The sequence below is a fragment of the Squalius cephalus genome (genome assembly GCF_949319135.1).
Source record: "Squalius cephalus genome assembly, chromosome: 23".
Taxonomy (NCBI): domain Eukaryota; kingdom Metazoa; phylum Chordata; class Actinopteri; order Cypriniformes; family Leuciscidae; genus Squalius; species Squalius cephalus.
The window spans coordinates 17,725,406-17,833,551 of record NC_137144.1 but is presented as its reverse complement, the minus strand read 5'-3'; the positions used below and the strand labels follow the sequence as shown (position 1 = coordinate 17,833,551).

General features: G+C 38.0%; 9 protein-coding genes across 16 annotated transcripts; 3 read left to right on the top strand and 6 right to left on the bottom strand.

Moving 5' to 3' along the window:
- The first annotated feature begins 279 nt into the window (after nucleotides 1-279).
- Nucleotides 280-20,850, top strand: cnot1 (CCR4-NOT transcription complex, subunit 1). 7 transcript variants are annotated; one of them, XM_079860092.1, is made up of 49 exons: nucleotides 280-391; nucleotides 3,828-4,129; nucleotides 4,635-4,742; nucleotides 4,839-4,937; nucleotides 5,051-5,119; nucleotides 5,214-5,268; nucleotides 5,369-5,572; nucleotides 5,700-5,868; nucleotides 6,115-6,241; nucleotides 6,361-6,474; nucleotides 6,947-7,117; nucleotides 7,219-7,346; nucleotides 7,436-7,676; nucleotides 7,762-7,881; nucleotides 8,002-8,124; nucleotides 10,285-10,436; nucleotides 10,529-10,679; nucleotides 10,780-10,981; nucleotides 11,101-11,223; nucleotides 11,637-11,761; nucleotides 11,875-12,161; nucleotides 12,275-12,353; nucleotides 12,482-12,712; nucleotides 12,815-12,955; nucleotides 13,051-13,230; nucleotides 13,322-13,438; nucleotides 13,552-13,662; nucleotides 13,768-13,845; nucleotides 13,935-14,112; nucleotides 14,197-14,339; nucleotides 14,431-14,727; nucleotides 14,831-14,971; nucleotides 15,053-15,157; nucleotides 15,239-15,358; nucleotides 15,443-15,637; nucleotides 15,913-16,055; nucleotides 16,146-16,254; nucleotides 16,329-16,498; nucleotides 16,591-16,822; nucleotides 16,923-17,168; nucleotides 17,269-17,432; nucleotides 17,725-17,842; nucleotides 18,124-18,225; nucleotides 18,317-18,490; nucleotides 18,615-18,764; nucleotides 18,949-19,129; nucleotides 19,210-19,342; nucleotides 19,759-19,893; nucleotides 19,977-20,850. In XM_079860092.1, exons 2-49 carry the CDS (start codon nucleotides 4,028-4,030, stop codon nucleotides 20,053-20,055), a joined length of 7,122 nt encoding a protein of 2,373 aa, XP_079716218.1. In that variant the 5' UTR covers nucleotides 280-391; nucleotides 3,828-4,027; the 3' UTR covers nucleotides 20,056-20,850. The 7 variants fall into 7 exon arrangements, with proteins under 7 accessions (XP_079716218.1, XP_079716217.1, XP_079716214.1 ...); XM_079860091.1 differs by having other exon boundaries at nucleotides 14,191-14,339; XM_079860088.1 differs by having other exon boundaries at nucleotides 14,191-14,339; nucleotides 18,615-18,809.
- Nucleotides 20,851-21,500: 650 nt separating this feature from the next.
- On the bottom strand, nucleotides 21,501-26,975 carry setd6 (SET domain containing 6, protein lysine methyltransferase). Its single transcript, XM_079860093.1, has 9 exons — nucleotides 26,791-26,975; nucleotides 26,574-26,657; nucleotides 25,989-26,133; nucleotides 25,766-25,907; nucleotides 25,482-25,676; nucleotides 24,474-24,600; nucleotides 24,220-24,400; nucleotides 23,993-24,135; nucleotides 21,501-22,570 (listed from the first exon to the last, which is right to left on the bottom strand). The coding sequence occupies exons 1-9, from the start codon at nucleotides 26,815-26,817 to the stop codon at nucleotides 22,244-22,246; spliced, it is 1,371 nt and encodes a 456-aa protein (XP_079716219.1). The 5' UTR covers nucleotides 26,818-26,975; the 3' UTR covers nucleotides 21,501-22,243.
- Nucleotides 26,976-28,717: 1,742 nt separating this feature from the next.
- Nucleotides 28,718-32,650, bottom strand: LOC307151764 (cytochrome P450 2F2-like). Its single transcript, XM_079859912.1, has 9 exons — nucleotides 32,400-32,650; nucleotides 32,162-32,324; nucleotides 31,275-31,427; nucleotides 30,984-31,144; nucleotides 30,432-30,605; nucleotides 30,121-30,262; nucleotides 29,603-29,790; nucleotides 29,389-29,530; nucleotides 28,718-29,304 (listed from the first exon to the last, which is right to left on the bottom strand). Exons 1-9 carry the CDS (start codon nucleotides 32,559-32,561, stop codon nucleotides 29,111-29,113), a joined length of 1,479 nt encoding a protein of 492 aa, XP_079716038.1. The 5' UTR covers nucleotides 32,562-32,650; the 3' UTR covers nucleotides 28,718-29,110.
- A 395-nt stretch (nucleotides 32,651-33,045) lies between these two features.
- On the bottom strand, nucleotides 33,046-36,341 carry LOC307151765 (cytochrome P450 2F2-like). The gene is made up of 9 exons (XM_079859913.1): nucleotides 35,758-36,341; nucleotides 35,431-35,593; nucleotides 35,093-35,245; nucleotides 34,842-35,002; nucleotides 34,433-34,606; nucleotides 34,086-34,224; nucleotides 33,821-34,008; nucleotides 33,609-33,750; nucleotides 33,046-33,522 (listed from the first exon to the last, which is right to left on the bottom strand). Exons 1-9 carry the CDS (start codon nucleotides 35,917-35,919, stop codon nucleotides 33,329-33,331), a joined length of 1,476 nt encoding a protein of 491 aa, XP_079716039.1. The 5' UTR covers nucleotides 35,920-36,341; the 3' UTR covers nucleotides 33,046-33,328.
- Nucleotides 36,342-37,396: 1,055 nt separating this feature from the next.
- e2f4 (E2F transcription factor 4) lies at nucleotides 37,397-45,299 on the top strand. The gene is made up of 10 exons (XM_079859911.1): nucleotides 37,397-37,869; nucleotides 38,958-39,067; nucleotides 39,949-40,110; nucleotides 40,796-40,839; nucleotides 40,967-41,031; nucleotides 41,260-41,560; nucleotides 42,154-42,303; nucleotides 43,269-43,313; nucleotides 43,455-43,499; nucleotides 43,795-45,299. Exons 1-10 carry the CDS (start codon nucleotides 37,714-37,716, stop codon nucleotides 43,908-43,910), a joined length of 1,194 nt encoding a protein of 397 aa, XP_079716037.1. The 5' UTR covers nucleotides 37,397-37,713; the 3' UTR covers nucleotides 43,911-45,299.
- A 2,164-nt stretch (nucleotides 45,300-47,463) lies between these two features.
- Nucleotides 47,464-71,659, top strand: elmo3 (engulfment and cell motility 3). The gene is made up of 21 exons (XM_079859744.1): nucleotides 47,464-47,763; nucleotides 50,299-50,400; nucleotides 51,881-51,921; nucleotides 52,035-52,107; nucleotides 58,224-58,274; nucleotides 58,434-58,603; nucleotides 58,716-58,815; nucleotides 59,618-59,769; nucleotides 60,202-60,280; nucleotides 61,194-61,244; nucleotides 62,330-62,452; nucleotides 62,543-62,665; nucleotides 62,759-62,863; nucleotides 62,971-63,079; nucleotides 63,545-63,681; nucleotides 67,579-67,742; nucleotides 69,200-69,312; nucleotides 69,398-69,502; nucleotides 69,620-69,699; nucleotides 70,010-70,090; nucleotides 70,185-71,659. The coding sequence occupies exons 2-21, from the start codon at nucleotides 50,323-50,325 to the stop codon at nucleotides 70,395-70,397; spliced, it is 2,148 nt and encodes a 715-aa protein (XP_079715870.1). The 5' UTR covers nucleotides 47,464-47,763; nucleotides 50,299-50,322; the 3' UTR covers nucleotides 70,398-71,659.
- Nucleotides 71,660-72,367: 708 nt separating this feature from the next.
- On the bottom strand, nucleotides 72,368-78,874 carry fbxl9 (F-box and leucine rich repeat protein). 2 transcript variants are annotated; one of them, XM_079859485.1, is made up of 8 exons: nucleotides 78,493-78,874; nucleotides 77,571-77,672; nucleotides 77,145-77,459; nucleotides 76,027-76,698; nucleotides 74,709-74,927; nucleotides 74,388-74,600; nucleotides 73,227-73,444; nucleotides 72,368-73,150 (listed from the first exon to the last, which is right to left on the bottom strand). In XM_079859485.1, exons 1-8 carry the CDS (start codon nucleotides 78,517-78,519, stop codon nucleotides 72,982-72,984), a joined length of 1,935 nt encoding a protein of 644 aa, XP_079715611.1. In that variant the 5' UTR covers nucleotides 78,520-78,874; the 3' UTR covers nucleotides 72,368-72,981. The 2 variants fall into 2 exon arrangements, with proteins under 2 accessions (XP_079715611.1, XP_079715612.1); XM_079859486.1 differs by having other exon boundaries at nucleotides 74,388-74,546; nucleotides 78,493-78,865.
- An 8,256-nt stretch (nucleotides 78,875-87,130) lies between these two features.
- Nucleotides 87,131-104,277, bottom strand: LOC307151654 (uncharacterized protein). The gene is given in 29 exon segments (XM_079859769.1): nucleotides 87,131-88,676; nucleotides 88,845-89,037; nucleotides 89,183-89,329; nucleotides 89,431-89,549; nucleotides 89,683-89,766; nucleotides 89,950-90,047; nucleotides 90,149-90,308; nucleotides 90,397-90,538; nucleotides 91,090-91,212; nucleotides 91,311-91,375; nucleotides 91,469-91,555; nucleotides 91,777-91,827; nucleotides 91,916-92,124; nucleotides 92,561-92,752; nucleotides 93,386-93,540; nucleotides 93,777-93,875; nucleotides 94,114-94,146; nucleotides 95,268-95,421; nucleotides 95,673-95,879; nucleotides 95,881-96,507; nucleotides 97,785-97,818; nucleotides 98,131-98,401; nucleotides 99,216-99,275; nucleotides 99,976-100,116; nucleotides 100,209-100,485; nucleotides 102,158-102,182; nucleotides 102,265-102,337; nucleotides 103,897-103,916; nucleotides 104,041-104,277. Coding segments are annotated over 29 exon segments (4,146 nt in total). The 5' UTR covers nucleotides 104,131-104,277; the 3' UTR covers nucleotides 87,131-88,466.
- LOC307151004 (uncharacterized protein) lies at nucleotides 102,277-103,898 on the bottom strand. Its single transcript, XM_079858730.1, has 5 exons — nucleotides 103,692-103,898; nucleotides 103,315-103,339; nucleotides 103,111-103,201; nucleotides 102,585-102,694; nucleotides 102,277-102,478 (listed from the first exon to the last, which is right to left on the bottom strand). The coding sequence occupies exons 1-5, from the start codon at nucleotides 103,830-103,832 to the stop codon at nucleotides 102,414-102,416; spliced, it is 432 nt and encodes a 143-aa protein (XP_079714856.1). The 5' UTR covers nucleotides 103,833-103,898; the 3' UTR covers nucleotides 102,277-102,413.
- Nucleotides 104,278-108,146: the final 3,869 nt, after the last annotated feature.

Below are 108,146 nucleotides of genomic sequence, written 5' to 3'. Positions count from 1 at the left end.
TTAGAAAAAAAAATGAAACCACAATCTTGCAAAAAAAAAAAAATCACAGCAGAGATCCAATCTAATCGTAATTGGCAATCCATTCACACAGCAACAGGTGTGCGTTTGCATCTGCGCGAAGCCTCCATCACTTTGCACCATTTGTGCGCATGGGGAGGGGGGGTGTCAGTGCGCGTCATTTAATATGTTGCGTAGTCGCGAGCTCGTGCGTCGTGCGCGAGCTCAATAAGCACCGCACTAGGTGCGCGCGCGTGCCGTGCCGTGACAGTCGCCATTTTATTTTGAAAAACCCAAATCGAACCGAGGGAGAAAGCGACCTTTTATCAGTCAAGATCAGAACGAAGAAATACGACGAAAATGATCATCCGCTCGTAATTTTTCCAGGATCGAGGTAACGCGTCCTCTCGCTGCGAGCGGGGTTTCGTTAAAATCTTACAAATAGCTGAATATATGAATTGCTCATCATATGTTGTCTGCTCGGCTAATTTAACGTTAGCATTTAGCTTACCTTGCTGGTGGTTTTAACGGCAAAAAAGTCTTAAAATCCCAACTGGCTCTGCGCGCACTGGTACGATCACAGTTAACGGTCGTTAGTAGTTCGGTGGATGTGACCATTAATGTGCATTTTTGAAAACATTATGAATATAAGTAAAGCTCTTGTGGTGCGCGCTATAGCTAACTACATGGTCACTGGAGTGATTTCAGACACCGAGTTTGTTGCCTTGCTCTGTTTCTCCAACCATATAAATGTGTTGAGTGAGGCCCGGGCGACAGCAGTGTAGCAGCTAACTTAGCTGTATGCAAACCTGCATGACTGCTTATGTTCACTTGCACTGATTTACATGCTCTTACATGTATACCAAATTGTTTTTACGCAACTATCAGTGCATTTAATACGACTTTATACATGAGTTGTTTGCCATATTTTAGCAACATTCATGTTAGAACTGTATGGTATGGAAGTGTTTGCTAGTGTTTTACTTGTACTGGCAATCATAACTCTTGTCTGTTGTACATTTCTAACATTAATGCCCAAAGCAAACAAGCAGACTGGTCCTGTCAGCTAACTTAAGTGATCTCGATGAGCATGTCGGGAACAGGCTAGTGCTCGTCACCATTCGAAACAATGAGGTTTTAGGCTGTTAGCTTAGCCTAGCTGTTAGCCAGCTCTGGATTAGCACGACTGCTGTTGGATCTGACAGAACTGGCCGTTAAAAAGCTACTGGGAGTTAACTTCAGGATAATACAGTTGAGTAGAGGATAACACTTTATCCGAAGAGGCGTTTCGTGTCATAAATATGTAGATATTGATAAATAAGCAACTTGGATGAAAGATGAGTTAGCACTAGGAATGCTAACGGTGTTGTCCACAGACAAGTTGGGAGTGTTTGATCGTTTGAAGTCAAATTGTTGTTGGGAGTTGTTTCGTGAAAACGACAAGTTACCCATTTGTAATACAGGTTAATCTCTTTGTAAATTATTGAACGTTTTCGCCAGTCATGTGTTTTACGTGACTAGTGTTTGTAACTGAAACTATAATGTATTATTTCTTAATTACTGCCCTTAATAATCATTTGTCTTTTTCTGTATTTTATCTCGATTGCTTACACTCAGTATTTCAAGAAGGTGCTTTAGCAGTTAAATGAGTTTAGAAAACATGTTGTTGTGGAAATCAGTCTTGCTTGTTTTGGGTTTCAAAACGCCACATTTCATGCATCTATTTTCTCATAAATGTACTTGCAAGCCCTTGGCGGCTTTAATGGAGCAGGAACCGAACGTTCTAGAGGTTTATTTACTCTGTTTGTGCGACCCTTCAACTTTAGTCGAGGCCTGTGAGTCTGAGTGTGTATGACTTCCGGTTTTGCAGCTGTACCGTTCAGTTTCTCTCCGCGCGTTAAAAATAAAACAGAAAGTGACACAAAATTTTGAACTGGAGTTTTGAAACCTTTTTAAATTTAAAGTGGTTCAATTTACTATTACACTGTAAGGTTTTAATGAATTGAGCGTTAGAATTCTTAGTGTTGAACGATTTTAAAGGGACAGTCCCCCCAAAATGAAAATTCTGTTATTTGCTCACCCTCGTGTAGTTACACACCTGCATAGAGGCATCCTAATTTGTATACTTATGGACTATTATATAACATTGTGTAATATATATAGCGTTCAAACTGAAAAATCTAACAAATAAAAAGTGCTCTTGAGATACCTCGATGGTGCACTTAATTAAAGGGTTAGTTCACCCAAAAATGACAATTATCATTAATTACTCTCTCATGTTGTTCCAAACCCGTAGGACTTTCTTGGAACACAAATGAAGATCTTTTTGTTGAAATCTGAGAAATGTATGTCCCTCTATAGGGACAGAATGCAGTCCCTCGCAACTGACAATTCGACACTTTAAAAAAATTCATGAAGACATCGTAAACCTTATCCATATGAATTGAACGAATTTAGTCCAAATTTTCTGAAGACACCCTCGTTTTGTGATTAACAGATTGAATGTCGTCTTTTATTCACACAAACATTGATCTGCTAACATAAACAGACCGAACCTGCTTGACGCGTGAGAAAAAACCTCTTGCGGAAGCTCAGACGTGCTGTGTAACACATAAGAATGAACCTCATTGGTTCTTGCTGAAGCTCAAACATGCTGCGTAACACACGAGAATGAACCTCATTGGTTCTCATGCTTCAAGCGAACATGCTTGAGCTTCCGTTTACCACAACTGATGTGCGAGTAGATGAATATTTGTGAATAAAAGCCTAAATTCAATGTGTTCATCATATAAATCGACGAGTCTCTTCAGAAAACTTTAGAAAAAACACTTAATTCAAATGGATTAGTTTTACGATCTCTTTATGAACTTTTTGAAGCGTCAAAGTGCTATTTGTGTAGCTGTCTATGGAGGGACAGAAAGCTCTCAGATTTCATCAAAAAGATCTTCATTTGTGTTCGGAAGGTGAACGAACATCTTTGGAATGACATGAGGATGAGTAATTAATGAAAGAATTTTCATTTTTGAGTGTACTATCCCTTTAACCGGGGGAAAAAAATTAAGCATGGAATGTTGGCCACTTCATGCTGTCAACTGTTGCAGCTTTCCTTGTATAGTGGAGGGACAATCAGACTCTGATGTCGAATGACAAAATAACCTTATAAGACTAATACATTAGACAAGGGGTCGGCAACATTAAAGCACTCACTGCGCTCTCCTAGCTAATTGGGTGCTAAGACCGATGTATCAGTATATAAAAATGCTAAAAAGTTTGCCAACATTGGCACGCAGAGGGATAATAGCTAAAGAGGTGTATGTACCGGTATTTGATTTAAATAAAAGCCCTCAAACTTGCATACGCATGTACATTTTGAGGTTATAATTCCTCAAAGTCTCACAGTCTGTTTTATTAAGTTAGGCGCTATAAATACTAGCCTATTAAAGCGTGAGATTTTATCCTGTGCTAGCGGACTGATCCCTCTGCGTGCCTTGAGGTTCACCGATCGCTGCATTAGACCGTGTAATGCATTGTATGTGTAGTACGTCATTTGAGTTCCACAGAAATAATTTAGTCCGGTCCCAAAATAAGATATTTCGATGAATGTTGACTTTCATAATATATGAACCAAAAACAAGAAATTTCTCAAAATATCATCTTTTGTGTTCATACAGTTTTGGAACAAGTAAATGACCATTTGTTTTTGGGTGAACTGTCTCTTTAATGTGTTATGGACATATTGTTGAATGTTTTATATGGCAACTGAAGATCTACTGTGTGCTCATTTTAATTTGCCCTTTCTAATTGCTTTTTATATCTCTATGTTTGTCCAGATGTTACACTAAGAAGTGCACTGAAGGACATTACTTGGAATCAGCATCCACCCAGAGACTCTGCTTGTTGGAAACTAGACACTTTTCACACCTTTTGGGGGGGGGGGGACCGACAGAAGTAACCTATCACTGAAGTGACTAAAGGGGAATAATGGTGATTTTGCGCCGGGCTCGGCCGCCTGCTTCCGCCCCAACCAGCAATGAATCTTGACTCGCTCTCGCTGGCTTTGTCTCAAATCAGCTACCTGGTGGACAATTTAACTAAGAAAAACTACAGAGCCAGCCAGCAAGAAATACAACATGTGAGTGCATTAGTGTTTTGCTGTCATAAATACACTTATGCTATGTTCAGACTGTGCAGGCAAATCTGATTTTTTAGATAGGCAGACTATCCGCACTATTAATTGCAAGTGATCAAATAAGATTTGTGTCCAAACAAAACCAGCATACCTGCATGGGTTGCTTTGGTAAAGATGTACCCACGTATGTGATGAGGCTTTCAAAAAGGATGCAGTAAAAATGAAGGTGCATCATCTCACTCTCCAAATAGGCACCCTATTGAGTTCGCACAGGAAAATGGAAAAATCTTGGGACATACCATTTAAACATCGTATGAATAGCGCCGTTGCCGTCACCAGTTTTGATGTTATTGTTGTGTGCTGTCAAGAGTGATGCAAAAAATTGGGTTTTTGCTTGCAGTCTGAACATGGCCATAGTCATCAGTTTTTAACCTGGAATATTAAGTAAACATTGTAAGTTCCATCAGTGAACTAAAGGTATTTACAATTTGATGCATCACTTTCTCAGATTGTGAATCGTCACGGCCCTGAGGCAGACCGGCATTTATTACGCTGTCTCTTTTCCCATGTGGATTTCAGTGGCGATGGTAAAAGCAGTGGCAAAGATTTCCACCAGGTAATATGTAGCTTCTGCTTTGAAAATAGAGGCCGTTTATCAAAAATAAAAGCATATTTCAATATTTGTTTATTTCCCGTCTCTTATTTGCTTCAGACACAGTTTCTGATCCAGGAGTGTGTCTCTCTTATTACGAAACCAAATTTTATTTCAACGCTTTGCTACGCCATTGACAATCCCCTGCACTATCAAAAGGTTTGTTCATCTATCTTTCAAATTTAACCTTTTATATTCAATGCCAGTCTTGTGATTTAAGTGCTTGTTTATAATACATTTCGTTCATTGGTTGCATGTCTGCTTGTTTGTAGAGTTTGAAACCGTCACCTCATTTATTTACTCAGCTGAGTAAAGTTCTCAAGCTAAGCAAGGTTCAAGAGGTAGGCAAAAAGCTTTCCAATATTTTTCAAAAAGTAAAAAAATAGTAGTTTTCATCAAATTAATGTGAGAACTAAATCTGTCTCTTTCACCCAGGTGATTTTTGGCCTTGCTCTGCTGAACTCCAGCAACGCAGACCTTAGAGGGTTTGGTAAGTGTTCACTTCCTGAAGTATTTGTTTCAGTTTCGCTTCTGGGGCATTAAATGTGAAAGTTTTCGGCACAACAAACCCTGGTTGCTTTCTTTCACAGCTGCTCAGTTTGTGAAGCAGAAGCTTCCTGACCTTCTCCGCTCGTACGTGGACGCGGACCTCGGAGGGAATCAGGAAGGTGGCTTCCAGGACATTGCCATAGAGGTTCTGCATCTGCTCCTCTCCCATCTTCTGTTCGGGCAGAAGGGCACGAGCGGAGTCGGACAAGAGCAGATTGACGCGTTCCTCAAAACACTGTGCAGAGGTTAGTAGAAAAATCTACTACAAGATGGCTTCTTACATGTTGTTATATTTTGGTAGTTCTCCAGATTGAAATCAGTTCTCATGCTGTGCTCCAGAGTCATTTAGTCGTGTTTTTGTTTGTGTCCCAGATTTCCCGCAGGAGCGCTGTCCTGTGGTGCTCGCACCACTGCTGTACCCTGACAAACGGGACATTCTCATGGACAGGATCCTGCCAGACTCTGGAGACTTAAACAAGACCATGATGGAGAGTTCCCTTGCTGACTTCATGCAAGAAGTTGGCTATGGCTTTTGTGCAAGGTATTAACAAACACCTGAAAATTAAATTAGTCATTTGCACATTCCCATGTTGTTCCAAACTTGTAAAAAAAAATTTTTTGAAGGATTTTGGCATGTTTTTTTGCTATAAACGTGGTTAGTGTTTAGAAAAAGTTTTGCACTCCATTGGGGAAAATGTAATTTGGTAGAATTTTTTATTGGAAAACACCTAAAATGTGCTGTTGACATTTAAAGGGATTCCAATGTATTGATTGATTGTTTCCACAGTCTTGAAGAGTGCAGGAACATAATCCTGCAGTATGGGGTGCGAGAGGTGACAGCCAGTCAGGTGGCCAGAGTGCTGGGCATGATGGCCCGCACTCACTCCGGGCTGTCAGACGGCATTGGCCTACAGGTACGTTCTCGGTCTGGGTGTGTTTTTGGTTCTGCTGGAATTCTATTGTACCAAAGCTTGATTTAAACCAAGATTAGGGAGTGTGAGCAGGTTTGAGTAACTGGTTTGTGTATCTGTAGTCCATTTCCAATCCAGTGGGCGGAGGGATCTGGAGTGATGGGAAGGACAAGAGTGATGGCTCTCAGGCCCACACCTGGAATGTTGAAGTTCTGATTGATGTGGTCAAAGAAGTGGTAAGGTTCTCGTTATTTTAGATAGGACTGCAGCTGCACAGTCTAGGGGGAAAATCGAATTGTTTTTATCCCTGATGAAAATTGTGATTGCAAGTTAATGTTACCATTAAAAAAAGCTCCATGTTTGCGGTGCTTGTATGTAGGGCAACATAATTTGGCAAAAAATGTATTGTATATCAATATGATATTGGCAGAAAACCACTTAACTTAAGCTAGTTTAATAAGCGCTTCTTGTTATTGGCCTAAATGCATGTTATAAGCGACAAAAAAAATCAGAGCATAGTGCATATATTGCAGTGCATACATTTAAATCAGTCTGTTTGCGATTGGATAATTGCACTAAGCCATCTGCATGATTAAATAAAATCATCATCTCTCATTTTTAAATGCTTTACAAGGTCAAATGTTAGTTATTATGCAGCTAAATTTCCCCATATTTTTAGCTGTATTTGACTGTGCTTGTTCTCCCCAGAACCCCAATCTGAATTTCAAAGAGGTGACCTATGAGCTTGATCACCCAGGCTTTCTGATCCGGGACAGTAAGGGGCTTCAGATAGTGGTATATGGGGTCCAGAGGGGTCTGGGAATGGAGGTGTTCCCAGTGGATCTCATCTACAGACCATGGAAGCATGCAGAAGGACAGGTAAAGTTTTTAATTGATGCCAAATCATATTAAATTAGTCGTCCAGAACTTTGCAATGGAAATTAAGTAGCATATTGAAGCCCTGCTGTTCTGTTCTCCAGTTATCGTTCATTCAGCACTCCCTGATGAGTCCTGAAGTGTTCTGCTTTGCTGACTACCCCTGTCATACGGTTGCTATTGACATCCTAAAGGCCCCACCTGAGGATGACAACAGAGAGATAGCTACATGGTTAGTGTTGAGCAATTTAAACGAGCTTTGTTTAGTCCAAGTTTGGTCCATCTTTGTTTAATATCTTCTCCTTTCATTTTGGTCAACAGGAAGAGCTTGGACCTTGTGGAGAGCCTCTTGCGCCTATCTGAAGTTGGGCATTATGAGCAGGTGAAGCAGCTCTTTAGCTTTCCCATCAAGCACTGCCCAGACATGCTGGTGCTAGCGCTGCTACAGATCAGCACCTCCTGGCACACCCTGCGTCATGAGCTCATCTCCACCCTCATGCCCATCTTCCTGGGCAACCACCCCAACTCCGCCATCATCTTGCACTATGCCTGGCATGGACAGGTGGGTGGATTTGACATCTGTTTGAACGGCACAAAGTTTCATTATGGTGTCACCGTGTACTAATGTGCCTGGGTTATGTTTCCAGGGCCAGTCCCCCTCAATCCGCCAGCTGATCATGCACTCTATGGCCGAGTGGTACATGAGAGGAGAGCAATACGACCAGGCCAAGCTATCTCGCATCCTGGATGTGGCTCAGGACTTGAAGGTACCCATCTCCTCAACTCCTGCACGACATAGATAATAGGTTTGGGGACTGAGAAACAGTTCTTATGCAAAACTGGTTCTGAAACATTTTTTTTAATTCTTATGTTTCTGTACATTGCAGTCTCTATCGATGCTGCTGAATGGTACTCCATTTGCCTTTGTAATTGACCTTGCTGCACTTGCCTCTCGCCGTGAATACCTCAAACTTGACAAATGGCTCACTGACAAAATACGAGAGCATGGGGTAAGTAAACATTTAAATTTACACTACTGTTCAAAAGTTTAGGGTTGGTAAGTATTTATGGTCAAACTTTAGTTTGTCCAGTTCTTGCTATTAACTAACTATTAACTATGATTTTTGGCTCAAACTCCTAATTACTGCTGCTTATTAATAGTTAGTAAGGTAGATGTTAAGTTTAGGTATTGGGTAGGAATAAGGGATGTAGAATATGGTCATGCAGAATAAGGCATTAATATGGGCTTTATAATTACTTATAAACAGCCAATATCCTAGTAATATGCATGCGAATAAGTAGCTAGTTAATAGTGAGAATTGGACCCTAAACTAATGTTACTGGATTTATTTACGCTGACCATGGCTGCATTTATTTGATCAAAAATACAGTAAAAGCTGTAATTGAGATTTTTTGCCATTTAAAATAACTTTGCTATTTTAATATATTTAGTTTATTTAAAATGTAATTTATTCCTGTGATGGCAAATTTTCAGCAGCTATATCTTCGTCTTTGGTGTCTTATGTTCTTTTAGTTTTGTTTTCAAGAAATATTTTATTTTTATCACTGTTGAAAACAGTCATGCTGCTTAATTTTTATAATAGAAATTTAGCTATATATTCTCTTGTAACATTATGAATGTCTTTACCATCACTTTTAATCAATTTAATACATCCTTACTGGGAAAAAAGTCTAAACTAGAGGTCGACGGATTCATCGGTTTTGACGATATATCGGTACCGATAGTTGATTGGTGGAACTATCGTTATCGGGTAAAATCCACACCGATAGTTTTTCTGGGTTGCGGCTGAGAAGAGTTTGCTGTACGAGAGCACTGAGAAGAGACTGCTGGCATTATACAGAGTGAGAGTGGCCTCTAGAGGCCAAATAAACTATCACTGGCTGAGTTGTTTACGTTAACACGTGAGGCTACGCGCCGCTGACAGATGCACATTTAAAACATCAACAGCAAAACAGTTTGAATACAGAACACTAAAGTACATATTGCCATATTATAAAGTAATTCATTTGTTGACTAGATGCTGCATTAGCAGAGAAAGAACAGCAGTATGTTTGCCGTCGAGGCTGAGAGGGCTAACATTAGTAGTGGCTACCTCAAGCGATTAAAGCAATGACAAAAACACACGCGAACCTGACGCAAATATTTTGTCGCAATTGCTACCATCTATCTCCATTAGTTTATATCTAGCTGGTCACTTTTATGCATTCATTAGCCAGCGAAGTTGCATTTTTAAAGCTAGTGATGTGATTGCTTTCTCAACATTGATATGTTCATGCAGCCGACAGAAACAAACAAATCAGAAACGCATCTGATTTAAGTTCTTTTATCACTACAATACATGGTTATTTTGATTAGATAATCAAGTGTTCTAAAATAGAAGCAAATAAAGTGAGAGACTATACATGTAATGTAGGTCTACATTTATGTAATTTTAATGCTCTGGCCCTTGCAGATATTTAAAAATGGCCATCTTTAAGCATGACTCTTTGGATTTATATGAAATGGTAACACTTAATACGATTCCACGATTCAAAAGTTAATGAAGTATTATTCATTTAGTTTAATTTCAGCATTAACGTACTAATAATTAATTGGAATATAATGTACTATGAACTAACATGAATGATCAAGGTACAATTGTATTACTCAAATATTAATACATGCACTAAAAACGTATATTGCATAATGCATATAGTTCATGAAAGCTAGCTTATACATCCTTAACTAATGGGACTTGCAAAGTGTTACTTAGAAATTTACATATGTTTCTAGGTTATAGCTAAAGAAACACATATTTGACCAGTAATATTTTAATGTTTAAATTATATTTATGTAGTGTTAGTAGAACTTCTCGTTTTAATATATTCATATTTATATATTTATTTAATTTAGCACATTTCAGTTCAGCACTGTTTTACTTTTGTTTTTAATCCAGTATCCATTTTAAAAAATATTGGTTGAGTAATCGGTTATTCGCAATTGTATATGTACGGTCAAACCTAAATATCAGGATCGGTAAAATCCACTATCGGCCGACCTCTAGTCTAAACAATTGATTTCTTTCCAAAAACTTACTGACCCCAAAACTTTTAACCAGCAATGTATTTGAAGTCACTAAAGACTGACGTGTTCTGTCTTCATCCATTAGGAGCCGTTCATCCAGGCGTGCGTCACGTTCCTGAAGAGACGATGTCCCTCTATCATGGGTGGTTTGACCCCAGAGAAAGACCAGCCGAAGAGTGCTCAACTTCCTCCTGAAACACTGGCTACAATGCTTGCATGTCTGCAGTCTTGTGCAGCGTCCGTATAGAGTTTTTACATGTTACTAAGCATTTCAAGAAAATGGTTGGGTTGCAGTTAAACTGAGTTTTGTTGCTGGCTTCTTTGTGCAGGAGTGTGTCTCAAGAGCTGTCAGAGACAATCTTGACCATGGTGGCCAACTGTAGCAACGTGATGAACAAGGCCCGGCAGCCGCCACCAGGAGTCCTGCCAAAGGGACGAGCTCCCAGCACCAGCAGCTTAGACGCTATCTCACCTGTTCAAGTAACTGTGACCTTACTTACTGAAGATTGCTATAAGTGTTAAGATTCCCTGAACTGAATTTTGATGGTGTTGTACTCAAATCTGTCCTGTTGTATTCCAGATGGACCCTCTCACTGCGATGGGCTCTTTGAGTCTAGGTGTCTCGTCCGCCTCTCATACCCCGAGCATGCAAGGATTCCCCAGCCTGCAGGGCTCTGCCTTCAGTAACCCCCAGTCCCCAGCCAAAGCCTTCTCAAACCTACCAAACCCAAACCCCAGCACAGCTTTCCCAGGAATTAACCCCCTCTCTTCGCAGCTCCAAGGTACCATAAGACTACTGTGAATTTATAAACTCTGAAAATAAACTGATAAACAGTAGCTCAGCCTCAAGTTTGGACCAATTACAAGTGAATTAGAATTTTAACAAATTTTACTTCTCAAGGTCCTCTGAGCTCAAGCTTGACTGGGATTGGCTCAGGTTTGGGCATGCCTGCCGTCAGCAGCGACCCCTTTGGCACCAGGAAGATGAGCACACCGGGGCTAAACCCTCCCACATTTCAGCAGAGTAAGATGAAGGCCTGTAAGTGGTGGTGTGGCTGAGAGAGTGCCAGGCGCCTCAAGCTGTATTTCCTCTCAAAACTGGCCATCAGTTTCTCAAAGTCCTTTTGCGATCCATTTCAAAGTGTCTTTAATCTGTGTAATTTTCATCCCTGGGCCAAAAAAAGAATAATTACAATCTAAGAGGAAATACAGGTCAGTCTACATTACAGCAAGATGTTTTTGGCAACTAGTTTGGATCCGTGTGAAAATATCATCCGTTTTCTTCCATTAGACCTATGAAGGAAAACAAGCTGTTTGCCAGAAACTTCTGTTTTGTTTTCTCTGAATTTGCACTTTAGTAGATCTTTTAACATGTGATATTTTTTTTTTTTTTTTTTAAATGCATAAAGTGCAGTAACTGGGTTTTCTGTGTTGTAGCTGACCTTTCTCAGGTGTGGCCCGAGGCAAACCAGCACTTTAGTAAGGAGATTGACGACGAGGCAAACAGCTATTTCCAGCGCATCTACAACCATCCGCCACACCCCACAATGTCTGTGGATGAGGTGAGATTGAATTAGAACTGAATGAGAGGAATGACACTTTTGCTCATTCCTAATACCTCAACTCTAATTTCCCAGGTGCAACTTTCACATTCATAGTTATTCTTTTAATGTAGGTGCTGGAAATGCTGCAGCGATTTAAGGACTCGAACATCAAGCGGGAACGGGAAGTTTTTAACTGCATGCTGAGGAATCTGTTTGAGGAGTACAGATTCTTCCCTCAGTATCCAGACAAAGAGCTGCACATCACCGCATGCCTCTTCGGGGGAATCATTGAGAAGGGCCTGGTCACATACATGGCGCTGGGCTTGGCCTTACGATACGTCCTGGAAGCCTTACGCAAACCTTTCGGATCAAAGATGTATTACTTTGGGATTGCTGCACTAGATAGATTTAAAAATAGGTACTGTCACTAGTTCATGCTTTTCCAGCCAACATACAATAAAGATCTCATTTGGAACATATCTTATATTGAGTTGTGCATTTGTTTTAAATCTGAGCCACTCTCTTCCTCAGACTGAAGGACTATCCCCAGTACTGTCAGCACTTGGCGTCAATAGCCCATTTCCTGCAGTTCCCGCACCATTTACAAGAGGTAACCTAGTTCAGTTTTATTTTGGTAGATGCCTACAGCATCTTTCCATAATTTCTCACTCTGCACTAGTCGGTTAAACTTCCAGCTGAATAAGTCTCCAATGTATGTTGTCCATTTTCTCTGTGTAGTATATAGAGTATGGCCAGCAATCCAGAGACCCTCCTGTGAAGATGCAGGGCTCCATCACTACCCCAGGCAGCCTGGCTCTAGCCCAGGCTCAAGCTCAGTCTCAGACCCCTAAAGCCCCCCTACCTGTCCAAGCCAGCACCTTAGTGACCACAGCCACAACGACCACCACTGCTGCCAAAACCACCACCATCACAAGACCTACAGCTCTTGGACCGAAGAAGGACGTGCCAGTAAGTGAACACAGATCAATGGTAAATATAAGAAAATTACATTTATGGAACAGTGACTAAGATGCACTCATCTGTTATTTGATGTTTTAATTTCTTCCCCAGCCTTCAATTAACACCACAAACATTGACACCTTGTTGGTGGCCACAGACCAGACTGAAAGGATCGTTGAGCCCCCAGAGAACGTTCAAGAGAAGATTGCGTTCATCTTCAACAACTTGTCCCAATCAAACATGACCCAAAAGGTTTGTTTTTACAATTGATTTCATTGGCATGCTACATTTTTATATCAAGACATTTGTTTTTAACCCCTAAACCATCTCTTGCTGTTTGTTTGAAGGTGGAGGAACTGAAAGAGACTGTGAAAGAAGAATTCATGCCCTGGGTGTCCCAGTACCTGGTCATGAAGCGCGTCAGCATTGAGCCCAACTTCCACAGCCTGTATTCTAACTTTCTGGACACACTGAAAAACCCAGAGTTTGTTAAGATGGTTCTCAATGAGACTTACAGAAACATCAAGGTAAACCTTTTAAAAATGGCAAGTTCAAGGACATACAACCGAGGTATAGCTATGTTATGGTGACTTCATGTTGTCCCTTTTTGTTTCTCAGGTCCTTCTTACCTCTGATAAGGCAGCTGCTAACTTCTCAGATCGATCCCTGCTGAAGAATTTGGGTCACTGGCTTGGAATGATCACCCTTGCTAAAAACAAACCCATCCTATACACAGTGAGTTCATTATCAATCACCTGTGATTGAAACATTTATAGAGGTTTAAAAAATGAATCAAATTAGTTTATACCTGCAGTGTGACTGCATTATTGTTTTGCTCTCTTCTATAGGATCTGGAGCTAAAGTCTCTCTTGCTGGAGGCTTATGTGAAAGGCCAGCAGGAGTTACTGTATGTTGTTCCCTTTGTGGCCAAAGTCTTGGAATCAAGTCTGCGGAGTGTGGTAATCATGCAATTTTCTCCACCAATCTTGCTGTCAGGTGTTATGTATGGGCCAGTTTTGCAAATACCTGGACATAATAACCTTAATCTGTGCACTGTTTTGTAGATCTTCAGACCGCAGAACCCTTGGACCATGGGCATCATGAATGTACTGGCTGAGCTCCACCAAGAACATGACTTAAAGGTCAGTGACTTCTCATTGACGCTAAGCATATGGTGCATAAGCGTCTAGTGGTGTAGTTTTCACTGAGTCCCACAATTCGTTTGTTACAGCTTAACCTCAAGTTTGAGATTGAGGTGCTCTGCAAGAATCTGTCTCTGGACATCAGTGAGCTGAAGCCAGGAAACCTGCTGAGAGACAAAGAGAAGCTGAAGAATTTGGAGGAGCAGCTCTCTGCACCAAAGAAAGAGACCAAGCCTCCTGAAGAAATGCTGCCTATAGTTACTACAGGTATAACACTAAAACAGGCACATTTAAAGTTGCATACTTTTTCTATAATTTTATATTTCCATGTCTAACCATAAGTAGACTCAGTTTCATTTACAGTTGCTCCCTCGACTCCGGCCACCACCACAACCTGTACGGCCACTGGGCCACCCACGCCACAGTTCAGCTACCATGACATCAATGTGTATGCCCTGGCTGGCCTTGCCCCGCACATCACCATCAATGTTAACGTTAGTCTCACACTATATAGTCAATTTATCAACTTTTTTTTTTTGAATGCTTTTAAATTGTACGCTACCTTTTCTTCACTGTTTTTTATAGATCCCACTGCTGCAGGCCCACCCTCAGCTGAAGCAGTGCGTGAGACCAGCAATTGAGCGTGCCGTACAGGAGCTTGTGCACCCAGTGGTGGACCGATCAATCAAGATCGCCATGACCACCTGCGAGCAGATAGTCCGGAAGGACTTTGCGCTAGACTCCGAGGAGTCTCACATGCGCGTGGCTGCCCACCACATGATGCGCAACTTGACCGCCGGCATGGCCATGATCACCTGCAGAGAGCCGCTGCTCATGAGCATTGCTACCAACTTGAAGAACAGCTTTGCAGCAGCTCTTAGGGTACGGAATAACATTCTCTCATTCAAAATTGACACCCTTCCTAGCTCAAAATGAAGACTTCTAGTAGCTTTAAGAATTTTGACTGGATGAACATACATTTCAGGCTCCCACACCCCAGCAGAGAGAAATGATGGAAGAGGCAGCTGCTCGCATCGCACAGGACAACTGTGAGCTTGCGTGTTGCTTTATCCAAAAGACAGCAGTGGAGAAAGCTGGACCTGAGATGGACAAGAGACTGGCAACTGTAAGTCCCTGCTCTGTCCTAATTGTTGCAACAGTTGCTTGTCACGTCTAGTGTAATATGATTAATTTCTGTATCTTGCAGGAATTTGAGCTGAGGAAGCATGCTCGCCAAGAAGGCCGCCGCTACTGTGACCCCATGGTACTCACCTATCAGGCTGAGCGTATGCCAGAGCAGATCAGACTGAAGGTGAGAGCTCTTTGCAAAAGTCATTGAGTGTATGTACTGCTCTCTGACAGTGTTAGATTCTAACTGGCTGCTCCTCTCCAGGTCGGTGGAGTGGATCCTAAACAGCTGGCTGTTTATGAGGAGTTCGCCCGAAACGTTCCTGGCTTCCTACCCAGTAACGACCTGTCTCAGCCCACGGGTTTCCTTGCTCAACCAATGAAGGTACAGCCCCTGTCGTTCTTGAAGAGATTTTGTATGGTTGTCACATTGGGTAAGTAACTCACAGGTTCTTTTTCTACATTGCAGCAACAGGCATGGCCTACTGATGATGTGGCTCACATCTACGATAAGTGCATCTCAGACCTTGAGCAGCACCTGCATGCTATTCCACCTGCGCTGGCCATGAACCCACAGACCCAGGCCATACGCAGCCTCCTGGAGGCAGTTGTCATGGCTAGGAACTCACGTGATGGCATTGCTGCCCTGGGACTTTTGCAAAAGGTTAGATAAACTCTGGGCGAAAACTTGGGGAATAAGCCTATATGGCAGTGTTATTCAATCCTGCTCCTGGAAGCCCACTTATCTGCAGAGTTTAGCTCCAGTCCTAATTAAACACCTGAAATATCTGAAAGGTCTTCAGGATCACCAGAAACTTCCAGGCAAATGTTTTGAAGCTAAACTCTGCAGGACCATTGGTCCTCTAGGAGCAGGATTGGACACCCCTGCAATACGGTCTCATCTTAAATCTAACTTCTCTTTTGCTTGCTTGCTCTCAGGCTGTGGAGGGTCTGCTGGATGCCACCAGTGGTGCTGATACTGATCTGTTGCTAAGCTACAGGGAGTGCCACCTGCTGGTGCTGAAAGCCCTACAGGACGGTCGTGCCTACGGTCCACAGTGGTGCAACAAACAAATCACCAGGCCAGTACCACAACTGTGATGTAAACTTGTTTGTCTCAGGCATAGATGGGTCTTAAAGGTCCTAATCCTTTCTTCTATGTCCCCCTGCAGATGCCTGATTGAGTGCAGAGATGAATACAAGTACAACGTTGAGGCCGTAGAGCTCCTCATCAGAAACCACCTGGTCAACATGCAGCAGTATGACTTGCACCTGGCTCAGGTGAGGATATTGTCTCTCGGACTTCAAAGGAAACTGATGTAAATGAGCGGATTCTTACTCTTCTGTGTTTTCAGTCCATGGAGAACGGGTTGAACTACATGGCCGTGGCGTTCGCCATGCAGCTAGTGAAGCTACTTCTGGTTGATGAACGCAGCGGGAGCCACATCACTGAAGCAGATCTCTTCCACACCATTGAGACGCTGATGAGGACCAGTGCCCACTCCAGAGCCAACGCTCCTGAAGGGTGAGATACCACTTATGCCACTGGTTGAAGTGAATGTTAATTTTTTTACTGAGCATTTCGAGTAATCTGGACAACTTCTTTGTAACCACTAGTTTGCCCCAGCTGATGGATGTTGTCCGCTCCAACTACGAGGCCATGATCGATCGTCACCATGGTGGGCCAAACTTCATGATGCACTCTGGGATTTCTCAAGCATCCGAGTATGATGACCCACCAGGTCTTAGAGAGAAGGCAGAGTACCTGCTGAGAGAATGGGTCAACCTGTACCACTCAGCAGCTGCAGGAAGGGACAGCACTAAAGCCTTCTCTGCGTTTGTTGGACAGGTTAGCCAGGTTAAAGAGCACTCAAAATACAAAAGTTTTCTCAAGGCTAGAATTGGCCTGCATTACTTCATTCTGTCACACCTGCATTGTTCTTTCACAGATGCACCAGCAGGGCATCCTGAAGACCGACGACCTCATCACTCGCTTCTTCCGGCTGTGCACAGAGATGTGCGTGGAGATCAGTTACCGTGCTCAAGCCGAACAGCAGCACCCGACCACCAGTCCTGCCATCATCAGGGCCAAGTGCTACCATAACCTGGATGCTTTTGTTCGGCTCATCGCCCTTCTGGTCAAACACTCCGGAGAGGCCACCAACACGGTCACCAAAATCAATCTGCTCAACAAGGTTGGAATGCTTACAGTGGTTTGTGGCTCAATGTTGACTTTTTTTTTTTTTTTTTTTTTTTGAGGTCTTGATTAATGCTGCATTTCTTGTCTTGGTGCAGGTTCTGGGCATTGTGGTTGGTGTGTTGATCCAAGATCACGATGTGAGGCAGACAGAGTTCCAACAGCTTCCTTACCACAGAATCTTCATTATGCTCCTGCTGGAGCTTAATGCACCAGAGCATGTGCTGGAGACCATCAACTTCCAGACCCTCACTGCCTTCTGGTAAGCACACGGTTTTAGACTTGAGATCTGGTTAAATTTATCTTTGTTAGGCCAATTTTCATGGGCAAAATCCAGTCATTTCAATATGAATCCATGAGGTTGGGAATTTGATGTAGGTGAAAGATTGCATTTACCAACATGCTTGGTTTGAAAGTGACTTCTTTGTGAGCTCAGCTTCATACATCTCTACACTATTGATAATAGATAATGGTTAATGAAATCTTGCTAATGTGAACACACCTTTATGGTTCTGATCAGTCTTTGAGTATTAAAGGACCATCGTCTCTTTCAGCAACACCTTTCACATCCTGAGGCCGACTAAAGCACCTGGTTTCGTGTATGCTTGGCTGGAGCTCATCTCTCACCGCATCTTCATTGCCAGGATGCTTGCGCACACACCACAACAAAAGGTCTGTATTTCCTGTATGATATACATCAGGGGTGTTCAATCCTGCTCCAGGAGGACCACTTTCCTGCAAAGTTTCTGACTATAATTAAACACCTGAAATGGCTAATCAAGAGCTTCAGGATTACTCCAAACTTAAAGGCAGTTGTTGGAGCTAAACTTAGCAGGAAAGTGGCCTTTCAGGGGAAGGATTCGGCACCTCTGATGTCCCTCCACATCCCATATTCATGCCAGTCAATCACTGACTACCCTCTGTGCCTTAAACGTCTCTTTCCTCTCATGCAGGGTTGGCCAATGTATGCTCAGCTGCTGATAGATTTGTTCAAGTATCTTGCACCCTTCCTAAGGAATGTTGAACTCAACAAACCTATGCAAATTCTCTACAAGGTATTAATACAGTCTTTCCTCCAAAAGCCTGTCTGGTGGTTCACTGGGTCAGTTTGTGACCTTGCATTTGTTTTTCTCTGTATTCTCAAAGGGAACACTTCGTGTGCTGCTTGTCCTGCTACACGACTTCCCAGAATTCCTGTGCGACTACCATTATGGCTTTTGCGACGTCATCCCGCCCAATTGCATCCAGCTGAGGAACCTGATCCTGAGTGCCTTCCCCCGCAACATGAGGCTTCCAGACCCCTTCACCCCTAATCTGAAGGTAGAGAGTTGCACATCACATTTGACATCATATGTGATGCTTTGTGGTTTAGTATGTAGTCGTAACTTAAAGTATACTTGTGGGTATATTGTGGCGTGTGTAATAATCGGTGTGTCTCCACCAGGTGGATATGCTGAGTGAAATCAATATCGCTCCCCGCATCCTCACTAACTTCACCGGTGTGATGCCGTCCCAGTTTAAGAAGGATCTTGACTCTTACCTCAAGACCCGCTCTCCTGTCACCTTCCTCTCTGAGCTGCGCAGCAACCTGCAGGTAGAGGGTGCCACTCTGAATCACAAAACCGTTCACAACAGACTCGTAAGTTAATCTTTTGTGGCGTTATTAGGCTCTTGACAGTAAAACATTAGTTCGCTGAGTCTAAACACAAACTTGACTTCATAACCCTCAATCTTTTATTTGTAATGAATAATTGCATACAAATGCACTGTACCTCCAGGTGTCCAATGAGCCTGGAAACCGCTACAACATCCAGCTGATCAATGCTCTCGTGCTGTACGTTGGAACCCAGGCCATTGCCCACATCCACAACAAGGGTAGCACTCCTTCCATGAGCACCATCACGCACTCGGCACACATGGACATCTTCCAGAACCTCGCAGTCGATCTAGACACCGAAGGTGAGATGCAAAAAAAGTTGTTTTTTTTGTTCCCTCTCTCTAGTTTTAGTTTACATTGTGACTTATTTTCCTCCTCCCAGGGCGCTATCTATTCCTGAATGCGATAGCCAATCAGCTGCGTTATCCAAACAGCCATACACACTACTTTAGTTGTACCATGCTGTATCTGTTTGCCGAGGCCAACGCTGAAGCCATTCAAGAGCAGATCACCAGGTATGACATTTAATGATTTATTTTTAAAAAAATTATAGTTTAAACATCATTTATATCATTTTTATTTGTAAGAACGAATGCAATTATTTGTACGGAGACAATACTTTAAACAGACTGCTTTAGGAGAAATTTAGTTATCAAAGGGGTCATGATTTGCTCAATTTAATTTTCCTTAAAGTTTTGACATCACTGCCTCTTTAGCCCCGCCCACCAATTCGCTCATGTCGTTTTAGTTCCATTAACTGTTCAGATACAACTTTGGATTTTAATGCATTAGTAAATAAATGCTTTAAAATCATTTTTCATTGTTAGTTCATAAACTGTTAACAAATGGAACCCTTTGTGTAAAGTGTTACCAGGAATTCTTGGACAATAAAATGTAATAAATGAAGTTAACTGAAGTGCTTGTCGTGCAGGGTCCTGCTGGAGAGGTTGATTGTGAACAGGCCGCACCCATGGGGTTTGCTCATCACCTTCATAGAGCTGATCAAGAACCCTGCCTTTAAGTTCTGGAGCCATGATTTTGTGCACTGCGCCCCAGAGATCGAGAAGTAAGGTGGCCAACATGACACAATCCATTCTTTCTGCATTTTTACAACAGAAGATCTGCAACGTTTCCTCTCTCTCTCTGCAGGTTGTTCCAGTCGGTGGCTCAGTGCTGCATGGGGCAGAAGCAGGCCCAGCAGGTGATGGAGGGAACAGGTGCCAGTTAGGCTGCAGGAACTGCTCCTGTGCCCAGAGAGAGCTCTTCCTCTCCCCAACCCTTCATTTGCCCCTCCAACACACCCTGCACATCTGATCCACACACAGCCGACACTGGATTACCGCTTTCCTTCCACCGGGCGGCATCTGACCTAAGGAGTTTCTTTTTTGGTTGTTTTTTTCCTCCCTCAACAATTAAAAATGTTCAATGTAAATATTAAAAAGGGACATTTAAGAGCAGATTTTGAGTATTTCTTTGTCAAAGGTGAGGCACACGCTTGAGCACATTTCACTCCTTGCTGTTTGGCTCCCCCAAACTCTCCATAAATTATTTTTTGGCCTTCAAGACGGATTGACTTTTGTTTGGAAGCTTGGTAGTGGCTAAGGAAGCTGTCTTGTTTAATTTCTTTTTATTTTTTGAGGTTTGGTTTTTAAGGGGAGAGCTATCAGTGTGGTGAGCTGATGGGATCGGACCGATGTCCTGGACTGCAGGGTGGGGGGGGGGATCACTAGTTTTGCACCTGTGAGGAAACAAATCTTGGGTTGGAGGTTCTCCCTGGCACTTGTACAATTGTGGAAATATTCAGAAATTTGTTGGTAAATTGGATCTTTGTGGTTTGTACAAAGATTCAACTTGCAGAACAAAAAAGGACCAATACAGCTCATTTTGTAAGGATTTCGAATGTTTTGTAAATGTATTGGTCCGCGTGTTGTATTTTGTAGTAATTTGTAGTTGCCTTTAGTTCCGCTACTTATTTCCTGTATGTATGCATTCTGTAGTTACTGCATTAAACACTTGAACTGCACCTTTGTTTGCCTGCCATTTTGATTGCGTTGGGTTTGTTTAAACAAGTTGTTCACACTATCATTTGTGACAACTGAATTTTTTTTTCTGATTTAATTCCAAATTTAATGCAGTATATGTTGTTGTTTGGAGTTTAATGCATTTTTTCAACGTCAAAACTGCATTCAAGTCCTTTTGGGAAGTTCATAAATCATAACTGCGATGTGCGTACAAGTGATTTTGATTGGAGTAACTGAATTTTGCTGGACTGGATTCTTAGTGGAAAGGGTTTAAATTGGGTGTATAATTGATTGAATTTAGAATTACCTTGACAAACTTATGAACATCAAATGGAAAAATGCTAATTTTAATGCTTTCATTGACATGCCTTAAAGTCAGACTTAAAATTCTCACTGGAAGGACGTTACAGTCGCTGTTTCCATCTACCTATTTGTATGCACATTTTGATGTAACTCAATAAAAAAAGGTAGATGGGAATGCCAAGATGTGCATAAACCTTAAATACACAACCTTTTTTTTTATCCGATAAGATGACTTGCAGATAAACTACTTGCTTCAACAGTGGATGTGATTGGATATCTGGACTAAACAGTGGACAAATTTCATCTCAAATGTTGTTTTGATCATTCTGAAATCCCGAAGCCAAAGTCTGTCATGATGTGGTTTAATTCCCTCCCGGAAGCATCTCACATGATGGCGTTCCCAACACCAACATCCGAACAGAAGATAACATGACAACGTTTATTGCGAGATGTTGGGGAAAAGAGCTGCATTTATGATGTTGCGGCATTTCCCAGGAAGTGACAATGTTGTTCTCTTGAAAACATTTGATTGAAACGCTACTTTATTCACAAATGTTTTATGCGATACTACAATTTTGCTCACAAGTTAAATTCGCATCTTTGGATGGAAACGTAGCTAACGACGTTCATGCTCAATGTTCTTGTCAATGTCATAATTCTGACGTGACAAGCTCAAACAGGAGCTTTTTTTAAATAAAATAAAAAAGCATGCCATCAGTGCAACATAAAAGCATATGCCAAATGTAAATAGCCTTGAACCCACCAAAAGTCACACAGAACGACGCAAGGCACGAGCGCAACGGTTATACACGTCCGTCTAGCACGTGTTTACACAGAAACACAATGGAAAAATAGCGCATTGGAATGGAAAAACGAAAACGCGTTCTTACACCCCCACAACAGCTCAGAATCAAAACACAATCTGAAACGTATGATTCCAAATTATTTTACTTAAAGGAAAATGTACAGCATACAAAATGAAAAAACCTACAAATTATACAGTTAGCAAATTCAGTTACACCATGTTGCCTGAGGACTTCTCTCCTGTTTTCCCATAATGCAGTATCAGGACTTGTTTGTGGAATCCGTCCATTAAGACGCAGGTTTGGTGAGCTGTTGCAAGCGCTGTAGGATGCTCTTCTGACCGTAACGCACATGCAGAGCTCTCTTCTCTCTGCTGCCGAGTTCAGCCAGAGCTCCCTGATCCTCCAGCCGCCTCCTGTCCATCTCTACATCCTCAGAATAAGAGTCCAGCGTCAAAGCAGATGCTGTGTGCAGGAGACACTTCCACTCCGCTGACAACCCGGCCAGTCTGCTGAAACTCAGAGCCTCCTCCATCTCATCATCGTTCTCTTCGTCTTCCTCCCAGCCTTCGTTTTCACAGAACTCCTCGAAATCTTCCACTGACATGCAAAGGACCTACTCAAGAAAAGAAAATGACATATGTACACTACCAGTCAAAAGTCTGGAATCATTAAGATTTTGTAATGTTTTTGAAAGTCTCTTATGCTCACCACGGCTGCAATTATTTGATCAAAAATACAGTTACCATTATAAATATTACCATTTACAAAAACTGTTTTCTACTTTACTATATTTTAAAATGTCATTTATTCCTGTGATGTCAAAGCTGTGTTTTCAGCATCATTACTCCAGTCTTCAGTGTCACATGATCCTTCAGTAATCATTCTAATATGCTGATCTGGTGCTCAACAAACATTTCTTATATTTTCAACATTGATAATTTAATTAATTTAATAATTTAACAAGCGTTTTTATGGAAACCATTTGTTTTTCTGGATTCTTTGATGAATGGAAAGTTCAAAAGAACAGCTTTCGATAGTAATAGAAATCTTTTTGTAACATTACATTTCAAGGTTTCTGCAGGTTTTATGAAGATAAATTTGAGACTTTTTAAGACCAGGTAAAGAAAATGTAAGAAATAAACTGAAGGGAACACCACACGTCAATATGTTCTCTAAATGTAACGTCAAAGGAGAAACAATGAGTTGTATTAGCAAAATAGGGATGTTCTTCTTCAGTATAAAAGATGACAAAATATGAAGTCTGTGCAACTGATCAAAATAAAGTGAGTTTATGATCAAAACAAGAACAAATATCTACCAATGGGCTAAAGTTTTAAGCATAAACTCTGCTTAATTTTGTAATTTCAAGACTGCATTTGTATCACAAGTAAATGTATCTTAATTTGAAGATGTTTCGAAATTGGTAACAGGACAAAAATACTGAGGAAGATATTCATTATTTGCCATGCATGCAACATTTAATTCCACGACTTCATAAATGTAAGACTTTCTGCTCTGATTTAAGACTCGCAGAAACCCTACTGTCACTTCTTATCAATTTAATGTGTCCTTGCTTAATAAAAGTATTAATTTCTTTTAAAAAAATAAAAATAAAAACTAGGGCTGTCAAACGATTAATCGCGATTAATCGCATCCAAAATAAAAGTTTGTTTTTACATAATATATGTGTGTGTATGGAGTATAATTGTTTTCTATATATAAATACACACACATGCATATATATTTAAGAAAAATGTGTTATTTATATATTAAATATTTATATATAAAATAAATTATATATAATATAAATATATATACACAGTATATACATGTAAATATTTCTTAAATATATACATGCATGTGTGTGTATTTATATATAGAAAATAATTATACACCGTACACACATATATTATGTAAAAAACAAACTTTTATTTTGGATGCGATTAATCGCGATTAATCGTTTGACAGCCCTAAAAAAAACATAATTCAAGCAAAATATACTGTTGACTTTTTGTCATGTGGATCAAACGGTTACCTTCAGAGTAGTGTAGAGCTCATTGTAAGTGAGGGAGCCTAACTGTCCGAAGATAAAGACTCCTTTCTCCCCGACGATCTCCATCTCGCACAACATGTTCCATTTGTCCACTAAGAGCCGTTGATCTGCTTCATTTTGTGCCACTGTAAAAGCAATAAAAACGTCACAAAATGTATTTCTATAAGCTAAATAAGTTCCTCTTTTTATAATCATCTATAAAGTCACACCTTGCAATGCTGCTTTGTACACACTGGACATCTGTATATCTGCGGTGTCATTGCTATTCATAGGAAACGGCTCTGCAAAGCCGTACATGTGGAGGAGCTGCCAGTTCGCCATCTGTCCGTAGGTGTTAAAGACCTCCTCGCCCTTTCCAATGTGCCGTACGGACACCATTTTTAGGCACTCCTGTTGGAACATGTGAGCTGTGAGATTTAAAAGCATTAACAATCAAAAAAAGCAATACATCTGCACCACATACAGGGGTATATTCCAGATTGGCGTTGTGCTTGGAAACGTGATTCAGCATGTCAGCCATGGGCACCATCATTGGAGGGTTAGGCTGTTTTTCTTCTTCTTCATCCTCATCCTCTACAGGCTCTTGAAAACTGAGACATGGAAATATTGAGAAACATATGGAAGACCATTTCTGTCACATCAGAAAAAAAATAAACATGCTTTGGTAAATCTTAATTATGACAGAAAAAAATAATTATGATATACCAAGTCAAAATTATGAGATTAAAAAGTTGAAATTATAACATACTAAAATCAAAAAATATAAGATTATACAGTCAAAATTATGGTATATGGCATAGTGAGATTAAAAATCATAATAATGAGATTAAGTCAAATTTATAAGAAAAAGTAAAAATTATGAGATAAAGTAAAAATAATAAGAAAAAGTAAAAAATTATGACTTTCTGTCACAATAATGGCTTTTTGTCATATGTAAGAACTGACTTAAGTCAGAATTTCAACTTAGTGTGTCATAAATTTGACTTTTTATGTCATAATTACTTACAAAGCATGTTTTTTTTCTTATGTGGTGTAGGAAATATTAAAAAAATAATTAGGGATGCACCATTATTAACATTCTGGCCGATATGGTAAGCAAATATTTTTACGTTATGACCAATAACTGATAAATGGAAGATATTAAAATTCTACTATATTGCCTAAATAATTAAAAACATAAAAGGTAAAATTAATTGTAACGAGCTACAATTCATTTTACCCTTTACAGAATTATAATGTACAGTAAAAAAAGAATAATTTTGAGATTTGCTTAAGATTACATTTATCAGTTTTATTTATTAGTCACTTTAGTGAGTGTTAGATAATAGCAAAGCTCATTTAAATATATAATGCATGCACAATTAAATATCCAATTTGATCTATACTATACCGATACATTTAAATATCGCCAACAACCGATTTTAATTGCAAATTGAATTTAATCAAATCTAAAAGCACATTGATATCTCACCTATAGGCCATTACAAATGCTACCAGGCTCTTGTAGAGCTCCAGGTTGTGCTTCTCGGGGTCCCACAGGTCAGGATGGGACTTCATGAAAGGAAGGACTACGTTATTGTACTCATCTTGGAGTTTTTTCAGATCAGTGTTGACAGCCTCAGGAATTCCCGTGCCTTTCAGGGCTTTATCACGCTCCTCCTCGGACCTTCAAAACAGAGACATCGTGACCATGAAGAACTGATGGATCCTTGAAGGATATCTTGAAGGTCTGCAGATATTCACTGCAAAACTTACCAGAACATGGGCTGATCCAGTGTCTTAAAGTCTGGCCAGAGAGACAAATATGGTTTCCAATGGGATTGTGAACATGTGTACTCATATAGGAGACCCAGAAGAAGTGGAACCCAGCCTGATGTGCTCTCCAAAGTTTTCTTCCCTAGAAAATAACCATCAAGATTTGGTGGTTACAAGCCAGCTACAGGAGGTGGAATTGCAATAAACCTGAATGTTCTCATACCTTCTTCAAGCACTCTTTTGACTTTAGTGGTGCCCTGATGTAGGAGTGTCTCTCTGGGAATGGAGAACAAGATGTGTCCCTCTTCAATGTCCTCTTTGGCAAGCATGCCATATTCAGCTACTGTACCCTCTTTACTTAAGTACACCTAAATAAATTAATATCAACTGTGGTGAGTAAATATAAAAGTCCCTTTAAGGCAAGACTTGGGCCACTTGGTGTCACAGAGCTCACTTAATTATGAAATTAAATAAAAAATATTAGATGGGGATGGAAAACATAAACTCAAAAATATATATTTGAAACGTTGCCAACTAACTGAAGATATGTATGAGTTGAAGTACTAAAATTACTCGAAAATAAATAGATAAAAAAAACTAATGAATGCACAACAAAAGTACTAACACCAGCTAAAATGAAAATGAAAACTGAAAATATAAAAAATAAAAGCTAATTTAAAATATGTATAAAATGCAAGTGTATGAATAGTACTAAAACAACCGTGATTATTTTATATTACTATTATTACTAAGCTTTTGCTATCAAATTTTATTTACAATATACATTGATATTAAATGAACAGGTTACCTTATCGCTGAGCGTCAGCTTCACACTATCACACCACAGAAGGAAGTTCTTCAGGGGGTCCAGGACACATATCTCATCATCTATCTGAAACCACACATGATATGCTGAAGGCTCATCATGATTATACACGACAACTGTAAAACATCTGTGTTTCAAGCTAGAGGCAATATTTGAATCTAAATTATGAATTAATAACCTGAGGAAACGTTGTTTTTACCTTTGGCCTTTTTGTGTCTGTCGCCATATTTCATTAAAATGCAAGCTCGTCGGTGAGATATTAAAATATATATTGTTTTATGGTGACCACCACCATCCATGTGAGGAGCTTCGGTCACTTCTTCTTCTTCTTCTTCTTCTTCTTCTTCTTCCTGTACGTCTGCAGAAAGTAACAAAATAATGTACAATGGCGCCACCTACGATACTGTTAAGTGAACTACTGAATAAAATAATATAGAAATAATCAACATAATGTTATTACATATACGTAGGCTATATAATCAATCCAACAAACATAGGGTTGAAGTCTGGTTCTCATGCATCCTCAGGCCAGATAAACATTAAGGCTAGATCCTCACTCACTGAGACAAGTGTGAGGATATGGAAAGAATTCACTAAGCAAACATACATAAATTTACTATGACAATAAAATGAAGCATATAAACAGAGACAATGTTATCTTTATCTGGCATGAAGGCTTCAGATTTCTCAGGTCGGCCCAGCTCATTCGTTTAAGTCATGAGGAAATTTCCACTTGTCCTTCTCAAACAGCACTCAGCTAACAGGGAACATTCTCAGAACTTTGGCTATTGTTCTGGAAAGGTTCTCTCATAAATATTAACAAACGTTCTTCCAGTAACATTAACAAAATATTCTTTCAAAGTTATCCAGTATTCAATAATGTTCTCAAAACATTAGCACAAAACATTATTTATACATTGTTCGTGTTTTTTTTTTTAGGGCTGTCAAACGATTAATCACGATTAATCGCATCCAAAATAAAAGTTTGTGTTTACATAATTTATGTCTGTGTACGGAGTATAATTATTTTCTATATATAAATACACACACATGCATATATATATTTAAGAAAATGTGTTATTTATATATAAAATGTTTATATATAATATAAATTATATATAATATAAATATATATACACAGTACATGCAAATATTTCTTAAATATATACATGCATGTAGTTTTTTTTTTCCTGTGATATTTTAGTTGGATGTTCATCTGTTTGTTTGTTTGTTTGTTTGTTTGTTTGTTTGTTTGATTGTTTTTTTTAATACATATATTATAGGCTACTTGTTACTTTTGAATGTTCTCAGAACATTCTGAAACTTTAAAAACATTTTAAAAACTGGATGTTTTAAACATTTAGAAAACAGACAAAATTACTTTTTAAAAAACGTAATGGGTACGTTAGCAAATCATTCTTTCTTTTTTTTTGCTAGCTGAGGAGGAGAGGTTGGGAATTATGTAATTTGCCATAGTATCCAATTAGGATTTCACAAGCACTGTATACATAGTTTTGATGACTCTTGACTGGTAGTTTATTGTGTGTATCCATGCTGGACAGAGGATAAGTGGTTAGGGAAAACGATGGATGGATGGGTGGGTTGGTGGATGGATGGAGGGATGGGTGGATGGATGGCTGACTGGGTGGATGGATAGATGGATGGATGGATCGATGGATGGATGGCTGAGTGGATGGATGAATGAATGGGTGGGTGGGTGGATAGGATGGATGGCTGAGTGGATGGATGGATCGGTGGATGGATGGTTGAGTGGGTGGATGGATGGATGGGTGGGTTGGTGGATAGGTGGGTGGATGAGTGGATGGATGGATGGGTGGATGGTTGGCTGAGTGGGTGGATGGATGGCTGAGTGGATGGGTGGATGGATGGATGGATGGGTGGGTGGGTGGGTGGATAGGATGGATGGCTGAGTGGATGGATGGGTGGATGGTTGGCTGAGTGGGTGGATAGATGGCTGAGTGGATGGATGGATGGATGAATGGGTGGGTGGGTGGATAGGATGAATGGCTGAGTGGATGGCTGGATGGGTGTTTTTCCCTTGCATTATTTCAGAATTTAGCTATTGAGATATAAACCTATATTTCAAAATGAAAGCAGTGTAAAGGGAAGATGTATGCAAATAGTTTATTTCACACAACAGGGATATTTTCTAGGAATGTCTCAAAAACAGACACAAAGGCCACATATAACTTGAATAAACATTTATTGTGGCATATATAATATACATATAATGTCAATTATTGCAACATTCGCTTAGACTGACTTGATAACATCATTTGAAGTGATTTATGGAAAGGGGTATAAACTGTTGAGCTTTTTGAGTTTCCAAAAAAGTTTCAATTCCACTTTGGGATTATGGGTAGTGTATATGAACCGGAATCACAAATTTATCACAACGTTTTTGTAGATAATGCTATAATTAATATTAGATGTTCAAAGATAATCTGTTTATCAAATTATATCATATGCAGGGGGAAAAAAATATTTGGCATTATGATTTATTGTTGGACTGTCTCTCTGCACTTGATGTGCATTCTGTAGGGTTTGGGCATCATGGTGATCCCGTACACTGGGGTGTAATCTGGCTCCCCGGCATCATCGGGCCACACAAACTGGAAACGGCGCAACAGAGTGACCATGACCAGGAAGAGCTCCATACGTGCAAGACCCTCACCGAGACACACACGGGGACCTGTAAAACACATACGATGATGATCACAGAACAAGTCTGGAAAAGATTAAACACAAAAAATGTTAAACATTTCTGAATGGTTACCTGTAGAGAAGGGTATAAAGGCCTCAGGCTTCTCAAACTGGCCCTGCTCGTTCAGGAAGTTGGCTGGGTTGAATTCATGAGGAAACTTCCACTGGCCTTCTTCTTTTAGTACAGAAGTGAGGTTGGGAATGATTAAAGTTCCCTGACCAAGGAGAAACAGTTTAAATTTGATTTGAAATAGGAAAAACTCTGGTTTCTAGGCAAGTTTCCTCACCTTCGGGATGTTGTAGCCCATCAGCTCAGTGTCTTTGGTGGTGCAGTGAAACACACTTAGCGGTACAGTGTTAGCGACGCGCTGAACTTCATGAATCACAGCCTGTGTGTACGGCATATCATGTCTGTCTTCATACGATGCGTGATCTTTACCCCCCAGAACATCATCAATCTCTTGCTGACATTTTGCTGGTGAGAAAACAAGGCCATGTTTTTCTGTTTAAGTTCTCTAAAAGGAGTTAGCTAATATGTTAACATACACCTGAGTTGACAATATCCGGTTAAAAAAATGTCAAATTAGCAATTGAATTCAAAACATCATATATTTAGCTTTTTTAGTTCAATTCAGACTTAAAAACTGTAATGCCTGTTCTAGCGTTGCTAGAATTTTCCCCATTCCTACAGCTGTCATATTAAACAACATTATGGCAGCTGTAGAGACTGCTCTACTGTCTCTGGTTTAACCAAAACCTGCTTTAAATTAAGCAAAAATCAATGTGTGCTTTTTTAAACACAGACCTTGAACCTCTGGGTGGGTCATGAGGTACAGGAAAGCAGTTAGGAGGGTGTTGGAAGTGGTATCAGTCCCTGCAAAGTGCAAATCCAAAATGTTCATGATGAGCTGGTTCTCAGAAAAGGTGGAACCATCATCATTTTTTCTCTGGGGAATGTAAGATATCATTCATTTGAGTCTCAAACTATGGTGCATTTGTTCAAGAATAACATGGTGACAGTATTTCCAGATTTAAATTAGATTAGATTCTGAACCTCTGGTTTTCAATTTGGTCTTAGAAGTTTGGACCCTTATGTATGTCAGAAGGAACTCTCACCTTATCAATCTCATCCAGATAGCAGTCAATGAAATCTCTCGGCTCTCCTGGAACTCTTGTGCTCTTGTGTTCAGCAATCAGACTTATATTTATATCTTTTATCTTCTTCACATTATCAAAGGCTTTTTTAAAAGGCAGGGGCAAGATTCTCAATAAAGGAAGTGTGTCATATATCTGTTAGGAAAGGACATACAATCTTATACAATTACTCTAAAATGCAAGCCCAAATTTGAATGTCAGTCACATTTAGTGAAATGAAAATATTATAAATATTATTTATTCTAAAAAAACATAACTCTAAATGTTGACAAAAATACATATTTAGCAGTTATACAGGCTTATCAGACAGAAAAAGACTAATTATACATTCATGACTCATCCTGCACTACACAGATTTTTGTCTAATCAGAATGAGAATGTCCCTCCCCCTGTTAGCCAACTGTACCAACTTCCTCTGATTAGCAATAGCATGTAACATCGTAGTTTAATCACTGGCTAGAGAAAACTGTAATTGTCAAGCAATTTAATGGGTGTTTTGATCTAAAATCTTACCATGTTCCATGGTCCATTGAGGATCTTTGAAATCTCTGTAAAGAGCTGAACGAAGCACTGAAGGAATTCATTGTTGTAATCAAAACGGGCTCCGGACAGAACCAAGCCGATAATATTTGATGCAAATTTGTGGAACATATTTTGAGGATTCACAGTTCCTCCTGTACAAATGTAAATCAATTAAAAAGATTGACATTTTCCTTGTCAGCTGATGTATAAAAGAAATAAGTAAATCACATTGTCTCCATCTTGTCAATCTAAACTTTTATAAAAAAACATATATATAAATACCAGCATTTTTGTCTAAGTAAGCAACAATGTGTGAAATCTCTCCCAGAATTCTCTCCTCCATGGACTGCTTCCCCAGGCCAAAGTTCTTCATGGTCATCAAAGCAAAGCGTCGATGATCCTTCCAAAGGGGGCCATAGTTAGCCAATATAACACCTTTAGTAAAATTATGTTAGTTAAAAGTTGTAGGGTTTCTAGCACTAAACATATTCCAACAGTTTTTATTTATCTCATATTATAACATGTAGACCTGGTTTCCCAGACAGGGCTTAGATTAAGCCAGGATTATGCCTTAGTTTTCAATTCGAATATTTAAGTAGCTTTTATAAACATGCCTTAGAAAAATTACTGGTGTGCATCTTGAGACAAACAATGGCACTGACATATTTTAAGATAGTGGAATTTGCTTTCAGTTAAAACAGTTCAAACATGCATTTTAGTCTGGGTCTAGTCCTGAAACTTGTCTGTGAAACCGGGGGATTGTGTTCCTGATATAAACTGTACTTTTGACCTAGTCCTGTTGTGTTGCGTTGTGCGCGTGCGTGCGTGTGTATTACCTTGTGGACCAACTGCTCAAATCACTCGTGCATGCTTGCGCGCCGCGGAGTGATACTAGCGGAAGGCGGAAAGTGTATACTTTCGGCTTTACGCCAGTAGGTGGCGACAAGTTTCTGTCATGGGTCATGCACGCGGCTAATTCGTTCAACATTCAGGAACGACATAATTGATGCAGTACGGTTGGAACTATTTTCGCTGGCGGAGCAAAAGAGTCATGTTGTGGGTGGCTGACTAATATGTAAGTCACTCTTTACTGAACTGTTGTACAACAGAAATTTCACACTCGCTAGACTGTTATTTACTTAGCTGATACAGCTTGTAGTAGGAGTTACCTTTATTCTCCGAGATATGACTGATCATGAAGTCTTGAGGCCGTCCTGAGAAGTCTTGAGCCTTTGTCACCAGAGCTTCCTTGATAACCTCAAAACTATTCAGAAAAACTGCTGGTTTTGATCCAGTATACAGACTGAAAATATTCCCATATCGTTCTGCAAACTAAAAAAAAGTTTTTTTACAAACAAGATAAAAAAGAAATGTTTAAACTTAAGATGACATAAAATAAAGCCATACTCTTTCAAAATCCTTCAAAGGATTGGCCATGTTCACATGAAGCAGATTCCCAAATACTGGCAAAGGACTAGGTCCTGGAGGAAAATTCTTCGGCCTTTGGATCCGGACTAGGAGGAAGATGAAGAAGATACATATCCACAGGAGAATCAAAGAGCCCAGCATGCTGACTGATGTCCAGCTGTTGTGTCTCTGTTTCACTCAAGCAAAACAAGCTTGTGAACTCAAACCACTCAATATCTTGGTACATCTCCTATCTGAACAGATATTGGCAGTGTTCCAGAAAGATAAAATGAACCCAGACAAACAAGCACTGCTCAAATTTCTGCATTTCTATATTAACCTGAATTCAACTGGTTTGAACTCTGTAATTAAATACAAATCCCTTCACAGGGATTTGTGCATATTGAGACAAAACAATGGCACTGACATATTTTAAGGTATGTCAGTGCAAGTTGCTTTCAGTTAAAAGAGATCAAACATGCATTTTAGTCTGGGACTAGCTTAAAGCCTAGGCGTCTGTGAAACCGGGGATACAAAAGATTTCTATTTCAAATAAATGCTGTTCTTTTGAACTTCATGTTCATCAAAGAATCCTGAACAAATGCATCGCAGTGTCCACAAAAATATGATGCCGCAAACTTGTTTTCAACATTAAATGTTTATTGAGAACAAATGATCATATCTGAATGATTTCTGAAGAATCACGTGACACTGAAGACTACAAATGATTAAGTGAACAAAATAAAACCACTCTGGCATACATTCAGACAAGAGCCAACTATTTTGTAAAAGCTTTTTATTTAAGGACTGTCTTGATGCATTGCGATTCTTTTTATGACCTTTTTTTTATAATATACAGTATATGACCAGTCATAATACATACTGTTATTAAAATAATAACATCAAATCATCTTTTGCAACAGAAGAAATTATAATTTGACTGTCTGTCTGCACTTGATGTGCATTCTGTAGGGTTTGGGGGTGAGGGTGACCCCGTACACTGGGGTGTAATCTGGTTCCCCGGCATCATTGGGCCACACAAACTGGAAACGGCGCAACAGAGTGACCATGACCAGGAAGAGCTCCATACGTGCAAGACCCTCACCGAGACACACACGGGGACCTGTACACCATATATGTGCGTATACGATTTACAAAATGCACTCAAACAACTCAAACTATACCTGTATCCGATTCTAAATTCTTTACCTGCAGAAAAAGGCATAAAGGCCTCAGGCTTCTCAAACTGGCCCTGCTCGTTCAGGAAGTTGGCTGGGTTGAATTCATGAGGAAACTTCCACTGGCCTTCTTCTTTTAGTACAGAAGTGAGGTTAGGAATAACAAAAGTTCCCTAGAGAAGAAAAGGAAACAAAGTTATGATTTTAAAGGGTTAAAACTCTCTTTATATATGGTTTCCTCACCTTCGGGATGTTGTAGCCCATCAGCTCAGTGTCTTTGGTGGTGCAGTGAAACACACTTAGCGGTACAGTGTTAGCGACGCGCTGAACTTCATGAATCACAGCCTGTGTGTACGGCATATCATGTCTGTCTTCATACGATGCGTGATCTTTACCCCCCAGAACATCATCAATCTCTTGCTGACATTTTTCTGGTGAAATAAAAGCTTTTTTAAGCTAAAGCAACGATCGAATGAATTAAAATGCATGAATTAACCAAAACACAAACCTTGAACCTCTGGGTGGGTCATGAGGTAGAGAAATCCAGTGAGAAGCGTGTTTGACGTGGTATCAGTCCCTGCAAAGTGCAAATCCAGAATGTACAGGATAAGTTGAGCTTCACTAAACGAGGAACCATCGTTTCCTCTCTGGTGAAATTAAAATAACCACTGATTAGAGATTAATACAAACAACTTTCTCATTCAGGTAAAATAGGGTAAATAAAATGACATACAATTAAATATCCAATATCAATCAATACTAATAAATGTAAAACATCTCTAATATTGGCGATAACCAATATGGTACCGATATATTACGCATTCCTAAAAAATACCATTACAGATGTGCAAGCACCTTATCAAGCTCATCCAGATAGCAGTCGATGAAGTCTCTTGGCTCTCCCGGGACTCTTGTCTTTTTGTGTTCATTGACCAGTTGTGCAGACAATTCTCTGGCCTTGCTGGCATTTGCGAAGGCCTTCTTGAAGGGTAGAGGCAGAAATCTCACCATAGGAAATGTATCGTATATCTGCAATAAAATAGAGAAAATTCATCATAAAAATTCCAAAGGACAACTACAGAAAAAAAATATATATATTTAAATTTCTTAGATAATCCTGAAACTCTTATTTAAACAATAAAAAATATATAATAACAATAAAATGAAATGTGGTTTCAGACTTTTGGGCATCTCTGTATGTGTATTTTATTAGCTGTGCCTGTGAATATAAACACTTAAAAGATGAAGTGATAAAATGCCTCACCATGGCCCATGGTCCATTGGCAATCTTTGCATTCTCTGTATAGACGTGAATGAAAAGCTTGAGGAATTCGTCGTCATAATCATAACGGGATCCAAACAGAACAATGCAAATGATATTTGATGCAGCATTGTGGAACATAGTCTGAGGGTCAAAGGAGTTTCCTGCAAGTACATTGATCTGAATGTCAAGTCAAGCTCTTGTGTGAGTTTGTTTTGAGATACCGAAAATAAGATGAATGAGTACATTATTACCAACTCTTTCTTCCAATTTAGCAGTAACATGTGAAACCTCTCCCAGAATTCTCTCCTCCATGGACTGCTTCCCCAGGCCAAAGTTTCTCAGGGTCATCAAAGCAAAGCGTCTGTGTTCTTTCCAACTGGGGCCATAGTCAGACAAAATTACACCTGCGATAACATGTAACAGTTATTTACGGGCCTCAATGGTATAAGTGTAATCTCAGATAAGGCTGAAAATTGCTCTGTGGACTCTGTATAAAGAGGAGATTGAGTGAACAACCTCAAAAACATATTGATTAACCATAGTCTGTACAGAGGTATAAGAGTGAAGGTTGATTTGGAAGTAGATTTACCGCTTCCCTTTGTAACACGGTTGACCAAGAGGTCCTGAGGGCGTCCTGCAAAGTCCACAGCCTTCGTAACAAGAGCTTCCTTCAAAACCTCGAAACCGTTAAGAACTATCCAAGGTTTTGATCCAAGGTACAGACTGTAAACTTTTCCATAGCGATCTGCCAGCTAAAAGGTTTAGCGTTAAGACATCACACAGGGCTGCTCATTATGCAATACATTACCAGATGTTTAAACAGATAACTCTTGAAAGCTGTATGTTTATTCTTAAAGTATTTATTTATATTTAAAACTAAGGAGTAAGGAAGTGTTCAAATTATGTAATACTGTACCCTATCGAAATCCTTCAAAGGATTATTGATGTTTAGCTCTAGCAAATTCCCAAATAATGGCAGAGGACGAGGTCCTGGAGGAAAGTTCTTTGGTCTCGGGATCTGGATGAAGAGGAAAAGGATGAAGATGCATATCCACACCAGTATCAGAAAGCCCAGCATGCTGACTGATGTCCAGCTGTGAACTGCTCACGTTTCACATTTAAACTCACAGATAATAACGCACCGAGCCCTCCCACTTCAAATACTGAACATTCCCATGGAGCATGTTGACTGAAGGCTAAAACTTAATATACCAATAATAACCAATCCAAGACAGAGCTTGATTATTTTCCCGTACAATGTAACAGTAAAATAGTTTATGTTCCAGTCATAAAACTGAAATGTCTATCTATCTATCTATCTATCTATCTATCTATCTATCTATGACCGAAGAGCACCAGAGTTAATGAAAGTATAAATCCTTAGTTTAAACGTGCTCATGTGAATGGCCCTTATATAGAGTAGCCTAGCTCTGTTGTGTTTGTTTTATATTTGTTCTGAGAATAGCCTAGACATTACTTTCTTTTCCTCACTGGAATCCCTCCACAACTTGTAATATTTTAGAACAACATTCGGAGGCAATAAATAGCCACATTACGGCAATACTCCAATTCTAAGATGGAATTCTATGTGTCGTGTGTAAAGTCTGTCAATCAACATTAGAGCGCCACCCTCAGGCTGAATAACGCAAAAAAGTGGCAAATAACACATAGTGCCAGAAATGTTCTGCGTGTGTTTATGGCAAGCCGTTTTAGCTTAAATTTTACCTAGTGTTACTCGTCGTAATTGCATTTTTACTAGTAAGAATTCAATTAGAGAGCTCTATAATTCAATTCTTACTAGTAGTAATTACAATTAGAGAGCTCTCTAATTCAGTTCTTACTAGTAACAATTCCAATTAGAGAGCTCTACAAATGAATTTTTACTAGTCATATGACTCCATTGACTTCCATTCATTTCTAATTACGAAGCTCTACAATTGAATTGTTACTAGTAAGAATGCAATTGCAGAGCTCTTTAATTCAATTCTTACTAGTAACAATTTAAATAGAGCTCTCTAATCCAATTATTACTAGTAACAATTCCAATTGGAGAGCTCTCTAATTCATTTGTTACTAGTAAGAATGCAATTGCAGAGCTCTGCAATTATACATATCTTTAATTCGTTTTTTTACTAGTAAAAATTCAATTAGAGAGCTGTAATTGCATTCTTACTAGTAAGAATTTAATAAGAGAGCTCTCTAATTGGAATTGTTACTTGTAAGAATTGAATTGTAGAGCTCTCTAATCGAATTCTTACTAGTAAAAATGCAATTATGACGAGTAACGCTGGGTACAATCTATCTATCTATCTATCTATCTATCTATCTATCTATCTATCTATCTATCTATCTATCTATCTATCTATCTATCTATCTGATAATACATTCAATGGTTATTCAATCACATAAAAACTTGCATTTTTCAGTTCAGCACAGAAAAACCGGTATCTGTGGCCCCCACATGGCCGCTTCAGATCAATGCGCCCGTCTTATCGCCCCCTACAGGCCGTTCCATAGAGCCTTCCCATTTTTAGCAGGTCATCCCATGATGCACCGCGCCATCAACGGCTTCAGTCATTCAAGCAGCTCAGCTCTGGTGCTTGTGAGAGCGCCTGTTCTTGTTAGGCCATCTGGGTTCGGGTAACCTGTGTCCTGAATCGGACCGGACCCTGAACGGGGGCTTAACTCTCTCATTTCGAGGTGAACTTCCCCGTCCATGCTATAGGAATCACCGGCCGGTGACGGGAAGCGAGCGTTTGGGCGGCAGAAGCGGTGCTGTCAGCGATATAACAACAGAAAGCGTTCACTATACCAACATAAACCGACCGCAAGCAGAACTGTGGGGATTTATTAATACTTTAAAAGCAACTTGATGGATTTAGAGACCGGAAGAAACGAACTGGGAGCGATGGGAGATTCGCTGCAGCCGCAGACCCCCAGTCGCCACGAGAAAAGTCTCGGGCTGCTCACGACTAAATTTGTGACTCTGCTGCAGGAAGCGAAGGACGGAGTGCTGGATTTGAAAGCTGTAAGCACGAGACGAGCTCATCATCACTATCACCGTCATCAGCTATATGTTTTCAGTATCGTTATCGCACGCGCGATGCGCGAGACGCACAGCGCCTGCTGAAAACGCGTCGTTTTTATTGTTTGCATGCAAACAGATGCACTCCAGGTCGTATAACAGAACAGAAAAGTTGATTAAAAAGTTTCTCTGGGAAGGGAGGAGGGGGTCGCGTGCATGTACAACCCCTCTCTCAACTAGCCGACAGCTCGGCTTAAATAAAGTAGTTCCTTCACTAAGCGAGCCAGCTAACAGGTTGCAAATGTAATGTCATTGTCACTACTTGTCTGCAAAGCAAACCCGCTCCTGTGGTGTTTGTTGTTGTATCCCGGAGGGTTCTTGCGGTTAAGCTGATCCCAGCCGGACTGAAAACTCAAACAAAAGCCTTCAAAACAAGCACGTGCTCTGGAGTTTGGGATAGTTTAGGCCTGTGCGACCAGGCGATGCGTTTCTTTGCTTCCTTTGGGGTTTAAACGCGATATTACGCGTATTAAAATACTAACTTAGTTTGTTCATTTTAATGATCTTTGTGTATTCAAAGTATTGAAGTCGTTTAGAAATGAACAGGTCCTCCTGGAACTTGATTGCTTCAAGTTGCTTGCTTGTTAACTTTTCTGGGCTGTTTTTGATAGTCGATACGTCTTAAAGGGACAGTTCAAAGAAAAATGAAAGTTCTGTCATTTATTCACCCTCATTTTGTTCCAAACCCATATGACTTGCTTTTTTAAGTGGGGACACAAAAGGAGGTGTTAGGCTGTATGACAGCCTCAGTCACCATTTACTTTCATTGCATGGAATAAAGATTCAATGCAAGTGAATGGTGACCGATGCTGTCAGCCTCTCACATTCTACCTAATACATTTCCCACAGAAGAAATAAAGTCATAAAAAGTGAGTAAATTAGTTTATTTTTCAATGAACTGCTCTTTTTAAGGCTTTGTATGCAAAACATTTGCAATGTGCAAAACACTTGTGTTTTGTGTAGTTAGTCCAGTTGCATGTGATAAGAAGAATCAATAATCTGGTTTGGTTTCTTTTGTGAATGTGATTTAGGCTGCAGATACTTTGGCTGTAAGGCAGAAAAGGCGCATCTATGACATCACCAATGTTTTGGAAGGCATTGGACTCATTGAGAAGAAATCCAAAAACAGCATCCAGTGGAAGTAAGGCAATTCTGTGGATGCTTTCTGGTGTCTTTTTTTATGTTGACATCCTATTTTGATGGTCTCTGTCGGTGCATTATTAGTGTTTTGCATCAACACATTAAATATTTTAGTGGGTCACTAAGGACGTCAGGCATCTTTTCCTTGTGAATCTAATTAGAAGGATGTAATCTTAATGTTAATTATGCAAATATTTGCTATTAAGCAAGAGTACATAAGAAGATAAGAAGTCCAATGCTTTTAATTCAAATAAGTTTATTAAAGAAATTCATAGTTTTATTAAGCAATGATGTATTAAATGGTCAAAAGTGACAGTTAAGACATTGTTACAAAATATTTATATTTCAAATAAATCCAGTTCTTTGCAACTTTCTGTTAAAGTATTTTAAAAGTACAAAAATATTAAGCAGCCTAACTGTTTTCAAATGTTTCTTAAGCAGCAAATACACATATTAGAATGATTTCTGAAGGATCACGTGACTGAAGACTGAAGTAATTATGATCAAAGAATGAGATAGAAAAAGTAATTTAGAATTTTAATATTTCACAATATTGCAGTTTATTTTTGATAAAAAAATGCAGTCATGCTAAGCATAAGAGACTTCTTCCAAAAACATTAAATAATTCTTATAGACCCCAACATTTTGAACAGTATATATTGTTGTTATTATAATTATTTGAAAAAATGCATAGCAAGAGCAAATTATAAAAAGTTTATTTTAAGAAATAATCCAACCTAAACATAAAAAAATCAGCTAATTGCTCTTCTGAGACAACTAAATGAGTAGGCTGTGGCTATTTATGGTTTAGAGAGTTGTCTGTTCAAGTGTCAACTAATTCACTTGATCTAAATGTCTGTTTCTATTTTTGTTCATCTGAAGGGGTGTTGGTCCAGGTTGCAACACGCGTGAAATTGCAGACAAGCTGATAGATCTCAAGTTGGAATTGGAGGATCTTGACAGGAGGGAACATGAACTGGACCAGCAGAGAGTTTGGGTTCAGCAGAGCATCAAGAATGTGACAGACGACTCAATAAATAGCCCATATCCTTCTAAATACACCTTTGTTCACTGTTTTCGCTTTACATGCTCTTATGATACTTAAAATTGATCCTCAAAGTGAAGTTTTTATTTGAAAGGTTGTGTTTACCGTAGTCTTGTGTAGCCAGACCTTCAGACTGATTGCAGAAGGTCTGGACTCCATAGCAGCTTTCATTGGAGAAGGACCGCCCAGAGGCCATCTAACTGACATGTAAAGCAACCAATCATGGTTCGTTTTGTTCAGCGTCATGTTTAGAGACGTGAAAATTTAATGACGATGTCCCTACAATAGACCAGACTGGCGTGTAAAACTCTTGGGACATAATTTAAAGAGTATATGCCGCGAACTTCACTTACTTTTGAAAATCCAGTGTTTAGTTGATTCTGATATTTATTCTGATATGATATTTATTCTGATATTTAGTCGCTCAGCATCACAGTTGTAAACACGGCAGCTTTGTTCCACAAGGGAGTTTGGCTTCACGGCGGGTTTGTTTCCAGGTGGACCTCGACACACACACGTCTCCTAGAAATCCTGTAAAATTCAATCAGATGATGACTTTGAAACTCCTAAAGTGTTTCCAATTTTCTGAGAACCGCATACTAGTATACTACTCTTACTATTTTAGAAGTGTAAGATGTGGTTCTGAATTCAGCACGTTTGCTGTTTGTCCTTAACTTGACTCACTCTGGCATATGTAACGCATCAAGACCTCTGCAATTGCTTCAAAGGTTGGTTTTTCCCATCAGACACCCAACAAAGCAGCAGTGTCACTGGAACAACAAATATTAGTCATAAAGCTACATATTTATGTTTCCTTATTGCAGTTTAACTCTATATATGTTTGTCTGCCACTAGGTGACACTCTTCTAGCAATCAGAGCTCCCTCAGGAACACAGTTAGAGGTCCCTGTGCCTGAATCTGTAAGTGCTGCTTGTATTTCCATTAAAATCCACTGGTTATCTGAGTAATTAATTTAGTTAATTATATATATACACACACATCACCACGGTACCCAAAAATCCATATAGTAGTACCATAATACTTTTTAGCACTGTTTTATTAGTGTTATGACTCTTTCATATAATTTATGCTTCTTAAGAGAAACGCCTACACAATCCAGAAGCTAAATACACTCACTTTTTTTGTAGCATGTCAATGGACAAAAGAAGTACCAGATTCACCTGAAGAGCTCTGCAGGTCCCATCGAGGTCCTCCTGGTGAATAAGGATCCCTGTAGTTCTTCTCCTGTGGTGCTGCCCGTGCCCCCGCCAGACGACATGCTTCAGAGCCTGTCCACCCCTGCTTCAGCTACCTCTGCTGCTGTCGCACCCACCAAACCAGCAGCCAACAGTACGCCATCGCCTGCCTCCACCTGCCAGAGTCCTACCACCTCCTCCACCACCGTCCCTCCCAGCACAACCACGGTCTCTGCTGCGAGGGCAGCCACAGGTTGGACGAAATTTATGAAAATTTGTCATTAATGAAATAATGTCTGAAAACGCTTTTTTTCCCTTTATTAAAATGTACTATGATTTTCATTTTTACTAATTGGTAGTGAAGGCTTGTATGTGTGTATATACATAAATATATATATGTGTGTGTGTGCTGAATCACAGCAACTAACCCCATAGAATTCAAATGTTTTATTACAATAATGTTATGTATATGATAGTCCCAATTATAGTTATTAATGTGCAATTCTGTTTGAGCTAGATGCGCTGAAGGCAAAGATGATCACCAGTAAACTGGAGCGCTTTACTAACGCTTTGATTAACTTAACCAAACACATCCTATATGAGAGAAAATGATTTCAGTCATATTTTAAGCAATTCCATCATGGCGAACAGTGTGCATCTGAAGTGTCTTAGCTGAAGGAAATGATACGTTATCTATCGGCCTTATTGCGTCTATAATGTCTATAACATTAAAAATGAATATCTATCGGGCGATACCGATATGGTGGCAAAAACCATCATTTTTCATGCTTTTGTATTATGTACTATTACTAAATATAATATCTTTTTTCCCCTATGGGGTTGTAGACATTTCAAGCACCACCTCCTCTGATACAACAGCCAATCCGGCGTCTTCAGCGGACGCCCAGCAGCTGCAGTCATCTGCTTCATTGGACAGCTCTTCACTTCCTGATTCATCAACACTTTTTGAACCAATCAAAACAGACCCTTCCGATCGTAAGTGCCCATGCGTTTGAAAATGCGATCACCGTTTCAATTTGAGAAGTTTCTTGTTTTACCAGTTTTCATAATGTAGAGTGTGTGTTCATTTATATAAGTAGTCTATAATAAATTAGGAAACTAGGGCCCGGTTTCACAGACAGGGCTTAGACTAAGCCAGGATTAGACCATAGATCAATTAGGACATTTAAGTAATTTTTATAAACATGCTTAGAAAAAAACATTACCGATGTGCATCTTAAAACTAAAAAGGCACTGATATATTTTTAAGATCAGTCAGTGCAAGTTTATTTCAGTGGAAACAGCTCAGACTTACATTTTAGTCTAGGACTAGTCTTAAGCCCTGTCTGTGAAACCAGGGGTTAATGAGGTAAAATAAACCATATGTATGAGTTGATATTCTCTTGATTTGTGCTTATGTAAGTCCTATAATTGATGAAATGTAAAAAAAAAAAAAATTCTCAAATAGCAACCAACATTGTGATTTATAATTTTGAGCTAAATAATTGTGATGATCAATTTAACCATTATGCAGCATGAGTTTTTATTGACTAAAACTAGATTTAAAGCCAGGATTAGGGTTAGTTCAATTAGGGCATTTAAGTAGCTTTTATAAAGGTGCCTTAGAAAAAAAACATCTTGAGACAAAACAATGGAGCTGACATATTTTAACATATTGCTTTTCGTTAAAACAGCTCAAACATACATTTTTGCCTGTGACTAGCTTAAGCCTTGTCTGTGAAACCAGGGGTTAGTCGACTAAACAAAAACAAGACAAGGATGACTAAATATGATAAAATAAAAGTACATTTGACACAGGACTAAGACAGCTGACGAAATTAGAAAAAATAGAAAATTCTCATCTGAAATTATTTGGCAGTTTATGAGTTTGAATCTGGCTCATTTGCTATCAAATTGGCTTCTTTAAACAATTGTGACTGTTTTCTCTCTTTTTCCTTCAGTACTGGACTTCCCCAAAGAACTTTCAGAAATGTTTGACCCTAAAGGTGAGGACCTGTTTAACATGCTTGAGATTTGCTGATCATTGTTGACGTTTATCACATTCTACTGCTAATGTGCTTGACTGAACAAGTAACACAAGGAAGAACCTTTTCATATTTGACACGTTTCCTTCTTCCTCCATACAGAAATTATGAGTACAGATTTGCTTGAGGAGCTGATGTCATCAGAAGGTAAAGCCGACCATGAGTCAGCCCACCTGTACCTAGTCTATTACTAAACACGAAATGGAAGTTTGAATGTTTGTGTACAGAACAAATCAAATGTCACATGAACTATGTATTATATCATGCTTATATAATCAATAAAACTAATTTAAATTTGACCATCAGCTGAAATGATATCCCGTTTTAGTTGCTAACATAAATAGACAAATAGTGTGATGAGAAATAAAATGAGCAACAGTTAGACACTGCTTACACAAAGACGGCCACAGCATCACTCTTCTTCTGTCTTTCTCTCTCATAGTTTTCTCTCCGCTCCTCCGTCTATCCCCTCCTCCCGGTGACCATGACTACATCTATAACCTGGATGAGACAGAGGGCCTTTGTGACCTTTTTGATGTTCCCATTACCAACCTTTGACCTCCAAACACACCGTACAACGAGAGTAGTGTACTTAAAAGAACTTTCTTTTTTTGAACCCTTTTCAAAGGAGGAAAAAAGAAAGCGTGGCTCTGTGTCAGATCCATATGTATGATAAGCTGATTCTGTGTGTATATAAAGCTTTTTTTATATGTGTATATTTACTCCAACCCCAAAGTGGCAGACTGAAAATGAACTTAATTCAACTGCTCCGATCTGATGAAGATATCAGACATCCACGGAAACCATTTTTGTTAATCAGTTAGTCCCAAACTCCTTATAAGGCTGTTGTTTTTATACTACTTTTGTATAGACACGTGTTTATCAGACAATAGACTAAATTCACCAGCAATGGTTAATGGTTCAATGAAAATACCAGCTGGATGTGTCTTTTTAAACGGTCTTCCTGTTCTAAAATGGCACGTTTTCTCCATCTCGTTTTATCACAGCGCCATTTACTGACCTGGACGCAACTAGTATACAGATTATTCATGAAAAAGTGTATTGCTTCCGTAATTTTGCGTTTGAAGAATGCATAAAGTTTGAAGCGCTTCAACCAAATACCAGCTCTCAGAAACAATGTGGAAGTTATTAAGTTACACTACTAACTGAAGAGGCAGCGATCATCATAGTGGGGAAGCCTATATTGTGTGAAATCTTTACAGTTTGGTGCTACAAAGCTAAAATATATTTATCATAGCGTAGATCCTCAGAAAAAGTGAAGGAACACACTTAGTGTTGGATGACCATTCCTGCTTTGTCTATTTCAGGTGTGTATTGTTAATACTTTGTGTCTGACTCACAATATGGCTAGCTACAGTGTTGGCGTGTGATTTTAACCTTGTTTAATGAAATGACTGCTGTGAACAGGTCACGCATAAAGCCCTGTACAAATGTTAAATTAGATGCCTATTGCTATTTTTGTATTTTAAAAAAGTCCCTCCTGTGTTTTCAGTCCATACAGTACATTTGTTCTTAACCCGTTTATATATGTGTATAGATACTTTTGAAAGCAAGTGATGTCTTTATTATGTCTGTATATGAGAATAACTGTCTAAAGAAGGATGTGGGTTTATGGGGGAAGTATAGAGAAACTCACAATATGACAAATGGAGTATCAGCAAATGAGCGCTGTCCGAACAGAATGTCATGTGGGTTCCTCACAGTGTTGGTACTAATGGTTGGCCCCACAAACAAACAAAAAAATCTTGTTTTCTTAATGTTCCTACCTGCTAAATAATATTTTTATGCTTGTACACAGTAAGCATTTACCATTTATTTTTGTATCGATAGATTTCCAACTGATCTGTTTTTCAGTAGATGAATAGTGCGCAAGTTTCCTCTATCTCCACATTGCACTTTAAAACAGTTTATCGCGCAGGTAACTTCCAGCCCTATGCATTGAATGGGTTTGGCGACTCAATTTTACAATATCTAGGGAATTTGAGCAGTTTTCAAATCCTCACTGTGTCATTGCAAAATACCGGAATCCTTGTTCTTTACTGGAATTGTCATCCCCATGAAATAAAAGACCTTTTTGTATTTGTGATGCTCTTTAATTTGTCTGATTTTTGAGTATTTGCTTTCCTTTTTTCCTTCACTTAATTCCTTATGAGTCTGTCATACTGCTTCTAGGTGCTTGAGTCATATCCTGCAGATCCAGGCATTTCTGTTCAAGTTTCACTTGAATAGGCCTATTGTATGTAGTGGTTAAAAAATTGGGTTGGTTACATAGTTTGAATGCTTGAATCCCTCAAGGATTGATCCAAAGGTATTTCCAATCTGCTTTGATAAAAGTACCAACCTTAGGTGTTTTGTTGCACACAATACTATGTAAATACAGAAAAATGAACAGAAAAGGCATACATTAATGTGTAATTATGGCACAGGAAACAGCCATTTGGGTGTCCGAAACCATTGCGGACGTTATTGAGTGCACTTATTCAATCTCAAATTCAATTCCACTACTAGAACTGTGTTCTAGACATAAATTTAATATTGATATGAGGGTAGGTAGGCAAGCATTGATTCAGAGGCATGAGGTACTGCAACAATAAAACAATGCATTGACATTTACTTTTTACTTTAAAAACGAGGACTTCTGTACTTTAACTAAAGTAAAAATCGGTCTTTACAACTTTTACTTGTAACGGAGTAATATTTGACCAGTAGTGTCTGTACTTTCACTCATGTAAGGAAGTTGTGTAACTTTGTCCACCTCTGGTTACAGTGTTGGGTAAGTTACACTAAAAAAGTAATTAATTACTACCAGTGTTGGGGGTAACTCATTACAAGTAACTTGAGTTACGTAATCAGATTACTTTTTCAAGTAACTAGTAAAGTAATGCATTACTTTTTCAATTTGCAATAAAATATCTAAGTTACTTTTCCAAATAAGTAACGCTAGTTACTTTTTCACATTTATTGACTGACAGCTCTCCTGTCCCCATGTTGAGAGAAACAAAGTGAGGTGGTGGTGTGTGCGCTGTGTAAACATGATGGTTATTGTAGTTCTAGAGTAAATGTGAACTTACTCATCTCACTGCTCAAAATAAATAAAAACAGTAAAATGCAATCTCAACTTTTTTTTTTACTCAACTTTTATAATTAACTATTAAATTACACAAATATACTTTGTGAATTTAATCTCACTTTATTAATGTCTTTGCTGCTGACCTTCAATGATCTAATTCAACCATACTAATAAGCAAAAATTACTTAAGATTTAGAAATAAGAGTGTTGAACTTCCTTCTCCTGTATATTATTGTTCTTTAATCCAGAACAGCAGCGCGAGCGGCACCCTTTACTGTACAAGCGCAAATATACATTTTCTTCAGCCTGAGGCTTATTCAGTTCACTTTTGGTGTGAAAGGGCCTTAACATTTGCCAAAAATATAACTTTTTTGTTGGTTTTGTTATTAAAAAAACAAATAAGCAAGCCCAGCCCAGGTGAGAAGAAAAAGTAACGTAAAAGTAATGTAACACATTACTTTTCATAAAAAGTAACTAAGTAATGCAATTAGTTACTTTTTTGGGGAGTAACGCAATATTGTAATGCATTACTTTTAAAAGTAACTTTCCCCAACACTGATTACTACTAATCACATCTTAAAGATTATACTTTATTAATTACTCTCTTGGAAAAGTATTGGATTAATTATTACAAATTGCTTTCTAAATTCCATATCAACCTCGCCCAGATGAACAATAGCCTACAAGGATAGACATGAAACTGCTCTTTTTATTCTTTCAAATAATGAACATAAAACTGCATTAATTATTCTTGAACTGACCAAAGGGAGAAAGTGACATTTAAAACATAGATTTTAAAATTATATTTAGATCCATTGTTTCATATAAAATTATTCTATAGTCTATTAATGCAACTGCATCAGGAGTAATTTAATAAATTACAGAAACATTTAGAGTAGCCTAATCCCTTACTTTACTTTTTTATTAAATTACATTAATTCAATTACAGCTCTTAATTAGGCTACTTAGTCATGCATTACACCCAACACTAGGTTAATTATAACTGGAGTGTTTCAGTTCAGTGTAAAGTTTCTGGTCTCCTCTCTCAGTCCTTCAAAGAAAATCCCATCAACTCTTTTGGAGAGCCGAGTGTCCGCTCCCTCCTCCAGGGGGCGGGAGGGACACTATTCAACCCGGAACTGTGAATGTGGTCAATTAGAACTCTCCGAAAACTTTCAACGAAATGTAACACCCAATCTATCGAAAAGAAATCAAATCGCCGTCGCTGTGTTTCGCGCGACCAAAGCGCAAATGTTTACCCGCTTCGCTACTCCACTTTCTCGCAGAGTGTGATTTTTCTCTCTCTCCCGCTTCCAACAGGTAAGACGAAACAAAATAACTTTTGTTCGAAACACTTTGGTTGCTACTTCTCTCTAACGTTAAACAAATCAAAACTGATTTAAACTTGTAAATGTTTACATTCATATTTTCGTTTTGTACTGGAAACTATTGTTCTGAATTGCTTCTGTTTATACTTCAAGACTGTAAAACAGAGATATATACCGTTTAAATGTAAATGCACTGTCGGGTTTTATGCAAAAAAGTTTGAATTATATGTATATGTCTCCCTATACATCCTTTATACCAGACGTCTAGTTATTACTGGATAATATGCACAGCCAAGCGCACGAAATCTTCAAACATGTGACTAATAATCTCTCTAGAACTTTTGGATTTGCTGAAGAAGGGTGTGATTGAGAAAATTAAATCAAACCTGGCAGAAAAAGTGTGTGTGGTGTTGGTGGTCTGTCAAAGGGGGGCATGGATGAAATTCCAGGCAGCCTGAATTCCTCCATACACTCCCACTGGAGATCAGACTGTATCAGACATGCTCAGGCTTCACAGGGCAAGGATCAGTTGGGAATGCTGTCAGCAGACCCTAAAGTAGTCCATGTAGCCCGTTTTGACCATTTCTTTCTTGTTGCAGCCATTTCTCAACCCCAAAAATAGCGTCGGGAGGGCTGTGCTGCCACAACTTCTCTCTGAGCGTGCTGAGGCATGCTGGGAATGGAGTCTGGGAAACACAAACATTCGGTCTGTGTCGGACCTTTGGTCGGACTCAGCAGTTCTTATCCGAAACCTAGACGGAAGGCCTTGTCTTAAAAGTAGTTTAATCCGCTTGAAAGAGCTCATTAATGTGTGGAGGCTGGTTCTCAGTCATGTGGTTTAGATTAGTATCAAACTGAGTTAAAGGGATAGTTCACCTGAAAATGAAAAATCTGTCTTCATTTACTCACCCTCAGGTTGTTCCAAACCTGTATGAATTTCTTTGTTATGTGGAACACAAAAGAAGATATTTTGAGGAATGTTTGTAACCAGACAGTTGTTGGACCCCATTGACTTCCATAGTATTTTTTTTCCCCATACTATGGAAGTCAGTGGGGTCCATCAACTGTTTGGTTACCGACATTCTTCAAAATAAAGCAGCCGTGTGCATGTACATCTCAGTCTTAGATGGCACTTTCACGGGCCGCCCACAGTCTGTTCACTGACTACCGGATGCATATTACATGCAAAAATAGAAAGAGCTGGCTGAAATCGCAAGCTTCACACTGATTGGCTGGCTTTAATAGTATAGGTCTAGTTCACCACAATTTTTTTTTTTTTTTTATCATTTCCTCACTCGCCTCATGTTGTTCCAAACCTTTATGACTTTAAAAAACTTTAAAAGTGATTTTGAAAAATATCTCTGTTGTTTGTCCATACAATGAAAATCATTGTTTTTTGGACCCCATTGACTTTCATTATATTGACAGTAACAGTTGAAACATTCTTCAAAATATGCTTTTGTGTTCCACAGTAGAAAGTTGTACAGGTTTGGAACGACATGAGGGTGTGTAAATGATCACAGAATTTTCATTTTTGTCTTTAAGGGATATTTCACCCAAAAATGGAACTTTTGTCATCATTTGCTCACTCTCAAATTGTTCCAAACCTGTATGCATTTCTCTCTTCTGCTGAACACAAAAGCAGATATTTTGTAGAATATGGTTAGCCAAACAGTTAATGGACCCCATTGACTTCCATTAACCCCCCCCCCCCCCCCCAAACTATGAAGAATGAGTTTGCAAGAATTTGCAAGGTTATAATTGACGTCAAATCCTCAAAAGATATTCAGAGGTTTGTTTTTTGTTTTTTTGAAAGGCCAATCACACCAAGGATGAAGACTATGACAGTAGTTTAATATAAAATTTGAGAATAGTGAAGTCCACAACAATAAAAACAATGAGATACTATTTTGCTTTAAAGAGCTTGAGTATTTAAAGTGGCAGACTTATAATAAATAAACAGAATATTATCGTACCTTTGTGTGAACACAAATACAGTTATCGTTCTTGGTGTGAAAACTGATCTGATTTCTGATCACAAAGTCTAATAAGACTCTTGTAGGACGGTGTGTGAGTGGACATTTGTCTGAGTGGACATTTCTAGACCAGGATTATCTGACTGCAAAGTGGACTAGACTTAATGCTGATAGTCAGAAATGTAGGAGTGACGTAAAAAACGAGAGCACATACTAGTACACCTTTAATCCCAGTATGCCAAGTTAAAGTAATATAAAGCACAACGCGAGAGACGCACAAGTTCTCCTTTAAAAGAGGAAGAACAGAAAACACAGTCAACCTGAAAATAGAATTAGTGACCTATTTAGCATCATAGTGACTATACATTTCACCCCAGTGGCATTTTGGTTTTGAAATGTGTCAGTATACTTGTGTTAGGGTGGTACCGTTTCAAGTTTTACAGACGAATGGTATATGCTAGTTACCATTAAACCACCCAAATGCGTTTGAATACTTGTACATTGTTTTTAGTGTTTATTACCTGTATTTCTCCCCCTTATCTCTCTTTCAGGATTGTAGACGCTCATCTCTCAAAATGCCGCAGCAAAAGGATATAGTAAAGATTGCCATTCAGATGCCGGGCGCATACCCGCAGCTCATTCAGCTAGACCAGGTGAGCCGCCACGCGCTTCCCCTCATTAAAGGGATGTTGACCAGTGTGCATGCAAAAGTCCGAAACTCGTCGGTAGTCAGCATTTGAGGAATAACAGCACTGTTCATTCAGTGTCATACTGAAGTCCACACAGATAAATTACATAAAGACCAAGGGTTTTATCCAAATGAGGAAGTTTTATGTATACATGCTGTGCGTTTGATTTTGCAGTTTGCTGACAAGTGCAATATATGTGTAAAGCGTTAAAACAGCAAGTTTAAGTTTTGTAATAGCAACTTTCACTTTAAATTTACTTGGAATTTGAATGCAGACATGATCACCATTTATTGTATCAGAATTATGGCTCATCCTCACTCGTTACAATTTGTCTGAGTAATCAATACTAGCTTAAAATGTATATTAAACTTGAGAAAAATATGGATATGGAACAGAAATATAAACATGTATGCATTACAAAGTTCTGAAGGAAGCCTATAAATAATATTTAATTAATTTATAAATTATTTTAGTCATTTATACTTTTCTTATTATAAAAGTTTCTTATAATAAAGATGCAAAATATCTTGTAACACATTTGTAACTGAAATTGGTTTGGTCTATATGATCAAGGGCTTTCTGTTTCTTACAAATCATAACCAATTAGTTCATTCTCAATTGTTTGAATAAGCTATTATTGCCGTCTACCCGGTCGAAACATTGGGTGGACAAATGCTGAGCATATTCAGTATCTTCAGAGGCTTTGATCCCATTGTTTGGGACGTCCTAACAGAATGTGTTATTGTCTTGAGGACCAAGCCATTGTCAGAGAAACTCTCTTTTGGGTTTTCTAAACCGTCGGATAACTAGTTTGAAATATGAATGAACCCGTTGTGTGACTCTGATTGGTACTTAAGGATAAGAAAGAACCTCAAACCCTCAATGACCTTCCCTTCTGCACTTCCTCGCCATTCCCAGCGCTTCCACTCGCTGCCAGCCCGTTCACCACAAATTACAGGCCACCGATTGGTCTACCACCCAAACACTAAAATGTCTAATCGGTGAGCCACAGGAGCTGCCACAAATGATGAGATATTTCAGTTGTTGACTTTGGAGAAGTTTTGACTTTGTTTTAGTTGTAGTAACTTACTTCAAATTATTGTCAGTTAGTTGTCAAGGCACTGTTTCTAATTAGTTTGTTTTTTAAGTTTACATTTTTCATCCAACGCTTTATTTCAGCTTAACAAAAACAATAATTTTAGTTAACACTACATTCATTCATTTCAATATCAAAAAGCCCAAATACCAAAATGTTTCGTTCAGAAATTAACAACATGTTTAACCACAAGAGTTGTATTCAAATCATTGTATGTATGAATTGTGTTTTTAATCTATTTTTTTAATAAACTAAGAGATCCAGACAAAAAAAGCATCACCTAATTGACCCTTTTGTCTTGCTACCTAGTGTACTGTAAATAAATATCATATTTCTATCTTGTTTCAGAAAAAGCCCCTCACTGCCGTCATAAAAGAGGTTTGCGAAAAGTAAGTCTGTGTTTTTGACTCCGGAGGTGTTTGTGTGTTTTTCCATAGCTGAAATGTCCATGATGTAAAATACCTGTTTTTGTAAAGGGTGTTGTACTATTTTTTTTTTTAAGGTGGAATCTTCCGGGTCCTGACAACTATGCTCTCCAGTATGCAGATGGGGTCCAGACGTACATCACTGAGTCTGTAGGTCATTTCCATCATCTCCAGTCTGTGTGTGTGTGTGTGGACTTTAATCCGATGATGTCAGTTGCTCTGGTTATATATTTTTTGTTGATCTTGGGTGGGGTCAGACATGGACTTCATGTTGTGTTTGCTCTGTTTCTGTCTGTCTGCCTGTATTCTATGGATGTGACTCTGAGAGCTGATGATGCTGGGTTTTAATGTACTCTTGTTCATTTGTATCATCGTGTGTGTGTGTGTGTGTGTGTGTGTGTGTGTGTGTGCATAAAGTGAGAGTGTGGAAACAGTGAATTCCCAGACAAGTTGAGGCAAAGGCTTGAATTCTGATTGTGCACATAAACCAGCGAGTCTTGTCCTGCACTCCTATTGGGCTTTTGAACACCCTAATAAGTAGATTCCATCATAGAGCACCACAGTAATGATGCAATACTGTAGACAAACACAACACATGAAGTTTCCCCTGACATATTTAAAGGGTTAGTTCACCCAAAAATGAAAATTCTGTCAGTAATTACTCACCCTCATGTTGTTCCAACCCCGTAAGACCATCGTTCATCTTCGGAACACAAATTAAGATATTTTTGATGAAATCTGAGAGCTGGATCACTCCTCCACAGGCTTATGGACACTATAACTTGCTGGCCCAGAAAATGTATTAAAGACATCGTTAATATAGTCCAAGTGACTCCAGTGGCTCAATCTTAAGTTTATAAAGCGACGAGAATGCTTTTTGTGCGCAAAAACAAATAAAAATAACGACTTTATTCCATTTTTCATTTCCTTCTCTCTGGACCTCGAGTTTTTTTTACGTAGTGTAATAGTGTAGCGCGTCTGTGTTGCACGTCACCACGTATCACACATGACCAGAGTCGCCCAATAGTGAGCCTACGTGGTGACGTACAACACAGACGCGCTACGCTATTACACTACGTGAAAAGACTCGAGGCCCAGAGAGAAGGAAATGAAAAGTGGAATAAAGTCGTTATTTTTGTTTGTTTTTGCGCACAAAAAGCATTCTCGTCGCTTTATAAACTTAAGATTGAGCCACTGGAGTCACTTGGACTATATTAACAATGTCTTTAATACATTTTCTGGGCCAGCAAGTTATAGAGTCCATAAGCCTGTGGAGGAGTGATCCAGCTCTCAGATTTCATCAAGAATATCTTAATTTGTGTTCCGAAGATGAACGAAAGTCTTACGGGGTTGGAACAACATGAGGGTGAGTAATTACTGACAGAATTTTCATTTTTGGGTGAACTAACCCTTTAATCTACACTTTTCTTTCTTTCTTTCTTTCTTTCTTTCTTTCTTTCTTTCTTTCTTTCTTTCTTTCTTTCTTTCTTTCTTTCTTTCTTTCTTTCTTTCTTTCTTTCTGTCTTTGTATTTTTTCTGTCTGTCTCTTTCTTTCTGTCTTTCTATTTCTGTAATTTTTCTTTCTTTCTGTCTGTCTCTTTCTTTCTGTCTTTCTATTTCTGTAATTTTTCTTTCTTTCTTTTTTTTTATTTCTTTCTGTCTGTCTCTTTCTTTCTTTCCTCTTCTGTCTTGTTTTCTTTCATTCCGTCTGTCTGTCATCTATCTCCATCTGTATCTCTTTCTCTTATCCTCCTGGGACCCAGGAATATACCTTTTCCACTGTAGCGGACATTATATTTTAGTGAATTTCTCTGACACAATACATGTCACAGTTTTAAGTCTGGATGTCCTGTAAAGAGATATCAAATTTTCTACCAAATGGTTGGAGTTTTCACCAGGACAACAACTCCTCCTTGGTCTTTAAAAATGACTGATATTAATTTAGGGATCAAATGTAGCACTCTTATGGAAATATGATAATATATTGTAATTATCATTTAAATCGGACTAATTTTCATTGTATTTCATAAATCAACATCTCAAGAAAGCATTGTGGGGTTTCAAATCAAAATATAGCTGCGAGCAGCGATTACGGGCCCAAGCCGGTGGCACCGCAATCCTGGTGCCAGGGTGGCGGTGCCGGCGGCTTTGGCCCTCCATCGCTGCTCGCAGCTATATTTATATTTATATATATATATATATATACACACACACACACACACATATATATATATATATATATATATATATATATATATATATATATACACACACACACATACATACATATATATATATATATATATATATATATATATATATATATATATATATAAATAAATTTAAGGGACAAGACACAGATAATTTTACTTGCCTGACCTAATTAGAACAAAGAAAAAAATAAAATAAAATAATAAGTAGGGGATCACTAAATCGAGAGAATTATTCTGATTTTATGATACACTCAAAATATTCCACAACAAATCCTTTAAATGTAATGATATTCAGAACGGAACAAGAATAAAAAATTAAAAATAAACTATAAACAAAGCCAAAACAAAAAAATAAATATAATAAAAAAAAATAATTTCAAGCAATCCATGGCATGATTTATTTATTTTTTGGACTAAAACATTCTGGCTTTTTTTAAACTCAAACATAATTCTTAAATTGAATAATAATAATAATAAAAGAATAAAATGGGTTTAGTTCTGATTTCGTTGAAATCGCTCGCTCTCCGTACCTAACTTTTCCTGAATACAATCACTATTGAAACTGTGACATTGATTTCATACAACAGGTTATTAACAGTTAAAATGAAGTCATTTACATTTTAGATGCAATATTGACTGTTTTTGTTCTGTTTCAGCAGCGGAAATAGTTAAACAAAGATCACAGAAGAACGCATCTCACAGGAACGTGTTTTCTCATAACTGAATGATTCAGCATTTTGAACGAATTGGTTGACTCAAAGATTGAATGATCAATCCATAAACATCTGTTTATGTTTATGGATTGGATGTTTATGGATCCATGTTTATGGATCTGTATGTTATGGATTACGAATCATTTGAACGAATGAATCAATGACTCGCTCATTAAGACGGTCACTTGGCGACATCTAATGGCGGTTTAGTGTTGTTTAAAAGCATAATTCTTTCCAACGTGTGTGTGATTTGTGTGTGCACCATTATAAATGTCCGTGCGGACGTCCGTATTTTTCTTTCACTTTTATATTAGCGATACAAAAGCACCCGCTCGTGTCACACACGTCGATTAACCGGTGGGAAAATATCCTCAGACACATACCTAATAAATGTATATTTAAATACATTATTGGCCTAGCTGGTAAAAAGTTTTATATATTATTTTGATGTCCTTTTGGACACAAGAGGGCAGTATAGCCCTATGTATGACTTGAATTTTTTTTTTACTTTACTGTTTTAAAATTTAGAATAAAATTAGAATAAAATTCTTTTTAAAAACAGAATAAAATGGGTTTAGTTGTGATATTTGTATACTTTTATATAGAAATAAATGGTATAAAATTACATTTTTAGAAGATTTGAGGCTTTTAGTGCCTTTTGGAGGCTGATTTTGCAAAAAATCCACATTCAAACCAAAATATCTGCCTTCCTGATGGTCGGAGCTAATGACTTTAAATTAGAAAGTTGTCCGGGTCGATGAGATCAACATACGTACTGAGTTGTGCTACTGTAGGTAAAACAACCCCCCCAACTTTTGTCAAAAGCATTTTGAAAGTGACACATTTCCTGCTGCCAGTTGGTGGCGCTATAACTTTGACACACAATAGTTACATCCATCTGATCGGCCTCTTACCATGAACAAACTGCTGAAGTTTCATCAAGATCAGTTAATGTATGCATTAGTTATAACACTTCGTTTTTCTCTTTTCTCGCCATTAATTCGTTTCCTCGCCACAGCCAAACCGTTCGAGATATCAAAAATCCGTCCGCAATTTAGCATCATCAATGTCTTGACTTCACGCTGACCGAGTTTGGAGGCGAATCGATGTATTTCCTAGGAGGAGTACATTAAATTCCACAGCAAGCGTTTCCAAACAACCCATAATAGCCGACTTCCTGTTGGGCTGGCGTAAAACTTAGAACACGAAAGTTGTTCGGCCCGATGAGATCTATATGTGTACCGAGTTTCAAATTAATTCATGCAAGCGTGTTTGATATATGGACCAAGTTTTAGAACCCCGTTCAAGGGGGCGCTGTTGAGCCCCCCTGCCACGCCCGGCTACCAGATTCAGCCCCGCCCTGATGGCCGCGGGTTCTGACCTGTGTGCAAAGTTTCAAGAGTTTTCGAGCACGTTTAGGGACCCAAAAGCCCCAGAAACCTTGAAAAACAAATGAAAAAGTAAATCTCACTCAACTGACAAATCACCCCCACCCCTCACACACTCAGAGACAGAGAGAGAGAGAAATTTCTCCAAAAAATCACATTCAAACCAAAATATCTGACTTTCTGTTGCTTTGAGCTAATAAGTGTAAATTAGAAAGTTGTCCGGCTCGATAAGAACAATATACATACCAAGTTTTGTGATTCTAGGTAAAACTAAGCCCCCATTTTTGACTAAAGGTGGCGCTACTGAGCCCCTCACCACGCCCGTTTCTGAAACTTTGCCCATGTCTACTGGATAATAAGTGTGATGTGTCTGTCGAGTTTCATGCAATTTCAAGTATGTTAAGAGTCTCAAAAGCATCAAAAAAGAATATTAAAGTTTGATGCGTTGCCATGGCAACAGTATCTAAGATATCAATAATCCTTTCACAGGTCTACATCTGCCGTGTGTCTACATCATACACATAAAGTTTGAAGCAAATCAGGTAAAAATAAGAGAGTGATTTCAAAGCATTTTGAAAGTGACACACTTCCTGCTGCCAGTTGGTGGCGCTATAACTTTGACTCACAATAATCACATCCTTGTGTTCGGCCTCTGAAAACGAACACACTGCTGAAGTTTCATCAAGATCAGATAATGTATGCTGAAGTTATAACACACTTCCTGTGTCCCTTATTCGCCATAAATTCGTTTCCTTGCCACGGCCAAACCGTTCGAGATATCAAAAATCCGTCCGCAATTTAGCATCCTCAATGTCTTGACTTCATGCTGACCGAGTTTGGAGGCGATTGGATGAATTCTCTAGGAGGAGTACATTAAATTCCACAGCATGCATTTCAAAACAACCCATAATAGCCGACTTCCTGTTGGGCTGGCGTAAAAAGTAAAAGTACGAAAGTTGTTCGACCCGATGAGATCTATATGTGTACCGAGTTTCATATTATTACATGCAAGCGTGTCTGATTTATGGACCAAGTTTTCGGACCCCGTTCAAGGGGGCGCTGTCGAGCCACCCTGCCACGCCCGGGTACCAGCTTCAGCCCAGCCCTGATGGCCACGAGTTCTGACCCGTGTGCAAAGTTTCAAGAGTTTTCGAGCACGTTAAGGGTCTCAAAAGTGCCCGAAAGGTTGACAGAAAAATAAGAATAATAATAATAATAATAAATAATCCTACCGAAAACAATAGGGCCTTCGCCCTTTCAGGGCTTGGGCCCTAAATATGACTTTCTGTTACAGAACAGGACATTGATTTCATACATGTCCACTGTAGTGGACACCAGGACTTAAATCATGTTTATCAGGCATTTTGGGAGACACAACAAGTGTATAGGGAAATAAATTATTAATCAATATTCCTATGGAATTATATAGGCTACAATGTACCGATAAATTGTATTGAATGGGAAAACCCATTTATGGCAATTTTACCCACATATTGCATAAAGTAAAATGGTGTATCAATTAAATTTGTTATATCTTTCATAAGATAGTTGAGAGAATAATTTTTATACAAAGTTTGGTTAAAGAAATCCTGAAACTTAAAAATTGATTGGTGAATGAAAATAATAATAATAATTTCACGTTTTATTTTTTTAACAACTGAGTCCTGGTGTCCACTACAGAGGACATAGCATAACATATGAATAAAAATATAATTTTTACCATTTGTTTCTTATGCTCTAAACAATGTGGTGACATAAAAAAATATACTAAATTAAATAAAGAAAATTCTAGGTCTCCGGAGGTTGTTTTTCTTTTTAGCTTCTTGCTGTCTATCTGTCTGTCTCAGTCTGTCTCTATAACTACAGTTATAATGAAGTTATAATGAAGTCTAATAATAGCAGTATCACTTCCTGTACACTGACTGTTGACTGCTTTATGACTTTTGTTCTAGAACCGCCTGGACATCAAAAACGGCAGCATCCTGCATTTAACCAAAGCACCAGTAAGTGTCTTTGTGAGATTTTGACAGCGACAGTATTTAACTACCTTAATGTAAACGCATCTGTTCACTCAGGCTTTGTGTTAGAATCAAAATGTACACAACCATAGTACCATGTAATAGCCATGTTTGCTTGATGATTTATAACATTGTGTTTGTCAGGGCCGTCACGCTGAAGATCTGTATAAAGGCATTCAGTGTTCAGACTCCGGCGTGCGCTGTGACTCTCTGAAGCTGCTGGCCACCGTCTCCACCGACATCACGTTCGCCCAAGAGTTTATCAGTCGTGATGGACACTCCCTGCTCGTCAAGATAGTGGAGGACGCTCATGAGTCAGTTTCCTGCCTGTCTTCGCCCCATTTCTCCAGCTTAGAGTGTTTTATTGCGGCCCAATATAAAGATCAAACATGTGAAAGTGTGAATTTTTTTTTTTTTTTTCTCCAGGGCTCCTCTGATAATGACACACACTCTCACTGCCTTCATGGAGCTCATGGATCATGGCATTGTGTCCTGGGAGAATCTGTCCAGTGTCTTTATCAAAAAGGTGCTAAGCTACTCTCTTCACGTCCATAATACAGTATGGACACTGTAACAAACCATCCGTCTGTCATTAGATGGCTTTATTACACAGCTTTCTAAATGCTGGATTCTGATTGGTCAGTTGTGACATTCTGCAGGCACAATATTTTTTTATTATGTATTTATTAATAATTATTTAATTTAATTATTTAAATTATTTATATACACTACCGTTCAAAGGTTTGGGGTAATATTTTTGATATTTTGTATTTATTTGATGTTTGTGAATTATTTGATTAATAATTAATTAAAAATAGCAGTTTTCTATTTTAATCAGTTTTAAAATGTATTTTATTTGTGTGAATTAAAGCTGAATTTTCATCATCATTACTCCAGTCTTCAGTGCCACATGATTCTTCAGAAATCATTCTAATATGATGATTTGCTGCTCAAGAAACATTTCTTATTATCAATGTTAAAAACCGTTGTTCTTTGATGAATAGAAAGTTTAAAAGAGCAGCATTTATTTGAAATAGAAATCTCCTGTAACATTATAAATGTCTTTACTGTCACCGACCCCAAACTATTGAACAGTAGTGTATCTATTAATGAATTGTTTTTTATATTTTAAATATTAAAATAATAATAATGATAATAAAACAAGTTATTATTGCAATGTATCTCTCATGTATACCCTTTCACCCTGTCATACATGTTCACACTGTCTGTGTTTATTTTGCGGTAATAATGGCTTACTGTGAACATTATACAAGCCTCATAACAGATATCCTTCAGTCCCATCCTATTCAGTCATGTTTGTTTTTCAGATTGCCAGTTTTGTGAATGCGAAGGTGCTGGACACGTCTATCCAGCAGGTGTCGCTGGCTATCCTGGAGAGCATGGTGCTCAGCAGCAGTAGTCTGTTCAATGAGGTCAAACTAGAAGTCACCCTCGAGAGACTCCTCTCCCATCTCCAGGTGTAAGTACAGAAGAGCGCCTGATTATTTGGCTTACGTTTGAACTTTTTGCAGTATTGGAAGACAAATAGGTTCTTTAAACCGTGAAATGCATCAGATAAATGACAATGATGATGCTGTTCTTTTGAACAACAAAATTATTATTCTATTATTATTGTTTTGTATTGTTTTTTTAGTTCGTAACACAAAAATAAACCTTTTACTTCCTTTGTCATGCAAGTGAATGGTTTTTCCTCATTCAGAAAATACCGTTTGGTGTAGTTCATCTTGTAGATATGTGTCTTGATTAGCATGTGTTTTTTTTCTCAATTTTAACATTACCATTAACACTAGTAACAAAGACTACCTCAGCAAGCCTTGAAATCAGCGTTCTAACATTATTGATTCTCATTTTCCCTCTTTTTTTCTTTTTCTTTCGTCCAAATGCACTGTAGAACAAACCAGCAGCTGCAGACTAAGGCCATGGCTCTGCTGATGGCAATGCTGCAGGCTGGTAGAGAGGCAGACAGACAGGTGAGTTCTGTCTCTCTGATATATTGGTTTTGCTGACACTGTCTGTTGGGATTACAATAGTGCAAGCAAAATAAAGAACCTTTTTTAGTTAAAGGACTATTATTGGTGACTTAAAAGCTATTTTGGATTAAGCTTTAGAATCACATGAATATTAAAATAGAAAACAGCTATTTTAAATTATGATATTTCACAATATTACAGTTTTTACAGTATATTTGTGACCCTGGATCACAAAACCAGTCACAAGTAGCATGGGTATATTTGTGGCAATAGCCAACAATACATAGTATTGGTCAAAATTATTGATTTTTCTTTTATGCCAAAAATCTTTAGGATATTAAGTAAAGATCATGTTCCATGAAGATATTTTGTAAATTTCCTACCGTAAATATATAAAACATTTATTTTGTGAGTGAATGCAGCACAATCAGGAACATAAATGGACAACTCTAAAGGTGATTTTCTCAATGTTTTGATTTTCTTGCACCCTCAGATTCCAGAATAGTTGTATCTCTGCCAAATATTGTCCTATCATAACAAACCACACATCAACGGAAAGCTTATTTATTCAGCTTTCATATAATGTATACATCTCAATTTAAAAAAAATTAACCATGTGACTGGTTTTGTGGTCCACATTTGATCAAATAAATCTGCCTTGATGAGTACATTAGACTTGCAAAAATCTTATGTAAAAAAAAAAAATCTTACTGACTTCAAACAATCGATCAGTAGTGTATGTTTTTGTGGCTGATGATAAAACATGGGCAGGTAGTTGATTTTTGGACTCTAGATTCAGAAAATCAGAAAACTGACTCTGATTTTTGTAATAAACCTGGTATATGTCTTGTTTTGAATGGTTATAGCACTTTTAAAGAATGTTTCTGATTTTTTTTATTTTTAAATGTTTCAGGAGCTCTTTGAATTCCTCGAGAAGAGGAACCTGCGACAGTATATTCACAAGGTGAGAAAGTTTTGAAGCTCTCATCTATTCATATCATACTTCCTATTTTGTCCTGTTACAATAAACATTTTCCAATGCATCACAATCTGTACATGAGTATGTTGTTATGCTGACATGTTAAAGTGCCCCTGTTTATTTTAAAGGTTCTAATCTTGTTTTAAAGATCTCCTACAATTAGCTTTACATGCATCCAAGGTTAACAACACTTTAATTTTCTCATAATATACAGTATATTGCAGCATCACCTCTTTTCTCACAGTGTCTGAAACAGTTCAATAAAAGATTTGGTCTCTCTAAAACCCCTCGTTTCTGAGAACATACTTCGCTCTGATTGGTCAGATGGCTCAGTCTGTTGTGATTGGTCTACTCTGCTCTGCTCTGATTGGTCACATGGCCCAGTCTGTTGTGATTGGTCTACTCTGCTCTGCTCTGATTGGCCAGATGGCCCAGTCTGTTGTGATTGGTCTACTCTGCTCTGCTCTGATTGGCCAGATGGCCCAGTCTGTTGTGATTAGTCCACCACTTACACGTCAGAAACTAAACACCCACTACCATATCTGAATTTCAGCTCTGGAGGCTTCCTCAGCACTTGATACACCGTGATACGAACATTAATGACAGGGTCTGTTTTACCTTATCAGTTCGAGCTCATGTCCTCATCCTTTACAAGTGAATGCAAAGTGGATTTGCTTTCGCAGCGCATAAAACACCGTCTTCTCGACATGTCAACATCACAACCAAACTCTTCCAGGCCTCAGCTACAACTACAGTGTTTGAGAGCGAGTCAAAGTAGACATTGTTCATGGGTAGCCAATCAAGATCATAGGCGCGCATTATGCAAATTTGTTACAAACCTGTGTAGGTCCCTGCAGGAAGTAAGACTGGAATTACTGACGACTCGTTTCAGGCAGTTCAGATTCGCTTCTTTCTTTTAGGAGACAATAACTCCATTTATAATGCACTTTGAATTTTGAAACTCTGCAGACCTTTCACATTCACTAACAGCTATGTTACACACTACATGAAAGGGAATTTCTGAAAAAGCATTATAGCAAATACGATGTAACAACTGTTGCTGTTTGCAGAACATCATCCACAGCTCTAGTTCAGTAGGAGATGAGATGGCCCACTACCTCTATGTGCTGCAGACGGTGCGTCTAAACCACCTGGAGCCCCGTATGAGGACGCCTCTGGACTCCTACAGCCAGGTTTACTTTCATTCTGTGTCTTCATTTGGTTTCTGAGTCGCTCAGTCACTTTTATTTCTCACACACACACATTTCTCCCATATCCTTCAGGAGCAGAGGGACATGCTCCACGGGCTGCGGCAGGCCGCGTTCGAGACAGAAAGCGAGAGCGGTCTGAGTAATGAACGTAGACGGTCGCTCTGCGCTAAAGAGTTTAAGAAGCTCGGCTTCTCTGTGAGTTTCCAACAAGTCGTAGAAGTGTGAATACTGCACAACAAACCTCAAGGCCTAATTTAGAGTATGTTTCCTGTGATCTTTGTTTGTCAGAATAACAGTAATCCTGGTCAGGACTTGAGCCGGTGTCCTCCGGGTCTCCTGGCGTTGGACACCATGGCGTATTTCGCATCCCGTTACCCTGATGCTTACAGCAGGGTGAGTGAGCCCACGTGGATATTTTGTTATATAATGCAAGACAAAGACTTTTTGAGGCCAGTATACGTTACTATATTAGTATGCAAGTCTCTGTTTCACTGTCTCAGTTTGTGCTGGAGAACAGCAGCAGAGAGGACAAGCACGAGTGTCCGTTTGCCCGCAGCAGCATCCAGCTCACGCTCATCTTGTGTGAGATCTTGCGCATCGGAGAAGCCCGTGAGTGAACTGACTCAGCTCTGGAGATGGTGGCAATGATCTGATGAAGATTTTATAACTTAGGCTATAAATATATGTTTTTGAGGGCCAATATGACTTTTCATCTCTAGAAATTTTGTACACTGGAAATTTTTTGCAAGGCATATTTTCCGAGTACAAGAGTACAACTTTACTTCTGTACTTCTGACTGTACTTCTATCCCATATAGCCAGGCTCATCAAGCCTGCATTTATTTGATCAAAAATACAGAAAAAAACGAAAATATTGTAAAATATTATTACAATTTAAATTAATGGTTTTCTATTTTAGTGTACTTTAAATTATAATTTATTTCTGTGATGCAAAGCTGAATTTTCGTCAGCCATTACTTCAGCCTTCAGTGTCACATGATTCTTCAGAAATCATTCTAATATATTGATGTGCTGATATGCTTATGATGTTGTCATATACTCATCTTTCTCACAGCCTCTGAGACCGGCTCAGACTATCACCCCATCTTCTTCGCTCAGGACCGACTGCTGGAGGAGCTTTTCTGCATTTGCATTCAGCTCCTCAACAAGACGTGGAAGGAGATGAGAGCCACGCAGGAGGACTTTGATAAGGTAGTCATGTTTACAATCTCTGTGCTTATAGGGACTTTTTCCACATCCTCTTTCATTTCATTGTATAAAAGTATTGGTCTGCTGTTACTGAAACTAGTGTATTTTTACAGTATTCATAGCATTTGACTTCCTCTTTATTTTCCCAATTATAATATATAGTTTCTTGCACCAAAGAATGTTGCACGTTTGTTTTATAGGAGGCTTGGAGCATTTTCCACCTTCTTTTTTGCTACTGTACTGTACCTTGAAGACTTTGATATGTAAATAGCCTATTTTATGATTAATGTAATACTGTAGCTAACACTGTCATTTATCATGATGGGTCAAGTTTTTAAAAACTGAATATGTATAGATATACAGAGTGGGCATTGTGTCTGAATAACCTCCTAATTACCTGTATTTTTGGTGCAGTTTCCAGAAAATATTTCAAAATAACAAGGAAAATTCTGCTTTCCATGATATATTAAAGTCAACATGAAATTAAATTGGACCAAAATTACTTTTTAATACCTGTGTTGTTATTGTTTTATAAAAAAAAAAAAAAAAAAAAAAAAAAAAAAAAATATATATATATATATATATATATATATATATATATATATATATATATATATATATATATATATATATTTATATATATTTATATTATATATATATGTATATAATATATATATATATATTTATATTATATATATATATGTATATAATATATATATATATATTTATATTATATATATATATATGTATATATATATATATATATATATATATATATGTATGTATATGTGTATACTTTTTTTTTTTCATTAAAAATATAGCTGAAATAAAATTTAAATATTAGGTTGCCTTGGCAACAAACTGAAATAAAGTAAGTTGAAGTACTAAAGTTACTAAAATAAAAATAGTAACTAAATTAAAGCTAAATATTTTTATTTAAAGCTAAATATTTAAAATGACAAGAACATAAATTTACGAAAACTTACACTAAAATGAAAGCTGAAAATATAAGAATAAAAGCTAATTCAAAACATTAATAAATATTATAATGGTATATAAATAATACTAAAATGATACTGCTTAATAGACAAAATAATTTTATTTTGTACACTTTCATCTTTTGGGTCCTCAAAAGAGGCTCTATTTCACAATCTAATTAATTCCTGTTGGATAAAATAAATGTCCCCTATCCGTCCGTCCATCTGTCTGTCACTGTTTCATGTTAACTTTAAAGATCCAAACAAGTCATGAGAGAACTTAGTGCATTTTTAAGGTTTATTGTTATTGCCTATCATTTTAAAATTAAAGTGTACGGTATTCTTGAAAGCTTTATAATTTGTCACTGAGTCACAATAGATGTATCTGAGAAGTGACCAGCTGCAGCAGTGATTTATAGGTTATAGAACAAAAGTATATTGATCGGTTCATCTGGACGTGTCTGAGAAACGTCAAGCTGGTGGAATGACAAGCATGCTGCTCCTAGACCGAAGAGACAGACTCCTTCTTTAAGTGCCTTTGTGTACATCAACATTCCCTAAATTGCTATGTCTCCTTTTCTGATGTTAAAGAAAGCCCCCAACTATTCAGCGGTGCAACAAAACAGACCTCCGTTTAATAAACGCTTTCAGGCCGTAAACCTCGTGACCCTCGTGACCTTTGGGATGGAGCGAGTGTCCAGCTGACCGGCCTGTCTTTTGTTTTCACTGACCGTCGCCCCCGCCACACCGACCTCATGGGCAGAGACTTTATAAAGGGGTATTAGAAGAACAAAAAGAATCCCGCTCCCTAGCAGAAATACAGATCAACAGTAAACCACATCCCAAAAATAGCTGTTTTAATGTCTAAATTGTATTTTCAATGCATAACCCGGCCCTTTTGTGTGTTCAATGCATAACCCGGGGGGTGGGGGAATTAATGTTCAGAAACAAGTGGCTCATATTTAACAATTCAACAGTTTTCTTGATGTCAGAAATGAGAAAAGTAGACAAAGTTAAGCTGTTATTTTGTCTCTAAGGGGAAATTACTCACACCGTGTGTGTTTTCTCATCAAACTTACTCAATTCACTGCTTTTCCCCCTATCTGCACACCCTGACTGTGCTGTTTCTCTTTAACGCCAGTTAATTGTTGCTGGCATAGTGCTGTGAACTGGTTTGCTGAGGCCCGTGTGAAGTGTGTGTGTGTGTGTTTTAAAGGGATGTGTATGAGTTTAATGGGGGGTATCTAGAGGGAGGGACCATACAATCTCTCTAACACATACACACACCCAAACACCTACACACACACACACACATACAGTGTCACTGTGGTTGTGAAGGGATCACAGCTGCTGCTTTCACCAAGGCTGAGGTAGGATGAGTGTTTTGTCTCTGTGTTGTAGGACTATTGACAGAATAAACATTTTCTTCTTTTATTTCAATAACCAAGATATTGAGGAAGATGTAAGTGATGTGAGGTGCTATCAGTATGCTGTGCATATATGTACGTTTGTAATATTTAACTCTCTATCGCATTGTTGATGACAAGCCCGTATTCTTTACATTGTAAGCATGCTATGCATATTAGATGGAAATGAAATGGTTAATAGTGAAGGGATAACCTTTTCTGTTATTTTTCAGCACTTAGAAAAGACTTCAGAAACTTGGTATAAAAATTGATAAGTAAACTTATGTTAAACCATTTAGTCATACAAATTATTATTTTATTTTTTTTAACACATGCACAAAATTTCTGAAATGAAATAAACTCATATTATACGATATTTATTTAAAATTCACCAAAAATGTGACATAAAAAATCATGTTATTCGACCAAGTGGGCAGTATTATTTGTCGAGTCACTACTCAGATATATAACGAGTAATCAGATCATTTTCAGTCACATACACTACTGTTCAAAAGTTTGAGAAAATTTTATTCAGAAAGAACGCATTGATCAAACATGACAGTAAAGACATTTTTATTGTTAGAAAAGATTTTCATTTTCAAATAAAAGCTGTTCTTTGATCTTTCTAGATTTATTAAAGAATGTATCAATTTCCACAAAAATATGAAGCAGCACAGCTGTTTTCAACATTGATACTAATAAGAAATGTTTCTTGAGCAGCAAATCAGCATATTAGAATGATTTCTGAAGGATCATGTGACACTGAAGACTGGAGTAATGATGCTGAAAATTCAGGAACGAGTTACTTTTAAAATGCTTGAATTTGTAATATTCTTATTAAAAGTGCTGTGTTGGGCTGATTTGTGAGATTGTTGTTGTTTTTACCAGATGGGGGCAGCAAATCCCACAGTCTGAGATTTTAAATTCACTCATTTGCAGGACGAGAGATAATCAGTTTTTTTTCCCTGCTGTTTTTTATTTATTATTATTTTATTTTTTACATATTCTGCTAAATACATTACACAAATCTGCAGAATTAGACATGCAGCAACATACAAATACCTCAAATGAATTGATTGCCATTTTCCAAAACATCAGTACTTGAATAATACACTGACAGTTTTTTTAATAGTGTTTTGTATCTCTCAGCACCATAACATGTAAAAGATGTTAACATTTACCTCAGAGTCTAAAGTGAGCAGTGTTGTTGTCGGCTAACGTTCCCTCTCTTCCGGTTGACCGAGCGTGTCATTGCAGTTCTGTCTGTGTCACAGCAGGACGCTCTCTTCAAGAGAGACCCATATTTTCATTGTCCGTTTCTTCCCCCATCTCCCCTTTTCTATTTCTCTTGACCTGAACCCCAGAGACATGTTGTTCAGGGGTGAGCGAGGCCAAGCAGCCAGTGTTTATTGGAGGACATGGACACTCTGTGGGACTTTTTCAGTCAATCACACACATTGCAAATATAATATCAGATTTTTAAAATAATCACATTTTCTCTCGCTCTTTGTCTAAAGGTGATGCAGGTTGTCCGGGAGCAGATCACCAGGACTCTGTCCAGTAAACCCACGTCTCTGGAGCTCTTCAAGAATAAGGTGAACGCATTGAACTACAGTGAGATTCTCAAACTCAGACAGACGGAGAGACTCCACCAGGAGGAGACGCTCGCTCCACCTGTGCTGTAAGTAGAGATGGGAGAAACCAAGCTTTTGATTCACTGCGCTGAAGTGCTCAAGGGCAGCCGCTGGTGACGCCTGCAGGTCAAAACAGATGAAGAGCTTTGTTAATCATCCAATAAAAGACTATTAACTATTAACTTAACAAATGTGTCATTAAAAATGTGTATATAGACAATATAGACACTGATTCAACTGTCAAAACAGTTATGACATGATATAAAGCCTCTTTTGCTGAAGATTTGGCAGTTTGATACAGAATTATGAGATCATGAGGTAAATTTGCAATTTCAGAGTTAAAGGGATAGTTCACTTTGAAATAAAATGTTGGTATGTTTTAGCTTACCTGAAGGGCATCCAAGATGTAGGTGTCTTTTTTTCCGCAGTAGTTTCAATTTTGATATTTTTAGGTCAAACCGTTCTTGTCTGACAGTCATATCATGCAGGTCTGTGGTCACGGTCTCAAAGAGCATGCACAGTCCAAATTAAAACAATTCCCCATCGTCCAAATTAAACAATTCCCCATCGTAAGTACACATTGATGGCCTAAGACACGAAACGAGCGGTTTGTGTGAGAAAACGAACAGTATTTATATCGTTTTTACCTCTTATAACACAACCACGTCCAAGTGATCTGAGGGCGCGGGCGCTTCCTGCTGTGTGACGTGTGTGCAGACTGGTGCATAGATATATATACACTAGATTTCGCATTAAAGACATTCGTTCCAATGAACTGCCGTAGCCAAGGCGACATCTAGTGTATATGTCTATGCACCAGTCTGCGCACACGACACACAGCAGGATGCGCGCGCGCCCTCAGATCACTTGGACGTGGTTGTGTATAAGAGGTCAAAACGATATAAATACTGTTCGTTTTCTCACACAAACCGCTCGTTTCGTGTCTTAGGCCATCAATGTGTACTTACGATGGGGAATTGTTTAATTTGGACGATGGGGAATTGTTTTAATTTGGACTCTGTGCATGCTCTTTGAGACCGTGACCACAGACCTGCATGATATGACTGTCAGACAAGAACGGTTTGACCTAAAAATATCAAAATTGAAACTACTGTGGAAAAAAAGACACCTACATCTTGGATGCCCTTGAGGTAAGCTAAAACATACCAAAATTTAATTTCAAAGTGAACTATCCCTTTAGCTTGTAGATGTAAACTTGCAATTATGGGTTATACCATGCTATTTTGATGTATAACCTCACAATTGTGAGAAAAAAAGTCTGAATTGTGAGATTTAAACTCACAATTTTGAGGGGGAAAAAGGCTCAATTATTATTATTTTTTTACTTTTGTTAGTCTGTGGTGGAAATAAGCTTTCATAGATGCGCTCTCTGAATCACTGGTTCGAAACAAATGATTCGCAGAAGTTGTGAAACAGTGTTTCAAAAAATGACTGCTCTGATATCGCTCCACCACATGAGTTTTCTCGCTGTCTTTGCGTCCAGTGAGCTGAAGGAACGTCTGAAGCCGGAGCTTCTGGAACTCATCAGACAGCAGAGACTAAACCGTCTGTGTCTTGGGACGCTCTTCAGGAAGATCAGCAGCCGACGGAGGCAAGGTGAGACGCCAGGATCCTCTGAGGAAGACATCAGAAAAATATTATTAGGTCATTTTTCATTGTTTTTTTTGTTTTTGTTTTTCAGACAAGCTGTGGTATTGTCGTCTCTCCCCTAATCACAAAGTCCTGCACTACGGAGATGTGGACGAGGAGACGGAAACGCCCTCCATCGAGGCTCTTCAGGAAAAGAGTAAGTGCACTTGAGTCCAACTCCTCTAGAATGAGCATGTTCACAAGACTCTTTTTGAGTAAATGACCTCTGACCTCTTTGTCATTAAAAATTCACTTCATTTTTATGTCCCCTCAGTTCCTGTCGCAGATATCAAAAGTGTGGTGACTGGAAAAGACTGTCCTCATATGAAGGAGAACAAGGGAAAACAAACCAAGGTATGATGCTAATGTTCATCAGTGGCTTCTATTCAATATTCAATATTCAAATAAATATGAATTTAGGCATCACAACATTATACAGGATGAAAAATGAGAAAAACTCTTTTATTACATTAAAGATGTATTTTAAGTGAATGTTAGATGACGGCAAAGATAATTTAAATGTAAAAATGAAATGTATAATATCGACTGATAAAATCCAGTATATTACAGATATATTGTGCATCCCTGAAATCGACCATATTAATGTTCTTAATGCACATTCTGAACGGTAAAACTGTAATTCCTATGTTGTTTGGTTTCGCAGGAGGTGTTGGACTTGGCTTTCAGCATAACATATGACGTTGAGGAGTACAGCTTGAATTTCATCGCCTCTTCCAGAACAGATGTGAGTTTAAATGTGTTTTTCCACTACTGAACTGCTGGAAGTTATTAACTCAGGGGTAAAAACGAGTATTATTTGTCCTGTTTTTGTCGTACAGTTCTGTCTGTGGACGGACGGGCTTAACGTGCTTCTGGGGAAAGAGATGAGCAGCGAGAGCATGCGCAGTGAACTAGAGATTCTCCTTTCTATGGAAATCAAGCTCCGCCTCCTGGACCTGGAAAACGTCCCGATCCCAGACACGGCCCCGCCAATCCCCAAACCGCCCAGCAACTTCAACTTCTGCTACGACTTCAGCCAAGCTGAACAATAACACGAGACCCATAAGCGTGCAGTCAGTGGCGGTTACTGCATTGGCAAAAACGGGGAAACAACTTGAGGCTGAAAATGGCCACGAGGTGGCAGCAGAGATGCAGGTTCTCAGATTGGGAGACATTGAATTCAAATTTCAGGGCTTGATATGAAAAAGCACTTTGAACAATCATAGTGAGGTTGCAGAGCGTGTTTGTCTGTGGTGCTGTGCTATAATATAAGTGCCTGCGGTGAATATGATAGTCATGCATTGAGTATTTTTTTTACATTTTGTATCTAACGTGCCTTTTTAGACCGGTTCGAAATTCTTAACGCACACTTTTTGCCTCCTTTTTTCCCCCTTTTACTACCAAAATTATACTAAAAGGCATTAAATTACATTGAGCATCTTATTAGTGAGGGAAAAAAGATTAAAATATGTATGTTATAAAAAGTCTGTGCTTAATGTTGACTTCCTTCATAATGGCCATGGTACTCAACTGGTACGACGTTATAGAGCTTTTACAACAATCGCAGATTAGGAGTTCATCATGGAAAAATATCCATTGCTTCATCATTGATGTGCTTGGAAAATTTCATGTTTCTGTTCCTTCGTAAATTGTAGGTACTTATGCAGATACGCACAATGTGAAACTCATTTATACTGATGCATGGCATTATTGCAATGGCAGCATGCGCTGTATGTTTGTTTTCATACAGGTTGCATTATTAGGTACACATAAAAGGTCAGTGTGCTGGATTAAAGTGGTGACAGATTGTTTCTGACAGGATTTGGTACTGAAGTGGGATTAAGCTGGTTTGTGTGTTGTTAGAGGAGTAGTTTGACCAACCGTGCTTTGAAAACACTGCATGAGTATATTGGCGTGATTTGATACTTTCAGCCATGTCACATAATCATGTTTTCAACTTACACTTGATGTACATAACCTCACATTGTATTTTTGGTTCATCTTCTCCTTTTTCCCATCAGTTCAAAATACAGTTATCACTGTAGGATTTTACATCAGTATTTTGTGTGGGAGATAATCATGTTTCCATTTTAAAAGATTTAGCATTTATCAGGGGCCAGATTTCAAGCACTTCTTTGTATGCTAAAATAGTTTTGAGATCAAAAATATATAATTCAAATAATCTGTGGTTTCTTTGTATAATGCATTAATGGAGCTGACGACTTTAATTTGTGGGAAAGCATGCAAGATTTGCTATAAACACTTGTGTAATCCACTGATTTCGTGTTCTTTTTCTGTGGTAGTCACAAATCTAATGTCATTGATCTAGCAAAAAAACAATCCATTTACTGTATTTGCTGTTTTGTATAAAGCTTTCCTTGTTGAACTTCTGGTATTGTGTAACAATCTTGATCAATGATGTGGCCGTATTAATTCAAGATTTGTTTATTCTTTGTATGGAATAAAAGAATATAAATTATCATAAATCATCTGTTGCAAATGTGCATCTTAAACGACACATGAGTCTTTCAGTAATGATTGAATTCACATGGCTGATTGATTCAGTTCAGCGACAAATTCGTTAGACTGGTTTAAAATTGTAACTCGTCTTTTTGAACAAATCATTAAAGAAACGGCTCACGAGAGTCGCTCGTTATGCTTTTGTTCGTAAAATCCGGTTTTTGATTTGCCCGTCGCTCAAAAAGTTGCCCTGTGTATCATCACCTTAAGAAGAGTTTTTTTTTTTTTTTTTCGTAAAACCCGGTGTTTTAGATTTGCCCGTCGCTCAAACAGTTGCCCTGTGTATCATCACCTTAAGAAGAGTTTTTTTTTTTTTTTTTTCGTAAAACCCGGTGTGTTTTTGATTCACTAGGAGTTGTTTTTTTTTAGTTCGTGATTCGGTCATTGGCCTCGTTTTCGACAGTTAAACCCGTGAGGATGTGAACAGAAATGCGTTTTTGCGGTATACCGTCGTTTTATTTCCTCACTTCAAAATAGACTGAACAGACAAACTCATTAACATCTGATGTAAACATTTTTATTTATTTTTTTATGTGGCAGCACAGATTCACACACGCTGATAAAACTTGCACTTTCAAAGCTCTGTCACTTTAAAAGTGTCAGCTGCAATGTTTAAATAAAACAAACTGAATCAGAAGTCAGCCAGATGTATATAAAATGTTTTCAGGTTACATAGCAACAAATATCATAAATCTAATGACCTTTGAACATTACTATGTCATACAGTTTAAAGTTCACCCTTATCTGGTGCTGCCGAAATACAGAAGTTGTAAGGTGTAGACTTATAAACGCAGCTTATGCAAACCACAGTGGGACAGAACAATTTAAGAAAAAGACAGAAGCAAGCAATAATTCTTATAATAATTTATTGACATGTACTGCCTGGAATACAGCCAGGAAGTGGAGTTTTATATCTACTAATCAATAGCAGATCATGTTTATACTGGAATAATTTGAATTGTGTGAACACGAGAGCTGAAACCCTTACATTCAAAAGCAGTGGTTCACCACATAAATAATACAATTATGGTCCTATGCAAAAAAATAAAGCATTTAGAAATGTATTACTCTTTTATTCCTGAGTAAAAAGTGATTCACTTTCACTGTATTACAGAATCAGAGTACCATAGTGAAATCTGTGCCATTGGCAAAGCGACACTGGACTTTCTCAAGGAAGGGCAGGCGGGACTGGAGGAGGTCCACCTGGTGCACGGTTATGTCCTTGCACATGGACACATCGAGGGTCCGGAGTCTGTCGCAGTGCAGCGCGATTATGGAAAGAGTTCTGCAGGAACACATTAACCATGTTAAGCAGAGCTCAATAGTTTAGTATGAAAACAGCGCTGGATGAGGTCACTCACTCGTTGGTAACCGCGTCGCAGCAGGCCAGGAACAGATGCTGCAGTCTGTGGAGGAGCGGAAGGGCCCGCGCCATACCTTGGTCACTGATCTGGGGACAGAGGTTGAGTGCCAGGCTCGTGAGGTTGCGGCAGTGAAGAGCTACGGACACCAAGCTGTCGTCGCTGATCTCAGGCAGCATGGAAAGCGAGAGACGCTGCAGGTCTGGGAAACGGAGAACCTGAGGTGGCCAGGAACATTTTGGTTATAAGTATTCAGTACCGATTACCCTAATAACAAAATAATTGTTGATAACAAACAAAAAAAGATTTTTTTTCTCTTTGTATTTTTTTTACATTTTCAATATGTCAGTCAGTCAGTCATATTTATTTATAGAGCACATTTAAAAACAACAGCTGTTGGCCAAAGTATCCTAATAAGTCAACATAAAACCACAGATAAACAATGCACAAAACAATGCAAAACCACTACACCCACTTATGACCATAAGCAGCAGTAAATAAGTGGGTTTTAAGCAAAGATTTAAAATCAATATATGTTGGGGGCAGTCTTTATGTAAGATGGCAGATTGTTCCAAAGCTGTGGAGCGGCCACTCCTTTTAATTTTAAACGTGTCCTTGGAACAGTCAGCTGTAGACTACTGGTTGACCTAAGATTTCTAAAAACATTATGGTGGGATGAAAGGAGATCAGAGATGTATGGAGGTGCCAGTCCATGCAATCCCTTATAAACAAACAACAGTGTTTTGAACTCAATACGATGTTTAACTGGGAGCCAGTGGAGAGAGAACAATACTGGCGAAATATGTTCTCTTTTCTTTGTTCCTGTTAACAATCTAGCAGCAGCATTTTGGACTAGTTGAAGACGTGACAATAGGGAATGTGAGACACCCAAGTATAGTACATTACAGTAATCTAATCTTGATGAAATATGGTACAAGATTATCCTATTTAAACCAATGTTATACACACGTTAGGTCAAAAGTAATCTAAAAGTAATCAAAAAGTAGTCAGATTACACAACCTAATATGTGCAATGTAATAGATTATGTTACTAACTATAATGTTCATAATGTATTTTAAAGTAATGGACTACAATTTGTAAGTAATCTACACTTTAACCATTACTGCTCACAAAAAACACAGTTTCTATTATGCACTGACCTGTGTGATACTGGTGTCGGTTAACTTCGAGCAGGCCGACAGGTCCAGTTCCTGAAGACCCCTGAGGGCCAGCAGTGATGCTCCTTCCTGATCTCTAAACGCATCCAGGTCCTCATCGGTTACGAGACGTGGCTTCTCCTGGAAAGGCAGGCTGGGAGGCTGGAAAAAGCCCATGTTTCCAAATGTCCTAGTAAAGCTTGGGCCTTTATCATCCTTCACATTTGAGGCATTTATGAGAAAATTTGTACATTTTGTGTGCACTGACTATCAAAACATTATATAAGTCCTAAAAAAAAGAAAAAAGAAAAAATGAAATCCCACCTCTTTGTCTCTTGGTTCACAATTTTGGGTGGGCTCCACCATCCCCAGCAGCCCCCAGTCGGAGATCTCTTTGCACCAGCCAAGCCGCAGCACCAGCAGCGCAGGAAGATATTTTGCGATGGCGTGAACACTAAGGTCAGTGAGATAGACGCAGGAGGTGAGGTCCAGCTTTCTCAGGTTACTACCCAGCAACTGCGTCAGGGGGAACATGACTGTGTCCTGCTTGAGGACAGATGGCGTTAGCAAGAACAGGGACAAAACAAAAATCATTTTTGATGGGTCATTTGAGGAAAATATTCAAATAAAATTTTGCGAAACAAAAATTGTATAATCAAATTATCCTAATATGCCAAGAATATCTTTTACATTTTAATACTGTTTGGTTAATTACAAATTATAATTATTATATAGTAATCATAATATTAAAATGTATATACAATATTATTATATTATAAAAAAATATTATAAACATTTTTAACTCATAAACAAAAAATAAAACACTAAATACTCAAATCAATTATTGTAAATATGAATTTAGGCATCACAACATTATTATTTAAGTATGAAAAATGGATGTTTAATTTAAGATATTTTTATTAATACAAAATATAAACACAAATATTGTATGATATATTCATATCATCCTAAATTATGGCAAATACTCGCTAAACATTTATTTTTATACTATTTTGTGAATTATAGTAAGTATTAAACAATTATAATATGAAATCTAATTAGGACATTAAAATGTATATATAATATTAGTTTATAATTTCTAAAAAAAAACTACATTTTTTTAAATAACTGAAAAATAAAACACTAAAATGAATTGTCATAACATTATAATTTACAGTATACAGATTTTTATTTTCAATACAAAATGTCAAAACAAAAAAAATTATTAGCCAATATAATATTTTTATAATATTTTCTATTTTTTTATACTATTTTGTTTTTATTTTTATTTTATATATATATATATATATATTTTTTTTTTTTGGTAATGTTTTCTTATAAATTATAAAAGAAAATATTACAAATTAAATATTTTTGTTAATACATAATACAAAAAATAAATAAATAATTGCTTTAATTGTGAATTTACAGTATGAAAATGGATATTCATTTTGAGATTTGTTTAAGATTATTATTAGTGTTTGTTTAAGTAAGGGTTAGATATTGACACAGGTGAATGAATTGTAAAAGTAGGGGAAATGAGCAGGCACAGTTAAACAATATCAGCTGATATATTGGCTGATAACTGATATGGTACAAATTTTCTTTCATGTATACGTGCCATTAAGCACTTTTGCCTCACCCTTATGTATGAGCAGTTTCTTAGGCTAAGGGCCTGCAGCTGCGCCTTGGGCTGTGGACAGGACAGTCCCTTCACCAGGTCTGTCCCGCTGACATGCAGACACTCCGACAGATCCAGAGTCCTCAAACAGGGCAGCGCCATCAGCTCGGTCAGGCCTTTATCTGTTATCTTCCAGTCCTGTGAGAGGGTCAGCGACTGCAGCTCCTTCAGCTCAGTGGACACCGCCAGCACCGTCCTACTGGTCAACTCAGTGCACGCGCCGAGGTCCAGCGTCTTCAGGCCGTTCTGGTGCTTGCAGAGGATTTCTATGGAGTAGTCGGTCAGCTCTTTACAGCCGCGTAGACTCAGATCCTCCAGACGGAGGCCGGGCACCTGAGCTATGGAGCGGAGGGATTCGGGGGTGATGCCGGTGCGACTCAAGTCCAGGCTGTGGAGCGTACCGGCCTGCTTCTGCAAGAGACTCAAGAGGTTACGGAGGGAAACTAGAGCCGAGGAGCCGGACCCAACAGGGCTCCCTCGGTATGGGTCAAACTCGAAAGCGATGTGGCATCCGGCCAGGGCCAGACCGCGCAACCTGGGCGTGCAACTCGTCAGCCGGTTGAAAGAGAGATCGGAGAGGTAGCGGAGATCAGACAAGTCCAGTTCCTCCAGGTTCCTCAAAGCGTTCTCCACCTAATATTGCACAAATATTAGATTGTACTTAATACAACATCATTTTGACAGATAAAGCGGTATTTGTTTAAAAAACTTGATTTTTTTACATTTTTATACTGTTTTATTAATGAAAAAATATAGTTAAATTGTCATTTAAAATATTATAATTTATATATAATAAAATTATATCACTTAATGTTATAATTATATATATATATATATATATATATATATATATATATATATATAATTATATTATAAATTATACAAAATAAAAATATTTATCTAAAATAATATAAATTCAAATAAAATATTACATTATTTTATTCAATATTTTATATTATTAATATTATTTTTGTTAATAAATAAAGAAATGTTTACGTTACGTTTCAACAATCACAAAATTTGAATTTACATTATGAAAAATAAATATCAATTTTGAGATGTTTCTTTAAAGATGTAACCTGTCGACGGTGCTCCTGTTTTGACAGAAAAGCTCCAGACATGAAGAGGCTGTCCAGGCCGTGAAGGTCCAGCTTGCGGAGGCCGGTCAGATGTGGCAGGAGGCCCAGAAGGGAGGACTCTGTGATGCTGCTGCCGGGTAGAGCCAAACTGTCCAAGTGAGGGCCGAGGTGAAGCCCCACTTCCAAAAGTACTTGTCTTGACAGGCTGGATCCATCAAGATGACTGATGACTAGGCCACAGCGAGGGCGCCTTGCAAGTGCACGGATAAAGTCCAGTGAAGATGTGGAAGCATGGAACTTGAAGGTGGCATTTTTCTAGATTAAAGCACCCAAAAGGCAATTTAAACAACTGTGGAAGTGAACTAAACCAAAAAATTAATTTCTAAATTTAGATCATCTTGATATTCGAATGAAAATGAGAAAAACCTGAAACCGGTGGTCTTGGCTTGCCTCGTACCAACTCTTGCAGACCAGTGACGCCTCCTTTCGATCCGTTACATGAAGGTAACTCAATATGTAGGAGATAATCTGGAGCAGAAGGGAGAAAATTGACAGGTTACGCTCTCTCTGGAAAATATGAAGACAAGACTCAACTATATAATGAAAGTTGTCAAATTTTGCTCATGTTATACATTATACACTTTTGTGTGTGTGTGTGTGTGTGGGGGGGGGGTGCATGTTTATTAATCAATATTATAATTATATGACATATGAATTATATTTATATATATATAATTATAATATATATTATTAATACACACACACACACATATATATTGTTTTATTGTGACAACGTGCCCCATATACAGAAAAAAAAAATATATATATACTGATATTATTAATATAACTAAGCCAACCAATGTCTGTCTGTCCGTCTATATATATATGAAGAGTTCAGATACAAAAGGCTCTAAGTGCCATCTGAAATTTTCTTCTAGAATGATCTTTTTTATCAAGCTCGTATATTTAAGTTCAGTAATTTCACTTAAATGGCAATGAAAATTACCTATGAATTGTCATTTAAGTGAAATTACTGAACTTAAATATACAAGCTTGATAAAAAAAGATCATTCTAGAAGAAAATTTCAGATGGCACTTAGAGCCTTTTGCATCTGAACTCGTCATATCGTTTTTTTATTCTCATTCTTAATATCCATTCTGTGCTATGGTAGAGTCAAAAACACAGTAAAACTATGGTACATTTCAGTAAGGACATGCTGTCGAATAAACAGAAAGGTAATGAAAATACAAGTTGCGAACTCATGTTAGCTTACTTGTTATTTCAGCTCTAAACCACTAACTAGCGGCTAGCCTATCCAGTGTGTGATGTTTGGATGGACGGACTCACCTCAATAGGTAGGTGTGCACTCTCCATGACTGTGCTCACTTCCGATATCTGGTCTTATTAATTATCATTAATATAAATGTAATATCAATATTAAATCGTTGACTCAGATCAGCGTTGTTTATCATTAAAGTGGCAGGTCGCGACCGGACTGTCAACGTGCTAAACATTCAAGAGCACGGGATGATCTGATAACACCCTCTCGTTGTTCCTCCTTACACAGTATTAAACGATGCACCAAACCCCAACATTATCCACAACACGTTCCGCTACACATCCTAAACCCCTCAGAAATGTGAGCAAGAAAACATTTTCAAAGAAAATAATAAAGAACTGTCACAAGAACAACACTGGGCATCACGTGCAAGTAGCGCGCAAAGTCACCTGGGAAATGTAGTTTAACGAAAGACAGAACCTGACTTTGGATTTGTGTCGACAGATGGCGCAGTAATTCATTTGAACGTGATGTGAGCACATAAAAATGAGCCATATACAGCTAAATTTCTACGAATTACTTCATAATATAATATGTTGCTTTTTGCATAATTGTTCAACATTTTTGCATCGATACAAAGTATAGGCTAGGCTACCTTTGCAGCAATATGCAGTAATTGTGCATTAATGAGCAGTAGGCTATTTTTGTATCAATACACAGGTGTCTTTATCTTGGCCTGGTGTTGGTGCCACTCACTCTGTCATTAGGGCCGTAAAAGTGCATGTAAACTAAAAACATGTTTTGACTAGGACAAATATGGTTAATCATAAAACATTCACCACAGAATTATAAAGACATAGACTGCTGTTTGTACAGAATATGAGTAAGCAATTTATCAAACAATTTTATCCAATAAAACATTTATTCATTTGTCAAGGGCTTGTGTTCATGTCATTTTTCCAAATAATAAATAAATAAAATGAGGAAAAACCCACACAATTCATTCATTCACAAAATAGACAACTATACAAATGATTATGATTATTGATGCAAGTGCAGTCACTGTTTCTGTCTCAGTGAAATGTTTCTGTCAACAACAATAAAATAATGACTAATGCAGAAATAATAAATCATGATTGTATTTTAACAAGCTATAATTAGTGCTGTCAAGAGATTACAATTTTCAATCTAACTTTCTTTTCCAGAAACTGCATCTGAAGTGGCATTTCAGCTATATTTACGCTTTAATGCAGTTAGAATTGCATAAATATAAAGAAAATTAATAATCAAATGTACAAATAAAACCGCATAGTCTTCACTAAATGAATGAAATAAACATTGAATCTTATTAAAGCTAAGAAATGTATTCAGTCAAGAGCAATGAGAGATTTTCTCTTTCAATAACTGTAAAATTAATCAGTTATGGAATGAGTTCAATTCATCTATAAGCCGCTAAACAGTGCAGTTGCAGTTCTCATCCAATAGTGTCACATCAGTAATATTGCCGAATATCAAGTGTCTCCAACTGAGCAAGCCAAAAGGAGACTGTGGCAAGGAACCCAAACTCCATCTGTTATGCATTGAGAGAGAAAACCTTGGGAGAAACCAGGCTCAGTCGGGGGCCAGTTCTCCCCTAGATAAAGAACATGGTGTGGTTTAATTCCAGGCTGCATCTCAACTGTGGATTGATATCATTCCGAATATTTCATCCAGTTCTGTCTGCTTGAAGATCGGGATAGTAGCCTACATGACGCCAGCATTTGGAGGGAGGGAGTTGAAGCTGGCCATAGGGTCTGACTCTGTGCAGAGGACTTGTCTGGGTCTTGTGGTCGTCTATGCGTCCAAAGTGCAAATCCTGGACCTGGAACACAAATTTGTTTGTGGTTGTCTTGATTCAAAAGCTTAATTTCAATACTTTAACATAGTATGTAGGCTAGTAGTTTAAAATAAGTGTTTTTACCTTAAATCAAGACATATTTGGCACGTCTGCTGACCGACAGAAAGGTGTGCTCCACTTTTCTCCATTTTTTTCATGTTGGACGCATGAAAGCTCACCGCGGGATGTCACTGCAGCTCGCCGCGGGACATTGGTGCTCACCGCGGGACAGTTGTTCCAGCTGCTTACCGCGGGCCAGTGGTGCTCACCGCGGGAGTGCAGCTTGCTGGCGCTCTGAATGCTGCTCATCCGCTATTCTGCACATCACTGCCCGCACTGATTCACTCACTGGCGGAAAATCGGCCACAGCCAGGAGTCTTACTGGCTTTTGCGGTTGGTCTTCACATGGCTGCTTCTTTTTAGAGTCGCTTTTCTTTTGTATTGGACGAACAGGGCTCTGCTTTTCTTCACTGGCTAGTTTCCTCACACTGCTCCGGTTCACCTGTGCTATCCGGCCAATCACAAGCTGTGGGAGACGAGCAGGAGCAGGAGCAGGGGGTCGTAGCGGAGCTCGACCTGTCACGACTCGGGGCTTGTGCGTATTGAAAGCAACCGCACCGACCAGTGGAGGCAGAGTCAGGTCTGGAGATTTGTTCATTTCCCAGTGTGGCCTTTTAGTTGTAGTTAAAATTGTCGCCTGCGGTGTCTGGTTAGGTCGGGTCAGGTCATCATTATGCCCATATCCAGTGAACGTGGGTGTCTGGCCAGTGGGCTTCACAGACTCTTGGTGGATTGACGGCATCTGCTGCACACGGTGATGCTGCCTGATGGTTACTTGGTTAGGTGTAGTCAGATCATTTTTATGCCCATTTCTAATCACCATGAGTGGTGTTGTGTGCGTGGGTGTCTGACCAGTGGGCTCCACAGACTCTCGTCGAGTTGACGGAATCTCATTCTGCACACAGTGATGCCTGATGGTTGATGATGGCTTTAGTGGGTGAGCGATACGGGATGACCTTAAATAAGGTAGAAACATTTTCAGGACTAAAATTGCTGTTCTCTGTGAAATCCTTCTTTATAGCTGTCAATGTTCTCTCTCATGAGCTTGTTCACACTGGAGCGCAATAGCAGAGTGACATTCACTCGAAATAGCATAGTCTACATTGTAGATTACGTCACATTGTGTTGACATTCTATGACGTCACATCGTTACGTCATAGAATGCTCGTAGCGTTGGAATAGTAGCCTACGTCGCTCTTTGGTATTTGGGTTTAAAAAATGCTTATACAAACAAGTAGCCTAACATTTCTTGTATATAAATTATCTATATTTACCTAATTCACTATAGTAATATTTTTAGTCATTATTTTTAAGTTTGAGTTATGTGTTAATCTAATTAATTATTGAAAAATACCTATTTTGACATACTTTTATTACTTCTTTTTAAATAAATGTGCTTTATTTTTTTTAACTATAACTGTTGACATGCCCCAATTTGAAAATGGGGTTGCAAAAATGGAAGTGGTGGATTCTTAGCTTATTGAGGAGTTGATTAAATTTGCTAACATCTGCTATTATTGTGTAATCAATAATAATGTTTAATAAAATATATTTGTACTTCTAACCCTACCAAAAACATGTTTTTGTTCAGTTTGAATTCATTTGTCATTACGTTAATCGAGAGTTACAATCAATAAGCTGTAGAAAGTTATTTTTTAATCTTATGCTGTTGACCTTATGAAAGTCACGAACATGCACCACACATTCATTAATACAATCTGAGCATTTCTGCATTTTAGTTCCACTTGCAAGCTTGTATGTTTGTTCTCAACATACAATTGAGATTGCAGGAATTGTTTCAGACTATATCAGTAACATTAACACTTTATCCACATTATCCTTGAACATTCCTCAAAGTAATTACAAACTAAAGAGACAATATTAATAACAGTAACACACAACAATGTAAAATAAGGAAATCAAGAACATTTTATCTGACAGCCAACATTCTTCTCTTCAGGTTTGACCTCAGGCAAAATAGTGAGTGGGAAATGGCCCTCTGTGTAGAAGAATGGAAAGACCATCTCAATGAAATTGTGTGTGAAGGTGTGATAGCAGTCTCACAGAGGCGATCTGAGAATGACAGCTGTCCTGCACTCATGTCCAGTTTCACCCTCACTATTGCAGACCTCAAATCCAAGTAGTGGGACGTGCGACTCCAGAGGATCTGTGACTCATGTCCGATACACCAGACTCCACTGGGCAAGTTTATTTGGACAGACTCTGTGGCGACACCTACCATCCAGGACGTGTTGTCCTCCATGTCAACGTGCCTGTGGAAAAGCCCACAGAGCCCAGCACACAGGGAAAATGATCAAATCTCTCCAGGTTATTGGGAATCTCCACATAATCTATCTCGTATGCCACACACTCATCAGATCAGCAGATACTATCAGGTCAAAGTTGGCTGTGTTAGGATCCAGAAACACAGGACCTATCGATCAAGAGAGAGAGAGAGAGACAGTTTAAAAATAGAAATGACATGGATTGAAAAGAAAGATTGAATTTGAGGCATTTACTAGTGTTTGAATTGTTACATGGATTGACTCACTGTAACTGATAGATCGTCTGACTTTCCTCCAAACATTGAGATTTAAGTTGCCTACATACTTGGCACAGTCAATAAGATCTCCTGGAGTCATCTCTGGATCCTGGAATTCACACTGGGCTCTGGGAAAACATTCAGCGGCGAGCACTGATTTGATCAATTTCAAATTTTTATCGATAGTTAGAGGAGAAACTATGGAAGCTTGTTTCCACCACGGAAAAGTCTATATCTCACAATTCCTAGAAACAAGTAATTATATTTAACAATTCTGAGATAAATAGATATATAATATCAGAATTGTGAGTTATAAACTTAGAATTGTGAAAAATAAAATCAGAATTACGAGTTTATCTCTCGCAATTCTTATTTTTTCTCAGAATTGTGAGATATAAACTTGTAATAGAGAGAAAAAATCAATTGCAAGATTAAAAATCCCAATTACCTTTTTTATTCCATGATGGAAACTAGCTTCAATAAGAAATTCTGCTTACCTCATCATTGTGTCCTTGAAGTTCTATTGAAAATGTAGGAAACAGTCAGGAACAGATTTTAGTTTTGTTCTTCTTCTTCAGTTTAATACATTATTTTAAGGTTAGAATGTATAGAAAATAGTTTTTATTATTGTTAATAGTAACATTGTTGTTATTAATTGTCTAATGTACTTTTCAAGTTGTTTATACTGTACATCTGTACTGTAAAAATCATGTTTGTGGGAGGAGGGTGTAAAATGGCAGAAGATGATCAAATGAAGGGTTAACTTGAATTCTTCATCGATCTTCTGACTTTTATCTTTCAGACTTTCCAGTTTTAGTTCGTTAAGCATGGATGGCATTTTCTTCATCATCCAAAAGCTGGTGAAGAGGTTTAAAACAAAGCCTTAATCTGATTTTCCAAATGGGTTGCATCATCCTGAAAGGATTCACATTAAACAACAACAAAAAAAACCCTACAAAAACATGTTGCAATAATATCTAGAGCAAATATTCATAATCATCGCCTTAGTTGATTATATTAAAGGTGCACCAACCAATTTCTGTTTGATTTACTGATCGATCATTACAAAAAATTACTTGTCACCCATTATCAAAGTCACCATGTAATCAAACCTGACAATTTAAAAAAAAAAAAAAAGGGATATTGCTGTATTTATCATAAATGATTTATCCGTGCAGATCATCATTTATTTTTAATTCACTTGCCCTCGTAATCTTTAATCAAAATAACTTCCCCTCCCTCTTGCAGTGGTCCTCTTCTCTTCTATGATGATGTGTTTACTGGTGCGAGGGCGGGGCAACCTGTCACTCACATGAGATTGACCAATAGCAAACCACAACCATCTAAATCAATTCCCCATGGACAAAATCAAGTCCCACCGTACATTTTTTCTTGTTCATGGAGCCGTTTCACTCGTATATACATCACAGTAATAAAATAAAATAAAAAACACTATCGCAACTTCCGTTTCATGCCGACTTTAATTTATTACCCAAAGAGTCCAATAATAGTGGTGCTCCAAAAATAACACAATCTCATGGCAATTTGTCATTATTTTACATTTTGATGAATTCATGGCTAATTCATATGGATCTGTATGATCTCATTTGTAAGTTTTTGTATGATCTATTCTACTTCTGCCTCAGTGATGGTTATGTTTAGGGGTGGATCACATGGGACCAGGTTGCTGTAGAGCAGAATTTGACTGGTGGTTATGTGATCTAAAATCATTTAAAAATCCAAAAACATTTCCCTACACAGATTACATAATTGATACGCTGCATTGATCAATAGAAAGCTGCTTGGTTTGAAAGTGACTTTTGTGTGAGCTGTGCTTCATGCATTGCAACACTGTTGACAATAGACTATAAACCTTTTTTTTTTTTTTTTTGTAAGGCTTTTTTGTAAACTTCACACAGCTCCTCTAGATAGCGCCTGTGATCCAGGAATGGATAGGACAGGTTTCTCAGAACCAAGTTAAGGGAAGGATTATTAGCAGATATTTGTCTGCAGACACCGACTCTCCAGTAGGCTACTGCTCAATACAGTCTTTGCAGCCACTGTGGCCGCACGGAAGCACCACTGGTGGTGATCGAAAAAATCGCGACAAACGGGACACAAAAAGTCTGCGTCGCAAAACGGACGTTTCGACGCCATCTCTTACACTTAACCGCTAACCCACTCGTTCACTTCAGAGCCGTGGTTCACTACAATCAATTGCCTCACGTCACTGACGTATGAACTACAGTCCGCTTTGAAGAATGAACAGCGATATCTACGGTGGCCGAGAGGTGCAAAACAAATCACAATTACAAAAACAAAATAACAATTCAGAAAACACAACGACAATTTAGAAAACAAAATAACAATTCAGAAAACACAATAACAATTCAGAAAACACAATAACAATTCAGAAAACACAATAACAATTCAGAAAACACAACGGCATTTCAGAAAACACAACGACATTTCAGAAAACACGACGACAATTCAGAAAAAACGGAAAAGGTAGGTATATTTTGAGAATGACGTACTTATCGCTGAATGGACGAGATACCTGTCAATCAAGCCAGAACCGGAATCAAGCGATACTGTCTGGAAGTACCGGTAGAAACAAATCGTACCCATCAACGTGCCAAAGATAGTTCGGTCCCATGGAGTGATAGGTGCGCCTAACGAATCTACGACGTGTCCTTGTTCTGTCCCTGGTGGGTCGAGTTCTTGCAGCAGCCGCATATGGCATCACGTTTAACACGCAACTTCTGCAGAGAAGTAGGCTACTAACCACGTTGTCCGGTAGCCGAACAACTGTCCTGGTCGACGCAGCTTTTAATGTCGTGGTATGTCGAAAAATGAAATAAAAGAGAGCATTGCAGTGAAGGCTTCTTTGTTGGTGTATTTACTCAAAATGAAGCATAAGAGAATATGCATAACAGCTCAAAACATACAATCTCAACATGTATATCACTTTTTTACAGTAATGACCGTTGTACACATAAGTGACTTAAACATTCCATTACACTAGAAGGAAAAATATGATCAACAAGCTATTTAACACTCTCTCTGTGCAGTTCTCATGCTCTAGCTAGCCCCAAAATGACGTATGGCAGCTGGTAGTAACACTCTAATCTCATGCTTTTTACAAACTAAATATGACTGAAACAACATCATATACTCATACACTCATTATGACCAGTTATAATGAATAGCGGGCTATCGCGCTAATCGCGAAACACTCATGCTAACCATGTGCTCAGGCATACTAAACTCATGACACACTATTAATATAGTAAATATTATGTGGTATGTCGCCAGCATGTCCACAATCACGGCACATGAATGTCCTTCTTCAAACTAAAAGTTTAATGTGTTCTATTTTCGCATAGCAAAACAAAGTTAATCACAAATTTCTTAATTGACAGGTATCTCGTCCAATCAGTGATAAGTACATCATTCTCCTACCTTTTCCGTTTTTTCTGAATTGTCGTTGTGTTTTCTGAATTGTCGTTGTGTTTTCTGAATTGTCGTTGTGTTTTCTGAAATGTCGTTGTGTTTTCTGAATTGTTATTTTGTTTTCTAAATTGTCATTGTGTTTTCTGAATTGTTATTTTGTTTTCTGAATTGTTATTTTGTTTTTGTAATTGTGATTTGTTTTGCACCTCTCGGCCACCGTAGATATCCGATTGTTTTCAGTGTTTCGAATCAACCCTTTTACTAAACCAGTCTGAATTGATTGCTTCAAGAATTGGATTTAATCGGTTCAAGTGGTTCTTGAGTCAATTCACCAACTCATTTAACCACTAGGTTTAGATAACCATTTCATTCGATTCGTTATAAGTCTATTTATTCACAAACTGAACAGGGACATATGAAAACAATTATAAAGTAACACTCTTATTGATAAAAAAACAAAAAAAACATTTGCCGCATCAGTATGTCATGGACTACGTGATGATGTAATTGGGCTTGGGCGTGACGTCACGGCAAGAATACATACGTTTTCTAGTTTAATCATTTATTCCCTGGATAGTTTATTTGGTTAATTTGTGTTATTTTTTGTTTATTTACTTTGAAGCTACTATTATTTTAACAGTAGTATACTGTAATATACCGTGTATGTTTTTTTGTAAGTGTTCTTGTTCTGTAATAAAAAATGGAAAAGGAGAAAATAATTCAAAAGAACAGAAAAGATTTGGACAGCGGAGCATCAAAGGCAGATACATAGAGAGACATACAATAATTTAACTTTAATTATGTGTGAATTTTACAATAGCCATGCCATTCCAAATCACTCACTGTTGACCTACAGTACTATTATTTACAGTTATTGAATTATTTACAGAGTAGTAGTTACTCAGGCCATAAAACTTTTAGCTGCTTAGAACGTACTAAACATATTAAACATTCTGCAACAGCAATATAATACAATAAAATAAACAGATTTAGCATTTAACACAATTTGCACAAGTAAAATTAAATAAATACTAAAAATAAATAAAGCTGGTGCATAATACTCAGCTGCTAGCTCTAAAGTATTTATTCTATTTTACATGTGACTGTCCAACAAGCATCACTAACTTCCCAGCGTTTGCTGTATACTTATACATCAAGGAAAACAAGTCATCAGAGAAGGTTTTTAGAAAAAAGGCAGTTTTCATTTTCTGGATTTTCAAACCTTCTGCCTATCTGGTCTTGGTTCTGAAAAGCTGTTAACCATTTGATTTGATTTTGTTAATGGCAGCAAAATCTTTCAACATTGTAAATGCATTAAAAAAAAACCTTTTAGGCCTACATCTAGATATCATAAAAAATGCTTGTATTTCACACTTTGAAATGATCACATCAGACAGATTTTGCAGAGAAACTAACCAACCTGATAAGAATAACAATAGTTCCAAAAGATGCATTTTATTACATTCAGAGAAAATGTCTTACAGTGTAGTTGTGCATATCATATTAATCATCTTTAGTTTAGACCTCGAGTGTTTCAAACAGTCCACACTGCTAAAACCAGTACATTTATAAGAGAACTGTCAGGACACCGGGATATACTTTATATATACACACCGGGACGTCTAGTCACCTTACAGAAATGCTACAAAATGCAAAAAAAAAATTAAACATGAATGCGAACTCGTATAGCAATGAGCACTGCTGATTATACTGTTTTAAAAGGTATGTACAGTGCTTGACAGTGATCAGGGTTTATTAAGGCACTTAAGTATTGGATAGCAAACGATGGTAAACCTGAATATTTCTGTTCTATTTTATTAAATGTAACTAATGTATGTTATTTATTATGATGAAAATAATTGATTAGGCGACCGTTCTGTACAGTATTTTAGAAATTACATCCGACAAAATCTGTAAGCATCCGGATGCCCCAGGTAGATATATAAAATAATTTATATTCTGCTTATTATTATATTCATTAATATATTCTGAAAGAGAAAACTTCCTGATGAGAAGACAGTTTTGTGTATTCCAGATGTTCACTTGCGTGACCGTACCTGACCTCACGACCCGTTCCAGAGGTGAAACACTGAGCACAACGGTGTCCTGGCTTATTTATTTGCCGCTGGATTACCTCTGTGCAATTTTGTTTCCTCCTCTGCTGGGCCATCTTCAGCAAATTCATTCCCTTCTCCAGTGCCGGTGGGGGTCGCGGGGATTTGAATTGAGCTGTCTGACATCTGAGACAGTGTGTCTGCGTCTTGCTCCGACTGCGGTTCATGGACTGGTGAGTTGGGCGTCGCAGTAGAAGAGATGGAGCGCTACATGGGAAAAGTGTGAAATGTTTGATAAATACATATTTGATATATATATATATATAGCTTTTTAAAGATCGATCAGCAGAGGCCAATCAGGTAAAAAACTGCTCAAAATAAATAAATATACATATAATTATATTATTATAGACTTACATTAAAGTAATTCAATACCTGCAAGGAGACACTTGATCTGTTGGTCCTGTCCTTCAGTTTGGACCATGTTCCTTTCATTCCTGATTTCACGGTCATCTCCAGCGCTGCTTTTAACAGTTTGGGCGTCTCTGCACGAGGAGGAATAATCGGGATGGGCTCCTTCTCTTCCTCTTTCTTCTCAGCGGGCTTTTTATCCTTCATCAACATTTTCCTAAAGGGAAGATAGCAGGTTACACCTTATTTAAACAAAAGCTTAGTGACCTAGTGAAATATCGTTGAATCATCATAGTGGAAAATGAAAGCAAAAAGGGGAAATATTTATCATTGATGATTTTCCTTTCAGCAGTTACACTCACTTTGCTTTCTTACGGAGCAGTTTCTGGGATTCCGGATAGTGCACAATGATATCATTCAGGTCCTTTTTGGTCAGGATGAGTAGGTTAGCAAAACCACGCGCTACAACGTTAGCTGTCCGTCGGTTTACTCCGCCTACAGCAAGCAAGCTTTATTTGGGGAAACGGACAGAAGCTAAGATCAAATTTGACAATAAGGGATTTAAGACTATGTACAGTATACCTACTAAATTAGATATAGCCGCCCTCACCTGACCTCTCCAAACACTGCTCCTGCTTTTAGGGTCACAAACACAGTCTTTCCATCGGGACCACCAACTACCTGGACTTCCCCTGCCTTTATGATGTACATCTCACGGCCCACTTCATCCTGTAACGTGAGAGGTTGACATTATAAACACATTTCAGATTTACATTCCTTTGGTACAATGACTTGTCTTCACAAACACAAGTACGTTTAAAAGTCTGTTATGTAGGCTAAACATCTTCTTTGTGTTTCTTACCTTCTTGCAGACATAGTCTCCTGGAAGATACACCACTGATCTGAGCCTCTTCAACATGTCAAAGATCATCTGTCTATCGCAGCCCTGAGAAAGACACAATGAAAAAAGTCAAGGCAGGTTAAAGATCTGTTCTGGGTTCAATCCAGTTTTAAAAATATATATAAAAAAAATCAAAATCTGCAGACTTGCTCTGACTTTTGGTAACTAGCATTGTCTTCTGGAGATTGCAAATCAGGGCAAAATGTGTATTCCAGCCATAGCACTTGCCTGAAAGAGTGGCACTTTGCTGATAATGGAGTAGCTGACATCCACCGCTATATCCAGCCTCATCTTATCAGGAAGTTGATCTAGTAGCTCTTGTTCATCTGTGTGAAACCACAAAAGTTTAATTTTTATCATATGATAATGGATGGCCAGAGGGATTATGGATGAATGTCTGTAATGTGTTTTGACATTGATGTCTTACCCAGCATGCCTTGGGACTGCCACGTGTAGCTGTACCAGGTTTTCACTCTGTTCTGCACGTCTTTAGGTATGCGGTAGGAGGCCATGTATTTAACGGTGTTATCCACACAGGCACGATAGTTTGTCTGAGCCGCCGTGGCTGCACCCACAACATCTCTCATCTGACACAAGACAAGCCTCAATCAATGATATTAAACACTAAAGAAAACCAGTCTTTTGATCCCTTTCACACCATGATAATGGCCTTACCTGACCAATCATGATGGAGAACACAAACACTCCAATAAAGTAATTGATGAGCTGAAACACAATCTCAAAAAGTGTTGTGGGTCCTGGCAGGCCGCCAATAGTCAGCAGAGTCTTCACAGCAAAGTAGTAGCAGCGAATGTAACTGAAAAGGTCACGAAGCAAACATAAATGGTAATTATTTAACTTTGAAAATATTATGAAAAAATTAAAAGGTGTCATTTCATAGAAAAAATAATAACATTGATTTTCCTTTCAGAAATGTTGTGATTATGATTTCACATTCATAAACGTGAATATATATGAACATATTCCCGCCCACATTCACATATTAACGCCTATCCAGCAGGTTGGCCTACTATGATAAACAACAATATTGTTGCAACATATATGCATCAATCCTAGTCAGTCATAACAGAGGTCATTTACATATTCATTTCCTTAAAGGTACATCAGATTAATACGGTTCATCATAGAGAATGTGGAAAATGACCATGTAAAACTGTTTTTGGTGCAGAAACCTGGACTAATATTGTAAGTGGAATGGAAGAATATATTAACACACGCACACATTTTAATTAATGTAAAAAAATAGAAACCTTTTTGAAGCTAAGAAAGTGGGACTTTGACTATAATGTGAAAGATCAATAGTAAGTTGATGTAAATTAAAGCTAATAACAAAATTGATTCACATACCTATTACCCGTCCCATCATAGGCCCAATCTGAGAAACCCAGACCTTCATATGAAGAGCCCCAGTAGTACAAACAGGCATTGCAGTGGACCGCATAAAGCAGGTAGGTAGTGGTTCGAATGACTCTGATAAACGAAATAAGAGATATAAACCAAGATAAGCACTCCAAATAAAATGTCAAACAAATGCCCAATACAAAGGTTTATAGAAACTAACAGCTAACCTGTAAACATAAGCGTTGGTCAGGATAGCTTCCAGACGCTTGTTGAACTCAAAGAAAGACATAAACTGCACAAAGGAAAGACACATTAAAGAATTAACAAAGTTCATCATGGACTGATCTTCCTAAAGCCCAGTTAAACGGTGAGAGTAGCAGCTTGCCTTCAGGATCCTGGGTAAGCGGAGAAGTGGATTAATCCCTGTTTTGAAGTAGAGAAGCTCTAGAGGAAGTAGACTGACAACATCCAGCTGCAACACAGGAAATGAGACCCTTAGGAGCCGTTCACACAGAACGCATTGTTTTTCAATGTAAATGCGCTAGGCTAGACAGACGTCTTTTGCTGTTAAAAGTTTTAAAAACTTTTAACAGGAAAAGCACATTCAGTGTGAACCACCCCTTAGAATACAGAATGTGTCCAGTACCTCAGAGCATAAACATGAAACAATAAATGGCATAAATGTCTCATTACCTTGAATCGTACAGCTTTGATGTAATTATCTCTCATTTCTTTCTTCCCGCTCTAAAAACAAATAGTTTGCAAAACACCGGGTGAAAAAAAGCATTTATTTTACTTTACATATTCTAATATTTTGCCTGACTATATTTACCACAATGTCCCCATGCTGCACAAACTGAAGTCGGGGTTGAAAGGCCAGGACGTCCAGAATATAGACGGCATCACATAAGTAGTCAATCAACAGCCACACATGGATGTTATCCGGTGTTTGATAAGGAAACGCCCAACGCACAGGAATCATCCACGCGCTCCAGTTAAACGCCAAAGACACGCAAAACAGCCAAAGTACGTACATCAGATCTACAGAGAACACATAGCAATGTGAGATTTCATCGTTTGTTTTACTCAAATGGTTTGTGGAAAATATTGTGATGCACTAAAATTTTCTTTAAAACTTGTTGAAATGTTGAATACTGAATGTATTAACTTAAAGTAAACTAAATAGTATGACTCATTAAGTTCAATTCAATTAATTAAACCATCAATGTGCACCAAAATGTAAATTATGCACAAAATTATAATTTATAAACCTGATGCCTAGTTGCCAAATGCTATTAAAGTTTTAAAAAGAGGGAGGAATGTGAAGCTTACAGAACAAAGAATGAAGGAAAATCAGTAACTGATCGGATTTATGTGCAAGTATGGAATGTCAAGATAGTTCAAATGTAGACAGCTGTAGGCAAGTCTAAATGAGTCCACAGGATTACAATGAAGAGAGGAGAGAAGGAGTGCTCACTAGTGAAGGGGTCGATGCTGGTTGGAAAACGGTACTGCAGAAGCCGAGCAATCCTGGACTGAGGTTTCATTTTACAGCACAGGAGCTTGGTTTTCTCCTCTTCTTTCTCGGCGGGCACCTCGGGCACCTCCTGCTCTGTCTTCTGCTCTGCTGGAGGTTCAGGAGGAGGAGCTGGAGCTTGCTTGGCAGGAGCTGTTCATAAAAGACCATATTATTTGCTACGTTGACTTAGATATTTGGACACTGAAGTCACTTAAAAAGTATGAATTTCATTTCATTTATTACGTTAAAAATCTAATTAAGTGGCATCTGCAAACAAATGATGCTACAGCATCCAATTACTTTTAACCCCCGCATTAACTAGGAACTTAGCTTATTAACTAACCTTTGACGACCAGTGTTCAAATTCTGAACTTTTTGTCTTGATAAAGATCAGTATATATTAGGGCTGCACGATAATGGTTAAACTAATAATCACGATTGTTAGTTCTCATTTGAGAAATTTCCGTCATCAGAATTATTGCACTTTCACATAAGCACAAATCAACAGAAAATCAACTCTGCATTTGTTATTTTTCTCACTTACATTAACACACTCTCTACATCAATAACTTTTAAAACCTTAAAAATGTCAATTGAAACTTTTTTGTGAGGATAAATAACCATCGTAATCACAATTAAAATACGATTGACTGTGCAGCCCTAGTATATCTATTGTCTTGTCAACACATTCCTCTGAGAAACAATTTGCTTGAAAAGTGTGCTTCTGCTACTGTTCTTTAAAATAAATGCCATTGGCGTGTTATTTTTTTGGACTTAACTCACAGCCAGGTGGTGTCTCATCGTCTGAATTGTCTGGATCAATCAGTTTCTCTTTGACCCGCTCTGTTCTCTCTTTGAACAGCTTGACCAGCTCCTGTAATCTATCGTTTACTACGGTACTAGTCTGGCTGGCAGAAGAGGATGGCCGTTGATTAAGCCTTAAGACAGAACATAATTAGTCAATTTAACATTTAAATAATTAGATAATTACTGCAACAACAAACAACAAAAAACCCACCAAAGCAATCACATATTTGTATATATTGTTGCTAGGTTTCCCAAAGCACATTATAGAACATGCATAATTTGCAACCAACCTATATCCATGATGTGTTTTTTTATTATATCAATATTTAATTTTTGTTCATTCATTTTAATTTCGTTTATTTGTTACCCGTCATCTGCACTTGAGATGCTACTCTGGCTTGGCCAGGCCCGGACTGAGGTTTCTAACTCCTCCTCTTCCTCATCATCTTGTGAGTAAAGTCTCTTGCTGTAAGAGAAAGTTAAGAGCAAGTTATGATGGACCTCTACAGGACTGGAATTATAAAATAAAGGGCAACAACAAGTTACAATAAATGCTTTAAACAAATGACATTTGCATATGATAAGTAAGGAAATGATGAGTAGTCTTCACAAACTCAAATACGCACACAAATGTACAGAATGAAGTGGGGAATATGGAGCAGATTGAGATGAGTCCTGAAATAGACTTATTTAAAGATTCTTACATCTTGGTCCAAATTGTCTGTGGTTTTCTGTCTCTGCATACACCGTTTGCATCCAGAGAAATAAGTGTGTGTATGTATGTAAGTAAGTGTGTGTGCAAACAACAAAACAGAAAAGAAACAAAACATGAAATGTATATTTGGATATCAATAGGGCTTTTCACAGTTGAACTTGTGAACTCAATGATATTGTCAACAACCATGTTTCACATTTTATGCCGAGGGTTTATAGATTTTCACATTGTACATTTTAAACCCTGAATTAACATTCTAATTTGCATATTTATGAGATCAATCGCATTAGCTGCTTTTCCACCAACAGGCTGAATGGTGCTAAGAATGGTAAGGAACGGTTCCAGTTATATTTCCACTTGAGCTTGGTTCGGCACAGTTATACATAGGTTACAAGAACACTAGGGTATGCATACAATGCATGTGACAAATTTCATCAGCATAGTGATGATCGAAGCCAGATTTTTCTAACTACGCAGTGTCTGTATGCTCAGCTGCACATGCACCTTCAATTTTTTTTACTTTGTTTGTCCACAAGATCATAACACTACCCAGGGACATTGTTTCACAGTCGAAAAAGAAACTGATGAGACGGAACAAAAAAAACCTGGAGACATAACAACAATAGATGCACACATTGGCAAGCGCTTGTGTCTTGAGTCCAAAGACATTTTTATCTGCCAAAACTTCTGGAGAGATATAGCGCAGACACGAGACAATGATGAAACTTTCTACCGTCCATCAAATGAAGTATACTTTGAAAGGATATATGTTCCGCTGTATTCATACACTAGCGTTCAAGTCAAAACTGAAGTATACTTTGGGCTTTATGCTAGCTCAGGTCAAGTGCAGTGCAAAAAAACATTTACTCTTTAGGTGCAGTCACATTTACCATTGTTCAGCGGATTTTCAAAGGCAAATCCAGTCCATGCTATAAGAATCCACACGATCGTGAATTTTGCGTGAAGGCAAAAGATTTCAAGTTCAAGTTGGTCACATGAATTCGCTGACTTGACTTCAAAGTGACTTCTGTGTGAGCTTTGCTTCATACATTGCCACATAGGCAATAGCCAACTGACAAAATTTAGCATAAATCCGCACCTTTTCTACATTCAATGCGATTAATGAAAACAAGGCAGATTTACCTGGTTCGATTGGCTTTACGGACACCAGGCACAGTAAGGGTTTTGAGGTTGGGATCCTGTGGGTTTATTATAGGGGGTATAGGGCGAGATCTCCCTCGGTCGGAATCAACATCTTCCACATTCACGGCTGGGTGCACACTCAGTCTGGAGCTCGCTGAAGACATAAAAGATTATACATAAAAGAAACCTTGACACTGACACTTTCAGTAGCGTCCTCTTCAAGACTTACCAAGAGGTAACCGGGCCTTAGAGTTTGAGGTCAATGATTGGTACATGAAGAGGTCACTTTGGTCACTACAGGCACCCAAAATCTAATGTTCTCTAAGTCACACTTGGCAGCAAGGCATAGTACAGCAAAGCATAGCACAGACTAATCTAACAGAAAAAGGCGACAATGTGGATCACCTGAGGGTCTAGCAGAGGTGGGGTCATCCTCAATGTGGAAGGCAGGGTTGGAGACGCCTGACAACTGCCTGGAAGGGGTGATGGGTGGAAGACGGGGGTAAGAGGGCACATTGGGCAGGTCTAGGATGGAGCATGGGGAAGAGGGCGAAGGGGTACGGGGGGAATGAAGCGGGGACTGGCGGACAAGGCGGTCCAACTCCAGATCCCTACTCTTCAGCGGTTGCTCCTTGGGCATCCTGTTCCGGCTTAAGTTTGTTGAGACGGCTCTGAATGTTAGTGTAGCACTGCTGGGCACACTGTGGAATGTTGCTTATCTTTTGTGGAATGCTGGATATTTTTTGTGGAATGCTGGAGAGTTGTTGTGGAATGCTGGAGAGTTGTTGTGGAATGTTGGAGATCTGTTGCGGAAGGATGGAAAACCGTGGAATGCTGGGGAACCTTTGTGGAAAGTTGGACAACTTTTGCGGGAGGTTTGATATTTGTTGCGGAATGTTGGACAGCTGTTGTGGGAGGCTGGATAACTGCACGGGGAAGCTGGGAAACTGAGGAGCACTAAAAAGCGTCTGGTTGGGGAATTGTGGGGTGATTTTGGAGAATCGCTGGGAAATTTGTTGGGGTAGCTGAGAGATTTGTTGCGAAAGCTGTGCCAGTTGAGGAGGGAGCGACGGCAGCTGTTGGGTGATCTGAGACAGAGCAGGGGGTAGATCGGGCATGGAAGGCACTTTGGGCGGGGTGACGTCAATGTCTATCAGGAACTGGTTGAAGTTGTCGAGGGCTTGTGATGCATATGGTACACGCATGAAACAGCTCTTCAGCGCATCACATCTGGAAGGGACTGTGGGGAGAGCAGCACATATTCAATTATATTGTATGTTGCATGATTTGTTTACAAATGCAGAATATTCTGAGAATAACGTCAGGAAATGCCAATTACACTGGCCCCAAAAAGTATTGCATTAGATAAATGATCAAACCAAATGGCGTTTATTTTATTTTTTAAATAAAATATCACAAGCACATTATTATTTAAAAAATAGCACAAGCACACTTTTTAATCATAATAAATTCACAAAAATAAATCTGTTAATTAAATTATATACTAAAACTCAAGAGTAAGGATTTTTTCCACTGGCCCAAAAAACTGAGAATTATGAAACTGTAACTTTTTTTATTTACATTTATAAATAAAAATTAAACAATTATTATTTTAATTTAGCATGAATTATTTAATATGTATTATTTAATTCTTTAAAAAATTATTATACACAATTTTGTTTAACAAGTTTTAAGCTTACTTTACAAGGAAAATTTGCGTTAAATTAGCTGAAACTTATACTGTTATTATAATTAGGCCTATAAAGGAAACTCAGAGACGGCAATTAATTAATAATCACTTTTGCTGGAAAACATACTAGTTTACATTACACTTTCTGGTTGTCAAACGTAAGTGATCATTAATGTAAACTACAATGCAATGATATTAATCCATTTGGCTTAAAGGGTTAGTTCATCCAAAAAAGAAAATTCTGTCATTAATTACTCACCCTCAAGTCGTTCCAAACCTACAGTTTATTTGTTGATCTTGAAGATCTTTTTAATGTAATCGAGAGCTTTCTGTCCCTCCATTGACAGCCTTCGCAACTACCACTTTCAATTTGTAAGTGTCAAATAATTTTCTCACGGTAAATTATGTTGTTTGCACTTCATAAAATTGAGGTTAAACCACTGGAGTCACATGGATTACTTTTATGATGTCTTTACTATCTTTCTGGTGCTTGAAAGTGGTAGCTACGTAGGCTATCAATGTAGGAAAAGAAAGCTCTCAGATTTCATCAAAAAGATCTTCATTTGTGTTCAGAAGATGAACGAATGTCTTGCGGGTTTGAAACGACATGAGGTTGAGTAATTAATGACAGAATTTTCATTTTTGGGTGAATCACTTTAAGTGTCAAAATACTTTTTTTAGAGCCACTGTATGTGAATTACTACATCTGAGTAATAAAAATGTAAAGGAAATATATGTCATTTGGGATGCCATTCTGTGGCTTTTTACCATGTTAGCATCAAGGTGTTTGCGTGATCTGTTTCCGAATGACTGAGATAAACACTCACCACTACTTTCCTCTTCAGTAAATGTACTCTCCACCTACATAAAGCAAAATTACAGAATTATGAGACATTTATTTCAAACACTGTAACACAGAGAAGAAAAAAGCAGCACTAGTACAAAGAAAATATGATCACTGCACTACGGTGCTTATGAGCACAGCGTACTTTATTCAGTGTAACTTCAGAGAGAGTTTTATGTAGGCTACTTGGTGTAAACATTGTTTTAATAATACCTGTGGATAATAATGGTAAAACAATCTATTTAAAATGACATCTGTTATATAAAGCCGGATGACCAACGTGATGATACTTAAAGTTTAAAGTTAGATGGACAGTAAAAATATATTACCGGTGAATCAGTTTCTGAAACGGAGGAGCTGGTAATGGACTGAGGTTGCTGAGTGATCGGGTCAGGTTCTTCTTCGGCTTCACTGGAGTCTCTGGGCTCCTCCTCCTCCTCCTCATGAAGCTCTTCAGGTTCAGGTTCAGGCTCTGGTTCCTCCTGAAGAGGTGAAGAGGACTTAAACTCCTCCACAGGGGTTTCAACTGTAAACGCAGTGTCTACAGCTTCTGCCTCCTGTCCTTCTGGAACAAACTCCTTAACTGAAGGTACTTGACACCTGTGGATACAAACAGCATGACGCAATTATTAACGTTACATAAACAACAGGCTAATCACATATGTAAGCAACTAACGTTAACACATCTGTGTCAGCTATAAACAAATTCGCATAAGCACCATTTGCGCATGATGGAACAACACGAGGCGAGGTCTGTTTTGTTTTCCAAAAACCTCCTTTAAATAGTATGGTCATTTATTTGAAACATTCACAAAATATTATAAACGAAAGCTATAAGCTAGCTTCAAGCGTCATCGTCGTTTTATAATAATTAACTTACTTTGAAATCAGACCCGGTCTCTGAGCGCTTCAGGTGATGCAGTGTTCATATCCATCCCTTTTTGTGTCGTTTGTTTATAAATGAACGTGATACGAAATCTATATGTTGACACGATTAATTAGAACGAGATAAACGTTCATTCTGGAAGTAAAGAACCTGCGCCATCCATCACTGCGACGAGGCAGAAAACAAGCATCAGAGGCGGGATTAGTAACTATAACAACCGAAGAGAGGCCACCGCGCGCCTCTAATATGGGATGCAATGCGGTTGCTAGGAAATGCGTGTATTGTAATTATGTGTATTGTAATTATGTGTGTGGCCATATTAATATAAAACACAAATCTAAAAATACGCATAAGCTACTTTCAGCTCAAGTTTGTATTGCAAACACTAATGTGAAAGGGTCAAACAACAATGAAAGCATTATGACAACAGTTGATAGAAACTATGATAACAAATGATTCTTCCCAGCTGAAAGAGAAATCCCAGCTTGTTCACCATGATGTTTATTATACTATTTTCAGAAGTCTTACTCTTCAATTTGACTCCGTAGGACTTCTACATCACTCTCCTCTTCCTGCAGCACTTGTAGTCTGTGACACAGAAACATTCAAGGTATTAGACGAGGCCTATATGAAGGATATTACAAAATATTTCAAGCCTATGTTGACAAAATGTAGAATTTTACGAATCGGTAATTTAAAGACCATGCTAATGGACTGCTAATCTTAATATTGGGACGTGTCCCTGACATACAATAGCCCTAAAAAGTCACACTTAAAAGTGCATGAATTTCATTGCAGACGCCACTTGGCTTGATATTTTATCTGTGTGTCAGTGTACACATACATACATATATATATATATATACAAACTTTTGTGTTAGATGTGATCAATTGCTATTGATCTATTTGACAGCACAAATTTGTAAATGTATATTTTTATATTCTGAAACCTAACAAGTTTTTTTTGAGAAATGTTTTACTTGAAAAGTGCATCTGCGCTATATTTCCTTCAGATAAATGCCACTTTTCAAATTATAATAAAAAGTTAAATTAATAAATTCATTTGATTCAACAAATGAATTATAGTATTTTAAATATTACAATTAAAATATTATAATACAATTATTATAATAAATAATTATATATAATAAATTAATTATTATAATAAAATATTTAAATATTTTAAACTTTATATGCATATACAGCATACTGTATATGTTTGTCATACACAAAAAGAGTATAGGTCTGATCAATTTCTAGTTATTGTGGATGAGTTTGCATGAATTACTCTTGATCATCATCTTCTGGCTCTTCCGCAATGGTCTGAATGCCGTGCTGGGCCTGTGTGAACTCCCTGACAGCCATCTCTGCTGTGTGCCGTGCCACTTCTTCTGCCATGCGGGCCATTGTTAGACGCTCCTGAATCAACCTGCACCAGAGAACAGCAGCACGAGTAAGCCTGTTTCTAAAGTTACTTCAATTATTCGATCATCATGCTGCCACTGTGCTTTTAGTCATTACCGTTCCTCCATGACCAACATGGCGTTGTCCTCCGCCTCTCTCCTGATGCTCTCGATCATGGGCGTCCATCGTGCAGTTTGGGTCTCTGCGTCCTCCAGCTCTATGTTTGCTTGTGAGAGTGGAAGAGATTGTTCCGGTGACCAAGGCGTCTGTGGATGGGACTGATGTTGTGAATATGGAGGTGAGTTCGCTGCTGGACATGTTTCCTTTGCTTGAGCCTCATCTTCAGAGTCAACCTCCTCAAGAATGAGATCTGCAGGAACTGATCGAGCACTGCCTGCTGAGGACACAACCATGCTTGAGGACTGGTTTTCATTACTGTGCTGGGTTTTGTTCCTTTAAATTTAGTGATAAGGCATTTTTGAACTAAACAGTCATTCAAGTCAGTAATTTAAGCCTGGTTTGTTTTTCCTTTACTTTTAACATTTCAAACATCAGGATACATTGGCATTTGAGTGCTTAGAAAATAGGAAACATCTGTAAGATTAAATAAGGCCCCCTATAAAAGGAGTTAAAATGTTCCCCTCAGATTTTTATTTATTTATTTTATTACTTATGGTTAATTACTTTGGTTGAGAGCAAAGTTATTTTGCATGCGTTTTCCATGGAATTTTATTTAATTTTAGCCAATAGAGACTGAACCCTTTACACATGTGTGCAATCATGCATTTTCCTTTATTAATGCAATGTATTAATACAATATTAATAATTATTGACATGAAGTATATCAAATATGAATATACATTAAATACATAAAGATTAAATTACAATGAATAAAAACAAAGTGTGCAATACTGTTCAAAAGTTTGGGGTCAGTAAGATTTTAAAAAAAATGATGCATTAAAGTGATCAAAAGTGAAAATATTTATGTTACAAAAGATTTCTCATTCAAATACATGCTGTTCCTTTGTATTCATAACTTTATACTCAATGAATTCTGAAAAACTATATCATGCAGAATGTTTTCAACATTGACAATAAAAAGAAATATATTAGAATGATTTCTGAAGGATCATGTGACACTAAAGACTGAATGGCTGTTGAAAATGATTTTTTTCCATCAAAGAAATCAATTAAAAATTTAAATATATTAAAATAGAAAACATTTATTTTTTAAATTGTAACAGTATTTCACAATATTACTGTTTTTACAGTATTTTTTATCAAATAAATGAAACCTTGGTGAGCAGAAGAGACTTACCAACCCTAAACTTTAGTTTATGACTTAAAATCAGCCACAAATAGCTACATATACAAGTCAAGGCAATTAAATATTTTTTTTAAATAGTGGTTTCTCACGACTCTCAAGATTTAAGTAATTAAAAAAAAAACATATACTAGTCAACTAATGAAACATGCAGTAAAATGAATAATAATTACATCTCATGAGGATTACAATTGTTGTACAGTCAATCTAAACGTCAATTCAAAAAGATCACTGCAGCAACAACACACACCCATCTGAGAGATGCCAGCCATTCATACAATATTTAGAGTCTAAAAACATCAGTCTTGGCTAGTTTTACAGTACAGAGAATGTCAAGCATTACATTCAGTAGATTTTCATAGCTGCCTGGTCATTCAAAAGAGCTACAAAGCCACTATTTAAACGCATCTGTCTCCACTGTCCATTTGTCTGTGACTTTGTGTAATGCTGTTGCGTGCTCTGTCTCCTTTTGTTTAAGGGGTTCTCAGTGTCCTCCCCCCTGTAACAGAAGGAGAAGATGGACTGAGTTATGAGTTGGTCCTACACTTCAACAGAATCGCTCACCCTGAAGTCTTTCTACTTGTATTCTGATGTCTCACAGAGTGGGTCATGTTGTTACGCATGCAATGATCTTTATGTGTTTTCATATTCTACTGAAACCACACTAGAGGTTCCAGGAAACAAACTGAGTTTGTTATGAAAAACAGCGTAAACAGTGTTGAAGGAGGAACGTCTTACTCACCATTTTGCACAATCATCCCATCCTCCTGGTGGAAAGACAGAGAGTCAGTGTGGAGAAAGAACTATTAAAACCAAGGTAATAACGTCAAAGCATTGACCCTTACTTACCAAACATTCTTTGTTTTTAAGCACCGGCTGTGGCATTGAAAGTCCAAGGCCCTGAACAATCCAGCCCACCATACTGAAAACAAGGGGACATCAAGTGGACATCTATGCCTGTAATCACTTGCAAAAGACCGAATCAAATATGACATGACTCACCTGGGAGTTTTTAGATCAATCTCCGTCATGCTGGTTATTGACTCTGGAGGAGGTGAATATACTGTTGATTTGAGAAATAGTGTTTTGCTTTTTTACCAAAGATGAAGCTAAATAGTTACGGCCTTTAAAAATCTAGCTTTTTCCAGATCATACAGTTTGAACAATACCTTTGTTTGAGCATTGTGATGACCTCGGTGTTGAAGAATTGGAATTTGGGGGTCTGGTCACATGGTGCGGTATAGCATTCTGGAAGCTGCTCTTTATCCAGGTCATTACTCTGTTCACACATTGAAATAAGTAATAATGTTTCTTAAAATAACTTTTGTAAGGGGCTTAAGTCACTGTGAAATCACAGTCCCCTCCCTCTTGCAACAACATCTTTTCTCTTCTCTGATGATGTGTTTACTGGCACGAGGGCAGAGCACAACCTGTCACACATGAGATCGACCAATAGCAAACCTCAACCATCCAAACAATCAATTGACGATGGCCAAAATCAAGTCCCGTCCTACATTTTTTCTTAATCGACAAGCTGTTTCACACGCATATACGTCACAATAAGGAAGAAAAGAGCATCGGAATAGCATTTGAATGTAATGATGCTTGCCTTAGCAAAAAACAAAAAAAACCTTAAGGCACCTAATACACCAATGACACCATTTTCCCCTGTGTGCTTTACAGAATGACACTCACTTGGGAGGGAACTGAGCAGGGATTTCCACCTCGGACACCTCGTCTTCTGACACCAGCTCTACTACTGGTATATGTGGCAAAGGCTCTTGATCTGGTGGAAGAGATACACAAGCATGAACTCACTGACACTAATTCAACCATAGAGCTTATTCATTTAACTCATGCTTTCGCTTTTTCCCATAATGCAAACTGTCTGATACACACCTGGGAGGTCCTTGGCTTCATAAACCTAAAGTAAATAGAAAAAAAAATTAAAACAGAAAATAAGACAAAAGGAAACAGCAGAACATTATTCATTTTGATTTTGTTTTTTTCTTCAAATGTATCATATAAAGTTACTATTCATAACTCTAATTAATAACTATATATATCTAATAAAATATATAGCTTCAGACAAGTGAATAATCAAAGTTCCATTTGAGCTTTAACAAAGCTTTAACAAAACAAATTTTTAAAGACATTTTAATGTAATATAAGTTGAAATGACTTAAACATTCAAGTTGATTGTACTTAAAAATGTTTTTTACGGTGTACATCATCGATCTGAAGAAAATGGAAAAAGAAAATGAAACGTCTTGCACCTCTGTGACTTCTTCAGATTCTGGAGTCTCTCCCTGTATGTATTTCTCATCAGGCTGTGGGACCACCTTTCCAAGTCCCTGGATCCAGGCAATACCTCTAGCCCTGGCAGACAGAGAGCACACACTGTATGGACACTTCATGCACAAGGATTCTTCACTGATGCTGGACTGATGTTGCTGATAAGAATATTGTTCATTGCCTTACCTGTCAGCAGAACCTTCCTCCTGCAGTGATTGAAAGATGGTTCAAAGAACAGTTCATTTCCAAAGAAAAGATTTGATTTGAATGCACACTAATGCGCAATACCAAATAGTGTTAAATATCAATTATTTGAAATGAAATCAATACTTTAGCATCAGCGTTGGCTCTCGTAAGATGAGGACTCCCTGCAGGTTGTGGCAGCGCACTCACAAAACCATTGGAAAGCCAGTTCAACATGCCATTCTGAACACTGAAACAGAAGCAGGTTTCAGGTTCATACATTCACAGAGGGTCTTATTTTATGGATAAGGTCAATCAAGACTCACCTGCCCTGTGAAGTTTGGGATGATTGGTCTTCCTCCCTGCCTGTTTTGTGTGAATTGAACTTATCTGCATGAGAAGAAGATATAAGAGGCTCATTGTGCATTAGTATACTATTTTGATTGATTGTATAATACTGTAGTATTATATTTTACATTAAACCCAAAAAAACAACAACATTTGAATACATTTAAAGCGGTAAGGGTGCTGTAAATGTACCTTGATTTGATGTTTTCCCATTCTTCAGAGAAAATAAGATAAGATATAAGAGAATCAGAGATTTAATATATGAGAGGACATGACTTATTTCATGTTTTTTTTACGTGAAGGGGTTTGTGAAGTTAGAATTGCCCTTTTTGACATTTTTTAAGAGAAAGGGAAGACAAAAAATGATAGGGTAAAGAAGAGGGAATGGGATCATAAAATGTAGAGTGCCAGATTTGAACCTGCATTACCGACATGGGTCAATACATGTCAGAACGTATGCGCTAACCGCACTGTTACTGTGAAATTCAGTCACACATATTAGTGAGGTGTGTATTATGAATGCAGGTTAATGGGCTTGGGTTTACCGTTGTGATTGGCTCGTCCCTCAGGTCGTCCTGTGTATCAGGAGGATGTGGCACGACCTTCACCACCCAGTTAAACATCCTGAGAGAAGGGGATAAAACTCTATTAAATCAATAAATATCTCTTAAATACATGTCTGTAATAATGGAATAGACTATGGAATAATGGCATAAACTTCCATTCTTTGAATCAACATGGAGTAAGTATAGATCTTAACCTGAAACAAGTTACAGTTAATTATGTTTCATCCTCATCAAGCTTAACTTAAAACCCAGGAACCTCGCTGAGAGCTAATGCTTGCTTCATATGCTTCAGTTCATAATGTTCAAAGAGATTTATTTCTAGGACAAGGATTCATCTTTGGGGAAAGCCCAATGAAGTTCCTATTTATCCAAACCTACAGAGCATCTTTACAGGGAAACCCCACAACCATTTTAGAAATAGAATGATGTCATGTTTGTCACATCCATTAGCAAACATAAGAGGTTTGATAAGCTTGTTAATGAACAATGAAATAGTTTTTCATGTGTCTACAGACTAATTCTCACGACATACTTGCTCTAAAATTCTCAGACAGATTTGGACACAGTTGTACTGCATAATCGAAGCAACCAAGATATTTTGTAAGGTTGTTCAGGCCCATTATGGCAGCCATTAAAACGATTAGCAGTCAGCAGTTGCACTGCAAGGGGTGACCAGGAAGTCAAGCAAATGTAGTTAATCACTTCCTTTATCTTCACTCTGTCCAACTAAATGGACTCGATCTGTCTTTTATCTACACAAATATTCTGCACAAAGCAAAATAAACAGTCCAATCAAGTTTAGCCTAGAAGACCAAGATGCTAACTATCGGTGAGCTTAGCATTGCATAGCATAGCATAGCTGATGTTTTACCATTATCTTATTTGAATGTACATTAAGCTTGCACGACTTATAATAAAAGATATACACGTTAACTTTGCTAATGCAATGTTAAAAATGTATTTGTATAACCTACTGTTCGAAAAATTGGGAAGAAATTAATACTTTCTATTAACCAAAAAATCTGAAAAAAATTTATTACAGTCTCAAAAATAATATTAAGCAACAAAAACTCAACATTAATAAGAAATGCTTCTTAAAACAGCAAATCAGCATATTCGAATGATTTCAAGTGACACTGAAGACTGGAGTAATGATGCTGAAAATTCATAAAAATTCATGATTTGCCATCAGGAATAAATTACATTTAAAAATATATTAAAATAGAAAACATTTTTTTTTTTAATTGTACACATATTTCACAATATTATTGCTTTTACTGTAACTTTGATCAAATAAATGCAGCCTTGGTGAGCACATTGTGCCTTGCATTGGTGCGCATAACTTGAAACTTCCAAAACACAGAAAAATCTTACAGACCCAAACGTTGGAATGGTAGTCTAGAAATTAACATTGAGCAAAATGAAAAATATTTTAATCACAAATCACTAGTCAATAAATTAGCAAGAGTTGCATAAATTCTGTAGATAAAGTAACTTAGCATGGAATAGCCTTGCCTACTTGCAGGCAGCTTTTTACAGGAAGAAGAGTCAGTGTTGTTCCACTCAATGTTAATGGCTAAAATTAAAAGCTTAGCGTTTAGCCATTTTGGGTTTGCCTGTTTTTTTTGTTGTTTTTTTTGCCCTGGATATAGGCTAAAACCTTATTGGATATATTAAGTAAGTCCACTTGCTAAAACGTTTAGAAATGTATTTTTTCCTATGATAAAAAGGCTTAATATATACAATTACTTGTCATAATCAGATCTAAATTACTGCTCCCTTCTAGATCTAGAGCAACATCAGCATACATAATTTGAGTGATTCTGGGGGGGGGGGGGGGGGGGGGGACAGGTATTATCAAATATCAATTTTCTTACCTGAATGCTCAGCAGTGATTGGGCATTCCGTAGGGATTGACACCATCCAGAGCGGACTTCAGCAGTCTGTGAGGATTAGGATTGAGGCAGGACTGGGCAAACGGGATTAAATCTTGAAGGACAGTGCTACCCCACATAAGATTATACTTAAAAACACTGGTAGCTGTTAACCAAGTACAGTCAAAGTTACAGTCAATGAGAAGACAATGCTGAAGTTGTAAGGTTTCGGTTAAGAATTTGTTTTATCTAGCTATCTTATCTTGTTGGTTTTTTTATCATGTAAATGTGCAAACCACAATCTTTCCCTCTGAAATGACAATAGATCTAAAACTGTTTTGTAATTATTTGTAAAACTTGATGTGAAGGTGTTCTGTGATTGTGCTAACTTTCCCAGTTAAAAAATGGCAAAACATTAAACCATAAGTTTTTATTAGCGCACACAGCTAAAATATAATATCATCAGCCATTATCAAGAGTTTATTGAGTGGATCCAAGTAAACTACATGATTTAGAAGGAGCTTTGAGTATCATAGTTAATTAGCTCTGTGTCATTATAAGGGCTAACACAGTTTTAGATGGTAAACGCACTGAAGCATAGCCTGCGTCATCAGTTCCCCTCTCTGAGATTAAGCCTGTAGCTAAGCTACTAATAAAAGTATGCTACATACAGAGCACACGTTCTTCTCACACCCAATTGGTAAGATTTGGGTTTCATGTAATTAACTAATCAGAGCTGACAGCAAAAGAAATTAGCAGAAAGTAGCATCCAAAAAAGCTATTTCATGCTACATGCTAATTTTGTTAGCTTAAGATGCCTCTCTTTATCCTGCACCTGAACGATTTGTTCCTGGTCCAATTAAGTGCTACACAAGTAACACAGTTTACTGTGATTCTTTGACTTTTGAGGGTGAGCGCATCTAACTTGTTGCTTTTTGAAGCCAATGCCATTGCTATGCCAGGTCTGAGCAGCTGAGCAGCTAAATAGCAGCAGATCCAATAATGAGATAAAGGCAGGATAAGCTCTGAACCAGTGAAGGGCCTATGCAACTGATCAAGGGCAGGCTATTGCCTTGCAAACACAAACCACAGCAGTTTTCAAGCAAACCATGAACTGATCTCAGGTAAATCCCTAAAGCATATCTCTTATCAGCACCCACAGGCCAGTGTCACCACCGTGTCCTCGAATGTGATTGGAGGAAATGTAGAAGATAGTTGAAGAGACATCTAATCCTTTAACAGGATACTGGTGGAGAGAGTGAAGCGAGGGGTCCTGTGAGTTTGTTTTGATAATTAAAATGAGAAATGAAGGGTGTAGCTTGTTTGGTCTGGTTGTTATAACTAATTGTGGTCTTTAAAGTAAATTATGAGTAAGATTAAGATAACCATAGATAGAGGAAAATACAGAATGTCTGAACTTATTGTGGTGATTATGCATTTGCCTCATTTGACAGGTTTGACATCA

Coding starts and splice junctions, on each gene's coding strand:
- setd6 (XM_079860093.1), bottom strand. CDS start 26,817: ATGGCGACAGACACAAAAAGGCCAAAG. Junction 25,908..25,988: donor CAAAAGAGTGCTTGAAGAAG/GTATGAGAACAT, acceptor GTTATTTTCTAG/GGAAGAAAACTTTGGAGAGC. Junction 24,136..24,219: donor GTACAAAGCAGCATTGCAAG/GTGTGACTTTAT, acceptor TTGCTTTTACAG/TGGCACAAAATGAAGCAGAT.
- LOC307151765 (XM_079859913.1), bottom strand. CDS start 35,919: ATGCTGGGCTTTCTGATACTGGTGTGGATATGCATCTTCATCCTTTTC. Junction 35,594..35,757: donor CTTTGAAGGATTTCGATAGG/GTACAGTATTAC, acceptor TAAACCTTTTAG/CTGGCAGATCGCTATGGAAA. Junction 35,246..35,430: donor CCGTGTTACAAAGGGAAGCG/GTAAATCTACTT, acceptor ATGTTATCGCAG/GTGTAATTTTGTCTGACTAT.
- e2f4 (XM_079859911.1), top strand. CDS start 37,714: ATGGATTTAGAGACCGGAAGAAACGAACTGGGAGCGATGGGAGATTCG. Junction 37,870..38,957: donor GAGTGCTGGATTTGAAAGCT/GTAAGCACGAGA, acceptor AATGTGATTTAG/GCTGCAGATACTTTGGCTGT. Junction 42,304..43,268: donor CAAAACAGACCCTTCCGATC/GTAAGTGCCCAT, acceptor TTTTTCCTTCAG/TACTGGACTTCCCCAAAGAA.
- LOC307151004 (XM_079858730.1), bottom strand. CDS start 103,832: ATGAAGTGTCCATACAGTGTGTGCTCTCTGTCTGCCAGGGCTAGAGGT. Junction 103,340..103,691: donor AATCTGAAGAAGTCACAGAG/GTGCAAGACGTT, acceptor TATTTACTTTAG/GTTTATGAAGCCAAGGACCT. Junction 102,695..103,110: donor CCTGCTCAGTTCCCTCCCAA/GTGAGTGTCATT, acceptor ATGTGTGAACAG/AGTAATGACCTGGATAAAGA.
- elmo3 (XM_079859744.1), top strand. CDS start 50,323: ATGCCGCAGCAAAAGGATATAGTAAAGATTGCCATTCAGATGCCGGGC. Junction 52,108..58,223: donor AGACGTACATCACTGAGTCT/GTAGGTCATTTC, acceptor CTTTTGTTCTAG/AACCGCCTGGACATCAAAAA. Junction 70,091..70,184: donor TCGCCTCTTCCAGAACAGAT/GTGAGTTTAAAT, acceptor TTTGTCGTACAG/TTCTGTCTGTGGACGGACGG.
- LOC307151764 (XM_079859912.1), bottom strand. CDS start 32,561: ATGCTGGGCTCTTTGATTCTCCTGTGGATATGTATCTTCTTCATCTTC. Junction 31,428..32,161: donor TCATATCTCGGAGAATAAAG/GTAACTCCTACT, acceptor ATTTTACTAAAG/GTGTTATATTGGCTAACTAT. Junction 29,791..30,120: donor GACCCACCCAGAGGTTCAAG/GTCTGTGTTTAA, acceptor TTTTCTCACCAG/CAAAATGTCAGCAAGAGATT.
- fbxl9 (XM_079859485.1), bottom strand. CDS start 78,519: ATGGAGAGTGCACACCTACCTATTGAG. Junction 77,673..78,492: donor GTGCACACCTACCTATTGAG/GTGAGTCCGTCC, acceptor CTTCTGCTCCAG/ATTATCTCCTACATATTGAG. Junction 76,699..77,144: donor AACAGGAGCACCGTCGACAG/GTTACATCTTTA, acceptor GTGCAATATTAG/GTGGAGAACGCTTTGAGGAA.
- cnot1 (XM_079860086.1), top strand. CDS start 4,028: ATGAATCTTGACTCGCTCTCGCTGGCTTTGTCTCAAATCAGCTACCTG. Junction 12,956..13,050: donor AATCAAACATGACCCAAAAG/GTTTGTTTTTAC, acceptor GTTTGTTTGAAG/GTGGAGGAACTGAAAGAGAC. Junction 15,359..15,442: donor TCCTTGCTCAACCAATGAAG/GTACAGCCCCTG, acceptor TCTACATTGCAG/CAACAGGCATGGCCTACTGA.